Below are 132,854 nucleotides of genomic sequence, written 5' to 3'. Positions count from 1 at the left end.
AGCAAAACCCCTCCATGGTTTACAAGGGCCCCCTGACCCAGACCTTCTTCTCTCTGCACTGGGCCCCCTGCCTCTCTCCCCCTAGGTTCAGTATACTCTAGCCACACTGGCCTTCTCTTACTTTTTTTTTTTTTTTTTTTTAATGCCCAAAGCTGTTTCTCACCTCTGGGACTTTGCATATGGTGTTCTCTGCCTAGATCACTTTCCCACCTCTTGGCATTTCAGATTTCAGCTTAAGCTCACCTCCCCAGAGAGGCTTCCCTGGCCATCCGAACTAAAGTAAGTCCCTCCACCCACTCATCACTGCCCCCGGCCCCAGCTTAGCCCAGGATTTGGTCCCTAGCAGGGACTCAGCAGATACTTCCTGAAAGGACGGATAGCTGCAGCCCTGGGTCCCAGCTCCTGTGAGTTCTTTTCTTCCTCCTTCCACACCACCGGGGACTCAGCACCCTCCCCTCATTTTTACACTTTCTCAAAACTGCCCACACAAGCACCGTACTGTGGGGTTTCTTTCTTCTCCAAATTTAGCTGCACAATTGGACAAAGATTCCTTTGCTACCTGCTTCCTTGCTGTCACCTTCAGTTTCAGGTTTAAAAGCTAGTCACTGCAGGGGAAGAGTGGAGAGAATGGAAGATCACCAACAGGGAGAAGTGGCAGAGTCCAGGGCCTGACGCAGCTCCTGTGGACATGGTGGTGCTATATAATTAGTTCCTGACTGCCCTTCTTGGCAAGATCTTTCCAGTTTCTAGGACAGTCCCGATTCCCACCATTCTGTTCTAGTGTCTGACTACATATCATGAGTTTTCTTACCATATGGTTGCTCTACCCTTCTCTTCCTGCCCTTCTCCCATGACAACAACCTTTCTTAAATTACCCCCACACTCAGTAGTTCAAAGGTCATGGTCTAGTTCAAGCCCTTGAGCTCTGCCACATAAAATCTGTGTGACTTTGGGCAAATTACTTATCCTCTTCAAGCCTCAGTTTGCTCATCTGTAAAATAGGATAAGAACAATACCTCCATTCCAGGAACTGCCAAAGCGGTGACTGGCATAATACACGTCAAGCATTTGGAACCCATAAAAAGTGCCCTTTTCCCCCTCAGGTGGATAAATGGTGTAACAGACTTTTAGGCTCTAGTGAACAATTTAGTGTTTTAACCAAATAGTGTACACATGAAACTGATATGGTATTGGATGACTGGTACATTGGATGGTACGTTGGTTGACTGGTACATTCTTGTGGCCTGAATGGTGAGCCAGGTCATGTCTGTAGGGCAGGAGCTTGGTCTCTGTGAGGAGGGAAGGGAAGAAGAGTTGACTTGGGACTAAGGGCTGCACTTAAGTGGGGAAAGGGCAAATCTTTATTGGAAATCAGAGCTCATAAGACTGATCTTAGGCAGACAGGAGAGGGTCACCCATCTCTTGGGCCTGGTTCTCTTGGTCCCAGCTTGGGAGCAGGGGTGCATCCCTGAAAATGGGTTGTGAGATGGCCCCCTTCCTGTGGGATCAGGGCGAAAGCATAGCTGGGAGGTCTGCTCCTCTGGTATCCATCTCTCAGTGTGCACTTCCCTTTGATACCCTGGAACCTTCCCTAAAGTCTTATTTGAATGCCGTGGCTCAGAGTCAGCTCTGCAGAGGAAAGGTGTGCCACCTCCTGGGCTAGAATATTTATTAAGGGACAACCAGTGTCCCCAAAGCCACATTGGTGATAGCCTCTCAAGGGGAAGGTGCATCTTGGTGAATCCTGGGGACGGAGTCGGGATCATGTGGTCCAATTGCCCCTCCCATGTAGGTTTTCTTCTTCCAGTACCAACTCGGGCAGTCCTGCCTGAAGTTTTTTTTTTAATTAAGGGAGCCGAAATGTCCCTTTCAACATTCCGGAGGTATTCATTTCACACCGTGGAGGTTTCACCTCCCCAAGGCCACCACTTTGCAGGAGAACTTTCACTTTCAGGAATGGCCTCACAGTCCCTGAGCTCAGGTCTGCTGTAAGCTATGCCTGGTGAAACAAAACTGAAGTCTGGGCTCTAGGGCAGGCTCTGCCACAGCAGCTGAATGAGCTGGAAAGGTCACGTACTCTCAGCTTCCTTATTGCCAGATGGAGAAAACAACCTCTGTGTTAGTCTCCTACTGCTTCTGTAACAAATTACCACGAACTTTAGTGGTTTAAGACAACACATATTTATTGTCTTACAGTTCTGGAGGTAAGAAATCCAAAATAAGTTTTATGGGGCTAAAATCAAGGTGTCAGCAGGGTTGCATTTCTTCTAGAAACTCCAGGGTGGAATCCATTTTCTTGCCTTTTACACCTTCAAGAAGCCACCTGCATTCCTTGGCCTGTGGCCCCTTCCTCCATCTTCAAAGCTGAGCACTCCAACCTCTGCTTCCATCATCACATCCCCTTTTCTCTGTCTGAAGGACTCTTGTGATTATATCAGACCCACCCAGATAATCCAGAGAAATCTCCCCATCTCAAGATTCTTGACTTAGACACATCTTCAAAGCCATTTTTTTCAGGTAAGGTACTGTATCCTCAGGTTTAAGAATCAGGATGTGGGTAACTTTGGGAAACCAGTATTCTGTCTACTGTAATCTTCTTACTATATAAGCTGTTTTTTTCAAACCTCATCCATTTCCCAGACTCCAGAATCTTCTTATCTCATCTCAGTTCAAAAGGCCTGACTTAAGATTCTCTAAGAATGGAGGATCTGTAGATTCTTCTAGTTGCCTGTTTTAGTGTTGAAAGCCCTTAAAGGAATCATCTCTGGTTATGGTATAAGAGATCCATGTAGCTCTGACCAAGTGCTCCACAAATTCAGTACTTAGTGGCAGAACCACAGAAACATTTCATCTGAAGATGGAAATTCTATGGAAGAGCCAGAAATTAAGGTGGGGAGTGGAGAAGGAAGGTAACTAGCAGCTGCTGAGCATCTGCTATGCACCCAGCCCTTACATACAAACCTCTCATTTAATCCTGGGGAGAAATTGAGCCTCAAATGTAAGGAGGTGGCAGAGCTGAATGAGAGTGAAAGGGTTCTTTCTGAGTCTTCCTCAGCACACCGTGGGGTTGGGGGGTCACTAGAGCCCTGGTTTTATATTTTACCAGCATTTCTTTTCTCTTGGCATTATAAGCAATCCCAATGAGGGGACCATTGGTTATGGTGAAAATGCCTATATTTAGACAGGTTAGAGCTACACATTTGTAAATGAGAATTAGAGCTTACAGAGGAGAGAGAGGAAAATTAATTCCTACTTAGCTCTGGATATTCAAATGGAGAGGAAATGGGGGAGAATGCCCTACTGGATGGGAGATTAAGATTGTCACCTGGACAGGAAGGGAGGCCCAGCAAAGAATCACTAAAACCACCTCTGTATTCACTTTGTTGATGAGTGCAAAATATCCCTCAAAGCAGTGGCTTGAAATCACCACCAATATTATCCAAAGACTTTTGTCAGAGACTTTGGTCCTCGAGCTAAAGAGGTCTGTTGAGAGTCATAACCCTGCCTAGATACGGCGGTGTAGTCCGGCAGATATTGACGTAATCCCTGCCCTCAGATCTGAGATGGAAAGGAGGAGAGAGCCCTACCTTCAGGGAGAGCCATGTGTGGCATTTGGGAAAGAGACAGCCTCTTCCCTCAGAGAGTTCCCAGTCTGAGAGGAATGCTATAACCCATAGGCACTAAACACACCACTACAGGGGCAAATGTTCCCAAACCCACATGGTTCAATGGTTGTAAAGCCAGAGACAGAGGAAAGAGCCATTAGATGTGAGCTTGGTTAAAGAGTGAAGGTTCTAGGAGGACATGAGTCTGGAATCAGGGAGAGGAAAACTGAAGTAGGGGGCTGGCACCAGAGTGCTGAAGTTGGGAGAGAAGCTTACCATCTGAGAGGCCTGTAAAGGCAAGAGAGGTGAGAGCTAGCCAGCTGAGGCCTTGGATGGGGAATCGCCTGGATCAACTGGATCTCTTCCCAGGCCACTTCTCAGAGAACACAGATGCACAGGGAGCCACTGCTTCCTTACAGAGGACCCCCTCACACCCCCGGCATGGCCATCCCATCTCTCCAGGGAGAAATGGTGCCTGGGTCACTTCCCATCCAGTCTACTTACCCAGAAACTGATTTAAGGTCAGCCAAGGAGACCTAGTACAACCACCTGTCCATTATCTTCATGTGGCTTCTCCAGAGAGACCATGGTTTTCATGATCCTATGAGGGACCATCAACAGCAAACAAATGTGTTGAGCACTGAAGAAACAAAAGTTGACACTTCCCTGTTTCCAAAATGACTAAACACTCACATGCCAGGAAAAGGGGAAAAACAAACCAACAGCGTTGGCCTAACAGGTTCAGGTCCCCGAAATATTGAATATTCCTCAGAAACTTGGACTCCCTAACAAAAACAATTTGATCCCTGAGTTTTGCTATGCTGAAATGTGAGGATATGATGTGAATATGATGATTATGTAAGAAAGTTGCTCTTTTCCACCATGAATAGACTAATATAAACATGGTCATCCTGGCCATTAAAAATGTTTTCCTTTAAATACTTGTGCTTTGTATTTGGCCAGCCAGTTGTCTGAAGGCGAATTCATTCACAGACTTCACAAGTGAGTGTTTTCTTCCATTTTCTAAATGCTTTGGTCTCTGGTCCTCCTTTGACAACTTATTCCTAGAGGTTCCACCAATGATGCCAACAGACACATGGAACCTTCAGAGTCCCTCTGAGGGGACTCTGTAGTCACCCTCCCCTGACACCTCTGGGGACTCTCATTTGAGGTGATGGAGCTAAAGCTGATTCTTAGCCAGTTTTGCTTCTGGCTCTGATGGAGCACAGCAAGTTGTGCCCACACTAGTGGCAGCAGGAATGGTACATGATCTGGCCATTAAGTGATTTCTGTCAGGGAGCAATAGATGGTGTTTCTGGAATCTGATTCCCTGGTAGTCTTTTGGGGGAAAATATGTTTTTCTGAGGATTCTAATATTTCCTGGCATTTGAGAATACAGAATTGAAAAAAGGATTTTTTTTGGTTTTGGTGGTTCTATGACTATTGATAGAATTGTCTGTGTTGATGTGTTTCGTGTTGGTGCCAATGGGGATTCTGTTAACTCAGAGCCTCCTTTCTCATCCCAAAGTTCTGGCTTTATCATCTCACACCAGTCAGAATGGCCATCATCAAAAAATCTAGAAACAATAAATGCTGGAGAGGGTGTGGAGAAAAGGGAACCCTCTTACACTGTTGGTGGGAATGTAAATTGATACAGCCACTGTGGAGAACAGTATGGAGGTTCCTTAAAAAGCTACAAATAGAACTACCATATGACCCAGCAATCCCACTACTGGGCATATACCCTGAGAAAACCATAATTCAAAAAGAGTCATGTACCAAAATGTTCATTGCAGCTCTATTTACAATAGCCCAGAGATGGAAACAACCTAAGTGTCCATCATCGGATGAATGGATAAAGAAGATGTGGCACATATATACAATGGAATATTACTCAGCCATAAAAAGAGACGAAATTGAGCTATTTGTAATGAGGTGGATAGACCTAGAGTCTGTCATACAGAGTGAAGTAAGTCAGAAAGAGAGAGACAAATACCGTATGCTAACACATATATATGGAATTAAAAAAAAAATGTCATGAAAAACCTAGGGGTGAAACAGGAATAAAGACACAGACTTACTAGAGAATGGACTTGAGGCTATGGGGAGGGGGAAGGGTAAACGGTGACAAAGCGATAAAGAGGCATGGACATATATACACTACCAAAAGTAAGGTAGTTAGCTAGTGGGAAGCAGCCGCATAGCACAGGGAGATCAGCTCGGTGCTTTGTGACCGCCTGGAGGGGTGGGATAGGGAGGGTGGGAGGGAGGGAGACGCAAGCGGGAAGAGATATGGGAATATATGTATATATATAACTGATTCATTTTGTTGTGAAGCTGAAACTAACATACCATTGTAAAGCAATTATACTCCAATAAAGATGTTAAAAAAATAAAAAATAAAGTGTATAACTCATTATGGTCCCAATAGCTACTATAGCTACAAAGGTGAAATTCCTATACCTAAGTTGAAAGGAAACAAATCAGCTTTCTTTAATTTCTCTAAAAAATTAAATGATTCAAAAATTAGATTCAAATGATTCAAAAATAACAAGGTTAAAAAAGGGATGTGGACATTAGAAGAGAGAGAGCTTAGCCTGCTGAATTCAGAAGGAAATTCCCAATTACTCAGGTTTTCAACAGTGATACTTCCCCCCATAAAAGAACTAATGGTGCTTAATTATATGTTTTAATGGCCCACCTTTTAGGTTTTTCTTAGGTGATCCTTTTAGTTCTTCCAACTTGTATAAGAGTTGATAAAATTATCTACTTTATAAATATGAAAAAATTTTGAGCAAACAAATTGATATAGTTAAACTTCTGGAGGGAGTTAATAAATCAGATTATAAGGTTTTATTTATTTTTAAGTTATTTATTTATTTATTGGCTGGGTTGTGTCTTCATTGCTGCACGCAGGCTTTCTCTAGTTGTGGTGAGTGGGGGCTACTCTTCCTTGTGATGTGCAAATTTTTCATTGCGGTGGCTTCTCTTGCTGTGGAGCACCGGCTCTAGGGGTACAGGCTTCAGTAGCTGCAGCACGCAGCCTCAGTAGTTGCGGCACACGGGCTCAGTAATTGTGGTGCATGGGCTTAGATGCTCCACAGCATGTGGGATCTTCCCGGACCAGGGATACAATCCATGTCCCCTGCATTGGCAGGCGGATTCCTAACTACTGCGCCACGAGGGAAGTCCCATTTATAAGGTTTTAAAATCTAGTGGAGCAAACTCATGTTCCAAATGTCTTTTTTCTAAAAACAGTACTATCATATCAAACACACAAATGTAAAGAATCCAAAGATTTCTAAAATATTTTCTACTTACATGCTTTAAATCTGTTGACCGTTTCAGATTTTTTTTTTCCCCTAAAAGTGTAATTCAGGGGAAAAAGAAAAAAAAAAGAGTTTTGACTCTGGGTTTAGTTAATGACCTTTGTTTCTAGGTTACAAAATAAGAAGCAAAAGTATTACTGTTAAATAAGGTGGACGTTTTAACATCTAATATATAATTGTATAAGAAGAAAAATCTGTATAGTATTCTCATCAAGATGATTCTTTGGAAAAATTAAACTGGTTTAACAATTTTGGCTTAAAACACCTCTATGCCTTCTCCCTGATTTTACCACCATTTAAAAACAATGCAGGCACAGTATTCTAGTTTGTAACTCTTAGGATTATTTTCTCTTGAAAAATCCAGTTATTTTGGATTGCCTAAATTTCCCCTACTGTATTTTCTGGTCATATAAACTAACATCAATTTATTTAAGATTATAAAATTGCAAATTAAAGAGTTCAGCTAAATAGATGATAATAAGTAATATCTTTGTAAAAGGAGATTATTTTATGTAATGCTAAAAGATCACATAGACTTGATGTGCCAACTTAAATTGTAATTTCCAGACCCTTAGCTAACTTTATGACCTTAAACTAATACTGTATTAATTTGAATTAGTAATAATCTCTGGATACTCAAACAACAAATTTAAAAATTCTCCCACTGTTATTTAATGCATCCTAACATAGCCAACAGTAACAGGTTGGAAGCTTATGTAAATGTCTTTGGGTTATGTTAATGTACACATTGAGTTTTTAAGAAAAGTACAAAATGTCTGGGCCAGTAGGGAAATGTGTATGCAAGATAATGGATGTGTTTTTGCTTATCAAGAGGAAAAAAAGGAATAACTTTATCTTAAACTGAAAATGTTCTTGCTGTGTCAAAACGTAAAAGAGACATATCTGAGGTTGTGTCATAAGCTTAGATGGTCTGAGGGGAAGTAAATTTTATTTTCTTGTGTTTAAAATAGCTACAAATAATGAGTTTGAAAAGCATAATTATATATGTTAAATTTTTAAATGCAGTTAGACCAATGTTAATTAATTTACTCATTAGTATTGTGTTCCCTTACTGAGATTTTTCTGTCCATTTATATAATCAATTTAACCTATTCCAAAACAACAGAAATCTCTTTTTATCATTAATATATTCTGTTAATATTAATTCTCTGTTCTTTTGGCATGTTTTTACATTTTAACAAAGATCCTTCTTTTTGAAAAAGTTAATATTTCTAATAATTATTACTACCTATATCTGAGTGTTTTAAAAAAACATTGTTTATTTCTTGCCTTTAAGTACTTTGATGTAAGTTCATATCTTGTATCCTCTGACAACTCTTTCGAATTTTATCTTGCCCAAATTCAGGCCCCTTATTCAGAATCGTAAAACTGTTAGGATGTCTTTTTTTACCAGACCATTTATGGGTTTTTTTAGATGGCCATGGGTAGCACGTGAATTTATTTTTTACCTTATAAAAGGTGAGATATGAAAAATAATTAGTTATATTTGACATTCTCCAGATGACTGATTAGCTCAACACAGTTGTTAGAGCCATCCTTTTCATTCCTGCTTATCAAAAAGAAACATTCAGCTTTTTAGGGTTAAGTATTTATAAGTAAAATGTATTCATTTAACCATTTCAGTGATTCCATTGAAAACAATCATACTCACATTTCACTTTGAAAAGAAACATTCTGATGTTCATGTACAAAAACTGACACAATAATTGCCAACACATCTATTTATTTTAGGTTTTGTCCCTAGGTTTAAATATCCTTGTCAACTGGTGACATTCTTACTTTATGGCATAAAATAAAGGCCCTGGAGATTTGCTAGTATCCTCACTCTCTCACACAAATTGATTGCATATTATACTTGAATTAAAAAGGCTCTACATTCCTACGATCTGTTGATTAACCAGAGCCATTTAGTCTTCTTATTACAGATGATAGTTAATTAATCATAATTACAGATTACTTTTCCTTGCATCTACTAAAGGCCCCTGCTACAAGCTAAAGATCAGGAATTCAGTCTTCTGAAAGAAATAACAAAGGAATATCAATTTAAAAAAACTGAACCGGTACTCGTTTTTAAAAAAAATTAATTATTTATTTTATTTATTTTTGGCTGCGTCGGGTCTTAATTGCGCCATGCAGGATCTTCATTGAGGCATGCGAGACCTTGCGGCACGCAGGCTCTTCATTGCGGTGCGTGGTCTCCTCTCTAGCTGTGGCATACAGGCCCCAGGGAAAGTGGGCTCTGTAGTTGTGGCGCACGGGTTCCAGGGCCCGTGGGCTCTCTAGTTGAGGCTCTGAGCTCAGCAGTTTTGGCGCACGGGCTTAGCTGCTGCGCAGCCTGTGGAAACTTAGTTCCCTGACCAGGGATCAAACCTGCATCCCCTGCATTGTAAGGCGGATTCTTTACCACTGGACCACCAGGGAAGTCCCTGAACCTGGTACTCTTGACTTGGATATGATAGGATACACTCATGGGTACAGACCTCCCTAAATAAGTGGACATCATTACCATGGATCTGTTAGACTGAGCCAAGTGACTGAGTCAGAATTCCTAGAGTGGTTTTGGTCTAGAGTTGAACAGGGGTCAGCAAACTATGGCCCTCAGGACAAATCCAACTAGCTGTCTGATTTTGTAAATAACGTTTTATTGGAACACAGCCATGCTCATTGAGTCACTATTATCTATGGCTGCTTTCCTACTACGACAGCAGGATTGAGTGGTTGCAAACAGAGTATGCAACTGATCTAAAAGCATACAACTTTGTAGAAGTAGACTACCTAACCCCAGATCAATAAAATAAAAATGAATTACCTACAACTAAGTGGACTAAATGAACCAATTTCATATGATTAACATTTATATTAATTGACATAAGAAAAAAAATCCTTTCTCTTTTAATATATTTCTTATCCTCTACTTAGAATATACCTAAAATTTTTAAAATAATATATTTTATTTAACCCAATATATCCATAATATCAACATTTCAACATGTAATCAATGTAAAAAATATTAGAGATATTTTACATTTTAAATTCTCTATCTTCAATTTTATTTTAAATGCAGTGTTTATTTTTATACAGCCCATTGAATCACGTTTTTTTAACATTAAAAAAAATTAATTTATTTATTTTTGGCTGCGTTGGGTCTTCATTGCTGTGCGCAGGCTTTTCTCTAGTTGCGGAGAACAGGGGCTACTCTTCGTTGAGGTGCGCGGGATTCTCATTGCAGTGGCTTCTCTTGCTGCGGAGCATGGGCTCTAGGAGCACGGGCTTCAGTAGTTGTGGCACATAGGCTCAGTAGTTGTGGTTTGCGGGCTCTAGAGCGCAGGCTCAGTACCTGGGGCGCACAGGCTTAGTTGCTCCACGGCATGTGGGATCTTCCTGGACCAGGACTCGAACCCGTGTCTCCTGCATTGGCAGGCGGATTCTTAACCACTGTGCCACCAGGGAAGCCCTGAATCACATTTTGAATGTCATTTTGTCCCAATTGAACTTTTAAATTTCAAAAGGAAAAAAAATATTCCATGAGTGATCTTAATATAGATTATAAGCTAATGTATCATTAGGACAATTTTTTTTTTTTTGTGGTATGCGGGCCTCTCACTGTTGTGGCCTCTCCCATTGTGGAGCACAGGCTCCGGACGCACAGGCTCAGCGACCATGGCTCACGGGCCCAGCCGCTCTGCAGCATGTGGGATCTTCCTGGACCGGGGCACGAACCCATGTCCCCTGCATCGGCAGGCGGACTCTCAACCACTGCGCCACCAGGGAAGTCCCCTCATTAGGACAATTTTAAAAGAACAATTTTGTAAATTGTAATGACATGTATTGATTGGACTTGTCTACAGAAAAATGATAACACAGGTTAAATAATATGGAAAGTGCCTTTACTAAGTTCCTATCGGTTTTTTTTCCCTTTACTTGTGATGTCTTTTTTTTTTTTTAACATCTTTATTGGAGTATAATTCCTTTACAATGTTGTGTTAGTTTCTGCTGTATAACAAAGTGAATCAGCTATATGTATACATATATCCCCATATTCCCTCCCTCTTGCTTCTCCCTCCCACCCTCCCTACCCCACCCCTCTAGGTGGTCACAAAGAACCAAGGTGATCTCCCTGTGCTATGCAGCTCTTTCGAACTACCTATCTATTTTACATTTGGTAGTGTATATATGTCAATTCTACTCTTTCACTTCGTCCCAGCTTACCCTTCCCCCTGCCTGTGTCCTCAATCCATTCTCTACGTCTGCATCTTTATTCTTGTCCTGCCCCTATGTTCATCAGAACCATTTTTTTCTTTTTTTAGACTCCATATATATGTGCTAGCATACGATATTTGTTTTTCTCTTTCTGACTTACTTCAGACTGTATGACAGATCTAGGTACATCCACCTCACTACAGATAACTCAATTTCGTTTCTTTTTATGGCTGAGTAATATTCCATTGCATACATGTGCCACATCTTCTTTATCCATTCATCTGTCAATGGACACTTAGGTTGCTTCCATGTCCTGGCTATTATAAATAGTGCTGCATTGAACATTGTGGTACATGACTCTTTTTGAATTATGGTTTTCTCTGGGTATATGCCCAGTAGTGGGATTGCTGGGTCATATGGTAGTTCTATTTTTAGTTTTTTAAGGAACGTCCATACTGTTCTCCATAGTGGCTGTATCAATTTACATTTCCACTAACAGTGCAAGAGAGGTCTCTTTTCTCCACACCCTCTCCAGCATTTATTGTTTCTAGATTTTTTTGATGATGGCCATTCTGACTCGTGTGAGGTGATAACTCATTGTAGTTTTGATTTGCGTTTCTCTAATGATTAGTGACATTGAGCATCCATTCATGTGTTTGTTGGCAATCTGTATATCTTCTTTGGAGAAATGTCTATTTAGACCTTATGCCATTTTTGGATTGGGTGGTTTGCTTTTTTGATATTGAGCTGCATGAGCTGCTTGTCTATTTTGAGGATTAATTCTTTGTCTGTTGCTGCATTTGCAAATATTTTCTCCCATTCTGAGGGTTGTCTTTTTGTGTTGTTTATGGTAACCTTTGCTGTGCAAAAGCTTTTAAGTTTCATTAGGTCCCATTTGTTTATTTTTGTTTTAATTTCCATTTCTCTAGGAGGTGGATCAAAAAGGATCTTGCTGTGATTTATGTCAAAGAGTGTTCTTCCTATGTTTTCCTCTAAGAGTTTGATAGCGTCTGGCCTTACATTTAGGTCTTTAATCCATTTTGAGTTTATATTTGTGTATGGTGTTAGGAAGTGTTCTAATTTCATTCTTTTACATGTAGCTGTCCAGTTTCGCAGTGCCACTTATTGAAGAGGCTGTCTTTTCTCCATTGTATATTCTTGCCTCCTTTATCAAAGATAAGGTGACCATATGTGCGTGGGTTTATCTCTGGGCTTTCTATCCTGTTCCATTGATCTATACTTCTGTTTTTGTGCCAGTGCCATGCTGTCTTGATTACTGCAGCTTTGTAGTATAGTCTGAAGTCAAGGAGCCTCATTCCTCCAGCTCTGTTTTTCTTTCTCAAGACTGCTTTGGCTATTTGGGGTCTTTTGTGTTTCCATACAAATTGTGAAATTTTTTGTTCTAGTTCTGTGAAAAATGCCATTGGTAGTTTGATAGGGATTGCATTGAGTCTGTAGATTGCTTCGGGTAGTATAGTAATTTTCACAATGTTGATTCTTCCAACTCAAGAACCTGGTATATCTCTCCATCTGTTTGTATCATCTTTAATTTCTTTCATCAGTGTCTTATAGTTTTCTGCATACAGGTCTTTTGTCTCTTTAGGTAGGTTTATTCCAAGGTATTTTATTCTTTTTGTGCAATGGTAAGAGGGAATGTTTCCTTAATTTCTCTTTCAGATTTTTTGTCATTAGTGTATAGGAATGCAAGAGATTTCTGAGCATTAATTCTGTATCCTACTACTTTACCAAATTCACTGATTAGCTCTGGTAGTTTTCTGGTAGCATCTTTAGGTTTCTCTAGGTAGAGTATCATGTCATCTGCAAACAGTGACAGTTTTACTGCTTCTTTTCCAATTTGCATTCCTTTTATTTCTTTTTCTTCTTTGATTGCTGTGGCTAAAACTTCCAAAACTATGTTGAATAATAGTAGTGAGAGTTGGCAACCTTGTCTTGATCTTAGAGGAAATGATTTCAGTTTATCACCATTGAGAATGATGTTGGCTGTGGGTTTGTCATATATGGCCTTTATTTTGTTGAGGTAGGTTCCCTCTATGCCTACTTTCTGGTGAGTTTTTGTCATAAATAGGTGTTGAATTTTGTTGGAAGCTTTTTCTGCATATATTGAGATGATCATATGGTTTTTCTCCTTCAATTTGTTAATATGGTGTATCACATTGATTGATTTGCATATATTGAAGAATTCTTGCATTCCTGGTATAAACCCCACTTGATCATGGTGTATGATCCTTTTAATATGCTGTTGGTATTCTGTTTGCTAGTATTTTGTTGTGGATTTTTGCATCTATGTTCATCAGTGATATTGGCCTGTAGTTTTCTTTTTGGTGACATCTTTGTCTAGTGTTGGTATCAGGGTTATGGTGGCTTTGTAGAATGGGTTTGGGAATATTCCTCCCTCTGCCTTATTCTGAAAGAGTTTGAGAATGATAGGTGTTAGCTCTTCTCTAAATGTTTGATAGAATTCACCTGTGAAGCCATCTGGCCCTGGACTTTTGTTTGTTGGAAGATTTTTAATCACAGTTTCAATTTCAGTGCTTGTGATTTGTCTGCTTATATTTTCTATTTCTTCCTGTTTCAATCTCAGAAGATTGTGCTTTTCTAAGAATTTGTCAATTTCTTCTAGCGTGTCTATTTTATTGGCATATACTTGCTTGTAGTAATCTCACATGATCCTTTGTATTTCTGCAGTGTCAGTGTTACTTCCTTTTCATTTCTAATTCTGTTGATCTGAGTCTTCTCCCTTTTTTTCTTGATGAGTCTGGCTAGTGGCTTATCAATTTTGTTTATCTTCTCAAAGAACCAGCTATTAGTTTTATTGATCTTTGCTATTGTTTCCTTCATTTCTTTTTCAATTATTTCTGATCTGATCTTTATGATTTCTTTCTTTCTGCTAACTTTGGTTTTTTTGGGTTTTTTGGTTCTTCTTTCTCTAATTGCTTTAAGGTGTAAGGTTAGGTTTTTATTTGAGATTTTTTTTTGTTTCTTGAGGTAAGATTGTATTGCTATAAACTTCCCTCTTAGAACTGCTTTTGCTGAATCCCATACGTTTTGGATCATTGTATTTTCATTGTCATTTGTTTCTAGGTATTTTTTGATTTCCTCAGTGATCTCTTGGTTATTTAGTAGCGTATTGTTTAGCCACCATGTGTTTGTATTTTTTCTAGATTTTTTTTCCTGTAATTGATATCTAGTCTCATAGCATTGTGGTCAGGAAATATACTTGATATGATTTCAAATTTCTTAAATTTACCAAGGTTTGATTTGCAACCCAAGATATGATCTATCCTGGAGAATGTTCCATGAGCACTTGAGAAAAATGTGTATTCTGTTGTTTTTGGATGAAATGTCCTATAAATATCAATTAAGTCCATCTTGTTTAATGTATCATTTAAAGCTTGTGTTTCCTTATTTATTTTCATTTTGGATGATCTGTCCATTGGTGACAGTGGGGTGTTAGAGTCCCCTACTATGATTGTGTTACTGTCAATTTCCCCTTTTATGGCTGTTAGCATTTGCCTTATGTATTGAGGTGCTCCTATGTTGGGTGCATAAATATTTACAATTGTTATATCTTCTTCTTGGATTGATTCCTTGATAATTATGTAGTGTCCTTCCTTGCCTCTTGTAATAGTCTTTATTTTAAAGTCTATTTTGTCTGATATGAGAATTGCTACTCCAGCTTTCTTTTGATTTCAATTTGCATGGAATATCTTTTTCCATCCCCTCACTTTCAGTCTTAATGTGTCCCTAGGTCTGAAGTGGATGTCTTGTAGACAGCATATATATGGGTCTTGTTTTTGTATTCATTCAACCAGTCTGTGTCTTTTGGTTGGAGCATTTAATCCATTTACATTTAAGGTATTTATTGATATGTATGTTCCTATTACCATTTTCTTAATTGTTTTGGGTTTGTTTTTACAGGTCTTTTCCTTCTCTTGTGTTTCACGCCTAGAGAATTTCCTTTAGCACTTGTTGTAAAGCTGGTTTGGTGGTGCTGAATTCTCTTAGCTTTTGCTTGTCTGTAAAGGTTTTAATTTCTGCATCGAATCTGAATGAGATCCTTGCTGGGTAGAGTAATCTTGGTTGTAGGTATTTCCCTTTCATCACTTTAAATATGTCCTGCCACTGCCTTCTGCCTTGCAGAGTTTCTGCTGAAAGATCAGCTGTTAACCTAGGGGGATTCCCTTTTATGTTATTTGTTGCTTTTCCCTTGCTTTTAATTTTTTTTCTTTGCATTCAATTTTTGATATTTTGATTAATATGTGTCTTGGCATGTTTCTCCTTGGATTTATCCTGTATGGGACTCTCTGCACTTCCTGTGCTTGATTGACTATTTCTTTCCCCATGTTAGGGAAGTTTTCAACTCTAATCTCTTCAAATATTTTCTCTGTCCCTTTCTTTTTCTCTTCTTCTTCTGGGACCCCTATAATTCGAATGTTGGTGCGTTTAATGTTGTCCCAGAGGTCTCTGAGACTGTCCTCATTCTTTTCATTCCTTTTTCTTTATTCTGCTCTGCAGTAGTTATTTCCACTATTTTATCTTCCAGGTCACTTACCCGTTCTTCTGCCTCAGTTACTCTGCTATTGATTCCTTCTAGAGAATTTTTAATTTCATTTATTGTGTTGTTCATTATTGTTTGTTTGCTCTTTAGTTCTTCTAGGTCCTTGTTAAACGTTTCTTGTATTTTCTCCATTCTATTTCCAAGATTTTGGATCATCTTTACTATCATTACTCTGTATTCTTTTTCAGGTAGACTGCCTGTTTCCTCTTCATTTGTTTGGTCTGGTGGGTTTTTACCTTGCTCCTTCATCACTTCATATTTCTCTGTCTTCTCATTTTGTTTAACGTACTGTGTTTGGGGTCTCCTTTTCACAGGCTGCAGGTTCGTAGTTCCTGCTGTTTTTGATGTCTTGCCCCAGTGGGTGAGGTTGAACTAGTGGCTTGTGCAAGCTTCCTGGTGGGAGGGACTGGTGTCTGTGTTCTGTTGGGTGGGGCTGGATCTTGTGTTTCTGGTGGGCAGGGCCATGTCCGGTGCTGTATTTTGGGGTGTTTGTGAACTTAGTATGATTTTAGGCAGCCTCTCTGGTAACAGGTGAGGTTGTGTTCCTGTCTTACTAGTTTTTTGGCATGGGGTGTCCAGCAGTGGAGCTTGCTGGCCGTTGGGTGGACCTGGGTCTTAGCATTGAGATGGGGATCTCTGGGAGATCTCTCACTGATTGATAGTACATGGGGTTGGGAGGTCGCTGGTGGTCCAATGTCCTGAACTCAGCTCTCCCACCTCAGAGGCCCAGGCCTGACACCAGGCCAAAGCACCAAGACCCTGTCAGCCACATGGCTCAGAAGAAAAGGGAGAAAAGAGGAAAGAAAATTTTTTAAAAATTTAAAAAACTAAAATTTAATAAATTATTAACATAAAAAATAATAATTTTTTAAAAAGAGAGAGCAACTGAACCAATAAACAAATCCACAAGTGATAACAAGCGCTAAAAACTAAACTAAGATAAACATAAAAATCAGAAACAAATCAGTTGCAGACAGCAAACTTCAAGTCTACAGTTGCTCCCAAAGTCCACCGCCTCAATTTTGGGAACATTTGTTGTCTATTTAGGTATTCCACAGATGCAGGGTACATCAAGTTGATTGTGGGGATTTAATCCGCTGCTCCTGAGGCTGCTGGGAGAAATTTCCCTTTCTCTTCTTTGTCCGCTCAGCTCCTGGGGTTCAGCTTTGGTTTTGGCCCCGCCTATGGTATAGGTCTTCTGAGGGCATCTGTTCCCCACCCAGACAGGAGGGGGTTAAAGCAGCAGCTGATTAGGGGGCTCTTGCTCACTCAGGCCAGGGGGAGGGAGGGGTACAGTAGTCATAATTGGAATGTGGGGCGAGCCTGTGGTGGTATAGGCCGGTGTGACATTGCAACAGCCTGAGGCATGGCGTGTGTTCTCCCAGGAAAGTTGTCCCTGGATCACAGGACCTTGGCAGTGGTGTGCTGCACAGGCTCCTGGGGTGGTGTGGATAGTGACCTGTGCTTGCACACAAGATTCTTGGTGGCAGCGGTAGCAGCCTTAGCATTTCATGCCCATCTCTGGGGTCTGAGTTGACAGCCATGGCTGGTGCCTGTCTCTGGAGGTCATTTAGGTGGTGCTCTGCCTTCTGTGGGCAGACGGGGAAGGAATCCCCTCTCCTCGTGCACCCCAAAACAATTGTCTCTTGCCTCTTCGGCAGTTCCAGACTTTTTCCCGGACTCCATCCCGGCTAGCTGTGGTGCACTAGCCCCTTTTAGGCTGTGTTCATGCAGCCAACCCCAGTCCTCCCCCTGGGATATGAACTCCAAAGCCTGAGCCTCAGCTCCCAGCCCCCACCCGCCCCGGCGGGTGAGCAGACAAGCCTCTTGGGCTGGTGAGTGCTGGTCGGCACAGATCCTCTGTGCAGGAATCTCTCCGCTTTGCCCTCTGCACCCCTGTTGCTGTGCTCTCCTCCGTGGCTCCGAAGCTTCTCCCCCGCCCACCTCCCGTCCCCACCAGTGAAGGGGCTTCCTAGTGTGTGGCAACTTTTCCTCCTTCACAGCTCCCTCCAAAGGTGCAAGTCCCGTCCCTATTCTTTTGCCTCTGCTTTTTCTTTGTTCTTTTGCCCTTACCCAGGTACATGGGATTTTCTTGCCTTTTGGGAAGTCTGAGGTCTTCTGCCAGCATTCAGTAGGTGTTCTGTAGGAGTTGTTCCACTTGTAGATGTATTTTTGATGTATTTGTGGGGAGGAAGGTGATTTCCACATCTTCCTCCTCCACCATCTTGAAGGTCCCCCCCAGTTCCTATACTTTTTATGGCCTAATTCCCTATTTTATAAGTTTGAGGCAATGGAACCAAATTGATGTACCTTATTTACCTCTAGAGTGATTTCGGTACTTATGGTCATGTAGATTATTTATATAGGTTCAATAAGAATCGGTCCTTTTTCTTACCAGAATATAATTAAATATTCACTATGCCAAAAATTCCACTTAATTAGGTGTGATAAGCCCTTTATTAAGGAACAAAGACTACATTTTACATGTGAGAATGACATCTACGAAGTCCTCCCAGGAAAACTTCTCTGGGATGGCTTTATGACTTATGAAATTCCAGCCTTACTGGTAGTAAAAATTTCATTTCCTGGCAGGCATATTAACAAATATGGGAATCTTAGAGAAAATAGTGCTAATAAGGATGGTAAAATTTCTTCTGACACAAAAGTTATTCCCAGCCCTAGGAGTTTTACAAGCCTCCAGACAGAAGTTCACTGTCAAGCCTCAATGTCATGTGGCTCTAATTCTGTTAGCCACTCAAAAAGGAAGTGTTTATATGTTACATCAACTCCTCTTGTTATGCCTGTGGAAATAAATTTTAGTCAAATAAAACAAAATATCAATTTAATAACACTGAGTCAGAAAACTGTTAATCAGCTTAGGTTTTCTCAAAGGCAAGAACTTGCCCACAGGAAAAGCAAAACTGCAGAAGCAAAACCTGACACTTTGCTCTGCTTCATTCATGACTGAGTACCACTGCGGGGTGGGGGTGGGGACATTCTACATCTGGAGATAATCCAAAAACAACAGGCTATCGTGACTGGCTCAGGACTCCAAAATAATAAACTCTGATTATTTCTCATAAATATAGACTCTGGCAAAAACAATTTTTTTCTCCTTGATTTTTACTATGCTAACAAGTGAAGATAAACTGTGAATATGATGGACATGTGAGAAAGCTGCTGATTTCTACCATGAATATTGTAGCCTTGGTCATCTTCTTTTCCCTTTAAATACTTGTTGTGATTTGTATTTGACAAACCAATCTTTCTTTCTGAACTTGGACTCCATTTTAGCTTTTGCAGTGAATTGTTTATTTGTCCAAATGTTTCTGTCTCTGAGTCTTTGACGGCATTTACTATGTGCTGACACTAACACCATATGCTGGAGCTGAGGATTTGGAAATGAACTTGGAGGAAGACACCTGCCTGTAAATAAAGAACTTCCCCTCAGATATTTGGCGGGATGTTAACACCACCTTCATTTGCTCTGACACTCCATGCAAAAGGAACGGATCCTCAAAACAGTTACGCCTAAGAGGCCACCCCTCTCGTCTGTGCCTCTCTTGCCCTACCTCATGCTTCAACCACTCTTGAATCCTCCCAGGTCTTGGAACATGGCAGCCTCTTCCCACCCCAGGCTTCTTCTGTTTCTCCTGCCTCACATGTTTTTGCCAAGCTAGTATCTGTTCCTTCACAATTCAGCTGAAACATCATTTCCCAAGGAAGAGTTCCCTGACCACCTGTAGCCTTTTATAAACTCTCCTAACCCTCAGAATTGCCTTGTTGAACTTTTCACAGTTGTAATAAATTATTTATGTGATCCTTTGTTTAATGTCCATATTCTTTGCCAGACCATGTACTTCATGAGGACAGGCACTGATTCTCTGTTTTCGCTCACCTTTCTGCCCTCACCACCTCCCACCGTACAAGGCAACTGTGTGTTCTCAGTAAGCATTGGTTGAATGAGTAAAAGAATGATAAGAGCAGCGTGGGGGCTTAGAACAATTGGACCAGGGAAAAATTGTCAGGATGTTTGTTTTGCGATTTCATCCTACCTCCTGAGTTGGTTATTCACAAGGTGACAAGAACTATTGAAAGAGATGAAATTTCTAGAATTTCAGGTTCCAAACAAAATAGAAGAGTTTGGAGTTACGTACCATCTTGAGATCATTCATTTTTTCGGTCGTTCAATAAATACTTTACTAAGCATCTACTATGTGTCAAGCACTAGGGATGGACACAAAGGTGAATAAAACAGACACATTCCTTGCCTTTACTGAGTTTACAGTCTAGTGAGGGAGGCAGACATTAATGACATCCACCCTGACACACGAGATGTAAAATTATAACCGAGTCATGTGCTAGGAGGAGAGGTACAAAGTACACTGACAGCCCCAGTAGGGGTTATCCCTCACTAGGGAGTCTGCCTTTTCCACAGGTGCCTGCTGAGCTGCAATCTGAAGGATGAGTAGGAGTGTTTAATTAAGAATATGCAGAGTATGACCTGCTGAATAAGGATGCACAAACCATACACCCAGAGTGGGCAGGTAACTCCCTCACTGTCTGACCTTCCACTTTGGGGAAATGAAAACCCCAGGGCAGTTTTGATTGAAGGCACAGTTTCAATACACTCACACAAAGAAAGTAAAGTGACAAGATTTATTACTTACAGATTCCAGAAACAGAGGAGGGAGGTGTGCATTGAGCTGGGGGCAGGGGCAGTCCTCTGTCCTGGGTCACAAGCCAGCAGGAGACAGAGAGTAAGCGCCTTTTACTTATAAGGTGGTTGGGGAGCACCACTAACTTTTCCAGGGCTCAACTTTAAGTGCTTATTTTAAAAGGTGTCCTGGGAAATGCAAAGCAGGACCTTGTGGCTGGAATCCTAAACTCAGGTCCTTATCTAAATGTCCAGACTCTGGGTATGAGCGGAGTTATACTGTAAAATGCCTAGGCAGCAACTCAAAATAGCTGCCTCTTCACAGGAAGTGATGCAAACATGAAGTTCATGCTGCTTGACGTGCCATGAATAAGTCCTTTGTCTCTGACCTCGGGTTCTTGTGTCTTCTGCCAGAATCCATGAGATTCTGTCTGTCTCATTAACTTGCAAGTAGTATAAAATCTCAGGCCCTTCATAGTTATTGACAGGCTAGTAGATGACATATACAAGGGCACTATGGTGGGAGAGAGTAAAGCAAATATAAGAAAGAAGGCATGAATGGATGAGTTATAGGGAGTGAAGGGGGCATGGCGTGAGATGAAGCTGAGAGGTGGTGTGCCATGGGACCCTTGGCCAATCCTGCTGGGGCAGGCCCAGGGGATGTCTTGGCTGTTATGACAATGCCACCTTCGTGCAGGACATGTGGAACTAATAAACTGGGTTTGGGGGAGCACAGGACAAGGCTTGGGCTAATCTGTGCCTATGAAGTATTTTTTTTTTTTTTAACATCTTTATTGGAGTATAATTGCTTTACAATGGTATGTTAGTTTCAGCTTCACAACAAAATGAATCAGTTATATATATACATATATTCCCATATCTCTTCCCGCTTGCGTCTCCCTCCCTCCCACCCTCCCTATCCCACCCCTCCAGGCGGTCACAAAGCACCGAGCTGATCTCCCTGTGCTATGCGGCTGCTTCCCACTAGCTAACTACCTTACTTTTGGTAGTGTATATATGTCCATGCCTCTTTATCGCTTTGTCACCGTTTACCCTTCCCCCTCCCCATAGCCTCAAGTCCATTCTCTAGTAAGTCTGTGTCTCTATTCCTGTTTCACCCCTAGGTTTTTCATGACATTTTTTTTTAAATTCCATATATATGTGTTAGCATACGGTATTTGTCTCTCTCTTTCTGACTTACTTCACTCTGTATGACAGACTCTAGGTCTATCCACCTCATTACAAATAGCTCAATTTCGTCTCTTTTTATGGCTGAGTAATATTCCATTGTATATATGTGCCACATTATGAAGTAATTTTTAACAAAGGAAGAGTGAACTTGGGTGTTTTCTTAACATCCTGCACCCTGTTATGAACATTTTTACGTGCCTACTACTTTGAAATACTTCTATTAGAGATTCAAGGAAGTCCACTTCCCAGTGCCCTAAACAAACAAGGGAAAGTTGTCATGGACTATCATTGCTGTCAATCATCTAGGGTACAAAAGAAGGCTAGTTGCCTTAAGAGGGTGAAGCCATGACCCTTTAGTATTCGTGAGTATGACTCTGGACAAACTGCTTTCTGACCATTTCTCTTAATAAAGAGATGTTTCTAGGGAGAGGAAGGAAGAGAAGGGGGACAGAGGGAGAGACCTCACCAAGAGAGGGCTGTGAAATCAGTGTGGCTAACATTGGATTATTACCTAATATGATTGTAAAAATAAAGGTACCTGTTCAGAAGCCCTCTGTCCCATTCTGGCAATTGGAGTTCTGAACTTTTCACTCCCTGCCTATTAATTAATTTATAGCCTGCAAAGAATGGAGTTGTCCAGGATCTTTGGCCAAAAAAAAGTATCCACAAACAGGGAACAAATCATGCAGAGCCTTGTTAAGAAGTTTTGTTCTTATCTGAAGAGCGATAAGAAACCACTGAGGGATCTAGAAAGGGGTGGCATCATTACACTCAGGTGTCAACAGAGAGGAGCTGAGAGTGTGGAGATTATTTACCTCCTGAGATTGTCTGCTCCTGGGGGAAATCAAGAGTTCCCTGAATTTTTACTCCTTGGTACTTCACTGCAGCCCCAGGCTTGCCAGATTCATACTCATTTTAACGGGCCTTTCAAAAAGGAAGCAAAGGGGCACCAGGTCTCAGAGCATTCTCAGCAATTTCCCACTCCTCTCCAGCCTTTCTTTAAAATAATCAGCACAGGCCAGCTGTGAGAAACAGCTTGGCGAGGGGGAGTGGGTCAGGCAGGGTGCTGCTGGGCTCAGGGAGAGAATAAATAACAGCCTTTTTGGGGGGTTACTGCTGGTTACAGAACTCAATTGTTCCCAGTTTCAACCTGGCCAAGGGCCCGGACAGAGGGCTGGAGAGGCAAAAGTAGAGGCTGCCAGAAAAGCCCGGAAACTGCTGGCTTTTGGAGGAAGGTGAGTGGGAGGCTGAGTTACTGGCCACAGGAGCCCCCAGATCATCCACCTGATGGCTTTTCTGCCGGCAGGTGCCTCAGGAAGACCTGGCCCACGTTTTCAGAACTCTCCAGGGTTTCTCAATCCACCTCAGGCGGCCCGCAGTGCTCGGCCCCGCCACTTTCCAGCCTGCTAGTTCCTTCACTGACACACAGCTCAGTTCCTGTACATGGCATGGTTTGGGGTGCGGGGGAGTGGAGTGGGACAGGTATAAGAGGAAGTTGGACGCCCAGGGAAGCGTCCTGTCTAGGCAGCTGGGCACCAGGAGCCTGAGGGCAAAGGAAGATGCCATGCCGTGCCCCCCTCTGCTGCAGCCAGGATGGGTCTGAGGGTGGCTCAGACAGGTCTCTGGGTTGGCCACAGAGCCACTCTGCAGAGAGGCTGGCCTCCTACCTGCTGTGGGAGGGGTAGCAGAGTTGGCGGGGAGAGAGGTGAGGAGGCGGGTGTGAGGAGGCCCTTGATTCCTTTATGGTGGGGGGTGCAGGGAGCAGGGGGAAGGGCAGGAGGTACTTGCAGGGGGTCTCACCCTGGATTTCCCTTCAGGTTTTGTGGTCCTGGTGCTGCCCCAGAGCTGTAAGAAACCCCTTTTAAGTCACGGGAGGTGGGGGTGTGGTGAGGGCTGTGTGGAAGGGACCTTGCCACTGAGGTAGCGCTTTTCCAGTTTCTTCTGTGATTCAAATGGTTCAGAAATATTAGCATTTGTTAAACCAAGGTGATGAATATATAGGTGTTGATTATACTATTCTCTACTTTTCTGTATATTTAAAATTTTTGAAAATTAAAAACTTTCAAAGGCTCAGGTTCAATGAAGGCTTCAACTAATCGCTTACTGGGAACTACTAACAGGAGACCAGTAGCAGCATGGATGAGTGATGCCCAGTTATTCCTCCACAGTCAAGAGGGCAGAAAAGGCCTACTTTGCAGCAGGAAAAATTAGAATGAGCGGGGAGGAGGAACTTCCGGGTCCATTGGGATATTGTGCCCCAGCTCGGGGGATGGACTGAAGGGGCCTGGGGGCTGCCATTCTGGGTGGGTTACAAGTTAGGGGCACTCCCACAGGAAGGCAGAGAAGAGACGGGACAGAGCCTCTCAGATCAAGGACTCCACTGAAGGTCCTGCAAGACTCTCGCCTGAAGGCCAGGGTCTTCTGATATGGCTGTCGGGTCCCTCTTCTCCTGCAAAGTCACTGCCTCCAGGAAGCCTTCTTTACTTGTACCAAGTCCCATTTCATCTTTATTCATCGGCACCCCCTCACCCCATACAGTGTTCTGTTCTTAGTCTGCAGTATGTTTATCTACTATATTTGATCTTTTCTAAGCATTTTCAAAATAGACCTTATTTTCATCAGACAGAGGACTCCCCTGAGCCAGCCCTTTGCATTTAGAATTCTAACTTTGCTCACAATTCTGCCCATCAACCCTGCCCCCCAAAACCCCATTAGTGCTCAGCTCAGGGCTCAGCCAGAGGGTCCCTGGCTCAATCTTGGCCTTCTCCTCAGGTGCTGCATACAAGCTGATCTGCTACTACACCAGCTGGTCCCAGTACCGGGAGGGTGATGGGAGCTGCTTCCCAGATGCCATCGACCCCTTCCTCTGTACCCACATCATCTACAGCTTTGCCAACATAAGCAACAATGCGATCGACACCTGGAAGTGGAATAATGTGACGCTCTATGACACACTGAACACACTCAAGAACAGGTTGGGCCACTGGCTGGCCAGGGAAGGAGGAAGATGGAGGGTTAGCAGGGCTGGTCTCAGGGCAGCGTACTCCTGCTCAAGAGGGTAGGCGAGGTCCCCAGTACTCACCTCTGGGTGGAGAACTGGAGGGCCTTGGCTTAAGTGGGAAGAAGTGATGAGAGCAGGTGTCAGGGTGTAGAAGAAGGTACAGCTGAGCTCCCCTGGGAAAAGGACCCCTCTCCGTCCTCTGAGGGTGCCTCTCCACGGAGAAAGTCCTCATGACTCTATTTTGCCATATCCTGGCTTCCCCACTGGAGGGAACAAATATGGGCAACATATCTCAGAGTAACTGCCACAAATGCTTAGAAAGTCTTAGAATACTGAATCTCAGGGTTGGAAGGACCTCAGAGGCCTGATTCAGCCTCCCACCCAAAGCTAGAAGCCTGATACAGCCTCCTAAATGTGGGGCCACCCCATGTCACAGCAACTTCACTCAACCCCTGCCCTCCTGCCTCCCTGTGCCCCACAGGAATCCCAACCTGAAGACCCTTCTATCTGTTGGAGGATGGAACTTTGGTTCTCAAAGGTAGGATGACTCATCCCCCAGAGGCTGATGGAATAGGAGGAGGCATAGCTTTCTCCTCATCCACTGGATGGGGGTCACAGGGACCCCAGACTGGTCAGGCACAGGGGTCTGAATGGTTGTCAGGAGCCTGCCTCATGTACAACCACGAAATCAGAGCGCAGAGAGGGAAAGGAACTTGTCAAGAGTCACACAGCAAGGTGGCAGCCAATGCCCTTTTTACTACTTCTCAGACATGAAAACAAAGAAATTTGGGGCGGCGAGGGATACTGTCCTAAGGAGAAGGAGAGAGATGGAATGAATGGGAAATTTGGGAGTGGAGACCCTGTGAGGACATCCTGGAGTGGGTAGAATTGGAGGAGGCTTTAAAAAGGGGGCAAAGATGGCCATAGCAGCTCTCATTTACTGAGCTGTTACTATGTGTCAGGCATCCTATCCAACCATTATCACATGTAATCCTCATAATAGCACTGTGAGATGTTACATTTATGCCCATTTTACAGATGAGAAAACTGAGGCTCAGGTTATAACCTGCTCAAAGTGGCTTGGCTAGTAGGTGATAGAGCCAGGGATATCTGGCTCCAAAGCACATGGTCTTTCTAAGATAATTGGAGGTGGGTCCTGTCCCAACCATGCCCTCCTAGAGCTGTGTGGGTTCAGACTCCCAGCTCCACATGCCCAGAGACCCTTCCAGAGGGCTAAGACACCCAGCGTATTGGTACTGAGCCCTCTACTGGGCTGATTTCGGTTCTAGATTTTCCAAAATAGCCTCCAACACCTGGAGTCGCAGAACTTTCATCAAGCTGGTGCCACCAATTCTGCGGACCCATGGCTTTGATGGACTGGACCGAGCCTGGCTCTACCCCGGGCGGAGGGACAAGCAGCATCTCACCTCTCTGGTCAAGGTGCTGGTTGGGTCAGGGAAAAGGGCAGGGAGGTAGGGAGCATCAGGGAGTGGGGAGGGCAGAAGCTGTCTTCAGAGATACTCTCCTGAGGCAGGCAAAGGGGGACTGAGGCCTCTTTGCTGCAGGGTCCTGAGATCTGGACCAGGGATAAGACAAACAAGCCTGTGTCCTGAGATCTCACACAGCAAGGAAGACATCTTTTGACAACAGTGGGAGGTAGGGTGGGGTTCTAAGAGGCAGAGGTCACTAAGCGGAGAACCCATTCCTTACTGCCTGTATTCATTCCCAAACCAACACTGCCCACTCCCCAGCATGCACTGCATCAGAGGTACTCAGTTACCCCAGGGACAGAGTGATCATTTAAACAAACTGTTCATGGTACAATATAAATCACTTTAATTTTGTGTTCTCCTTTATAAGCTTGAACAAAGCACAGACCAACAGGTAAATATCTTCCAGCATCATCTGAGGACCAAGTGGGATCACTCTCTATCCTCATGGTCCCTCCAGGACAGAGAATAATTGAGTGTTGATGAGTATGCACGGGGTGTAGGGACGAGATTGGTCCAAACAGTTTTTTAGGAAAAAGATGGGTGAGTCTGAGGATGAGACCACTTTATCGTTCCCACTGAGCTCCAGTCAGGTTGGAGATTACAGCAGACAGAGAAGGCCAATGACATGCTCAGAGATCTTTCGCCTCAAGGCTTGCTGTCACTCACCTGCCTCTCTCCCAACAGGAAATGGAGGCTGAGTTTGCAAGGGAAGCCCAGGCAGGAGCAGAGCAACTCCTGCTCAGCGCGGCAGTGTCTGCTGGGAAGATTGCCATTGACAGAGGCTATGACATCGCCCAGATATCCCGGTGAATCTCCTTCCTGATGCACTCTGCCCTAGCACTCCATGTACAATCAGAAGACTGGGCTTCTAGTCCCAGTTTCTCCAAAGATGTGTGACCTTGAGCAAGTCACTTCCCCTCTGTGTGCCTCAGCCTCCCCATCTGTCAAACGGGGCAAAACGATCCCTATCCTTCCTTTTCATTTGGGGTATTGCGCTGCTCAGATGAGAAAGTCGTTATGAATGTATGTATTTGTGGAAAAGGAAGCAGGGAAAGTTATACAAACCAGCCAATCACTAGTCTCTGGAGGGGCAAGGCAGCAGTAATGATACCTTTCATTTCTAGGCTGCTGGGGAGTCCACACAGTGCTGTCACATGCAGGTGGCCCCCTCCCTTTCCTGTTCACCCCGCCCCTCCTCCTCGCCCTGCCTCCTCATGCGTGAGAATGAGCAGTCCCCAGCCAAGCAGGCTGACCTCTCGGTGGAACAACGGCATGGGTCTTAGGAAACCCAAGAGTGAGAGACAAAGGCTCTTCGCTCTGACTTTAGAATCTTCTTTAGGGTCTTAGGGAGTGTAGACTTGGTGCTTTAATTGATCACTTAGAAGGTGGGAATGATGTGGCTCTCAACCATTTGCCCCAAACACCTGAAGCTCATGTTCATGCAATCCACCTGCAGACCCTCCACCTTTGTGTGTGGAAACCTTACTTCCCACCAGGAGGAATCATAGGTTCAGGCCATCCTTTGATCCTGCTCTCTCCCGACAAGGCTAGCTGTTGATGCCACTTGTAATCTGCTTTCTCAAAGATGAATGTGGCTGGAGTGGAGGGGGTGACGTGTGTTGGAGGCCAGCTCTCAACTGTGTGCTGGGGGTGGATTGGAAGGACCCCATTCTTGCCTTGAATGCTCCTGTGGGACCCTGAGCCCACGTCCCAGTGTGGCACAAGGGAGGTGGTCCAGCAGCCTAGACAGCGGGTCACTGGGTTCTGCTGGGTTTGGGGTTAATGGCTTTTCTCTTGGCTGCCTGTTTCTCCAGCTCACATCCTGCTAGGGTGGCGCGCTTTTTCAATTTTTCGCCTTGCCCTGCATCCACCCTTCCACAGACACCTGCACTTCATCAGCCTTCTGACCTACGACTTTCATGGAGCGTGGCGCCAGACCATAGCACATCACAGCCCCCTATTCCGGGGCCGGGAAGATACAAGTTCTGACAGATTCAGCAATGCTGTGAGTGTCCCAAAGGAGGGAGGGCTGAGAGGGGACCACAGACATGCCACTTGCCAGAGCTCAGACACCAACCTCTCCACTCCTCAGTAATCCTGCAAGGGAGGGGTTATAGGGCCCACCTCACAGATGAGGAAACTGAGGCCCAAAGTTTATGCATTCTCCACAGCTCTGGGAACTGGGGAGGTGATTCTTCCATAAAGAGTCAGGACATCTCCTGACGGGCCTGTAGGGTGGACCTAGTGAAGGCAGAGGGCAGACTGAAGAGAGCACAGAGAAGGCTGGGGGCTGAGAGGGCAAGAGTCTAGTCTAGACCTGCCATTGTTTGCTGTGTAACCCGGGCCAATCGCCAGAGTTCTGCAACTATCGAACAGTAATAATCCCTTCCTATACCTAAGAGGATTTTTTTCAAGACTGAAATTACACAATGCTTTTTAGACTGACATAATAGGTTCCCAGAAGGAAGGGAATTCCAGACGCGTCTAGACCTGGAACTCCACCTTTCAAGGCAGCAGTGGGAACTGCACAACCTTTCCCCTCCTAGACCACCAGCATCTAACTGCTCAAACTGTCCTGCCCTACCCACCCACAGGACTACGCTGTGAGCTGTGTGTTGAGGCTGGGGGCCCAGGCCAATAAGCTGGTGATGGGTATCTCCACTTTTGGGAGGAGCTTCACCCTGGCCTCTTCCAAGACAGATGTGGGAGCCCCGACCTCAGGGCCAGGAATACCAGGTCGGTTCACCAAGGAGAAAGGGACCCTCACCTACTATGAGGTATGAGCTGGGGAGAAGGTAAGATTTCCCGGGGCACCCGCAGCCCCGGGGAAACTGAGCCTCCCACCCCACCCACACTGTACTCCTTTGGAAATTAAAAAAAATGTTCCAGCAGACCTAGCACTCTGGAGAAGAGGGAGGAGGAGGCCAGGCACATCCTGTCTGCACCCCCTCTGGCCACTAAGTTGGGGCCTTCCTTCTAGCCCAGGAAAAAGCAATGGCCAAGAGGTAGGTTCTTTTGTTTCGGCCCATCCTCTGCTGCTCTGTGCTGCCTTGGGCCGGTCCTCAGTGTCAAAGCACTATTTCCCACATCCCTGTTTAAGATGCAGGAAGCTAATCAGAGCCCCCATAATGCCCTCAGGTTACAGCAGCTACAGAATCCTGGGATCTTTGCATCTGTTTTAAGTAAAGTTGTGCGAAGCCTGCAGTCTCTAGGGGAAGATGTAGCCTGCAGGAAGAAGCAAGGGGCTGAGAGATTTGGGCTGTGGTGTCCCCCTGGTGACCTGCAAAGTCTCAGCACAGCTCCCCACACCACGCCTGCCCTGTTCTCTGTTCAGATCTGTGACTTTCTCCGCGGAGCCACGGTCCATAGACTCCTTGGTCAGCAGGTCCCCTATGCCACTAAGGGCAACCAGTGGGTGGGGTATGACGACCAGGAGAGCATCAAAAACAAGGTATGTACCTAAGGCCACACCCCAAGTTGAAGAGGGGGAGGGAAGCCCCCTGCACCGAGGGTGGGGCTTGGCTACAGAGGTGTTTGGGGTCTCAGGTGTCTGCTTTTCTCTCCCATGGGGAGGTGTCCAGATAGCACGCCCTCCATAAGCACCCTGGCCCAGGGAACCCAGCCCTGCCTGCTCTGGGTCTCCAGAGCAGGTGCGGTACCTGAGGAACAGGGAGCTGGCTGGCGCCATGGTGTGGGCCCTGGACTTGGATGACTTTCAGGGCACCTTCTGCGGACAGAATCTGCACTTCCCTCTCACTAGTGCTATCGAGGATGCGCTACTGAGGTGTAGCCTTCGGTTCTTGGGCACACAGTGGGGCAGAGATCACTTGGCCCTGACTGGCTAGGAGCCTGATCACCTGCCCTGCTGGGTCCCCTGTTGAGCTTCAGTCTCCCTTCCTTGGGCCCATGCGGAGGGCCACAGCTCTGCCATCTGAGCTCAGCCCTGGTGGACAGGCAGGTAGGAGTGGGGCTGTGGGACCAGCACAGTGTAAGACACGGGGTCAGCACATAGCTGCTGATTAAGGAGCATGCTCAACTACTCCAGGCCCCACGCAAGGAGATTTCTTCCACTCTCTTACCCCCAGGCCTCTATGCCTAAGGACACCCTTTTGGCAAGCTGTACCACTGCAGAGTGAAATATCTTACAAGAAGCAGCGACCACGCTAATTATATCCTCTGCAAAGCCCAGCTTGAAACCTTTACTCAGGGCCATAATCAGGTCCCCACTCCACTTCCCTTTCCTGATTCTGCAGCTGCTCAATAAAGCACTGGGGCCCGCCAGTTACTAGCGCTTGCTTCAGTCTATCTTTGTGGTCCCACTGGACCCACGGGGCTCACCTCCCCCATCTCTTCTGGATTCCTCTCTCTCAGGCTGGGTAGTCCTGAGCTGCGGAAAATGAGACCACCCTGTCCTCTGCCGGGCCCCAAGAAGTCCCCCAAAGAGGCAAGCATCGCCAGACCCATCAGTCATGGACTTAACCCAAGAGGGCTGATGGGCTTCCGGATCTTAAAGTCATTGTCGTCCAGACTTCTTGATACAGTTCCTTGTTGAAAGAAGCCTTTTCTGTTTCCAGGGGCTAGCAAGCACTAGGAAGGAAACCCTTTAACACCAACCCTTCATCTCCTCTCACCTCGGGGAGATGTAGGAGCCAACACAGGGTCAGGTTAGAGAGAGCCCTGACCCTGGACTCTCAGGGCTAGAAGGAGACACCTATGTTATCTCACATACTCTCCCTCCGTCCCAGGCCTAGAGTCTCTACAGGGCTTGAGAGCTAGCCTTCCAACCTCCCCCCACACTCTCAGTGACCAGTTGCTCATTACCTTAGAGGAACACTTTCCATTGCTGGACTGAAATCAGTCAGATGTCCTAGGGCTGTAACCCAGCCCTCTGTCTCTCCCCTCTTGGGACATAGCCCTCAGCCCATGCAGAGACCAAGACTCCTCAGCTGAGCCTGGGACATGAGGTGGGGGCCAGATGGGACGGGATGAGTCAAACGGGATGAACGCAGACCAGCCAGCCTTCCAGGCTTTATGAAGTAGAGATGTTCTCAGCAGTTTCTGTGAACTCCCAGAGCCCCAAACATGCCTTGTATCCCAAGAGAGTTCAGCTGCATGCTCCAAAACCAAAGAGAATTTATCTGTGGATTCCCTAGTGTTTGGATTATCTGTGACTTGGCCTAGTGATTTGTGACACTGGTTTGAGGTGTGGGGAAGAAAATACCTATCGGCCTCCCTGAAATCTGAACCAGCTGGAGCAGGGCAGATGCAACTGATCCCAAGGTCACTGCCAAGCTAAAGGAAAAGAGAGTGAGAACTTGGCCAGAGCTTCAGGGGTACCTGGCATTTCACTGCTGGCCAATGGGCCAAGCATTCCCTCATCCCTGCCCACTGCCTACTCTACCACACAGGGGTCTTTGAAAAGCCAGGGGCTGTGAGTCCTCCAGGGAAGTCAACCCCCACCCTACCTCCCCTGGCCACCCTTCCCCCATCCTGAGACAGTCTCTGGAGGGCTGACTCAGGGTCCTGCAGAGTTAGTCACATTCACTTATAGCTGCAGAGTCAGAGGCCAGGGATAGAGATCGGGTCTCCAGTCCTGGAGGACTGCCCAGCAGGACACTGAGTCACCCGGCAGAGGGCACGGGCACCCAAGCAGGGCAGGATCTGGAGGCTCCCCAGGCCCTCCACTGCCTCTCCCCAACAAGGACAGCCACTGGTGAGAGGTGGCCACACTCCTGTGCCCCTAAGCCCCGGGGCAGGGGGAGAGCATGCATACCACTGAGGGACCTAAATAAATTACATGTGTATTGATTTTTAAATTATGGGATATATCATACAAGCTAAAGAGTGCGTAAAATGTATTTGTTTAATTTAAAGAATTACTATACAGTGAAAGCCTGTGTAACCACCACCCAGGACAGGAAATGAGACCTCATTAGTGCCCCTGAAACTCCACAGTCACATACCTCCCTGTCCCTCTGCCCAGAGGCAGGCACTGTCCTGACCTTCCCTGCCTTCTTTTGTGGTCTCACCCGCTAGAGACACCCCTTGAAGAAGAGAGCTGGTGCTCCCCGTGCCTGAATTGAATATGAAAGGTGTCTCATCGCTCTCTGTGCCTGGCTCCTTTGCTCCCCGTTATGTCTGTTAGATCAACCATGTAGCTGAAGTTTGCTCATTTTATATTCCATTTTTGGTTTAGAGGAGCACACACATGTCACAGTTATTTAGGCATTCCCCTGCTGAGGGAGAGCTGTGTTCTCCAGATTTGGTGTTACAAACAATGCTGCTGTGAATGTTTGCATGCATGTCTCCTGGGGCACAGGTGTGAGACTTTCTGGGGGTGTAACTGCTGGGTCATAGAATTTGCACATTTTCAATCTGACTAGATACTGTCTCACTTTTTCCAAAGAGATTGCTCCCATCTACACTCCCACCAGCAATGAGAGTTCTTGTTACTTCCCCTCCTCCCTGACACATGTTATTTTCAGGCTTATTAAATCATTCCCAATCTTACTGTTTTATTGGATGAATGACTCAATGACTAGGAATTTGGGTGTACCTGCCTCATTTCCCCGTGGCATGCAGATGTCCTGCTTCGAAGAATACAAGTCTCAGAGTGCTGTCCTCCTCCAAGGTCTCTTCCAGACCTGTCTTATGAATTGATTTTACCCCCAAGGGCTAGGGGACTGTCATAGTGTTCTCTGTAACAGATGGGGAAACTGAGGTCCAGAGCAGGGATTGGAGAGGCTGGGTAACCAGGGGCCTTAGACTCCCTTCCTGGGGTCCCATTGCTAGAAGACCTTCCTCCAATCAGGCCCACCTTGGGCATCCCAATTCCCTCCCTCTCTAGGCCCTCAACCTCAGGGAATGTGAGGACCAGGGGAGTGTGGGACCCTAGGGACAAAGCTGGGAGTGCTCCCAAGAGAAGGCTGTTTCCAGGCTGTCTGGAACCCCAGCACCCAAGCTGAGAAGCCCTGGGCACAAGTGGTCCCCCAGAGGCCAAACACACAGAGCCTGATCTGGGTTCGTTCTCCAGATGGAAGCTCTCGTTCCCATTGCCCTGACCCCTGGCGCAGGCTCCTGGCAATGTCCCATCTCACCGATCTGTACCCTCCTCCCATCTGGGCACCAGAACCCTGCCTGCTGAGATCCAGTCGGGGTGATGGACGAGGTCGTGCACTCCTCAAGGGACCCTTGCAGTCCTCCGCCAGAGCTATTCCTGGCTTCAGCGCCTCCCCACGCACCCCCCCAGTCCCCCTGCCTGACCTGACCCCACAGCTGGGAATCATTTGCCTGGGGGTGGGGCAGCCCCCTGACTATATAAGCCTGGACCTGGGTGTCCCAGGCACCCTGGAAGCACAGACCCTCCAGTGATACTACCTGCGCCCTCCAGCCCGACCCTCCAGCAATCCTTGCAATGAGAGGAAAAGCCACCCGGGAAGCCCTTGCCTGTGGTCCGGAGGAGACTGCCTCTGAGTCTGCAAATGTGCCCACCACAGAGCCCTCTGGAGAAATGGCGGCACCGAAGTCTACCGGGGAAGAGCAGGCTCCCAAACCACAGGAGCCTGCCCCTCAGGCACCTGCCCCCGCAGCCTCTAAACCCGCACCTCCAAGTGAAGGTGACAAGAGGCGGGGCAGGTGGAGGAGGGAGGCAGCCTTGGCAGAGAGTGGTGCGGGGAGAGCTTTTGGCTACGAACCTCTTTATCTCCCCCTGCTTCTCCCTCAGATGTCCCCAGTGCCCCGCTGCTGCTGGCTGTGGAGGACGTGAGTGACAGCTCGGTGACTGTGAGCTGGGAACCCCCGGAGAGGCTAGGGAAGCTGGGGCTCCAGGGCTATGTTCTGGAACTCCGCCGAGAGGGAGGTGAGCTATGGGCTAAGCCCTGCATACACCCAGGGGAGGTGGGCTTAGAGGGCAGCAGGGACAAGCCCCCAGACTCTGCAGTTGGGTCAGTCCAAGGGGAGATACAGAAAGAGGGAGAGGAAGCAGTCCGCTCAGGCCACTCACACACAGCTTCTTGCTCCACCAACGCACCTCTGAAAGCAGGAGGATGTCCAAACGGCCTTAGGAGGCCCCCTGTCCTCCAGCTCCAGGAAGCCTCTGAGTAACAGAGATAAAAGGGTAGGTGACAGTGGGGCACTCCTCTGTGAGAATGAAGGAGGTGCTAAGTCTCAGAGGACCCTACTTGGGGAGGGCAAGCAGGAGGTGGAGAGCAAAAGAAGCTGAGGGGGAGGGTAAGTTGTAAGAGAGAGTGAGGAGAAATAGGGGACGGGCGGCTCTGGCCAAATTCCTCATGCCAGCATCCTGTTATCCACCTCCATGGCAGTCAAGTTCTTCATACGTGTGGCTGCCTTTGCCCCTACCTTGCTGTGTGATTTGGCAAATGTGCCCAACCCTCTCTGGGCTCCGGGCAAACCCATCTCTGGCCACCACTCAAGGGTTCTAACGTCAGGTGTCTTTGATGCCATTTGACAACAAGAAGTCAAGGAAGCAAAGGGAAAATAAGTCCCAGAAAGGGAGGTCAGCTTCCTCAGATCATCAGCGAGAAGGGAAGCCCCACTGAGAAGGGTGCCCATAGCCATGGAGCCAGGGCCTTGCACTCTCTTCATTTCTCTCAGCCTTGGAGTGGGTGCCTGTGAATTCCCGGCCCATGATGGTGACCCAGCAGACCGTGCGGAACCTGGCTCTAGGTGACAAGTTCTTCATACGTGTGGCTGCAGTGAGCTCTGCAGGGGCTGGCCCACCAGCTGTGCTGGACCAGCCTGTCCACATCCAAGAGATCATTGGTAAATCCTGCTCCCCAGCCCTTCCCAGGCACCTTATCTAATGGATGGAGAAACTGAGGCCAATGGGTAGAGCGAACAGGGCAGTCATTTCCCCCCATCCCACACTCACGTGCACAAGCCACCTGCTATCGCCATTCTGCCTTAAGAAAGTCCCAGGTTCCTCAGCAGCAAGGGGCCTCTAGAGGTCAAAGAGGCCATTTCCCTGAATGGCCCAGCCCCCAAGCTTCCTGACCTCCAGAAGTGAGAGCTCAAGCTCCCCAGGTCACCTGCCTCAGAGTCCCAATGCTTAGAGTCATTTCATTCTTCCTACCTAATCTTAATTCCTTCAGCGGCCATGGAAGCTCATTTTCTGTTCATTTCATATGGCCTGGGTTCCAGATAGGAGTCTTTGCTTGCCTCTTGCTGCACCACGTCCCTAGTGGGAAGAAGATTAACGCCCTACAATAGGCTGGTGAAGGTTTCTCCATCCCCAGAGGCCAGTGCTGCCCTGGGAACCTGGGAGGCCAGCTGCTGTCCCCTTGCTAAGATTTCTATTTGTAGGGTGCATTAGCCTCAAGCCCTCCCAGGACCGATCAGGTTTCAGTCTGTTAATGGCAGTGAGTCACTTGGTCTGATCCAAGGTTTCTGGGGACAGCCCAGAGCCCCAGGGTGACAAGAGACATAAGCCATCAGGTGGCCTGAGGCCTTTTCCACCTTTCTCCTTGTTCCCCCCTCCTCATCTTGACCCCATAATTCTGGGCAAGGCCTCCAGAGAGAGGGGGTTTCATGGCCACAGAAGGAGGTCAAGTTTGGATTCAAGGAAATACTTTCAACTCTAAGGCCTGAGAGATGTGGGCACCAGGGGGTTGGGAGTGTAGAACTGTAGACTGGCACGGCTTGTCCATCCAAGCCAAGCAGGTCCAAAGGCACCCAGGACTCCCTTGAGGTCACCTAGCCTATTAGTGGCAGTCCCAGAACCTGACTCCCACACAGGCCAGTTCATGTCTTACCAGGCAGCAGGGACTCTTTTTCTGGTGGTTTTCAAAACCAGAGGCCTTTCCCCTCCTTTGAGTCTTGGTGAGACATGGTGCCACCTGGCAGCTTAATATGGACTCACCGATTCTAACCTGGGAGTGCCAGGAAGCCCTCCTTGTTGGGGAGTGGGGTTGGTGGGCATCCTGGACCTTTTCTGAGGGCCCAGGGATCTCAGACTCTGAGAGCCTGCAGGGGCCAGGGTCCTCTACTTCAAGGCCGAACACTGGAGGAGTCCGCTAGACTCAGCGCCCTCTACTCCATTAAAATTCCTCTGGCAGGAGAGAAGGGGATTTCCTGGAGAGAAGAGGGGAGAAGGCTGTGAATAAACAGGGAGCAGCCAGCCAGGCCCCCCTCATGGGCAGGGCAGGGTGGGGACCCTGTCCAGAGTCCTCAGCTGCTCAGCTGTCCCTCCTCAGCCACCTGGAGCTGCCAAGCATTCCTGGCCCCCTGCAGCTGCCCCTGGAACATTCCACGCCTGATGCTCCCAGGGCCAAGTGCCTGCACAGCTAATCCTCAGAGACACCGTGTTCCTTCTGTCTCCTCCCTCTCTGCCCTGCATGCCACTGACCAACTGCTGCCACCTGTTTGCCACTGAGGAGCCTCAGCTACCACCACCCCTGCTCCCGCCCAGGGGGAGAGTGGCAGGGGCTGTTGCAGCTTCCCTTGGAATGCCCGACAGTTTCAGCAGTTGCACCTGATTAGGTGATAGGAAGGTGGTTCTCTACCGTAGCATGGGGCTGAAGTAAAGTGTCTGGAAGGACTCCCCCACCGCAGACTGAAAGGTAGTGGCAGGAGTAAGAGAGAAGGAAGGGGGTAGGTCTGCTCTGGCTTCATTTAAAAAGGGAAAGATCCCAGTCCTCCCATATGGCTTGGAGACAGAGCAGTGGGCAAATGGGTCTCACAGGGGCTTCTCTGAAGGCCTGAGCTGTTCACAGCAGAAGGGCAGAGGGACTGGGAAGACAGTGTCGCCACCCTTCCAGGGAATGCAGGCCCACAGGCGCAGCACACGCTGCCCACCAGGGGGAGCCAGGGAGCCAGCTGGGGCCCATCTGGAGCCCAGGAATACCAGAGCTGCAGGGCAAATCCCAGCCTGGCAGGGTCAGGGCACCTAGGGAGTGCCTCGGATGCCTACCAGTTCACACCGTGGAGGCCCTGCCCTCCTGGAACCTCCTGGCTCGCAAGTCCCCAAGGGCCTCAGAGGATTTGGGTCCCTGGATCTGGGGAGTGAGCTTTGCCCTGTCCACAGGGAGGCAGCCTCAGAGCACACTCAGACTTCCTGCCCAGCCAGCAACCTTCTCCAGTTGTCCCCTGCCCCTGACACAGAAGCCTCCGATCAGCAGCCCTGTGCTGTGCTAAGCCTCGCCTCTCGCTTTAATGCAGAGGCCCCCAAGATCCGCGTTCCCCGCCACCTTCGTCAGACCTATGTCCGTCAGGTGGGAGAGATGATTAACCTGCAAATCCCCTTCCAGGTGAGTATGCCTCCTGCCCAGGATAAGAGCTTGGGTGAAATAAGGGCCCCCGCGTGAGGTGTATTAGAGGAGCCCAGGAAATGTCAGGATCCCCGTGGAGGTCTGCCTGAGACCCACCCACCAAGATGGCCTCATCCTCCCTCTGTTGTATACGTGACTCAGTTGTGATTCTCCAGCCGGTGAACAGGACAGGTGGCCCCGGGGCTGGCGGGACATCCAGAGAATGAGGCTCTAGGCAGCACCTGTAGCTCTAGCCTCTGCTGCCCCTGCTCAGAAGGGCCAATGGGGCCAGCTCCCCTGGCACAGGGAGCCCTGGAGCTGAGTGGGTGTGGGGTGCTGGCGCCTTCTGCGCTCACCTTGAGGGCTCCTCCCTCCCAGGGGAATCCCAAGCCTCAGGCCTCGTGGACCCACAACGGTCACGCCCTGGACAGCCAGCGGGTGAATGTGCGCACCGGGGACCAGGACTCCATCCTCTTCATCCGCTCAGCCCAGCGCTCCGACTCAGGCTGCTATGAGCTCACGGTACAGCTGGAAGGCCTGGAGGCCAAGGCAGCCATCGACATCCTGGTGATCGGTATGGGGCCAGGGGAGGCAGGGCTGACTTGCTGGGGACCCAGAGACCTCACCTCCTGCCCCAGAACTGATGGCCAATGGGGTCAGGCCAAGAGAGAGTGATAAGAGCCAGATCTTGGGTGGGGGGATTTTGTAGCAAACCCAGCCCTCCCCGTCACTCTCTCTCACACTCTGGTCCTACAGATAAACCTGGATCCCCCAGCAGCATCAGGCTACTGGATGTCTGGGGCTGCAACGCTGCCCTCGAGTGGACACCACCCCAGGACACAGGCAACACAGAGATCCTGGGCTACACAGTGCAGAAGGCAGACAAAAAGACAGGGGTGAGGCCCGCTGGAGCAGAGTAAGGGGAGGAGGAAGGTCTGACTGGGGCTGGGTTTGTGGGGGAAGAAGTGGCCTAGGTGTCTGGGAAGGCCTGTCCACTAAGAGTCCACGGACTGAAGAGCTCTGGTCTGCCTACCACTAACCTGACTCCCTGTGTGGCTCTTGGCAAATCTCTTTCATCTCTGGGTTTCAGCTTCCTCCTGAAGACTGCAAGGGTGGCTCTCGGAGGCCCTTCAAGCTCTAGAGCAGTGCTTCAGGAAATGTAATGTGCATATGAATCACCTGGGAATCTTGCTAAAACGCAGATCTTAAGTCAGTGGGTCTGGGGTGGGGACTGAGATCCTGAACTTCTATGAAGTTCTCAGGTGATTCTTACTTTGCAGGACCTCGGGCCACACTTTGACCAGTAAAGTTCTAGAATTCTCTGAAGACCCCAGCAAGGTCACATTCTCCCAGGGGTTCCTTCTCCCAATTTAAAGTCCCTCAGACCCAAAGCTGGATGTTTCAGCCTCCCAGGGCTGGGGCGTGGAACAAGCCCCTCTGAGGCAGAGGCCACAGGGGGAGCAGGGAGGGGTAGGGCAGGGGGGAGGTGAGTATGACAGGCCCAGGGTCCTTGCAGCAATGGTTCACAGTGCTGGAGCGCTACCACCCGACCACCTGCACTATCTCAGACCTCATCGTGGGTAACTCTTACTCCTTCCGAGTCTTCTCGGAAAACCGGTGTGGACTCAGTACCTCGGCGGCCGTCACCAAGGAGCTCGCCCACATCCAGAAGACAGGTGGGTCTGGGTCCAGGCCCGGAAACCAAGCTAGGCCTTGCCATGCTGACCCTTCTCCCTGTCTCTGACGTTTCCTTGGTGTGTCAGCACCCCTCCCTGTGTGCTTCTCATGGGTGCCCACTTGCCAGAGCTTTTGCTGCCCTCTCCACACCCACTCCACAGCTACCCCCACACACACATTCACACCGTGTGACTGTAAAGAAATGGACATGGTTGATTGATTGTAACAAACACATCAGAGCAAACCCATGCAAATGAGGAGCACCCCTTGGGAGGCTGTGCACTTATTCTAAAGATGCTGTATGGCTGCTAACATCATAGCAGTCATTGGGTCGCCTGTGCAGTGTCCCAAGGGAGCTACTGTGAAGGGCAATGTGTGTGGATAGGTAGACTGGTGAGTTTGCTAAAAGCAAACTCCCGACCCTAATATAACACCACATAGATGGACAAGAGAGATATGGGTATTTACTGTCTATATACAGGCACATGGCCCTCTTGCGTCAAATGTGAAATTCCAAGCCCTTTCTCCCTGTCCCGCTGTGTGCTCCAAGGCCCTCCCCCGTACAGTCTGTGCGGGCTGCAGAAAGCACACATTAGCCTGGACTGCACAGAATTAGGAAGAAATTTTCATTTAAAAGAAGAAAGCCAGTCAAGTCTCCAAAGACAAACAGAAATGAAATGTAGAGTCCCTGGGTTTTTAGTCTCCACCCTCAGCCAGGATCATCTCATCTGTTTGGTTTTGCTGCCCACTCCCCTCTCTCCTCCCCTCTGTGACTCACCCAGCTGTCGTTCCGGCTTTCCTCTGCCTCTTTGAGACGTTCTGCCTCTAAGCTCCGGCATGTTGGCTGTGCCTGGCTTCCCAAAGACCCCAGGAGCCTAGGGTCCTGCCATGGGGCTCCAGATGAGGAGGCAGGGGTGAAATGGATTGTCTCCCGCCCTTAATTTTCCTCCAGACCACCAGCTCTCTGCTCAGAGAGCCATAGTCATCATGTGACCTTCCATCGCGTAAGCCGCAAACTCACTACGTGATATTGGGCAAGTCCCTCATCTATGGAGGGTCTTAGTTTTCCATCTGTCAACTGGGGATGACAAATTTATCCTTGCAAAGGAATGCTGTGTAGATTAAATGGCATATCGAAGTGTAAGCTGTAGTGATTTTAAGAAAATGGATGAAGTCAGTCTTAAGAGGTCTCCTCCTGTAACCTCAAATTCACCCTACTTTCTCCCTCCAAACCAGATATTGTTGCCAAACCTAAAAGTTTTGTTGAGCGAGACTTCTCAGAAGCCCCCTCGTTCACCCAGCCCCTGGCTGACCACACCTCCACCCCTGGCTACAGCACGCAGCTCTTCTGCAGTGTCCGAGCGTCACCCAAGGTGAGGGGCGGGGCCCTGCTGTGCCTTGGGCAGGGGCACCGGGGTTGAAGAATCTTCCCAGGCATCTTTCCCTAAGTGGAGGATGGCCTTCGAGAGCCTCGTCCTGGCCCACAAACTTCCCAGCTCTCCTCTGACCTTGCTTCCCCAGCCCAGGATCATCTGGATGAAAAACAAGATGGACATCCAGGGTGATCCCAAATACCGCGCCCTCTCTGAGCAAGGTGTCTGCACCCTGGAGATCCGGAAACCCAGCCCCTTCGATTCCGGGGTCTACACCTGCAAGGCCATCAATGTGCTGGGGGAGGCATCTGTGGACTGCCGGCTGGAGGTCAAAGGTGAGGACTTGAGAGGGGTCACTCCTTAGGAACCCTCCAATGGATGGGAGACCAGGAGAAGCCACCTCTTCTCCTGCTGGACTAGACGAGGCTGAGCGCTGAAAATCAAGGCAAGACAGGGGTAGTGAAAATCGAGGTCAGGCTGTCAGGACTTTCTAAGAGGGAGGATGGCTTAATGTGGGTAAAGGAGGTGATAGAGTCTGCCTCGTAGACAGATGGATCACTGGGGTGAGGGCATGAGACTCACTCACCCCCCCTCACCCCCCACTCGGGTCCCCAGCAGACACCCACCCCCTCCCTGAGTGCTAACCTTCAGATCTCTCCCAGCCTCAGCCACACACTGAAGAGCCACTGGTGGAGGCTGTGATGAGCAGGAAGGTAAGTGGCTGCATGCACTCCCTCCGCTGCCTCTGGGGGTGGAGGCCAGGAGCAGGGGTGGGAGTGAGAAGGGAAGGGGGCAGCCAGCTCTGAGTACAAATCTGCAGTCACAGGCAACGAACACGCACAGTCCTGGGGGTGCTCCACAGACGCTGCAGGGCAGGGTGCTGCTGGCGAGGCCTGGAAGGGATGGGCATTCAGTGGAAGGGATTCAGTGGATGGTCAGAGGACAGGATCTAGTCCTGGCTCTGAAAGACCTTAGGCCAGGGCCTTCCCTTGGACCTGTTTCCTCAGTCAGAGAAGTAGGGGCAACATCCTTGCCCTGACTGCCCTCCCCAGGTGGTTCTGAGGCCCTGGACTAGTGAGGATGTATCCTGGAGCTGCAGTGGGCAGAGCTGAGACCTGGGCTTTGGGCCAAAGGGCCTAAGGGGAAGGAGGCCTGGGAAAGGAAGAGGGGGTACTGCTTCGCCCTCCCCATATCACCCCTTCAGCAGGGCACGTATAGCCCAGCTCTGCCTAACAGCAGGGGCTCATAAAACATGTTCTCTGCTAGGTGCTGCAGGCCTGAGGGTTCAGGGCAGCCAGGCCCAGAATCAAGCTCCACGGAGGCCAGAGGTCCCCATCTCCATAGTGATGACTGATGGCTTTGCTCCTTGGTACCTGCCTAGCAGGCCCCAGGCCAGGCTTCCTGGATACAAGGGGCCCTGGAAAGTGCAGAGACTGGAGCGCTCCTGCAGGGAGCTGTACACTGGGCGAGAAGCACTTGAATAAAGGTGTGTGGTGATACAGTGCAGGGGCCTCTGTGACAATGAGCATCATCACGATGGGGGCGGCACTGCGTCACCACAAGGGGGCTGTTGAATGTGTCACCATGAGGGGGTCTCCACCTCTGACACCATGAGGAAGGTGCCCGTGGGAGGGGGCTCGCGGTGTCATGGGGCTTTTCCAGATATGAGATTTTTTAGGATCTCATTTCACATGCAGCGTTTGCTACCCTAAGAGGATAACTATAGGAACAGACACACCCTTCTTTGGAACCCTCCTTCCTCCAAATGCCTCCCAGTGCCCCCTCTCTTCACCTCTCCCTATCCCCCACCATTGCTTTTTCTCTGTTGAGGTTGTTTGTTGCCCTCAGACGGTGGTGGGGTACGTTCTCCATGAGGGTTCACAGTCTTTTATTAGTCAAGTGGCCCGCCCTGGGAGCCAGGGGATATCCCACCTCTGAGAGAGGGGAGGGCCTGGAATCATGTCTGGAGTTGCTATTCACACTTAGAACCTGGCCCCTCATTCTTCTGTATAAGGAGCTTTGGGCTTGGCCAGGAGTAGACCCTTCCCCAAGGGTTTAGGCTAAAGGCCTAGACTCTGCAACAGAGCCTCAAAGCCCATGAACACTGTGCTAAGTGTCAGGGGTACTGAGGGTATCTAAATTCTGGTAAGACCTTCCTGCCCATACACCCAGGAGGGTAGTCTCCTCTGGCCTGACCACTCTGTCACACTTCATCCCAGCATGACCACAGCAGCCCACTTTCCCTTCTTCATCCGCTCCCCAGGCAGGCAGAATGCTCCCAAGAGCTGGCATGTCTGGGGCTCTCCTCTCCATCTGGCTCAGAAGCAACAGAGATGGGTGTCACCTAGGAGGGCACATGCCCATCACCAAGAGCTGGTGGCCCAGAGGACAGGCAGTTACACTCCAAGTCTCCTACTTGGGAGGCTCAAGGCAAGAATGAGGGCTCAACACTGTCTCCCAGTGGCTGTTTGAGGCCCACACCTACCATTCCACATTAGCTCCAGAGAGCTCGGAGCCCCCACTCAGGTCCAAGGGCTAGTGGAGAATAAAGCAAATACTGGAAATTATTTCTGGACTCGTTCTTTCGGCCTCTCCCAAGTATAACCCTGGGATCCCCAGGGCAAAGAGAGCAGGCACCCTGGCATGCAGCATGGCCAGGAACACAGGGTTCTGGGAGGTGGGGACTGAGGCTCCTTGCTTCCTGCCTGTCAGTGGCTCTGGCCACCTTCTGCTACAGAACAGGAGAGAAAACAAGGCCAGGACATCTAGTTTCTCCCCTTCCCTCCATCTTGGCGGGGATATTCTCCTCTCCTTACACTTGGTCCCAGGGCTGCACCACTACCACCTAAGACAAGCAGACTCCCCTCCCTTCCCGCCACGGGAGCTGAGCTTGCCCTCCTGGCCCACATGGCCCCATGGCAGTCTCAGTGTCCCCAAGCCCCACTCAGCCTGATGTGCTGGGCTGCCTGTGGGTTGGTCAGGCAGGTGGGGAGGGTTAGGGTTAGGGTTAGGGTGCTGCCCCCACTTTCCTCGTCCCCTCAGGTTACCTCGTTCTTTCCCCATGGACTGCCCTCCCAAAACTCCTCCAGGACCTCGAGGTGCAGGGCACTCACAGCCCAAAGGCCAGTAGGGAAGAGTCAGGGAGACAAGGGAGACGAGCAGGACAGCAGGGAGGTGAGTACTGGGCTGAGATGCTCCAGATGTGCGCAGCTGGGGGCAGGAGGTGGAGTCTAGTCATCGGGCCTCTCTTCTGGAGGATCCTCATCGATGGGGGGTGCAGGTTGGCAGCGGAAGTGGTCGTTCCAAATCTTAAGGAAGGTAACCCGAAACTTCTGGATGCGGAAGGCATAGACGATGGGATTCATGGCCGAGTTACCATGTGTGAGGAAGATGGCGATGTACATGAGGAGCCTCGGCTTATGGCAGGAAGGGCAGAAGAGGGTGATGCAGTTAAGGATGTGTAGGGGTAGCCAGCTGAGAGCAAAGAGGAAGAGGATGAGGGCCAGCGACTTGGCGATCTTCAGCTCCTTCCCATAGTACTTCTGTGGGTCGCCAGAGGATGCCGACACCTTCCTGTTGAGCTGCTTGCGGATCAGGTAGAAGACCTCCAGGTAGATGAAGACCATGAGCAGCAGTGGGGGCAGCACCCAGACAAAGAAGTTGAAGTAGACCATGTACTCCATGCTGATCACCTTCTCAAACTGACACTTGATCACGGGCTCACCTACACTGCCATTGGCCACCCAGGCCCGCTCCACCACACTCAGGTTGTTCCAGCCGAACATAGGTGTCAAGCCCACCACAAAGGAGAGAATCCAGCAGCCAACGATGGCCACCACAGCCCTTCGGGGAGTCACCACTGTCTTGTACCTGGGGGAGAGGAGGGCAGAGTGTGAGGCCCCCTCCTCAGTTCACCCGGCCCTGGGGGTCTCTATAACTGATTCAGGGCCCAGCCAGGGCCCAGTGAGTGGGGAGGTGCATATCTTTGGCTAGAGGGTCAAGTCTTTGGGATCTAAAATTTAGGCCAGAACTTGCGATGCACTGGTTCATGTCTACTGCTGAGGGTGGGAAAAAACAGAGAAGAAAATAACAAATGAATTCCTTTAGGAGTTTCACTAAAATTACCAAAGTAAAAATTGCTCACATGTGCTTGGCACACCCCCACTGGTGACCTTATCATTGCTTCATGACAGTTCCCATGGGGTAGAAAAGCACCAGCAGAATGAATGCCCATTTGACAGCTGAGAAAACTGAGGTTCAGAGTAGCCACGTGTTCTGCCCGAGACCACATGGAGGGTGGCAGCGCTGTCCTGTGCTTCCTAACTGACCACAACGACAAGGTGATTGACAAACCACCCCTCCCCTTGGGCCAGCTGACACACTATCATAAAAAGCCTTCCCACACCCCCTCCTTTCGGCTGCGTCCCATCTCTGCCAGTGCCCCCATCTCCCACCTCCATCCTGGCTGTGTACATGTACTTATCAGTCATGTACAGTACTTATCTCCTGAAGGGCTGATCTCAAGAACCAGCTCTCCACCCCCAAGCTAATTGGGAATTATTCTCAGGAAAGAAAACTGATGTTCACTGAGGACTGCACGCAAGGGACTCCCACTTATGCATGCATGCATGGGTGTCTTCATTCATTTTTGCGTGCTTTCTGTGCCATTGGTCTCTGTGCTAGGAGTAAGATAAAGAATCCCTACCTCTATGCAGCTCACATTTTGGGTGAAGAAATAGATAACACAAAAGTAAGGAAATAAATAAACAAGACAGCTAGAGGTTGTGATATGTCCTTTGAAGGAAATAAGCAGGACGATGTCAAGGGGCAGAGCTACCAAGCTTTTTCATGCCATGACATACACAGATGATGAAAACATTTGGATGACACAGAAAATGGATGAGGCTGCCCATGGGCCGTGACTCTTCCCCCACCCCTGCCCCCAGGGTTGAGGGGATGCCCCTCCGAGGGGGGGCTCCCCACTTCCCTTTAAACCAATCCAGCCAGCAGCCAGCATGTCCTCTGCCCACGCACTGGCCTTGGAGCTAGCGCCAAGGGCTGGGGCCCGCCCAGCTCTGTGCTGAGGAGCTGGCTCAGCCCGGCAGCTTGCCCAGTTGTTATTTTCCAATGTAGCTTCTGGGATGGAGGGAGTCCCCTCTTGAGCATGTGAACAGCTACTGAGACCCACAGCTGTGGAGGCGGAGGCCTCCCTCTGACTCCGTTTTCTTCTGTCCCGTGCCTGTGGAATCTGCGGCATTCTCCTTCACAGCAATGATTCTTCAGGTCCCTCTCACCCTGGACCAAAGCCCACTGCTCCTTGAAGGCTTTACAGGAGTGGGAAGGGGAACGATGTGAGGGATGGGAGAAATTGGACCCCACCCCCACTCCATGTAGAAAGCAAGCACTAGATAAGCAACCTCATTTCTAATCTCATCATTCCAGTGGGGAGACTGAGGCCCCTAGATGACTCCAACACCTTCAGTGTGGTGCCCCATCCCCTACTCTGTAATCATATGGTCCTTGTGTCCCCAAAGCTCCAAGGGGCCTTGAAATCTGGCCAGTTTGCTTCTGCCTTCCTGAAGTTTTCTTAGGTCTAATCCTTGCTCTCTTGCTGTAACTAAAGCCTATTTCCACCTCTTGAATCCCCAGGAGGAAAGCCAGCCTGGTGCATACTTTGGAGTCAGAGAGATCCATATCTGGGCCCCAGGTCTGCAACTTACTAGGTCAGTTCTTCCCCTGTAAAGTGAGACTGTGGGACCCACTTCAGATGAGCTAACATATGGGAAATGCCCTGTAAGCACGCCACCAACATTCCTGTGCCTGAGCTCCTAACCCTCCAAGCCCCTGAAAACACACGCACCGGAGAAACCCTGCTATCTCTAGATGCTCAGCAAACACAGCATAATGGCTCTGTAAACATCTGGCTCAAGGTTTGTTTCTGATGAGCTTAAAGTGCTTCCCACATGTCCTATAGTGAAAGAAGCTCTGGGCAAGTCCATGGGGTGAGACACGAAAGGAGCGCAGGTCATTCTATCAAAAGATATGGGGAGGGGGAAGGGTAAGCTGTGACAAAGCGAGAGAGTGGCATGGACATATAGACACTACCAAACGTAAGGTAGATAGCTAGTGGGAAGCAGCCGCATAGCACAGGGAGATCAGCTCGGTGCTTTGAGACCAGCTAGAGGGGTGGGATAGGGAGGGTGGGAGGGAGGGAGACGCAAGAGGGAAGAGATATGGGAACATATGTATATGTATAATTGATTCACTTTGTTATAAAGCAGAAACTAACACACCATTGTAAAGCAATTATAGTCCAATAAAGATGTAAAAAAAATAAAAATAAAAATAAATAAATAAAAATTAAAAAAAAAGGCTAAGGTACTCTGCCACAGCTGTCACAGGCAGGGTGCAGGTCCCTGTGGTGAGCCGCCGCAGAGCCCGATGGAGCGGCAGCTGCGCAAGGAAGGATGTAGGCCAAGTACCCCCATCACAGCCCATCACAGCTATGATTTACGTCATAGTGATCATTTACAAAGTCCTTTTACGTTCATGTCCCAGGTAATCCCCGTAACCACCCTGTGAGGTGAGTACAGCGCAAAATGGAATCCCCATTTTACAGATTAGGAACTCGAGGTCCAGAAATGGGCAACGACTTGCCCACATCTCCTGACTCCAAGACCAGCTCTCCTCAGGGCACCAGGCTGACTGTGGGTTGTTTAGATGTGGATGACTGGCAGATTGGGAACATCCCTTTCCTACAAGCTTTAAAATGGAAATGTCTAGACCCTATTCAAAGGTGGTACCACCCAGAGAAAGGGGGGTAGACAAAGTGACCTCTGGTATTGCCGTCCAGCCTGAGGACTAGGGGAGGGGGTATCTCGCCCAGGACCCTCATTTGGGCAGTGATGACCCACCAAGAGAGGAGGTGAATTCTGACAGTGTCCCAGGTGACAGAGGAGGAGGTAACTTCTAGCTAGAGAGGTACCGCCTTTTCTCTTCCCCTCACCCTTCCCAACTGCCTGGAGCCCCGGGGGTTAAAGCTTTCCTAGGGCTCCTCCGGGCCAGGTCCCAGCAGACCCTGCAGCTTAGGGTATCAGTTCTCATCTGTTTTTCTTGCTATTTTCTCCATGGTGGGAAAGGGCTGGACCCAGGACCTTGGCTGAGGTAGGGCTGGCTCTCACAGGAAGGGCTGCCTCTCAGAGCTGGGAGAAAAACTTACCTCTCCCTACACGTGGGAAAGAGAAGCAGAGGCTGCAAGTCCTAGAGTGCACATGGGGTGGGGCGTGCTGAATGTGCCACAAACACTTGTCCCACCAAGTCATGGTCCAAGGCCTCATAACCCCCAACTTTATAGACAGCCCTGTGAGAGCTAGCCAGAGAGATGGCTGTCCTCAGGAGTGTGCAGTCTCAGACAGACAAAGGGGAAGCAACAGAATGGAGGCACTGGAACACCAAGTGGAGCCCTGTCCACAGGCAAGCAGGGCAGGCAGCTCCTCAAAGACGTTGTTGAAGAAACCAGGGAGAGCCCTGCCCGTTCCTGTAGCTCCCACACAGTGCATAAAATCCCCCCATTGGTGAGATGTTCCTTTGGGTTAAGAATCGCCCTCTCTGTGTGTTATTTTTAAAGCCAAGATAACGCTGACTCCGTAGTATGAATTACTTTATTTGTCAGTGTCTTCTTACTGATGATGAGAAAAATGAAAAAACTGGGTACCTAGAGTAGTTGGGGTGGCAGACACTCCAAGAGGAAAAGGGAGAGCTTAAGGAAAGAGGTCGATGAGTCTCCTGTTGCCAAGAGCTGGCCTAGCTGAACAGACAAGTTTTTCATAATATAGCTGCTGCAAGAATAAGTAAGTGTGGTTTAGAGGTCAAAGTTAGGGAAGGAGGGCTACAAATCCTGTACCCAAATAGGGCAAGGCAGAGGAAGCCTTTGTTACTTCCCTGGACACCTTGGCAGGGCTGCCAAAGGAGGGGAGGAGGTCCTGGAGGCTAAGGGAGGGGGGATGCTCAAAAATAATAGCTAACTGATTGACAGCAATAATAACAATGCTGATAGAAGCTAACATTTATTGACGCTTTTCATGTGCTGGCACCAACTTTATAGACAGCCCTGTGACTTAGGCATTATTATGATTATTATTCTCATTTTCTAATCGCAGTACCTGAGATTCAGATTATGAAACATGTCCAAGGTCACTCAGTGAGTAAGAGGTAGAGATGTAATTTCTAAGACTGAGATTTGTCCTAGTCCAAAGCCCATGAAGGACCCCAGCTCTGCCACTTTGGGAAGATGGAGGACAAGGGGGGCTCAGAGGGTGGAGGTCCAGTACAGAAGAAGGGAGTCATGGTGGACCTCCCCTGCTTCAGGTAACCGCCTGGACTGGGCAGCTCTGAAGATGGCAGCAGGCCTGCCTGGGAGCCTCCCTCCTCCCTCCAAGTCCAACCTCTTTGTAGCCCTCAGACTGGTCTGTTCATGATCTGCTCAGCTGTTTAGTCGTCAGTGCTGGGGCAAGTAGGCAGCTGAGGCACCCTCCCTTTTCATTCATTAAACAGATATTCACGGAGGGCTCTTAGGTGCCCGGTTACAAGTGCCGGGTTCAGGAATATCGAAGAGAACAGGCTTTCAGGAAAGTAACATTCTAGAGGCAGGGGATAAACCAATAAACAGATTGTTTGAGACCTACCAAGTGAAATAAATAGGATACCCTGAGAGCGAGTGGCTGGGCATGGAGTGCCGCTGGCTTAGGTTGTGTACGTGCTCAGGACAGCCTCTCTGGGGGAGGAGACACTGAGCAGAGAGGGACATGATCACCTAGGACAGCCAGGCATGAGGTACCAGCAGGCAAAGTCCTGAGGCCCGAGTGGCTCAGGGAGCAGAGCAGCTAGTCGGGGCTTCCGGAGAGTGAAGGCAAGGGCCAGGGCGGGGCCACCTGGGCTGGGCAGGTCACACGAAAGGTTCCAAGGTTTTATTCTTGTGCAGGGAAAGCCATTGTAAGCAAAGGAGTAATCTCCAATTTCTGTTTTTAAAAGATACTTCGGGCTGCCGTGTGGAGAGTGTGTTGTGTGCAGCAGGGGAAGCAAGAACACCGTGGGGAGAGCGTATTTCAGCCATCCAGGTAAGAGGTGAGGTGGTGAGCTCTCGTGGGTGGCAGTGGGGAGTGGGGAGGAGTGCCTGGCTGTCAGATGTGTTTGGGAACAGAGCCAACAGGACCTGTTGCTGAGTTTGGATGTCCAGGTGAGAGAATGCACCATCAGGATGACTCTCATGTTTTGATCCCGACCACTGAAGGGAGAGTGGGGCCATTCCCTGACCCTGACCCCTCCCTGGCCAGGGGCCCTTCCCCTACTCCCAGTCCTGTTGCACTCACTCAGGAAGTCCAGACCACACTGCCGGACACTTCTTTGTGTGCACCTCCCACCTGGGGCCTTTGCACTTCCTGCTCACCTCCCTGAGAGGGCTGGGGAGGCTCCTTCCCCCACATCCAGATCTCAGCTTAGATGTCACCTCCTCAGAGGAGATTCCCTGGCCACCCTGCAAAAGGAGCCCTTCACTCCATAGCCTTCTGCTGTTTTTAATTCTCTTGATAGAGCTTATCACTTCTTGACTCTCTGAATCCATTCATCTACCCCCCCCACAACTGCTTCCTCTCTCGTTTAGATATAGATATAAATATGTAGGTGTTTAGGAATTTATTATGTTTCTCTCCAGTGGAATGTAACCCCATTAGGACAGAGATTCATTTTGCAAGTTCACCAACTGTGTTCCCAGTACCTAGAAAAGTACTCAATAATTATTTGTTGAATGAATGAGTAAATAGACGTAAAAATGGATACATGAGTCCATATATCCATTTATTCAATCATTTATGATTTATTCAATGACAAATACATTTTATTCAATGATAAATAAATAAATGATAAATAAAAATGATAAATTAAAGAAAATTATTCGATCATTCATGATTAATTGAGGACCTACCATGTGAGTACATCAGGGAACCACAGATAAGGATTAAATGGTAGGTGCTCAATTAGAGACAGTCAGATTAGAAAGGCATAGCTGAAGTCTCAGAAGCAATTACAGTGCCCTGGATGAAAAAAATCTTTCCCCTGTTCATTACCCACTGGGCTAGAAGCTGTGGGGATCTGCTGCTAAGTCAGATAACTACTGGTCCTCTGCTTAAGTCCTGTGACATAAGGTTGCTCTGATGAGGGCCCCTTATGAGAGGTATGAGTGAGTGCCACCAGGCCACCAGCCAGCCTCCAGCACATCTATGGCAGCCCTGAGCCCCAGCTCTGTACCTGCATACGGTGAGACCAGCAGAGGCTACCCCGGGCCAGAACTAGCCTCCCCAGAGTCTTCCAGAGGAGCAGCATTTCCAACTCAAGCTAAGCCCCAGCAGGAGCCATGAGCCTGCCTGAGCTCCCTATTGGTCCTTTGCTTCATGAAGAGGCCCCTTTCATAGGTGGGATCAAATCCAGTTGGAGGCCTGACTGCACAGAGGGGTGTCCTCTGTCTGCCTACAGCCTCACAGGAGGGCCCTTCCTGGACACCACTGGGGACTGACTTTTAGGCTGACTCTGAGAACGTGAACAATAAGCCTCCTCAGAACAGGAAAAGCTCAGAATGCCATCAGGTGGTGAACACACCAGGGGACCTAGGCAGGAAAGATGCATTTGACAGAGAAAAGAGAAGGGGGGCAGGCGGCACAGAGATCCGCAGAAACTCTCCTTGGTGGACCAAGAACTGACCAACGGGGGAAGGTGCTCAGAGAAGCTGCTCCGTCACTGTACAAACAAGACTGGAGTGTGCTGGTCCTGAAGCTGTATGTCCTCAGCTTCCCCTCCTTGCCCTGCCCTGCTCTGAGTCGCGGCGGAGGGCGGCTGACCCCTGCAGGCTGCATTTCCCAAGCTCCTGGGTCGCTGGGTTCATGGAAGGCATTGGAGTGCTGGAGGAAGGAGGTGGAAGGATATTTCCACCCCCTCTCTCTCTGTCACAGATGGGGCTCAGGCAGCGGTTATATCTCTTCCTTGGCTCTACCTCCCACCAGCCAGGCCCCCTATGGTTTCAGCTTCCACTAGCCCCCTGTAGCCCCTGGGCTCCAGGACCACCTCCTTCCTTTGCCCTTCAGCCTAGGGGTAGCTTCCTGTTGTTGCTAATGTCTGAGTTACCTCACTATCCCCTATTTGACTTCTTAGATGCTTCATCACCTGTGTGACCAATTCCTGGCATTAAAAGCCCTCAGCTGTAAACGCCTAAGCGATTTCCATGTTCCTGGTTAGATCCCAATGGTTCAGGAGTGAAGCTGGAGCAGGAAAAATTGAATGTAGTTATCACAAAGAACTCCGTCCTCGAGGGATGAGAGAACTGACCGGACGCTTAATAAATATGTGTTGACTCAAAAGAAGAGAGAGAGAATCCACAGGATGGGTTTGGAAAAGGCTAAACATGGCTCTGTTTGAAGGCAGGGGTGATGAAGTGTCCTGTGAACTGCTGAGACCAGGGCAGGGTCCTCAGGCCTGGCTGTCCCTGTTTCTTGTCATCAAGGCACTGGGCATGCAGCTGGGTAGGGGACCGGAGCATGTCTGCATCTTTCTGCAATGGGCAGTTTGGATAGTCTGGGACTGAACCCTCCATCTTCCCTTCCCACTTTCTTGCCTTGTAAGAAGGAGCGATATTCCACAGCTCTGGTGACCTCCTTCCTTGCCTCCCTCCTTATCATTGATCTCAGCTAGTTGTAACTGGAAACTTGGATCTCAAGACCAGGGAAGTAAGGCTTTAGGACTATAAACCACTTCCTTCAGAGAAATTCTCCCTCTCAAAGGAAACAGGAAACCGGATACAATCAAAGGCACTGGGCACACTCCAGGGGCCAAATATTTAACGGTAACATTCCCCGGGGGAGTCTGGATCAGGGACCCTGGGGAGGGACTTGGATGTCTGGGTCCTAATAATCCTGCCTTGAATCTTGCTTGCTTCGGGACCTGTGGCATCGCCCACCAACTCTAAATATCAGTGTCACCAATCCCCAAAAGGGGGATCCATTGGACACCCTCAAGGCTAGTTTGCAGAACTATAGAGAGCGGGCCCAGACACTGAACTCCTTGAAAGAAGAGAGCTGGATAATTTAGTTAGGCTAGTAGCGTAATGGGCCTTGGAAATAACTCCTGGTCATGTTCTGAGGACAAACAACTCAACAGCCTGGTGGGAAAAACAATTATGTCTATGTATGTGACCCAGTAGCGTCCTCTATTCTGAACGTCCTCTATTCTCCCTGCTTCAGATTCAGAGCCCCTTCCTTGAATCTGGGAGTGAGCAGAAAAAACATAGCCCCTGACCTAAAGGAGTTCTCCATCTGATGGGGAAGGTATAGCCCCTGAGCAGAGGGAATGCCCAGTCCGATGGGAGAGCAGCCCAGGCTAAATAAAACATACGAGGCCAAAGTTCCTGGCGTCAACCCCAGACTGAAAGGTGGCACAGGTAACTGACATTGCAAGTTCTACCTCAGGCCTGTGTGCCTGTGACAAAGCCCCTCTCCTCTCTGGTTGCATCCTCTCATCCTTACAAAGAGGCGTTGGGATTTGTCCAGTGCCCCTGATCTAGAGGAGGCTGCAGGGGGTAGTGTAGGGAGGGAGGTTCTCAGGTTTGGGGAAGGCATATTTTCAAAGTACACTTGCCTACAATCCCAACCCTTTCCCGCAGTCCGGGGCATATCAGAATGTCCCCACATAGGCGATGGGAGGCCCAGGGACTGCACTTTGACACAATCCCCCAGGTAATTTTGAGATGCAGCCACCTCCTCCCCAGCCCCAGTCCTCTAACTCCTGAGACCAGTGCAGCCCCACATCCCAGTGACAGGGTGGTCTTCAGGGAGGAGAGTGTCTGACCTGAACTGTAAACTCAGGACAACTGGACCCAGACCTCAGCATTCCTGGCCATTTCCTGCTCTGAGATTTGATTCTCTCCAGCTCTTGGGGTAAGGCCAGGATGGTGAAAATACCAAGGGCAAATTACCCCACCTGCTGTGGGAGACTTTCTGATTCATTCGGCAGTATGGAAAAAAATTTTCCTGTCTGTATATGGATTTAATGACCTATGAGTGGCTGGCGCAGTGAGGCCTTACTGGGATGACCACTGTAGTAAAGGGGGCCAAATTTCTTTTCCAACCAAGTGGAAAGACCTGACATTATAGGAAAAGGGAGCTGATTGAATCATTCCCCAGCAGCCTCTCTGGTCTTTGCAGACAGTGGTCACTTTTAAGAGGTGGCAGGGAATCCTGCAGCCTGGCTGGCACATCAAGAGGGTGAGGGCAGGAGGGAGCTGGAAATGGGCAGAGCTCGCCAGGCTTGAGAGAGCAGGGGGCCCACGCTGCCCATCAAGGTGCCTGCAAGGACAGCAATGACATGAGGACCCCCAGAGCAGGGCAGTCCTCCCTTGGAGCACCTCACTGTGGTGGGAACCAGCAGACCTTGGTTCTGGTCCAGGCTTTGTTGGGAGGGAATGAGCGGGCCTTGGGTGAAACTCCTCTCCTTTGGGGGCATCTCTATCCTCATCTGGATAATGTAGGACTGAATGAGATGTTTCCCAAGCTCTGGCAGGTCAAGTTCCCCTCTTCTGAAATGTGTCAGATCATCTTATACAAAGAGGTGAGCTTGGCACTAGTGGAAGGAGGGAACACCAAAAACCAGTTTGGGGACAGGGATCCCAGGGGCAGTAGTTGAGAGGCACATACAACTCCCCAGAAGGGAGTCCCCCCTCTAAGGATTTCATGCTCCAGCTATGTGCCCCATGGAGAGGAAGATGGGGAGCAACATGGAATGGAAAGAGAAATAAATATTTGTTGTGAGTGAAGGAATGAAGAGTGCTGCTGAGCCAGATTTGAGTTCAAGCTGTGGCTCTACCAGTTAACAGCTTGTGGCCTTGACCAAGTAAAAATTCCTTGAGCCTTGCTTTTGTCCTCAGCATAATGGCACAAGAAGACTTGCTTGGCAGGCTCACTGGGACCATAAGGCCCCTCTGTGAATAGTGGCAACTGGTGCCTAGTGTTATCACCAGCCCTCTCCCAAGGATGTCCCCGACTCCCCCAGAAAATACAGTCAGCTCCTGAAGAGATACAAAACAGGTTGCAGTGACACAGACAAACAAAAAGTTATTTGTTTCACTTTGGAAAGACTGGTCACATGGCTTTAGTATCCATTTTGCACTCAGCTCTCCTACCTAACTCAACCCTGGTACAGAATTAGTCTGTGTTCCCTGATCTGTCTGCCTAGCATCTGAGTCTTGGGTGGGGAGCAGATAGGGATGTGGGAGCTTGCTGAGCCCAGCACAAACCCCACACAGGGCCCTGGAGAAGCCACACTTCCTGGCTAAGCGAAGTAAAGCTCTCTTGAGTAAGTGGCCAGTGTAGAGACTGGAGACAGGCGAGGCAGACTCAGGGGGAGCTCATGATGCCCCTTTTCCCCCCTCCCTTCTGCATATCTCCTGGCCTGTCTGGAACCACAGAGTACTCAACATCTGCCTGAAGGCCTGTTTCCCTCTAGGGACCATGATCCAACTCTGGCCAGAGAGACTATATAGATTCCAGAGCAGCCCAAAGGCAGTGGTCCACTGAGAGCCAGACAGCAGACCCAGTGCCCTAGTGCCCAGAGCCTGGAGTCACAGGGGCTAGCTTGGGGGACAGGGATGCTCGCCCTGAGGAGGCAACTGCTCTCATAGGGCTTGGGGTCTTTCTCTGCTTTAGCTGCCTGGGCCTTCAGGGCTCCCTAAAGTTCATAGCATCTAGCCCTCTATTCTAGAAAAAATGCAACAGATGGCAGAATGTGGGAGGAGGACAGAGAAGACAGGGAGACTTTTGTCCTCTTTCTAAAGAAAGGTCCCACCTTCACCCTCAGGCCTCCCTCCATTCCATCGCTTGTACTTTTACATCAGAAAGTCCTACCCAGGGGCTTCCCTGGTGGCGCAGTGGTTAGGAGTCCGCCTGCCGATGCAGGGGACACGGGTTCGTGCCCTGGTCCGGAAAGATCCCACATGCCACGGAGTGGCTGGGCCCGTGAGCCATGGCTGCTGAACCTGCGCGCCCAGAGCCTGTGCTCCACAACGGGAGAGGCCACAACAGTGAGAGGCCCGCATATCACAAAAAAAAAAAAGAAAGTCCTACCCAGGATCTAACTTCAGTCCCTCTTGCTGCACCACCACCCAAGGCAGTCCTGCTCTTGGGACCTGGAAGAAGTTGCAGTCATATTCTCCCAGGTTCTGGACTTTCTCCCCACTTCACATCCAGGTTGGTGGAATTTGGAGCCCAGATAACAGTGGTAAGAACCCCAGCACCCAGCAGTTTCCCATCATCCCTCCTTGGTGCCTCTTGTTGCTTTCTGTGTCTTACATCCCAACACGTGCCTATTCACTGAGCCCCACAGTGTGCGGGACCATTTACATGAAGCTGCAGGCCAGGCCCAATCCAGGAACCAGTGCAGCCACTCAGGTAGCATCACTCAGAAGAGTTTAGCAACAGCTATCAGCCCTGAGCCCTGCCCCACCCTGCCCCTCCAATGCCCTGCATTTGCTGCAGGTTTTCCTCCTCTTTTCTGCCCCAGCCCCGGAGATGAGCTGGGGATAAGGGGGATCCTGATGCAGTGGAAGGTGGGGAAGCACCCAGCCTTGCCCAGGTAGATACAGGCTGGGCATAGAGTCCCCTGCCCAGGACATCATGCAGCAGGATCCCCTGGATCAAGGTGGGAGCTGATGCCCTCCTCTTTCCCATGTGGGGCAATCAGTAAAATTATTTGTTTCCTCCCTGAGCATATAACTGCCAACCCCCAAGAGCAGGAGTCAGGTCTGGTTCAATGTTGTATTCCTAGCACCCACTGTGGTATCTGGTACACAGTAAGGCACACAATAATATTTTTAGAAAGGAAAATAGATTCATATAAAATGCTCAGTTAAAACCAGAGAAGGCGGAAAAGAGAAGGTAGGGGAGAAACAAACAACAAACCCAATGAATAGAAAAGTTACCAACACGGTAAACATTAATCCAATGATATCAATAACCACTTTAAATGTGAGTAAAGTAGGAAGGAGGGTAAGAGGAAGCCGCTTTGAAGCTTTTTGCTTCTCTCCACAACATCCCTCCTGGCAGGTAGAAGACCCTGCACCCAGCCCACCCAGATGAGGGACCTTCCATAGAATCCTTGAGATTTCCATTCCCAGTTTCTGTCCCAGTCACCCAGTCACTTTCCATTATAAGTCATCCAGCTTAATACATTAAGCCATTTAATTAGGTGGTTCTAACTACAAGACCAGCCCTTCCCCTCACAGCTGTCCCTGGGTGGAAGTAGGGAACAGTCTGTTCTCAGGGAGCTGCCCTACACCCCTGTGATTTGTGCCAGGATAACGGAGCAGCATGGAGCCGCTGGCAGCATCCCAGAGCAGGGGTCTGGAGAGGCAGCTTCTCTGAGCATTGATCAATGACCATATTTTCAGTCACTTCTGCCACTCTGCAAAGCCCAATAAATCACTCACATCTGCCACGACCCTCGATGAGGGAATCTCACATTATGATGTATGTGGGAGCAGAGGAAGCTTATTATATCGAAGCCTTTTTTCCCATCCACCATTCACAAAAACTTCAAAGTGCTGTGCTCAGAGCCACAAAAAAGAAAATGCAGATTGCTGACAATAATGGGTCTTGGGGACTCAACCAGGCAAGAATCAGGTAGGACAGGCACTGCAGGCACAGGGTGGGGACACCAAAGTGGCCTCCCTCACCCAGCCGATATTAATACCAACAATATGGGCCATTTGGAAGGTCCAACTCTAGGGTCCCCAACTTTCAAATCCCACAAAGGCCTGACCACCCAAAACTCTCCCTCTCTGACCTCCATAGCTGGCACCCACTATCTCCAACAGAGTTACACCAGTTGGCCAAGGAAGCAAAAGGCTCCAGATAACACAACACTGGCAGGCGTGTGACAGGCATTAGAGGGCCTGGGCTCTAATCAGACTCAAACTTGCTGTGTTAGCAGATTACATCACCTTTCAGAATCTTAGCTTCCTTATCCAAAATGGAGCTGATATCTGCCTAGCCCACCTCCCAGTGTTCCTATAGTAACCACTTGGCATTGAGCTTTACGTACAGTCTTTCCTTTCCTCTTCCCACAATCATCTTAGGAGGGAGGCAGCATCTCCACAGATGAGAAGACTGGGTAACTCCCTCAAGGTCACAGAGCTGGTGGTCAGAATTGGAGCTGCAACTCAGGTCAGCTGCGTCCCAAACCAGGGTTTTGTGTTTCACACAATAATATCCCCATGAGGCTGTGAGGACTTTGAGAATAGGGATTATAGTCTTATGTTCCCCAGTACCCCTTATTGTCCAAGCTTCTCAGACTGCAATGTGTGTGAGAAGCAAGGCCCAATGGCATTCAGCCTAACGCTGGCCCAGAAGTAACCCTCCCCACCCTTGTTTGGGGAGAAGCCTGTCTGAGGAGCCCAGAAAAAGGAAAGGCATTGTCTTGGACCCTGCAGGAAATAGGAACTCAAATCCCTGCCAGGTCCCTTGCAAACCACCTGTGTGACTTGTTTCTGTTAATGGACAGCCACCTCCACCATATGGAGAGAGGAAAGGCAGGGAGCCAGGGTGGGAGAAGGGAAGGCAAGAGGCTCCCCACCTCAGCGAAATGATAGTGGGGTGCACAGCTCTCCTCACAAAGCACTTCAGCTTGCCTGATAGATAGGGCAGATTTTGTTGTTGCCATTTTTTTTTTTTTTTTTTTTTGCGGTATGCGGGCCTCTCACTGTTGTGGCCTCTCCCGTTGCGGAGCACAGGCTCCGGACACGCAGGCTCAGCGGCCATGGCTCACGGGCCCAGCCGCTCCGTGGCATGTGGGATCTTCCCGGACTGGGGCACGAACCCGTGTCCCCTGCATCGGCAGGCGGACTCTCAACCACTGCGCCACCAGGGAAGCCCCTGTTGTTGCCATTTTACAGAGGCCCAAGAAGGTTCAGTGAGTGCCCAAGGCTATAGCTTGGCTGATTAGTGTTTGAGCTGAGACTGAGCCCAGGTTCCTCTGAACCTGGCCCAGTGCTCTTTGCGGCATGCATGCTACCTGTGGGTGGCAGAGAAGGTCTCCTGGAATCCCTCACAACACTCAGCCCTAGGACCCAGCCCAGGGTCGGCTGGGCTGCCTCTCTAGCCCACCTCCTCCATTCTCACTTCCACGGACCTCATGGGATTATTTCTGCTGCCATGATGTTAGCAACACCTCCTGATTTAGCTTCCCTGCACTTGTGATCGAGGTAGCTGTGCAAATGAGCACATGCAGGCCCTAGAACCTGAGAGAAAGCAGGCAGGGCTTAAAGGAAACCAGATGGCAGGTCAGGCCAGGCCTGTGCCCACTAGCAGCCTCTGTCCCAGAAATCTCAGCCCTCTTAGCTCGGCCTGTGCCAATTTCTCTTAACTGCAAAATCTTGTGTTCTGCCTCTATCTTAGCCTAGAAGCTCTCTGAGGACAGGGGCTGTGGTTCCCCACAGTCTGGAAATCCCTGAGGAGAGTAGCTGGGTTAGTGGGTATATCACAAGCAGCATTCACTTTGGTATCTGGTAAGCTGGTACAAATCCCAGTTTTGCTAACTACTAGCTGGATAACTATTTTCCAGTTCCTTTACCTCCCTGGTTCTCTTATTTCTTTATTTGTAAAAATGGTGTTGATGCCAGCCTTGCAAGGCTAAATAAAATTAAATATGCTACCAAAGAAGGCACTCATCACTGTTCCTGACATGGAGGGGACACTCAGCATGCAGGTACTCCCTCTACCCCAAGACCACATGTCTCCTTCCTCAGGATCCTCTCCTGTCAGGCAGCCCCTGGACTCACGGAGGAGCTTGAAGCAGAGGGGGACTGTACCCAGAACAGTGACAGAGCACACCTCACCTGTGTATACGGCTCTATGCACCTCCGAGCCGTGCCACGGCCACTTCCCCAGGTGGAGCTCACCAACGTTAGGCCACGGCATGCATGTAAAGGAACCTCTCAAGCCACAGTTGAGGGTGGCTGTATTAACTGTCTGCCCCAACCGCGACAGAGACAGAGAGACACACGTGTGCATGCCGCTACCCACCCATCGTCTTCCCTCCCATGAAACGGCAGGAAAGGGGAAGAACAAGCCCCTGTGATACTGGAGAGGGATGGTGGGTTTACATTATTTTCACGTGTAATCCCCTCAACAATCCAATGAGGAAGATGTCATTACTTCCATTTTACACGTGTAAAACTGAGGCTCAGAGAGTTTGGGCAAGATCATAGAACAAGTAAGTAGCAGAGTCAGGACTGAGAGACCAGCATTGCCAGCCTGACGCCTAAGGCACTCAGAGCTCTGTGCCTCTCAGCATCCCTTCCTTCCTCAGACTCAGCACACACACTGCGTGCTGGATCTTTGCAGCAACCCTGAGAAGTCAGGCAGGGACTGTGAGTCCCCTTTGCTGAGGAAGATGCAGCGCCGGGGAAGTGAGGTGGCTTGTCCAGATGGGTACAGCGGCAGACTGAGTTCCAGCCTCTGAGTTCTGGCTCCAGGTCTCTCTCTGTACTGAGTGAATTGGGGGATCAGGTCTCCCTGGTTTGGGAGGGGGTTCCCCTTTTCTTGATTCTCCTCCCAAGTTTTTTTTCCTTTAACCCTTGACAGTAGACCGAGCTCAGACTCAGGCCATGTTCTGACAGGAAGACTGCGGCCTAGAGAATGGCCCCTCCTTGCCTGCGTGGACTTCAGCGGTGGGAGGTGACAACCGCTCCTGTGCAGACCCCTTGAGGCCCTGGAGCTGCCCGTCATGGAGGAGTTAAAGCCCAGCAGTAGCCCACACATCCAGTCACTGTGAGTTCCCTCCCCACCAGGCCCAAGGCGCCCACCCACCTCGTGTGGTCAGGGAGCTGTTGGTGTGGGGCCTCCACTCCACTGAGTGCTGGAGATGCAGCACCGTCTCCCAGCAGCCAGGAGAGCTGTCTACAGCTCGAGCAGGTGGTAGACAGTGTGGCACGACACCCGAGGGGGAAGAGGGAAGAGGTTTTCTCTTTAAACGTCAGCTCCAAAGACAAACTCAGCCCCTCTGCCAGGCGTGCGGCAGCACCCACTTCCTGATCCTTCTTACTTCCCGGTGACAGTTGTGTCTGTCTCTTGGGTCTCTGCTCCACTCATGTACCCATAGCCCGGCAGCCAACATTAGCTCCTTCTGCCACCTCAGTGCCAGGCAGTCAGGCCAGCTCTTGGGCGGTACTCTGCAGGCCAGAGGACAGCTTGGGGTGGGGGTTTGGGAGCCTCCACACACACACCCAGAACCAACTCATCCCTGAACAATGTAGCCATTTTCCTTTTCTGAGAGCACTCCTTTATAGACAACTCTCTGCAGTAGGGATAAGGAATTGTGCCCATTCTATAGGTGTGGAAACTGAGACCCAAAGAAGTAAGTGATTTACCCAAAATCACCCAGCAGTAAGGTTGGAGTCAAGGCTCAAATGCAGGTCTTTTCATTCATCCATTCAATTGTTCATTCAACAATTCCAGTTACACTTAGATGTTGTGTGACTAATAATAAGTTGTTTAACCTCTCTGAGCCTCAGCTTCCTCAGAAAATGTGGAAAATAGGAATATATTATTACTATTAGAAAACACTATTAGTGCCTCTTCATAAAATTGTGCAAGGATTTAAATAAGAGAATCCACATAAAGTATTTCGCAAAGGCCTAGCAAACGTTAGGTGTTCGAGAGTCACTTGCTACTATTACCATTCACTTACTGGTCAGGCATTAGATACCAAAAATGGGCAGAAACCATGCTGGACACTGTGAAGGAGAGTTGAATAGGCTTGGACCCCACCCTCAAGTTGCTCACAGGCCAGTGAAGGAGGTTACCTCGGTGCAATCTGACAAGGGCTGTGTTACAGGGGAGCATGGGGAGCTGTAAACACACCAAAACAAGGAAGGTTTCTGGGAGGAGGTGTCATCTGAGTTGACTATTAACGAATGAGTAGGAATTAGGAAAGAAAAGGGAACAGATTTCTGAGGGGGGTGTGTGTGTGTGTGTGTGTGTGTGTGTGTGTGTGTGTGTGTTTTAGACATGGTCTTAGATATTAAACATCCTTCTTTCATCTTTCTCCTCAACTCCAAGGCCTGGACAGGTTAAGATATAACTGGCTAGGAGGCAGGGAAGGTGAGTTTTGAGCACAGGTAAAAGGTGGGGTGGGGTTGAGCATCCTAGGCTGGGGGAGTAACCTTGGCCCTGTGTACTTGTGTGTGCGCCAGCCTTGCTCAGGCCTCCTGCTGCGTGGCAGCTGGTAAATTGTCAGTCTTGCCCAAGAGACTGTGAGTCTGTGCCATTGAGGGCAGGACTTGTGTTGTCAGAAAACATTTCTTCACTTGAACATATAAACTGTGTTCCTACGTCAAGGAAGATTAATGGTGGGGGTAGGGCATGAGGATGGGGTGGGGCACAAACAGGAAAGAGATTAGCCTTGTTGGGACTCTTCCCAACAAGGCCTTGAATGGGGGACTGGGATGGGCGGGGGCAGGGGTGAGCAAGCAGAATTGAATGAAAGGTCTGAAAACCCAGGATATAATTTTTTGACCTTTAAAAAAAGCTATAGCTCCCTACACACACACACACACACACACACACACACACACACACACACACACACACCCCACTAAGAGCCTGAAGCCACCGTGGCCTCCTGTCATGATTACAGGTGATGACGGCAGAGGGAAGGTGTCATGCCTTCACACCCCTCTCTGGCTTGCTGGCTGCTCCCAGACTGTCAGCCCCTGAGCCTGACAGAGCTGCTGAGTGGTTTCTGCGTCTCTCCCCAGCCCTTGCTGGGCCATCTGAGAATGGCAGCCCCAGGAGCCCATAATGTGGGGTAGGGGGTGTTGTATTTACTCTGCAGAGGATGGGCCACCATGGCAGGTGTGTCTGCTGAGCACAGCAAGTCCCCAAACACACTGAATGTCTTCCTCCCCAGAGAGGATTTACGGAGCTGCCAGCCCCCAGCGGAGCCCTTGCTTCGGCTCCCTCAGAGGCCAGCCGTCCAGGAAGGGCTGGACAAGGCCTTGGGAAGACAAGCAGAGCTCAGGAGGGACTATTCACACCCTTTCCTCATAGAAACAGGAGCACGGGGACCAACAGGAGCTGAGCTGGGGGTCAGGAGGCCAGAATACTCCCCCCTAACTTGCCAGGTAAGCTTGAGCGAGACCCTTTACTCCTCTCATCTCCTGGGGACGTTTTAATGAAATAACCCTTCACTCTCCAGTACCTGCGTTTGCCCTCTGTGGGTGAATGTAAAATAACCAACTAACTTCTTCTCTACCTGGCTACTCAGTCTGCCCCACTAAGGCTTCCTTCCCCCCACAGACACTGATTCAGCCACCTATTGAGTGCCAGCCAGGCATGTGTTGTTAGGTACTGAAATACAATGAGCGAGGCAGATGGAGAGAACCACACCCTGCTCTCACAGAGTAGCAACTCATCTCGATGAGGACTTGTCCCAGTGGAACTACAGTGGCCACACAGCAAGTGGTATGTGAGAACCAAGTTTGGATTATTTGACGATAGTAACAGTCCCCATTTACTGAGTGCCTACTATGCACCAGGCTCTTAATGTATCTCATCCCTAAGCCTCATTACAACCTTTAGAGGAAGTATTAAGAAGCCTGTTTTGCAGAAGAGGAAATGGAGGCTCAGAAAGGTTAGGTAACTACTCCAAGATGACACAGTTCCAAGTACCTGAACTTTCTGTCTGGGGAGACCGCTCTTAACCCTTCGTTCGACTCGCGTACCTCCATAAAGCAGGGGGAGAGAGATGTGTCTCTGAAAAGGTGATCGTTAAAAATATCTGGGGTAAAATAAGTCATGGGAATGTAATATACAGCATAGGAAATATAGTCAATAATAGTGTAATAACTTTGTATGGTGACAGACAATAACTAGACTTATCCTGGTGATTATTTTGTAATGTATAAAAATATGAAATCACTATGTTGTACAACTGAAATATTGTAAGTCAATTATACTTCAATAAAAAAATGAAACAAAAAATCTGGGGTAGAGGGGCTTTTTTTCAACAGACCTTTCCCTCTGGTGCCCCCAAGAGAATCACTGCCTGGGACACTGCATTCTAGCTGGGTGGGTGTGCAGCAGAGCTCTTGGTTCCACTGGGCTAGAAAAAAGGGCTAAGAAGTAGCTCTTGCTCTGCTGTAGTCTCGGCCCCTGCTCTCCCAGGGGTGGGAAGCAGAGAATTGGAAGCCTGTGGACTCTGAGAGCAGGCTGCATGGTGAGAGCTGCAAGGTCTGGCCCTCAGGTTCTGCACCAACCTCACCAACTGCACTGCAAAGCTTTCTCTGCTACACAAGGCAAAAGATAGTTTCTGCACAGAAGAGCTGACAGTGCTCCACCAAGCCGTCCAGAGCGACAGAGGCCCTGTCCCCGTGTGCCCTATGCTAGCCTTGGGGCTCCCCCAGCCCTCCTGCTTTGCCCATCAGGGCTAGGCTGGAGCCGATACTTGATAACTGCCTGCTTATTGACTGACCATCTTCTCTGCTGCATTAGCTGAAACTGGGCCACCCAGTGCCCAATATAGCAGCTGTGAGAGGACCCTGCTGAGAAACTGGGGAGCAGCGACCACGGTGCAGGGGATTAACACAATCCCCAGTGCCAGGCCACTAGTGGGTTCCAGCGATGAGGGTGGGAAATGAGGCTGTGGAGGCACAGAGCATCCAGGGAGAGTGACCACCTGACTGAGGATGGGTAGAGAATTGGGGGGCCTTAGCTATCACAGAAGCTACTGTGTCTCATTCTGAATAAAGCCTGGCAAGAAGGACGAACCCCCAACTCTGCTGTCTCCTTCTGGAAGCTTTAGGGAGCCCAAAGCCACATGTCCTTATTGCTGTGGTTTCAGCCTAAGAAAGCCAAAAGCCTGCTGAGAAGTGAGGTGGGAACAGTAGATGGGGCAGCTAGAGGCACCCAGGAAACTTGCTGGATATTTGAAGGACTCCTTCTTTGGTGCTGCATGAGGCAAAAGGGGGCCCATCTGTTGGACCACATGAAGGGACAGAAGCTGGGGAACGAGCAAGAGAGACCACTAGTGGACCTGCCATTATATCACTACCACTTGAGTACCTACTAGGATCTGAATCTTCTCCCCATCCCTCCCTTCCCCACCCTTCCCTATCTCCAGAATTGGCACCCCATCCACCCTGTGGCGTCAGCCTTAATCCTGGGGAGTCATACTTGATCCTTCTCCCATTCTGTACATCCAGTCCATCACCAGTTGGTTCTAACTCTAACATGGAATAAAACCTATTTGGTTGTGATATATTATCCTTTTTATGTGTCACTGGATTTGATTTGCTAATATTTGGTTAAGGACTTGACATTTTAAAAATGTAATCTGGATAATGTCATTCCCTGCTTAAAGCACTCAAAGGCTTCAATGTGTACCTAGAATCCTATCCAAACTCTTGACCATGAACCACATGGCCTATAAGGCCCTACCTTAGTCCTTGAGCCCTGTGAGGGCTGGACTGACACAGGGTTTAGAGAAGCCAACAAGGGCCAGGCACAGTCAATTCCAGGATGGCTTCCTTCCTCAAATACTTCTCAAGTTGTAATTGTAGCTACCTCCTTGTTGATCGGTGTCTTGGCTCTCTCCCAGCTAGTCTCTAAATTTCATGAGGGCAGGGACCAGGATCGACTTCTTGGCCATGATAAGATACCTAATGTCTGGCATGGAGTCTGGTGCTTCTGAATTAGTGAAGGAGTGAACTTGCTGCCTCCTCCATGCCTGGGCCTGTGCATCTGAACACTCAAATTTATCACCATGAACTTCAGGTGGGCCCTTAATGCTGCCTCCAACTATACTAGACTTTCTGAGTCTAGCCTTTCTCCTACTTCCCAAAGAATTATTTCACACTTGCTACTCTCTCCATCACCTCCTCCCTCTCAGCTGATGACCTCGCTTCCCACTTCACTAAGAAAACCGAAACACTCCGAAGAGAACGTCACCTACCAGCACCCACATACCCTGCCTTTCTGCCTCTTGGATGATCTCCAGGCTCCTCTAAAGCCAATCCCTCTGTGTTTGCCCTAAGTCCCAGCCCTGCTTGCCTAAACAAGGACATCAATCCAGAAATTCTATCCTTTGCCCTATCATTAGTTTTGCACTCTCTACTAGATGGTCTTAGTCAGTATACAGACATACTAATGTCCCTTCTTCGCAAACAACAAAGCAAAATGCCTTATTTCCACCTCTCCTGACAGCTCTTGCCCCATGCCTTTACGCTCTGCAACAAAATACCTCAAAAAAGTAATCTACGCCAGCTGTTTTCAATTCCATTCCTCTTCTCTCCTGAGCCCTCTCCAACTAGACTTTCTGCTCCTACCACTATTAACATTGCTCTTGCTAAATCCAATGGTAATTCTCAGTCCTCATCTCACTTGACCCATTGGCAGCCCTTGACAGCCAATCTCTTGCTCCTCCTTCATATACTCTCTACTTGGCTTCTAGGACACCACACCTGGGGCTCTGGGTTTCTTCCTATATCTGTAGCTCTCCTTAAGTCCCTTTTGCTGGTGCTTCATCATCTCCCCAAACTCTCAATGCTCAGTCCTTGGTCCTCTCCTCTGCTTTCTTAAACTTTTAAAAAAAATTTTATAAAATTTTGAAAGGTTACTTTCCATTTACAGTTATTACAAAATATTGGCTATATTCCCCATGTTGTACAATACACCTTTAAGCCTATGTTACACCCACTCCCCCACTCCTATATTGCCCCCACCCCTCCCACCCACCGCACTGGTAACCACTGGTTTGTTCTCTATATCTGTGAGTCTGCTTCTTTTTTGTTACATTCACTAGTTTGTTGTGTTTTTTAGATTCTACATATAAGTGATATCATACGGTATTTGTATTTCTCTGACTTATTTCACTCAGCATAACGCCCTCCAAATCCATCTATGTTGCTGCAAATGGCAAAATTTTGGTTTTTTTTATGGCTGAGTAGTATTCCATTGTATATATATACCACATCTTCTTTATTCATTCATCTGTTGATGGACACTTAGGTTGTTTCCATATCTTGGCAATTGTAAATAATGCTGCTATGAACATTGGGGCGCATGTATCTTTTCGAATTAGTGTGTTCATTTTCTTCAGATATATACTCAACAGTGGAATTGCAGGATCATATGGTAGTTCTATTTTTAGTTTTTTGAGAAACCTCCACACTGTTTTCCACGGTGGCTACATCAATTTACCTTCCCACCAACAGTGTAGGAGGGTTCCCTTTTCTTCACATCCTTTCTAACATTTGTTATGTGTGTTCTTTCTGTTGACAGCCATTCTGACAGGGTGAGTTGATATCTCATTGTGGTTTTGATTTGTATTTCCCTGATGATTATCTTTTTATGTGTCTTTTGGCCATCTGCATTTCCTCTTTGGAAAAATGTCTATTCAGTTATTCTGCCCACTTTCCAATCAGGGTTTTTTTTTTTTATGTTGACTTGTGTGAGCTGTTTACATACGTTGACTCTTAATCTCTTATTGGTCATATCATTTGCAAATATTTTCTTCCATTCAGTAGGTTGTCTTTTTGTTTTGTTGATGGTTTCCTTTGCTATGCAAAAGATTTTAAGTTTAATTAGGTCCCACTGGTTTATTTTTGTTTTCATTTCCATTACTCTAGGAGATGGATCCAAAAAAGTATTGCTGCAATTTATGTCAAAGAGTGTTCTGCCTATGTTTTTCTTCTAGGAGTTTTATAATATCCGGTCTTACATTTACATTTTTAATCCATTTTGACTTTATTTTTGTATATGGTGTTAGAGAATGTTGTAATTTCATTCTTTTACGTGTAGCTGTCCAGTTTTCCCAGCACCACTTATTGAAGAGACTGTCTTTTCTCCATTGTATATTCTTGCCTACTTTGTCATAGATTAATTGACCATAAGTGCATGGGTTTATTTCTGGGCTCTCTATCCTGTTCCATTGATCTATGTGACTGTTTTTGTGCCAGTACCATACTCTTTTGATTACTGTAGCTTTGTAGTACAGACTGAAGTCAAGGAGTGTGATTCCTCCAGCTCTGTTCTTCTTTCTCAAGATTGTTTTGGCTATTCTGGGTCTTTTGTGTTTCCATACAAATTTTAAAATTATTTGGGGGCTTCCTGGTGGCACAGTGGTTGAGAGTCCACCTGCCGATGCAGGGAACACGGGTTCGTGCCCCGGTCCGGGAAGATCCCACATGCTGTGGAGCGGCTGGGCCCATGAGCCATGGCCACTAAGTCTGCGTGTCCAGAGCCTGGCTCCACAATGGGAGAGGCCACAACAGTGAGCGGCCCGCGTACCGCAAAAAAAAAAAAAAAAAATTATTTGACCTAGTTCTGTGAAAAGTGCCATCATTATTTTGACAGGGATTGCACTGAATCTGCAGATTGCCTTGGGTAGTATGGTCATTTAAACAATATTGATTCTTCCAATCCAAGAACATGGTATATCCTTCCATCTGCGTATGTCATCTTCAATTTCTTTCATCAGTGTCTTACAGTTTTCAGAGTACAGATCTTTTGCCTTTTAGGTAGGTTTATCCCCAGGTATTGTATTCTTTTGGATGCGATGGTAAATGGGATTGTTTCCTTAATTTCTCTTTCTGATACTTCACTGTTAGTGTATAGAAATGCAACAGATTTCTGTATATTACTTTTGTATCTTGTAACTTAACCAAATTCATTGATGAGCTCTAGTAGTTTTCTGGTGGTGTCTTCAGGATTTTCTATGTATAGTATCATATCATCTTCATCCTCTTCTTTATTTCTACTTTCTCTCCTGGGGATCTCATCCAGCCTCACGTATTTAAACACCATCTACATGCCAATGGCTGTCACATTTACATCCCCAGCCCAGACCTTCCTCCTGAACTCCATCCTTGTATATCCATCCAACTGCCTGCTCAACATTCCACCGAGGCATTTAATAGATACACAAAACTCAACGTGTCTAAATCTGAACTCCTTTTATTGCTCCCAAAACTTGTATCACCTGCAGCCTTTCCCACCTCAGATGATGCACACTCTATATTTCCAGTTGCTTAGAACTAAAAGTTTGGTCATACTTGACTCTTCTTTCTCTCACACCCCATATCCAATCCATAAGAAAAATTTTTTTTCTTCCAAATACATCCAGAATTTAAAAATCGTGACACATTCATTCAACGGAATTCTAACAGCAATGAGAAAAAACAAAACAAACAAACAAAAAAAACAAGCAAAACCTACTATTTTGCTCAATAGTATGGATGAATCTCAGACATAATTTTAAGTTTCAGAAGCCAGACAGAAAAGAGTATATACTACTCAATTACCTTTATAAAAGTTCAAGAACAGGCAAAATCAATCTATAGGTAGCCTGGGCAGCTGGTAGCCTCCTTGGGGCTTGAGTTAAGAAGGAGGTTGAGGCTGAAGGGGTGATTCATGCAGCTCAAAGAGCCAGGTATCCTCCTTCCTCTCTGTTCTGTGACCATCCTGCCAAATAAGGCCAACCAGAAAGTACCATACTCCAAGCCCTCTACTCTAGGGACTGCTCTCCTCACTAAGACACAAAGAAACAGGATGCCCAGGCCTAAGAGGAATAGAGACTAGGTAATATGGACTAGACTTGGGGCCCAGACAGTCCTGCCCTACCTAGCCCAGAAGGGCAAATGGGCAGAGAAATGCCAGGTGCACCTCTGGGGTTTTGCAATTTTGGTGAAACTGGGCAGGAGGAGCAGGGAGAGTTGGAGGAAAGGGAGTTGGGAAATATTTAACCTTATAAGAAAATCCTTACAGACAGAAGCTGTGCTATCTACTAGGAGGCAAAACCCAAAGTTCTAGGCTTGGCTCTGATCCTACAAACAATGTGAATTGTGGGTATCACTGTAGTGTTATTTGTAAAAATTAAAAATCAGTAACAATCTAGTCAAAATTATAAAAATGAGTCATACAAAATATAAAAGTCATATAAAATATGATAATCATTTATTCAAAAAAACTACTCTGTGCCAGGCATGGGGGTTACACAGGTATGTGAGCAGATGTGGTCCTGGCCCTTTTGGTGCTTACCAAGCCCAGAAAAACTACCTGGGCCAGGAGAGATGGGGAAGGAAAAATAGATCCACCTGGAGTAACTAACAGAGGAAATGAAACTGGTCTAGCGGGGGAGGGGGTCAGAGAAGGCCTCCCTAAGAAGGGGCTGTTTTAGCTAAGACCTAAAAGATGAATAAAAAGACAATCCAATATTATACCATTATAAAAATCCTTACAAAATATTCTTTATTGACATGGGGGAAATGCTTATAATGTAACATTAAGTGTATAAAATAGGATATAAAAACCATAGATGCACCCAACTATGCAAAAATAATTATCTAACATCTATCTATCTGTCTATCTATCTATCTATCTATCATCTATCATCTATATATGTTGGAAAACTTTCTGGAACACCAGAAATTTAACAGTAGTGATCTGCAGGTGGCAGAATTACTGGTTATTTTGTCATCTTTATTCTTTTCTATATTTCTCAAATTTTTAACAATAAACATGGATTGATTTTATGCTTGGAAATAAATATCAAACACAACACAGCCTCCAAGGCTCTGCCCCATGACCTCTGGGTAGAGGGGTTCTTCAGAAAGTATCCTGGCCATTCCCTTGCTTCCAAGCAGCACTCCTAAAGGACTCATTCCAATGTCAGCTGGGAGAAGCTTTCACCACCGATACTAATCTGGATTGCCCAGAGCACTCTTTAGCATAATCCACCTGAAGGCTATCCCTAGTTCAAACAAAGAAGTTACCTTTTTAATCACAAAGTTGACATCCTTCCATCACTTTCCCCCACTAAGCCCACCACTAATTTGCTGACTTAACCTGTGGAGGCTGAAATTTCTCTGTTCTGTTCCTTGCAGGTAAGCCTTTACATCAAAGGCTGGGGAGCCAGAGTCAGAATTAGGAGAAAAGAGCCTGTGGCTGAGTGACCTTGAACATGCTGGAACTCTAGGCCTCTGTTTCCTCTTGTCCAAATGTGAGGGAGTTGGGCATCAGGGCTTGCTATCACTCCTCTTCTATCTCAGCCACTCTAGGCCAATGACTAATCCATCCGTACAGGAGCTAGAGATGGCCTACCTCTGCTGAAAGCAGGTGGTACCACCAGAGAGCAACTGTTCTGGGACCCTGAGACCACAGATGGTCACCTGCTGCGGTGCAAGCACAGGAGGCACTTTAGTTGTCCAGAAAAGCCCAGGCTAGCTGGGGGGTCGGGGGAGAGGGCTAAACTGATGCCTAAAAGCAAACATATGTTAATCTACCAGATCTCTTTCCCAGAGCTCTGGTCCAGCAGTCTGGCCTCCCCCACACTCTGCTGTACTTCCCTGGTCAGCAGCCCAGTTGGGAAGGCCTCCAGCTGTGGACAGAGGCAGGGCTGCCAGGGGCTCAACTGCCCACTGGAGTGAAGGTGAGGAGGGAGGGAGAGGCACCAAGCATGGGCTGGAGCAGAGTGCAGAGGCCATGGCAAAAATCAGAGGGGAAAAATCACCCCCGCTGACAGCCGTGAGGAAACTGCTCCATAAATCCTATAGCTTCTCGAGGCTGATTCAAAACACATATGGGCTCACCGGTTAAAGGCATCTCTGGTAGACAGACTTGGATTCAAATCCTGTCTTGGCTCCTGATAAGATGTTTGGGAAAATTACTGAACCTTCCTGAGCTTTAGACCTCAGTGTATCTATAGACGTGTCTAGAATGGGGATAACAATAACCTTTACCAGCAAGAAACTATGAGCATTATATGAGATAAAACTATAAAAATATAGCACTGTGGGCTTCCCTGGTGGCGCAGTGGTTGAGAGTCCACCTGCCAATGCAGGGGACATGGATTCGTGCCCCGATCCGGGAGGATCCCACATGCCGCGGAGCGGCTGGGCCCGTGAGCCATGGCCGCTGAGCCTGCGCGTCCGGAGCCTGTGCTCCGCAACAGGAGAGGCCACAGCAGTGAGAGGCCCGTGTACCGCAAGAAAAAAAAAAAAAAAAATATAGCACTGTGCCTAGCTCATAAGCACTAGGAGCTAAAAAACACAACACAATCTTCCTAGGATTTCAACACAGTATTGGCAGGAGTCATGGTCAGGAAGAACTATAGAAAGTTAGAACTGAAAGGAACCTCAGAGACCTCGAATCCAGAATCCATTCCCTTCATTTAACAGACGGTGGCAGGGGGTGTGGTGGCAAAGAGGAGGCTCAGGGATTGAATAACCTAACCAAGAAGGTTGCACAGCTAGTTTGTAACAGCAAGGTTCAAACTCAGGTATTTCTGACTCCCAAATACCCATCACCCCTTCACCCCACACCAACCCATCTGGTCACAGACAGACCTTGCTCAGGTCTCCTTCCCACAGAGAGGGCTGTGGTGGTCAGGGAGTGGCACTCCTCCCCATAACAAGCCCCCTGGAGTAGGTATCAAGTTGGCACAGAGTGCCCCCAAGAAAACCCAGGGATTCCCTAGAAGTAGGAGCTGAGGGGAATGGGGTATCCATTACCAAGCATGTGGAGGTGGCAGGCAAATAACCTGTAAAATACATGTAAATAACCACAGGTTATTGATGCGTCAACAATTTAAGCTATTTTTTTTGTAACTGGATCACACTATACCAAGTGAACCTTTTTTCCTCTTGGCTTTCTGCCAAGTGGAAGGAAATAAAATTTGTGGTTGACTGACCAAATCATGCCTTGCTTGGTGAGGGGCCCAGCTGACTCCTGTCACTGAATGCCTCATACATGCCTCACCAATGCTTGAGCAGTATTGCTCCCTGGTTCCCAGGCCACATCTACCTCTGACTGGCTTGTCAGGGCATGGAGCCAGGCACCTGGGGACCTCCAGCAGAAAGGTGTTCTCCCAGACCCAGCAGCCTGCTGACTCCAGCTGCCCAGAGGGCAGCAGCACATGCTGTTCCTCCTGCGGGGGCACCTGGAGTGACCCATCACCTCAGCCCAGCCTCCAGGATCCCAGCTTTGGAAGCTAGGCCCAGCAGCCTTTCTCTAACTCAGGAGAAAGACATCCATCTCTCAGGCACTACTGGAGTGTGGCTCTGAAGGAGCCACCTGAGCTGATAAGGGCAGTTGTGGTCAGGGCCCTGAGGTAGAATGCTGGGAAGATACAGGCCACAGCACGATGGTTAGAGGTTAGGCCCCTGGAAGGCCTGCCTGAGGCACAACCATGTGAGCTCTGAAAACTCATCCAATTCAATCAACATTTACTGAGTGTCTGCTATGCGCCAGACACTATGCTAGGCATTCTGGAGAATTTGTACAAACGAACAAAATGTGGCCACTGTCCAGGTCGCTGCACTTGAGGCATGACAGTCTAGCAAGGGAGAAAAACATGTATAAATATAACTTAACAGTACTTTGACACCTCCCTGAAAATGTGGTATGTCTTGTGTGCCCATGTGTGCGTGCATGTGTATAAGGGCATATGTGCTGTTATGTAAAAGCATCAGTGTGGGGGGGTGAGGGCGCAGGGCTTGCCTATTCAGACCCACTTTGAGCCATATGTTAACAATGATAATAAAACTACAAAATAAACGTACCACTTATGGTTTGCATATACCGCCAGGTGCATTATACAGTACCACGTGCTTTATATGTAGGAGTTTATTATATTCTCCCAATCACCCTAGGAAGAAGGTACTATCATTAATGTCTCCTTTTATTGACGTGGAAGTTAAAATTGAAGGAGGTTAATAAGTGACTTTCTCAAGGTCATACAGCTAGGAATTCACAGCAAGGATTTGAACCCAGGCCTGCATTCTTAGCCTCTATGCATACCTCTGCCTTGGCCCTCCAACGATAGCTCCTAAAGACCCCCAGTTCTTCAAGGCTGGGGCAAGGAGCAACAGAAGCTGTCTTCTGGAAGAATGAGCCTGCAATTCTGCCAGCACAGCCATCCCCATCCCCACAGGACAAGGAGGGCACATTCTGTGGGCCCGTGACCTCTGTTACATCACGACTAGGCCTTTGGTTTGCCTTGGCACCCACTCAGTAGACCAGATTTCTTAAGCAGCCTTCCTATATTCACGTATCTGCATGACTTTCCTAATGTGGCAACACTTTGTTATAATCACCAGGCTCAGAGGCCCAGCCCACGCTAATGGGTTGAAATCAGGTTCATTGGTATATAGCTCAGTCACAACCTGGGGCTAATGGCAGCATGAAGGCCCCTCAGCGGCTGAGCTTACAGGGTTTCTGGGCTGCCTTCCCTGTCTTCCCTTCTCTCCTGAGCAGCAGTCTTCACCTCACCTTCCCTGGGAAACTTGGAGGTTGTGAAGGAGGTAAACAGGGCAGGAACACTGCCATCAGGGGGCTGGGACACTGGGGGAATCAGGAAGGAAGGGGAGTAGTGGAATCAAGCCTCTGCTCCCAATCAGCTTCAGGAGGTTCTCTGGATCTGTTTCCCCTTTACCAGCTCCTACTTCATCTCCCTATAGGATCACGATGAAAAGAGGAAAACCATGGTGCATTATAAAATCTTTGAAAACTTAAATGTGTACAAATGTAATGCAAACAGGAGAAACATGGGTGCCTAGGCCTGCCTGGGCAAGTTGTCAGGTGAGGCCAGAGGCTCCATGTCCCAGGTATGGAAGCTACTGCAGGGACAGCAGGTGCTGAAGACGTCTAGAACTCCGTAGTAGAAAGGGAATCTGCTGGTGAGAGGATTTAACGAGGGGGCAAGCACGCCTCATAAGAATGTCCCAGTGAGGCCAGCACTGGCAGTGTGGCCAGGCATTTGCTGGCACTTGGTGGCCCAGGCACTGCCTGGTGACAAGATTATGGCCTGGCAGGCCCAGGGAAAGAGCCCCAATGTGGACTGGACACTTGCATGACAGGACTGCCACTATTAGGTCACCCACCCTGGTGCTGCCTGGACATAGCATAAGCACCTCTGCTGTGACCGGAAAGACAACATGGTTTTGCAACACAACAGGAACATTAAGAGCCTGCCTCCTCCTGCCTGCAACAGAGATCCCATAAGTGGGAGTTGGGCAGAGGTAGTCAGACTGTCTGGGTTCAACAGGATAGCCCTGGGGCAGGGAGCTGGCTAGCACAAGCGTATCTGCAGAACAAGAAAGAGTATCCTCAGGAAGCTTTCCCAGTTCTGGTTAGAGAAGCAGCACTCCTGTCCGTGGTGTGCCACCCTAAGCCCACCCTAGCAATCTGCTCTGCCCCTTCCACTTCCCTCGAACTGGTGGAGATCAGCTCATTCCCAACCAGGGCTCACTGTCTACCCCGCACCCCCCGCCCCCGCCCCACCCCAGGCCAGGCTGAACAGGCAGCCTCAGGTTCCCTGGCCGGGTCAGGAGAACAGTAGAGCTTCAGCTCTGGGGTCCTGAGCACTGCCAGGTTCACATTCCTCCAGCCAGCCAGCCCCCTCCTGCTTCAACTTGAGTTCAGCCTGATACTGCAGGGCAGAGGAGAGGAAGGCAGAGTGAGGGCTGGGGCACAACGGCCCAGAGAATATCCAGCTTACTTGGGGTCTTATGCTCTACCTTTTATCCTCTCTAGATGGCCCTCAAGCCACCCAGCATGGGGCACAGCAGGTACCCTCAGCTGCTCTGGACTCACCTGAGCGGGATCTTGACACGGAGGTAGCGGTCGACAGCGATTGCCAGCAGGGCCAAGATGGAGCTCTGAGTGAGGATGAGGACAGGGCAGGCGACCATGAGGCAGGTGTGGAAGTAGGTCTGTGGCCCAATGTTGATGAGGATGGCAAGTGGGATGACCAGAGCGCCCACTGCCACATCAGCCACTGCCAGTGACACGATGAAGCAGAAGGTGGCATCCCGCAGTGCCTGGTTCACCTTCACTGCCCAGATCACCAGCACGTTCCCAGGCACGGAGACCAGGGCGATGAGCACCTCGATGCCAATATATGCGGCCTGGAAGGCCGAGATGGAGGGCGGCATGGTGGGCACAGGCTGGGCACATCAGCAGACAGGCACCAAGGGGCAGGAGGCAAGCACCTGTGGTCACGGAAGCCTGGGGTGGGAAGGTCTGCCTGGGAAGGGGAGGGGAACCCAGGCAGCTCTGGACGTCCAGCTGCCCTTTGGAGATGTGCCCCACTTGGCACATCTAGTGCCTGCCCAAGCTGGTGGGGTACCCTAACCCTTTCTCTGCCGGATCTTTGTCCCCTCCCCTTATCAGTCCCAGCGGATCCATTCGACAACATAAAAGAGCAGCACTCACTCCTCCACCGGCTATTTTATCAGGTGTGAGGCAGTTCCCAGCACACACTCACCCCACAGGGGTCCCCAGTGCCTGGCTCTGCCTACCCGTGCCCACAGAACAGGATGCAGGGAGCTCACCATCCTGTCTGCTGGTGGCCAGGGAGTCCCAGAGGCTGTGCCCAAAGTTCCGGACACCTGGTGCCACTCAGGGCTTGAGGCCGCGCCAGGCAGGGCTGGGCTCTCAGCACCGCGCGTAGCAGTTCACGGTCCTCCAGGCTCCCGCCGCAGAGCTCCTAGCCGGGCCTTTCAGGCAATCACATGGTGCGGCAGAGGCTCAGCCCGGACGCTTTTAAAGAGGTAGCGCCCCTATTTCGCACCTGGGACTGGTCTGGCAGACGTGGGTCTGGAGGACTGAGCCCAGCAACAAGCCAGGGTGCGCGGTCCCCTCTCCCCAGCTTGCAGTGCACACATGCCCTGCGCCCACCCACCAGAGGCACTGCTGGCTCCTGCTTCCTAGCAGTCCCCGGTCCCGGTCTGGCTCTGCCAGGGACCCTCGCACACACCCTGCCCCAAGGGGGCATTCTAGTCGCCTCTTTCAACCCTTTCCTGCATCCCCACTGGGGATGACCCGGAGGCGAACTGAGGTACAGACTTACCCAAGGTGACCAAAGCTGGCAGAGCTCCTAGCCACCTGAACGGTTCCGTCCAAGCGCCCTCCCAGCTCCACGCCTTGGGCAGCTCCAGGGATGCCTGAAGAATCCAGGGCCAGCCTGTCAGGTCCAGAGGGATGGCAGCTATCTGGGACTCCACTCGGGCACCCGGCGCCTCCGTCGCCCACGGCGCCAGAGCTGAGTGGCAGTCGGGCTCCGCACAACCGGAGGGGGTGGGGGCGGCGGCGGCACCGCGGGGCCCCTCCCTCCTGGCCCTCTGTCTCCTCCCCCATCCCCTCCTCTAAACAAAGGCAGTGATTCTGGGCGAGAAAAGCTGGGAAATGTGAGCTTGTCGTAGGGTTTGATGTGTGAAGCCTGTCTCAAGAATGGACAGCGGAGCAGCCTCCCTGTGTTCACTCTCCCTCTCTTCTCACAAGTGGGGTGTCAGCGATCCCTCCACCGGTCACAGCAAGGCATCTCACCTGCAAGACTCCAGGATGCCCCCCTTCTCCATTTCCCCCAACAGTCAGTTGGAAGTCCTGGCACACTCCCAGACCCCTCAGTCCTGAAACCCTGCTTTCCCATGAAATCAGCCCCTGCATAGTCCAGCACGCATTGCTTTGCAGGCTCTATCCTGAGTAATTATGTTCCTTTCTCCTCTATCTAGTAATTTCCTTTTTACAGAAGAGGGCACTGAGGCTCAGAGAAGTTACCTAGCTTCACAAGGTCATCTACATCAGTGTCACCTCCTCGTGTGCCCCTTTTCTTTCCTCCTTCTCCCTCTTCATAGCACAGTACCTAAGCCATAGGTATCCAGTCCAATATCCACATGTTATTGATGAAAAAGCAGACCCAGGGATGGAAGGGAATTTCATAAGTTCCCACAGCAAATCCTAACAGAACTAGAGTAAGAAACCATGCTCCTGACTCCCAGCACAGGGCTCTCCACCACTGTGCTCCATCCTGATCCCACTCTTGGCTGTCTCCTGCCACAGTTTCAGTTTAGGTGGGCCACTGGTATTGCCTAAGGACCACCCCATGGCAGATGCTCACTCAGACCGGTGCCTTACAAAGATCCCGACTTGAGAAATCCTTGTTCATGGATATTGGGAAAGAGCTCTATGAGGGCGAAGAGAGTCAGGCTGGGAGACCCCAATGCCACCTGGCCACACCCCAGTCACTGAGGTCACTGCATTCTTGTTGGGTTTCAGGATGTCAAGAAAGGAGTTCTGCTGAGAGGAGGGTGCCAACTAAAACTGCCACTGTCATCTGCCTGTACAAGGGTTAGGTCACTAGCCACTGCAGTCACTGATCTTCAGCACAGGAGCTCAGGGCAGAGATCAGGAACGAGGCACTCTAATGAGTTTTAGATTGTAATACTTGAATCATGACTGTTAAAATGAGATCTCTGGTTGTATCTGTCTATATGTCTATGTTGGCATATATGTCTTTATCTTTGATGGTATTAGCTCTACTTAATTGGCTTAGAGTAAATTAAGTGCTTATATAAATTTCTCAGAAAGGAAACTTGCCAGAATGAATTTTGTGTTCATGTGAACTGGGAAATATTCAGTATTAAAATAATACCTGGTATTAAAGTTAAAGTTTGTAGATTTAATTAATATAGATATGTCTTTAGAGTCATCAACATTAAGTGTAATATTTTTATTGTATCAATACCTAGATTTCATAGAAGTCAAATAAGATCTATTACATCCGTTGCAAACTTGTCAGCAAGAAAAATAACTTGGTATGATGAAATTTTTATCAGTACTTTTATAAGTAAATTAAGTGTAAGTGAGATAAGAGCTTTTGGGTGAACTCTTTAGGAGTAATTATATTTTAAGAATGTCTACTTAAAAATAATCTCTCCAGGGCTTCCCTGGTGGTGCAGTGGTTGAGAGTCCGCCTGCCGATGCAGGGGATGCGGGTTCGTGCCCTGGTCCAGGAAGATCCCACATGCTGCGGAGCGGCTGGGCCCGTGAGCCATGGCCGCTGAGCCTGCGCGTCCAGAGCCTGTGCTCCGCGCAACGGGAGAGGCCACAGCAGTGAGATGCCCATGTACCGCCAAAAAAAAAAAACCTCTCCAGATATTTGGTAACTTAAAAGTTTAGAGTTGTGCTTAGTTAAGTTAAATGATAGAAGTTTATTGAATAGCTAAGTCATTCCCAAATAAAATAGGATACTGAAACATTAATTACTGAACATTGGCTTCCTTTTACAGAGAAACTAAAGGTATTGAGGATTATTAATAAATGTATTTGGTGCCACACTGAGACATTTTCTATTAAAAAGCACATTTGTTTTTAGAAGTTATTATTGGTATTTATGTTTTTCAATCTACAGAATGCTAATGTAGAAGACAGTTCCCAATTGCTTACTTTTTCATTCTCACTAGAAATTAAGGTGTTTAAGAGTTGAGGATTCTAATTTAAATATGTCATTAAAGCTACTTGAAATAATAAAGGAAACATTTCAGTATGTAGCAAGAAAGTAGGGTGTGTATTTTCATTAAAGGAAGGTATGAGGAATGGAACTGCATTTCACTAAGGGAAAAGTAATTCTGTCCTAGAGCTGGTTGTTTCTGGATGGGGAAAATAAGGGAAAAACTAATATGGGTACAGAAAGTGATGGAAGGTTTGTGGGAAAGGAACCTTGAGAAGAGTTTCGTGCATGGTCAGAATTGGCTAAATTTAGAATAACTTTAATCGAGTAAATAAATTTTAAAAGTAAGTTGGTACAAAACTTGAATTTGGTTTTTCTCTCTGTAAAGAGTACAAAGTTTTCTTAAAATGTCGATCTACATTTGATAATAGATTTTAAGCTTCTTTACCTTTTCAGTGATTTGTTCTGTATTTGTCTTTGAAATCTTTTATTGTCACTTTGGTTAAGTGAATAAGTATTATTTCACAATAACCTATGATCCTATTTGACCAAGTGTTTTAAAACCTTTTTGTTATTTTTTGACAAACTTCCCAAATCAAATTCTAATTAAGTTTCTTTGACCTCTAGCTAACTTTGGGATGCTTTAAGGGGCCCTAAAACATCCCAAAGAAAGATATTAAACTAATTAGGTTCGTTTGGTATGTTAATTACATGGGAAGCATTGTCAAATGGGTAATAAATCTTCTTAGGTTATATTGTATGGGTAAATGTTTTTAATCTAGATATTCTAGAAATTATATGGAATTTCTAAAACTATGGTATGTCCTGGTAAAATGTTATCAGTCATAATTCTAGTTATTATCTTAAAATGTTGTATGTCACAGCAGTAACCAAGTTTCTTTGTCAATGACATCGTATCAGGTGTTTAACTGTGCCTTCTTAAGTCTTTGTCATTCATAGACAGTTATTGTTTTACACTTATGCCTGCAAAAATGCTTCCTCTTCAAGAAGACTCATAGTAAGAACTTTCTGACAAGTTACAACAAAGCCAAATGTTAAAAAAGCCTGTATGACCAATTATATGAGTCATTAGACCAAGTTTATTGAAACCAGACTTATTTTGCAAACAAATTAGTCAACTTGGCTGTATTTGGTAGAAATGAAGGTAATTTTAGAGAGAAAAGATTATGTTTCAGTGGATTTTAAATTCTAAATTTGTTAATTGAGGTCTGTATTCACTGCCTAAGACTGACTTCACACATAGCTCTTTGCTGTTATGTTATATTATTGTAAAGTTTAATTGAATTATTAAAAAACACTCTAAGTTTGTTTCTGAAGCTTATCTCAGTAATCTATCTTTGGATGAAGATCAGATGCCCCATGACCTGAAAACAGGGGAGTATACATACTGGAAAAGACATAATTTAAAAGACTATCTCCAACCTAGATGGAAGGACCCTTATCAAGTACTCTTAAGTAGCTTGTGCACAGCAAAACTGAAGAGAATTGACTCTTGGATTAGTATGTCCTCTTAGAAAGGGCTCCTGCACTGAACCAGCCTATAGAGAGGACTTCAGACCTTAAAATCACCTTAAAACAATGCTCAAGCAGAGAAGAAACTACCAGACTAGGATAAGAGGAAGACAACATCTGAAGTAGAGAGCTGACCCAAGATGCTGGACCAGGCCTCTATACCAATTACTTTGATAATTGCTCACACCTTTGCTTATGAACCAACTATATATCACAATCTTATGCAGAGTTAAAGTTCATCCAATTGTTAGGTTTATGGTCAATTACCTATATCCAGTATTTCTGGGTTACATTGATGGATTTCTCCACTCCAAGGCTCTAATTGGAAGGCCCTTAGAGAATTATTCTAGAAGAAAGAAATTATAGCTCTGTTCAGCTCATTACTGATCTGGTGTTACTAGGTGGGATCCCCTCACCTGGCCACTTAATAATACCTACTCTGACTCTGACCATAAATATGAATTTTCTTCTAAAGTTACTCAAGCTCAGTCAGAGCAACAATTAAGATTTCAGCCAAGGAATATAAACTCCCTCAGTTGTGGGATGGATTTATATGGCTAACACCAGGCTATAATCGTTTAAGTTTAAGGTTCCCCTTAAGTTGGGAACCATATTAAGGACAACCAGCATAATAACACTAGGAAACTGGGTTGGGTGCCTTATGAATAAAACCAATATATAATTTCCCTTAAAGATAAGGATAGGTACAGAATTGACTGAGATGACTGGGGATATACTGGGGTGCACCTAATGGAAGTTCTTGGCATTTGTATTTTGCCTGATTTACAAAATTGTTGTTCTTGCATTATCAAATGTATGACTGAGCCTCTGATAAAATGATGACTAGGCGACTTGAAGCAGTTGACCAATCACATAGTTCTATATGAACGATTGTAATAGTGTAACTCTAAATATGGAAAAAGCAACAATAATGAATCATTTCCTGGACTGTAACAGACTAGTAAGACAGGCAGTCCAGAGACGTTTGGCTACCATTAACAAGGTCTAGTCCAGTAATAGCACATTGAAAGCAGCAGGATACAAAATTAATGCATAGAAATCTCTTGCATTCCTATACACTAATGATGAAAAATCTGAAAAAGAAATTAAGGAAACACTCCCATTTACCATTACAACAAAAAGAAAAAAGTACCTAGGAATAAACCTACCTAAGGAGACAAAAGACCTGTATGCAGAAAACTATAAAACACTGATGAAAGAAATTAAAGATGATATAAACAGATGAGGACATATACCATGTTCTTGGATTGGAAGAATCAACATTGTGAAAATGACTCTACTATCCAAAGCAATCTACAGATTCAATGCAATCCCTATCAAACTACCACTGGCATTTCTCACAGAACTAGAACAAAAAATTTCACAATTTGTATGGAAACACAAAAGCTCCCAAATAGCCAAAGCAATCTTGAGAATGAAAAATGGAGCTGGAGGAATCAGGCTCCCTGACAGACTTCAGACTATACTACAAAGCTACAGTAATCAAGACAGTATGGTACTGGCCAAAAACAGAAATATAGATCAATGGAACAGGATAGAGAGCTCAGAGATAAACCCAAGCACATATGGTCACCTTACTTTTGATAAAGGAGGCAAGAACATACAATAGAGAAAAGACAGCCTCTTCAATAAGTGGCACTGGGAAACTGGACAGCTACTTGTAAAAGAATGAAATTAGAACACTCCCTAACAGCATACACAAAAATAAACTCAAAATGGATTAAAGACCTAAATGTAAGATCAGACACTATCAAACTCTTAGAGAAAAACATAGGCAGAACACTCTATGACATAAATCACAGCAAGATCCTTTTTGACCCGCCTCCTAGAGAAATGGAAATAAAAACAAAAATAAACAAATAGGACCTAATGAAACTTAAAAGCTTTTGCACAGCAAAGGAAACCATAAACAAGATGAAAAGACAAACCTCAGAATGGGAGAAAATATTTGCAAATGAAGCAAATGACAAAGTATTAACCTCCAAAATTTACAAGCAGCTCATGCAGCTAAATATCAAAAAAACAAACAACCCAATCCAAAAATGGGCAGAAGACCTAAATAGACAATACTCCATAGAAGACATACAGATTGCCAACAAACACATGAAAGAATGCTCAACATCATTAATCAGTAGAAAAATGCAAATCAAAACTACAATGAGGGCTTCCCTGGTGGCGCAGTGGTTGAGAGTCTGCCTGCCAGTGCAGGGGACATGGGTTCGAGCCCTGGTCTGGGAAGATCCCACATGCCGTGGAGCAACTAGGCCTGTGAGCCACAACTACTGAGCCTGCACGTCTGGAGCTTGTGCTCCACAACAAGAGAGGCCGCGACAGTGAGAGGCCCGCGCACCGCGATGAAGAGTGGCCCCTGCTCGCCGCAACTAGAGAAAGCCCTTGCACAGAAACGGAGACCTGACACAGCCAAAATAAAAAAAAAAAAAAAAAAAAAAAAAAAACTACAATGAGATATCACCTCACACCAGTCAGAATGGCCATCATCAAAAAATCCACAAACAATAAACACTGGAGAGGTGTGGAGAAAAGGGAACCCTCTTGCACTGTTGGTGGGAATGTAAATTGATACAGCTACTATGCAGAACAGTATGAAGGTTCCTTAAAAATCTAAAAATAGAACTACCATAGGACCCAGCAATCCCACTACTGGGCATATGCCCTGAGAAAACCATAATCCAAAAAGAGTCATGTACCACAATGTTCATTGCAGCTCTATTTACAATAGCCAGGACATGGAAGCAACCTAAGTGTCCATTGACAGTTGAATGGGTAAAGAAGCTGTGGCACATATATACAATGGAATATTGGCCATAAAAAGAAACGAAATTGAGTTATTTGTAGTGAGGTGGATGGACCTAGAGTCTGTCATACAGAGTGAAGTCAGTCAGAAAGAGAAAAACAAATACAGTATGCTAACACATATGTATGGAATCTAAAAAAAAAAAAAATAATGGTCATGAAGAACCTAGGGGCAGGATGGGAATAAAGACACAGACCTACTAGAGAATGGACTTGAGGACATGGGGAGGGGGAAGGGTAAGCTGTGACAAAGTGAGAGAGTGGCATGGACATATATACGCTCCCAAATGTAAAACCGATAGCTAGTGGGAAGCAGCCGCATAGCACAGGGAGAGCAGCTCGGTGCTTTGTGACCACCTAAAGGGGTGGGATAGGGAAAGTGGGAGGGAGGGAGACTCAAGAGGGAAGAGATATGGGGATACATGTTTATGTATAGCTGATTCACTTAGTTATAAAGCAGAAACTAACACACCATTGTAAAGCAATTATACTCCAATAAAGATGTAAAGAAAAAAAAATAGCACATTGAGTAGCCTATCAACGAAATCCTCACCTGACCTAGGAATGAGCATTCCTAGCACCATGGAACAAAATGGTCATAAAATGCCTCCCAAACTATGGTCGAATTTAGGACCATGAGGGGTTCCTGCTAGCTAAAAATTGTCATTTGCCATCTGCCTCTACAAAAATTAGGTCACTAGCCACTGCAGTCTCTGACCTTCACCCAGGAGTTCAGGGCAGAGATCAGGAATGAGGAACTCTGTGTTCTGGGAAAAACTGGAAGAATAGGCCTTCAGATAGTTATTTTCAGGAGAAGATTGTATGAGCCCAATTTCTTATATTTTCTCATATCTAGAAAAGCACTAAAATCATTTATGGAGACATTTGCTCCTTGTGACCAGCAGCAGCCCTCTGCCAAGATGTGTGCTTGATTGCACGTATCCCCCTTTACCCAAATCACATATATACTGACCTCTCCCACACTTCTTTGGGGCAGTTCCTCAGAGCTATTTGAGAAGCTGTCTCCAGGCTATGGTCCTCCTTTTGCCCCCAATAAAACTTAATACACAACTCTCATGTTGTGCATTTTTTTCAGTCAACAAGGGTGAACACACAACTTCTGCTGGGAGTCTGTGCTGAGTCACAGTGAGGCCTAGGGTGGGGCTTGAACCTGAGTAGCTGGGAGGAAAAGGGTAAGGGTGGGTTGAATCTTCCTGGGGGAGGAGGAAGCCCAGCATGGGGAAAGCTAACTTCCATTTCTACCTTCACGGGGAGAAAAGAATCTATGGCTCAAATATCAAAATTGCAATCTTTCCCTAGAGCCTACCTGGAGAAACTGGGACATGTCAACTCTCCTCCCGCCTTTCCCCTCTACTTCCCCTACAGATTTCCTCCACACTCCCAATGGCATCCTGAAGGTCTGCTTATTCCCCATGTCATGTGAACATACAAGGCTTTTGTCCCATGCCCCTGCCTCTCAGCCCTTTACTTGGCCCAAATTCTTTTTGGTTCAAGGCTTTCTCTTAATTTTCACTTAGCTTCCTAATTTTCACTCATCTAGCTGTCATAAAAACCTGCAAAGACCCAGGCAGGCCTGGCTTGGGGCAAGGGGTGTATGATTGGGTCACCCTATCTAAACTTCAGCAGCAACTTCAGCTCTGGAGACAACAGAGATACACACACACACACACACACACACACACACACACACACACACACACACAATTCTCACCTCACCATGGATTGTTGACATGTAGTAGATACATTTGCATAATACCTGTAGGTAATGTGTTTGTTCCTCAGTTCTGGGTAAAATAAACCAAAACAGTTTTCCCTTCTCTCCTCCCTCCCTCCTTCCCTCCCTCCCTCCTTCCCTCCCTCCCTCCTTCCCTCCCTCCCTCCTTCCCTCCCTCCCTCCTTCCCTCCCTCCCTCCTTCCCTCCCTCCCTCCACCCCCTGTCTGTTTCCAGGGTCAGGTCTTCTGGGGGATTGGACTGGCCTCTTTGAGAACAGAGCTGATTCAATCAGAGTCTGTCCTGGAGAGCTGCTCTGGGAAAAGCACACCATCTCCTCAGAGTCTGCTGGGCGGGAGAGGGTGGGGGTGTTAGTGGTAAACACAGTGCTCTTGGGCATCAGGTCCCTTTGGTGCAGTGAAAAGACCACTTGATTGAGAGTCAGAAGAGCTAGAAGCTGGCTTCTGGACCATACTCTGCCACTCACTGGCTACATGGCCCCAGACAAGTTCATTTTCCTCTCCTGGCTTCAGTTTATCCATCAGTCATCTCAGACAATTGACATCTATCATCCTGTCCTGCTCTGACAGCCGGTAAGTCTGTTCCAAGGCGGAAAAAATGCCAAGATGGAGCCCTTGGGCACTTGACTTTTCCATCTAGAAACTTCTAAGTCCAGGCCACCGCATCTAGGACAGATTCCAGGGCTGAGAGGAGGGGCGGTTTGTGGTGGGGTAAGTAGAGAAGGGGGTCAGAGGTCTATAGTGGGCAAGAGGATGATGTGGAGAGGTGTAGGCAGAACAGGTGGAACAAAGGTGTCTGGAATTTACACTGAGCCGAAAACTCCGGCTTTCACAGTATGTCCAGGACACCCTGACTAGATGACCCTCTCCATGGCCAGGGTCCACTTATGCTCTGGAGACATGTCACCTCCACGCTTTCACCTGCCTTGAACAGCACAGGCTTGGTTTCCTCATCCATAAAATTGACGTAGGAAAACCAACCCATAGCATGGTTACGAGGGCTTAATGAGCTGACTTATGGTGTGTCTAGCACAGATATTTTATCAATAAGGCAAGTAGGCAGCACCAAGCAGGTGGAGTCCTGGGGGTGGAAAGAGTAGAAGAGTGAAAAATTCTGGAATCTGCTCTGTGCAGCCAGTCATGCTAAAGTCCCACAGGTATGAGGTTTGGGTGTCCTTAAAGGTACCCAGTGAAAAGCTCCTATTTGGCATGTGGTTCTGGGAGCAAGATAACATCACAGAGGGTCTAAAGACCCCCAGGGCCTGGCCCTCACCCCCTCTACCCCCTTACCTCTTTGTCCTGCTTCTGTCCTCCCAAGGCCCCTGTCCCGGGTTTCTCCACTGACCCTTCACACCTACAGTCTCTGCACTGGGGGAAAGGGTGGATAGGGGAGAGGGAGGGCTGATGTGGAAGCAACTCCTGAGGGGCAGCCCTGCATGTCTTCCTTCCTTGAGTTCTCCAAACTGGGCTAGACACCCCAAGTCAGGAAGGGGCCTGCCCATGGAGGCTGAAGCTCTCCCAGTCACCCCTCAGGACACCAGCAGGGAAGGGGGGTGTCAAGGCTCGGCTCAGCTCCAGGTGGGTAAATGAGGTTTTAGGATTCTCCCCTTCCCAACAGCAGGAGGTTATTTTGGTCCTTGCCTTATTTTTCAGCATTGTTCTGGGCAGCATGTGTACGAGGAGAAGGAGGAAGAGGAGCAGGGCTGGGAAACGACAGGCAGTTTGGAAGGAAAAGATTTCTGGATGGCAGGGAAGCCCCTGGCCTTTCCCCAGCGGGGCCCACCCCAAGCCAAGTCTGCCTCTGCAGCGGCTTCCCTGAAGTTCCCTTCCTCTCCTTTTTTCTTCTACCCTTCCCGCTTCAGATTTGGAATCTAAGTCTCTCTGCCTCCTTCTCCCTCCCTCGTCCTCTCTCCCTTCTCCAGGATCAGAGGCTCCTATGGGGGGAGATGCTGGGTCCGTAGGAAGTAGTGTCGACTCAGGCTGAGTATTCCCTGTGGATTGGTGTGTTTGTGAGGTCAGGGGGGCATGGGATAAGTCAGGGCCAGTTAGTCCAAGTCCCTCCAGACAGCACGGAACTGTTCCTAAGTCCTGAGGATGTCACCTTCATTTCTTCTTAAACCCATTGTTCATTCGTTCATTAATCCATTCACCTATTCTATTCAACAGACATTTATTGAACGCCTTTTTTTGTATCAGACAGTGAGATGAGCACTGGGGATATAGAGATAAGAAAACCTCCCAGTCAGGTGGGGAACAGAAGGCATAAACGACCCCAAAACACAGTCCCTCCTGTCAGGATTGGGGAAGATGTTTTCTACTTCGAACCTCAGTCTTTCTACCCCCACTGATGAGTACTTCCTCCTGTTGAATTTCAGCAGGCATGGAAAAGAGCTCACGCCAGTGCTAGAAGGATCTCTATGATACGATAAACAGAGAATCCACTCAGGGCTTGGCAAAGGAGCCTCCAAAGGCTGGGAAGGAGGGTCAGGTTTTAGGGGTTCATAGAGCTGCTCCTGTTTTGACTTATATGACATATGGGTTGCTGGTATAAGATTTTATTAGCCATGTAACTTTAAAAAAATTTGCAAATCTGAGCTTCAACTCAACCTGTCCATTGTATAGATAAGAGAACTGAGACCCAGAAAGACAACAAACTTGTCCCAACCCATCCATGAGTTGGGAGGCAGAGCCTGGTGCCTGGGGAGATGTCTGGAGGTGAGCCATGCTCAGAGAATCCCTCAAGCACCAGCGCTTCAAACTCAGAACATGGTTGAGTGAGGGTTTTGGCTTTCACACCCTCCCCATCTCACATGGGAGGGAGGCAGGCTGTGAACATACACAGGTGGACACACATTTCTACAATAATTAATCCCCCTCACAGTTGCACAGCACCTTAGTGTTCACACAAACACACATTATGCCTCACATAACAGTATCTCATTTAATGCTCACCACACACCTGGGAAATAGCAAAGGGTATGTTATTAGACCCCAATCATAGATGAGGAAACCAAGGCTGAGGGTAGTTAAAGGAGAGCCTTGCAGCAGAGATGAGACTGACCCAGATGTGATGTGCTTTACTCAGGGAGGTGTGTGTGAGGGTCAGGGGGTGATTAGAACCACTGAACCAATTGGTCTGAGAGGGGTTTCTGGAGGAGGAGAAACTCCAGCAGCCCCATCCATTCATTTACTTGCTCAGCTGGTTTTTATTACGGACCTCCTATGAAGATGACACTATTCTAGGGGGCCATCCAAGAGCTCAAAGCTCGGGGACTGGAGTGTCAAGTCTGCTCCAGAGTGTGTTCTGAGTGCCATAGACAAAAGAGAGAGCACATGGGACCAGCAAGGGCTAGTAGCGACCTTGGAAGATGGGGAAGACGCTCTGTTTTTATGCAGAGGGGCTGGTGGCATGGAGGAGAGTAATCTGGGCAGACAGCAAGAGCAAACAGCCTGAGCAAGAGAGGTATGTTTTGGGCAAGGCCAGGGGCTTGGCGAGAGCACTGGTCTCCAGCTGGGCTGATGGGTAATAGTGAGGGGTTATGTTTCTGAAAGCTTCCCAGGGGAGGCTGAGAAGACTGCAGTGGGCAGTGCACCCACGTAAAGCTGGAAGGCCTCGGTGCCTGTCCCCGCTCCACACTTCAGCCCTGAGGGAACCCCCGCAATTCACCACATCTCTCTGAGCCTCAGTTCTCTTACACATAAAGGAGGGACCATCACACTACCTATTTTGTTTATTTGAAAGCGTTTTTCAGGTTGTAAATCACTAGGCAGATATCATGGTCTATTCTATTGGTGATGGAAAGACTTTGTAGATTTTTGAGCAGGAGACTGAAGGATCTGAAAGAGGCTCTGGAAAGATCATTCTGTGACTCTGCAGAGTGAGATGGAAGAGGGAGAGGGTAAAAGCAGGGAGACCTGTCAGAGGTAACAGCAGTCTTGGTCAAAGAAGATTAAAAGCCAAACATAAGAGGAAGCAGTGGGAACAGAGGAGATGAACAAGAGAGATGTCGCACAGGATTCCCGGGCTCCTTGGCCAGTCGAGCAGAACAGCCAGGCAAAGATCACCCTTGGATTTCAAGCTTGAACTCCTGGGCAAATGCTGAGGCCTGTAAGGGAGATAGGGAGCAGCAGAAGCTGGTTGTGGGGCCTGGAGAAGGATGGGAAGTCCACTCCTGGACAGGTTGGTGGGATGTGCCTATGGCGACATCCAGGCACAGGGTCCAGCAGGCTTGTGGAAATGGCCAAGGGGACAACTGGAACTCCCCTTGATGTCTGGGTCATCTCAAGTGTGTTCTGGGAGAGATGAGATCACTCAGGGAGAGGATGTAGAAGAGAAGTTGGAAAGAAGCAGGGCTGTGCCCATAGCACCAGGGAGGGATGGGGAGCAGGCTAGCAGGTATTTCAGGAAGAAGGGTCCTAGGGGGGTTCAGGGCTGGAGAGCAGCTGTGAACGATACGAGGGGGAAGTGGTAAGATTTTGTGACAAGAAGGGGGAAGAGTGGGGTAGAAGTACCATCTCACAGGTTAACACTGGAGCAGGCAGGAAAAGGTGGGGGTGTGGGTGTAGATGAGGCTTTGAAAGGGTTTGGCAGGGAAGAGAATAAAAGATGGACTGTTAGCTGCAAGAGAGTGGGGTCAAAAAGAGGTTGGTTTTAGATGGGGAGAACTGAGCATGCTCACAGCCTGAGGGAGGGATGCAGTGGCAAGGAAGAGATGAATCAGAGAGAAGAGAGACTGAGAAGAGACCCTACTTGTCAAGGTCCTAAGTGGTTAATGACGGCTGTTGGACACAGAGTTTTGGATGCTCAGAAACTTGGAAGTACTAGTGCTCCAAGCCCCTGCCCCCACTGAATCTTGAGGGGAGGCTCCCAGGTCTCCTGCCCCAGCCTAGTCTCTCCGAAAAGCCCCTCCACTCCCCTGCCCCCACCCACACCCGACCCGAAGCCAGCAGTCTGCCCTGCCATGTTGCACATCAGTTAAAGAACCAGCCTTCTCTCGGCATCGGTTCCTCTTCATCTGGGCCCCTGGCCCAGCCCCCACTCCTGACCCCAGCCCACAGGGTACTTGCTATGAATTTCTTGGCTTCTCTGGCCCTTGACGGCAGCCAAAAGGGCGCCTCTGGGCAATCCATCTGCCACCCCACCACAGGCTGGAAGACCTGGAGTTGACTACCATGAGAGCTCACACCTCCCGGCACAGCCCACCCCATCCTGGCCAGAATATTCATGCCCAATTTCCTGGACCCCTCAAACATCACCTCTAAGGGTGCAAGGCAAGGATTCTCTGCTTCCCCTTCCCTCAGTGGGCAGAAGGAAAAATCAAGGCTAGAGCCAGGAGTCAGGAGCCAGGAGTCAAAGCACTAGGCACTCACCCCATCACACTGAGGAGACAATATTCCTGGGAAAGAGCTCTGGGAAAAGAATGGACAGGAGACCTTTATTCTGGCTTCAGCTCATTCTCTCAGCTCCAGTCTTGTCCTGGCCCTAATTCCCTGATCTTAAGCAGAGCTCTTAATATTCCATTCACATCTGCCTTGCCCCTCTGCCCTGAGCCTAAGACCCTTTCACCAAAGAGCACTGGGAGTGTGAAAAGACTCTGCGCTAAGTATATTTTCCTGAAGTCAGGATGGATGGAGAGGTAGGCTGTGCCCTGGGCTCCCCGGCCCCTCTGTGAGCCCACCCCAAAATCCCAAATTCCAGGCCATGAGAACAAACAGGAGCTTGCCAGAGGTGTCCATCTATACCTAAGAGCCATCCACTCCATCCAGCTGATCAGAAGAGCTCTCCAGGTGCTGGACTTTTCTATTTCAACCACTGTCCCTGGCCCAAGGGTTGGAGGGATTCCATCTAAGGCTTAAAATCACTCCTGGTACACAGTAGAGCTCAAGAAGCATTTATTGAATGCTGAATTTTCAGAATAATATAGTACAAGACTACAACAACAAGAAGTCTAGCAATGCTTTCTTGTTTATTTAGAACTCATTTAACTCACAGCATTGCTGGTGAAGTAAGTATAATTATTTTCCCTTTTTCCAGAGCAGGAAACTGTGGTGCAGGGAGGTGTGTGGATATGCTCAGAGAAGGGATCCAGAGCCAGAAGAAGCCACCCAGCTCAGGACTGTTGCCTGGGGCTCAGGGTCCCCCTGCTGGCTGCCGGAAGCCTGGGTATGGGGTGAGGATCTTGGAAGGGCCAGCTTCCACTCCAGCAGCAGAGGCTCCCTCCCTGGGCCGGCTCTGGGCTGGGTTCCTGAGGCTGGGAGGAGGCTCAAGCCTAGGGGGACCATCAGATGCATTGTGAAAGGCTTCAGGTGGGGATGCTCCCCGGTAGAATGGACAAGACCTGTGGGAGACAGACAGATCATGCCCCCTAACCTTTCTAGGCTTTGCCCATCTCCTCTGGAGAGCCCACCCAGAGGGAATGCATAGACTGAGCTCTCCTGACGCCCAATCCAAAGTACTTTGTTCCCCTTTTTCTAGGCAAAGCCTTCTAAACCAGCCCAAAGCAATGGGATGGCTCCTATCCAGAGAAATCTCTAGAGAAAAGGATTTTCCAACTTCCTTTACTTTTCGCCACACCTCATCTAGCAGCTCTCAGTTCTGACGGTGAGAAAGGCTAGCTTAAACCCATCCACCTCTTGTTTCTTCTGGAGATGTGGGTCTGCTGGCTTTCCGCTGGATTTTTGTTAATTCAATCCTCCTCAAGGATTATGAGTTTAGTCTGTAGTGTCAAACAAATTTGGCATCAAATCTCACTTCTGTCCCTTCTTAGTGTCTGACTTTGAGCACATAACCAAGAAACCTCATTTTTCTCACTTATAAAATGGGCTTAACTTTCATAATGGGTTGTTGGGAATATTCAGTGATATATCATAAAATCAATAGCACTCTGCATATAGCGTGTTCAGTAAATGTTATTAATAATTATTATTATTTTCATAGTTCTTTTACCTTTCTTACTCTATCACTTAACTAAAGAGGAGTGGGATGAGGGGTACAGTAGTCAGGTAGGAGTTCTGGACAGAAAAGTGTGGCGCATCCTGTCATGTGCTTGAAATGTCCCCAACCTGGTCACCTCCTTTTGCTCCTACCCTTGTCTGCAAAGGGAGGGGTGACAGCTGCTCCCCCCACACCTGCCCAGGCCCTGACCCAGCCAAAGGACTGGCACAGCTGCTGGAACGGCTCAAATGCCTTGGATTTAGGGCTAGGTAGAGGACAGCTGAGGATGGGGGAAGAGGGTGAAGGGCCAGATAAGGAACACTCTTCTCTCTCATTATGTCCACTTACCCTGCAGCTTCCTAAGCCTTTCAGGTCAGCCTGGGACCTCTCACCTCATGCCTGCTCCACCCTGGGGGTTGGACAGGAGGTGCTTCCCCTCTTTCCCTCCCTTGTCCTCTGCCCTCTCATGCCTCCTCCCGCATGGCTGAACTCGCCCACCCCACCCCCATGCCCCTGCTCCCTCCCCCACCCATGTGCTGCCCAGCTGTCACTGGCCCTGAGCTGGGCACTCTGCCTGCCTGTACCGCTCATGAATTGCCACTATTCACACTCTGGCTCCAGGGTCTCCACCTGTTCCCCTTGGTTTGCACAGCAGGACAGTGTGGCCTCATCTGTTGTCCTCCATCCAGGACCCAGTGCAAGAGACTAAACTTAAAAATTCCCAACTTCCACCTGCCAGGACTGGGGTAGGGAGGACTGGCTGAGAGGCAGAGTCTGAGTAGGGGCACCCTCATCTCCTGGAAGACCAGGCCTGGTTCTTGCCTGTCCCCGACCCACCAGCACTGTCTGAAACAACCTGCAGTGCAGTGTGAAGAAAAAGCAAGAAGCCCACTTTTCCCAAAAGGACATTTGCATATTTCATAACATTCTCTTATTACGTTTCATTTATTCGTGGCCAGGGCCTGAATCAGGGGCTGGTCAGTGTACAATGTGAACAGAAAGAGACACAGTGGCAACATTTTAAAAATTAATTTCTTATTATACAAGCAATATGTGAATACACTTTCCTTGATTGGGAGAATGAAACCATTGCAGTTCAGGCTCACATTCCCTTTGATCAATCCTCTAAATCCAGACCATTTCCCCTAAACACAGAGGTGACCACTGTTACCAGCTTGTCTATATATTTGCATAATATATCCATAGAAAATATATAATTCTATCGTGTGGGTTTGGGTTTTGCTGTTATTTTTTACATAAATTGTAAACTACAAATATTTTGCAACTAAATTCACTAAAAAAGGTCTTATCTGGGCTTCCCTGGTGGTGCAGTGGTTGAGAGTCCGCCTGCCAAGGCAGGGGATACGGGTTGGTGCCCCGGTCTGGGAAGATCCCACATGCTGCGGAGCGGCTGGGCCCGTGAGCCATGGCCGCTGAGCCTGCGCGTCCGGAGCCTGTGCTCCACAACGGGAGAGACCACAACAGTGAGAGACCCGTGTACCGCAAAAAAAAGAAAAAAAAAAGGTCTTATCTAAGTCAGTACATATAGATTTACAACAATCTCTTTAAATGCTACATGATATTCCTAGCATAGACACATCACAGTTTATTTAGCCATCTCCCTATTGATAGACATCAGGTTCTGTCATTTTCTCCCATTATAAACATTGTGTTCTGTCACATGCTTGAGGCTTCTCCAACCTGGTCCTGCCTGGTCCTATGTTCCTACCCCTGTGAAGAGGAAAATTTATCATTTATACTGTTTTAAGGGTGCAGAAATGGCAAAAGTGTCCTTAGGAGTATTTTATAACAAATGTTTAGTAATTTAAAAAATCCTGGGTCCTATTAAGATGATCTCTACAGCCACCTGAGGACAAATTACTGCTCTAGGAAAGAGAGTGCACCCAGTGAGGTAGAAGGAGAGGCAAAAGAGAGTGAAGAGAGTAGAAAGTGAAAGAAAAGTGAACAGAAAAGAGCAAGAAAGAGAAAGATGTAAAAGGGCACATATATGACAGTGCTCTCTGCAACAGGATAAAACTGGAAATGTCTACTGGAAAAGAAACAGTTAAGTAAAATTTGTCATATCCATTCAGCAGAATATTATGTAGCCATTAAAATGATAATTATGAAGACTATGTAGGAGTATGAAAAATGCTTCTGATATTAAGTTAAAGGGTAGAGTACAAAATTAAAACTGCATTATGATGGCAACCATGAAAAATGATGGGAAGGGAATATAGGCAAATAAAACAATTTGATTTGTTGTAGTAGCAGAATTGTGGGCATACTATTATTATTGCTTACTTACATTAATATTGTCATAATATTGTTTTGCAATATATGATTAACGTTAAAGTTAAATAGCAACAGGAAGAAGGAAGGAAAGGAAAATGAATTTTAAAAAAAGGAGAAGAAGAGAGGGAGGGGAGAAGGGCATGGAAGAAGAAATGAGAGGAGAAGAGAGATGAAAAGAGAGGGATTGGAGTAAAGCCCATGTTTTGAGGGCTGGGCCATCTTTAGCAGCCACCTCAGCCATAGTATTGACTCAGGCTCTTCTTCCAGGCTCTTTGGACTGAAAACAGTTTTCACTGTACACAGAAGATGTTCACCTCCCACCCTCTTCCCTTCAGTACTTTTTAAAGCCTATTAAGGAGTTAGGGATACCAAGCTCAGGATTTCAAGAAACTCAGATTCTAGTGGCTAGAGAGAGATAGGGGCATAGATGTGTGAGCAAACAATTACAGCCAATCAACAAAAGCTCAAATAGAGGTCTAAAACTCTGTAGGTGGAGGCCGTAGGCTCGCAGAAGGCTTCATGAGCAAGCGACATTTGAGCTGCGTTTCAAAAACTGGGCAGGAGATTATCAGACAGAGAAAGGGGGGGTAGCATCCTAACATCCTAGGGAGAAGGCACAAGTGCAAAGGCATCAGGGCCTAAACACACACACACACACACACACACACACACACACACACACACACACACCCCACATATACTACCATTTAGTATGGCTAAACATAGGATTCAGGAGGGACAGAGGCAAGAGATGAGGCCTTGAATTTATCCTAAGGGCAATGAGAAGGATTAAAGCGTTTAATCAGAGGAATAGCACACTCTAATTTGTGCTTTAGCGAGATGACTGTTGAGGCAATGAGGAAAGTGGGTGGTAGCAGGGCAAAGTGAAGAGAAGGAACATAAATTAGGAGGTTATTGTAAGAGTTCGATAAGGAGTAAGACCCTAAACTGGGGCAATTAATGGCATAAGGTAGAGGGATTAACTCAAGAAATCTTTATGTAGAAATAATAGAACTTTATTCATTAACTCATTTAGTGAACAACTTTTGAGCACCTCCTATGGCATTGGGTAGTCAGTGATCAAAGACAGTGTCTGTCTTAAGAGGGGAAGATAGACAGAGAGACAGCTGCTTACAGATCAGTGTGAAAAGTGCTATGATAGAGATAAGCCAGTGAGGGAGAGGCCTTGAGAGATCAGGAATAAATGGGATATGGGAAGGGAGGGAGGAGGGGTCTAGGATGACTTCCAGGTTTCCACCTCAGATATTGAGTGGAGAGTTGAACCACTGGCTAAGGTGAGGAGCACAGGGTAAGTGTGTGTCTGGAGGCACATGGTCATTTTGATTTGGTTCTCTCAACTCTTCCTTTGCCACCACCCCATTGAGAAAGGCCAATTGTGGTTTAGGGAACCTGTTGTTGCCTTCCCAGTTGGAAGAATTGCATGGAAAACACCTAGTATAGTTCCTGGCACGTAGTAAGTGCTCAATAAATGTTAAGTAAAGAAAACTAGTAAAAAGTGCAGAAACTTAAAGCAAGATTCATACTTACCATGCTGCCTCTCTCCATAAAACAGTTGAGGGATGTGTGGCCCACTGGCCCTGAAAGGCAGTCCACCAGAGACTTTTGACAGAACCTCAGCCTCCCAAGAAGAGGTTGTTAAAGAGAGTACGGATATAAATATGCAAAAACTGAGCTCACTGTTGGTAGATTGGGCTCCCACAAAGAAAAGGATAGATGCGGCAGAGGGATCTCAGCAGTTTATTCCCATCAAAAGGCATCTGCATTGCATCATTTGTTTGAAGAATATGTACTGTGAACTTTGAAACCCACCTCATTGCATGATACCATGGAGGAAGTCACCAAAGTTGTGAATTTTCTTTGTTCTTGTGCTTTTACTATTGTCGCTTTACTGAAATTTTAGAAAAAGATGAAGCAGAGTATGGAGACCTTGTTTATGTCGATGCTGTTGGGTAGTAAAGTCATGGAAAACTTGTTGAAAGATTTACTGAACTGCTTCTCCACCACAGGGAATTAAAAGGCTTTGAGGGACCCAACTCATCAGACCTCAGGCAGCTCATGTCTTCCAGATGTGACAAGACTTGTAAACACTCTAATCTTGAAAGTGAAACACTGCTGATGCATTGGATGGAGGAAGTGCTCACGTTGAGCTTAAGCCGGACATGTGGACTAAGTGACTGACAACTAGAACCTGCTTTCATTTCTTATTGCTTCACTACATTAAGTGCAATGAAATCACCAACAGTGAAGAAATGCGGTGCTGTTTGATGGACATAAAGTCACTTTTTAAGAGAAATTCTCAGATTTGGGTAAGTATGAACCTTGCTTTAAGTTTTATATTTTTTTACCTTTTTGAAATTTACATGTATTGAGTGCTTATATGCTCCAGGGACTAGCCTAGGTGTTTTACATGTACTCATTCATTCCAGCCTCACAACAAACCTAAGAGGTAGTTTCTAGCATTATTCTCATTTCACAGATATTAACAGTGAGGTTAAGAAGAAAGACTTTTAATTGGGGGAGCCTGGACTCTACGCTGGCAGTCTGACTTCTGTGCTCTTAACCACTCTGTGCAAACTTGAAGATGTGTCTAATCACCAAGCATCAGTCCTATCAGTGGGGCTTCATTTCCAAGGAACTGATTATAGTGAAAGTGAATTATGCTCACCAAGAAGACTCAATTTTCCTAGAATTTTAGAAAGCACTGGATAAATCCCAGAGTCTAAAATATCCTACTCTGTGGTCTAGCTCTGGGCAACACTTGGGTCCATTTTCTTTTTCTCATGAAACCACTGAGGGCAGTGCTGAGAAACATCACTAGTAAGTAAATCTGGAGACTGTGTTGAGAGGTGCCCTGATGCAGCACCCTCCACAACTCCATTTGTTTAAATTCCTGTCCTCATGGACTTCATCAATGCTCTCAAATCAACCCACATCTAGCATAGGCCTATAAGAGTGCACTTTTGTATAAATTATGTTAATCTAACTGCTTTTATACTGCTTTTGTGTTGTTAAAAATCCATAAATTTGTTCATCCTGCTTCACTATTGTTATTAATTTTTAAGTTATGGACTTCATGTTCTGAGGTATAGCATCATACGTTGTTTTTTAAAATTTTTTTTATTGTAGTATAGTTGCTTTACAATATTGTGTTAATTTCTACTGTACAGCAAAGTGAATCAGCTACACGTATACATGTATCCCCTCTTCTTTGGATTTCCTTCCCATTTAGGTCACCACAGACGACTGAGTAGAGTTTCCTGTGCTATACAGTAGGTTCTCATTAGTTACCTATTTTATACATAGTATCAATAGTGCATATATGTCAATCTCAATCTCCCAGTTCATCCCACCCACTCCCCTTCCCCCCTTGGCATCCATATGTTTGTTCTCTATATCTGTGTCTCTATTTCTGCTTTGTAAATAAGATTGTCTACACCAATTTTTTCAGATTCCACATATACGTGCGAATATACTTCTTTTTCTCTTTCTGACTTACTTCACTCTGTATGACAGTCTCTAGGTCCATCCACATCTCTACAAATGACCCAATTTCATTCCTTTTTATGACTCAGTAATATTCCATTGTATATATGTACCACATCTTCTTTATCCATTCCTCTGTTGATGGACATTTAGATTGTTTCCATGTCTTGGCTATTGTAAAGAGTGCTGCAATGAACATTGGGGTGCATGTGTCTTTTTGAATTATGGTTTTCCCTGGGTGGGAAATTCCAGTAGTGGGATTGCTGGATCACATGGTAGTTCTAGTTTTTTAAGGAACCTATATACTATTCTCCATAGTGGCTACATACTATTCTCCATAGTGGCTGCATACTGTTCTCCATAATAGCTGTATCAATTTACATTCCCACCAACAGTGCAAGAGGGTTCCCTTTTCTCCACACCCTCTCCAGCACTTATTGTTTGTAGAAGGTCTGATGATGGCCATTCGGACCAGTGTGAGGTGATACCTCATTGTAGTTTTGATTTGCATTTCTCTAATAATTAGCGATGTTGAATATCATTACATATGTTTTTTTGCCAACTGTATGTCTTCTTTGCAGAAGTGTCTATTTAGGTCTTCTGCCCATTTTTTTGATTGGCTTGCTTGTTTTTTTGCTATTGAGCTGCATGAGCTGCTTGTATATTTTGGAGATTAATCCTTTGTCAGTTGCTTCATATTTTCTGCCATCTGAGGGCTGTCTTTTTGTCTTGTTTATGGTTTCCTTTGCTGTGCAAAAGCTTTTAGTTTAATTAGGTCACATTTGTTTATTTTTGTTTTTATTCTCATTACTCTGGGGGGGGGTCAAAAAAGATCTTGCTAAAAAAACATCAGATTTATGTCAAAGAGTGTTCTGCTTATGTTTTCCTCTAAGAGTTTTATAGTGTCTGGCCTTACATTTAGGTCTTTAACCTATTTTGAGTTTATTTTTGTGCATGGTGTTAGGGAGTGTTCTAATTTCATTCTTTTACATGTAGCTGTCCAGTATTCCCAGCACCACTTACTGAAGAGGCTCTCTTTGCTCAATTGTATATTCAGGCTTCCTTTGTCATAGATTAGGTGGCCATAGGTGCATGGGTTTATCTCTGGGCTTTCTATCCTGTTCCATTGATCTATATTTCTGTTTTTGTGCCAGTACCATACTGTCTTGATTACTGTAGCTTTGTAGTAGAGTCTGAAGTCAGGGAGCCTGCTTCCACTGGCTCTGTTTTTATTTCTCAAGATTGCTTTGGCTATTCAGGGTCTTTTGTGTTTCCATAAAAATTGTAAAATTTTTTGTTCTAGTTCTGTGAAAAATGCCATTGGTAATTTTATAGTGATAGCATTGAATCGGTAGATTGCTTTGGATAGTGTAGTCATTTTCACAGTATTAATTCTTCCAATCCAGGAACATGGTATAGCTCTCCACCTGTTGGTGTAGTCTTTGATTTCTTTCATCAGTATCTTATAGTTTTCTCATACAGGCCTTTGCCTCCTTATGTAGGTTTGTTCCTAGGTATTTTATTCCTTTTTGTTGCAATGGTAAATGGGATTGTTTCCTTAATTTCTCCTTCTGACCTTTTGTTGTTAATGTATAGGAATGAAAGAGATTTCTCTGTATTAACAGCATATCCTGTGACTTTATTAAATTTGTTGATTAGCTCTAGTAGTCATCTGGTGGAATCTTTAGGATTTTCTATGTATAGTATCATGTCATCTGCAAACAGTGACAGTTTTACTTCTTCACTGCCAATTTGGATTCCTTTTATTTCTTTTCTTCTCTGATTGCCATGGTTAGGACTTCCAAAACTATGTTGAATAATAATGGTGAGAGTGGGCACCCTTGTCTTGTTCCTGATTTTAGAGGAAATGCTTTCAGCTTTTCACCATTGAGAATGATGTTGGTTGTGGGTTTGTCATATATGGCCTTTATTATGTTGAGGTAGGTTCCCTCTATGCCCACTTTCTGGAGAGTTTTCATCATAAATGGGTGTTGAATTTTGTCGAATGCTTTTTCTGCATCTATTGAGATGATCATATGGATTTTATTCTTCAATTTGTTAATATGGTGTATCACATTGATTGATTTGCATATATTGAAGAATCCTTGCATCTCTGGGATAAATCCCACTTGATCATGGTGTATGATCCTTTTAATGTGTTGTTGGATTTGGTTTGCTAGTATTTTGTTGAGGATTTTTCCGTCTATGTTCATCAATGATATTGGCCTGTCATTTTCTTTTTTTGTAATATCTTTGTCTGGTTTTGGTATCAGGGTGATGGTGGCCTCTAGAATGAGTTTGGGAGTGTTCCTCCCTCTGCAATTATTTGGAAGAGTTTGAGAAGGATAGGTGTTAGCTCTTCTCTGAATGTTTGATAGAATTTGCCTGTGAAGCCATCTGGCCCTGGACTTTTGTTTGGTGGAAGATTTTTAATCACAGTTTCAATTTCATTACTTGTGATTGGTCTATTCATACTTTCTGTTATTTCCTTGTTCAGTCTTGGAAGGTTATATCCTTCTAAGAATTTTTCCACTTCTAGGTTGTTCATTTTGTTGACATATAGTTGCTTGTAGTAATCTCTTCTGACCCTTTGTATTTCTGTGGTGTCCATTGTAACTTCTCCTTTTTCCTTTCTCCTTTTATTGATTTGAATCCTCTCCCTTTTTTTCTTGATGAGTCTGGCTAAAGTTTTATCAATTTTGTTTATCTTCTCAAAGAACCAGCTTTTAATTTCATTGATATTTGCTATTGTTTTCTTCATCTCTATTTCATTTGTTTCTGCTCTTCTTTATGATTTTTATTCTTCTGCTAACTTTGGGTTTTGTTTCTTCTTCTTTCTCTAGTTTCTTTAGGTGTAAGGATAGGTTGTTATTTGAGAGTTTTCCTGTTTCTTGAGGTAGGATTGTATTGCTATAAACTTCCCTCTTAGAACTGCTTTTGCTGCATCCCCTAGGTTTTGGATTGTCATGTTATTTGTCATTTGTGTCTAGGTATTTTTTGATTTCCTCTTTGATTTCTTCAGTGATCCATTGATTATTTAATAACATGTTTATCCTCCATGTGTTTGTGTTATAAATAGCTTTTATTATGTTGAGATATGTTCCCTCTATACCCTCTTTGGTAAGAGTTTTTATCATGAATGGATGTTGAATTTTGTCAAATCCTTTTTCTGCATCTATTGAGATGATCATGTGGTTTTTGTCTTTTCTTTTTTTTAAGTGGTATATCACATTGATCGATTTGTGTATGTTGAACCATCCTCATGAACTTGGGATGAATCCCATTTGGTCATGGTATATGATCGTTTTTATGTGTTGTTGGATTCAGCTTGCTAATATTTTATTGAGAATTTTTGCGTCTATATTCATCAAAGATATTGGCCTGTAATTTTCTTTTTTGGTGGTATCTTTGTCTAGTTTTGGTGTCAGCATGATGGTTGAGTTTGAGTTTGGAAGATATTGAGAAAGATTAGTATACGTTCTTCTTTGTGTGTTTGGTAGAATTCCCCTGTGAAGACATCTGGTCCTGGACTTTTGTTTGTAAGGAGTTTTTAAATTACAGATTCTATTTCATTTCTAGTGGTTGGTCTGTTCAAATTATCTATTTCTTCCTGATTCAGTCTGGTGGGCTGTATGTTTCTAGAAAGTTGTCCATTTCTTCTAGGCTGTTGAATTTGTTGGCAAATAATTATTCATAATATCCTCTTATGGTGTTTTGTATTTCTGCAGTATCAGTTGATATTTCTCCATTTTCATTTCTCATTTTGTTTGTGTTCTCTGTCTTTTCTTCTTGGTGAGCCTAGCTAGAGGTTTGTCAATTTTTTCTACTCTTTCAAAGAACCAGCTCTTCGTTTTATTGATTTTTTCTTGAATCTCTATTTTATATATTTCTTCTCTTATCTTTATTATTTCTTTCATTCTGCTGACTTTAAGTTTTGTTTATTTTTCTTTTTCTAATTCTTTTAGGTGGTAGGTTAGGTCGTTTGAGATTTTTCTTGTTTTTTGAGGAAAGCCTGTATCTCTATGAACTTCCCTCTAATACCTGCTTTTGCTGCATCTCATAGATTTTTTTATGGTTGTGCTTTCATTGTCATTTGTCTCAAGGTATTTTTAAATTTCCTTTTTGCTTTCCTCATTGACCCATTGGTTTTTTAGTAGCATGTTATTTAGTCTCCAAGTAATCTTTTTTTTCTCTCATTTCTTTTCTGTGATTGATTTCTAGTTTCATGCCATTGTGCTCAGAAGAGACGCTTGAAATAATTTCTATACTCTTAAATTTGTTGAGGTTTGTTTTGTGCCCTAGTATGTGGTCAATCCTAGAGAATGTTCCATGTGCACTTGAAAAGAATGTGTATTCTGCTTTTTTTTGACGTAATATCCTGAAAATATCAATTAAATCTAACTGTTTTATTGTATCATTTCAGATCTCTGTTGCCTTACTGATTTTCTGTCTCGAAGATCTGTCCATTGATGTGAGTGCGGTGTTAAATCTCCTACTATTATTGCATTCCTGTCATTTTCTTCTTTTATGTATGTTAGCATTTTTTTAAATGTACTTGGGCACTCCTATATTAGGTGCATATATGTTGATGAGTGTAAAATCCTCTTTTTGTATTGATCCTTTTATCAATATATAGTGTCCTTCTTTATCTTTCTTTATGGCCTTTGTTTTAAAGTCTATTTTGTCTAATATGTGTATTGTGAACCCTGCTTTCTTGTCATTTCTATTTCCATGAAATATCTTTTTTTATCCCCTCACTTTCAATCTATGTGTCTCCTTTGCCCTAAAGTGGGTCTCTTATAGGCAGCATAATGTAGGCTCTTGTTTTTCTTTCCAGTCTGCCAGTCCACATCTTTTGATTAGAGTACTTAGTCTGTTGACATTTAAGGTAATTATTGACAAACATGTATTTATTGCCATTTTATTTTATTTATTTTTTAGCATCTTTATTGTAATATAATTGCTTTACAATGGTGTGTTAGTTTCTGCGTTATAACAAAGTGAATCAGTTATACATATACATATGTTCCCATATCTCTTCCCTCTTGTGTCTCCCTCCCTCACACCCTCCCTATCCCACCCCTCTAGGTGGTCACAAAGCACCGAGCTGATCTCCCTTTGCCATGCGGCTGTTTCCCACTAGCTATCCATTTTACGTTTGGTAGTGTATACTACCACTACCACTACCACAGTGTATATCCTCAAGTCCATTCTCTAGTAGGTCTGTGTCTTTATTCCCGTCTTACCCCTAGGTTCTTCATGACCTTTCTTTTTCTCCTTAGACGCCATATATATGTGTTAGCATATTTGTTTTTCTCTCTCTGACTTACTTCACTCTGTATGACAGACTCTAGGTCCATCCACGTCACTACAAATAACTCAATTTCGTTTCTTTTTATGGCTGAGTAATATTCCATTGTATGTATGTGCCACATCTTCCTTATCCATTCATCCGATGATGGACACTTATGTTGCTTCCATCTCCTTGCTATTGTAAATAGAGCTGCAATGAATATTTTGGTACATGACTCTTTTTGAATTACGGTTTTCTCAGGGTATATGCCCAGTAGTGGGATTGCTGGGTCGTATGGTAGTTCTATTTGTAGTTTTTTAAGGAACCTCCATACTGTTTTCCATAGTGGCTGTATCAATTTACATTCCCACCAGCAGTGCAAGAGTGTTCCCTTTTCTCCACACCTCCAGCATTTATTGTTTCTATATTTTTTGATGATGGCCATTCTGACTGGTGTGAGATGATATCTCATTGTAGTTTTTATGTGCATTTGTCTAATGATTAATGATGTTGAGCATTCTTTCATGTGTTTGTTGGCAATCTGCATATGTTCTTTGGAGCAATGTCTATTTAGGTCTTCTGCCCATTTTTGGATTGGGCTGCTTGTTTTTTTGTTATTGAGCTGCATGAGCTGCTTGTAAATTTTAGAGATTAATCCTTTGTCAGTTGCTTCATTTGCAAATATTTTCTCCCATTCTGAGGGTTTCTTTTGGTCTTGTTTATGGTTTCCTTTGCTGTGCAAAAGCTTTGAAGTTTCATTAGGTCCCATTTGTTTATTTTTGTTTTTATTTCCATTAATCTAGGAGGTGGGCCAAAAAGGATCTTGCTGTGATTTATGTCATAGAGTGTTCTGCCTATGTTTTCCTCTAAGAGTTTAATAGTTTCTGGCCTTACATTTAGATCTTTAATCCATTTTGAGCTTATTTTTGTGTATAGAGTTAGGGAGTGTTCTAATCTCATACTTTTACATGTACCTGTCCAGTTTTCCCAGCACCACTTATTGAAGAGACTGTCTTTTCTCCACTGTATATTCTTGCCTCCTTTATCAAAGATAAGGTGACCATATGTGTGTGGGCTTATCTCTGGACTTTCTATCCTGTTCCATTGATCTATATTTCTGTTTTAGTGCCAATACCATACTGTCTAAATTACTCTAGCTTTGTAGTCTGAAGTCAGGGAGCCTGATTCCTCCAGCTCCATTTTTTGTTCTCAAGATTGCTTGGGCTATTCGGGGTCTTTTGTCTTTCCATACAAATTGTGAAATTTTTTGCTCTAGTTCTGTGAAAAATGCCAGTGGTAGTTTGATAAGGATTGCATTGCATCTGTAGATTGCTTTGGGTAGTACAGTATTTTCACAATGTTGATTCTTCCAATCTAAGAACATGGTATATCTCTCCATCTATTTGTATCATCTTTAATTTCTTTCATCAGTGTCTTATAATTTTCTGCATACAGGTCTTTTGTCTCCTTAGGTAGGTTTATTCCTAGATATTTTATTCTTTTTTTTGCAATGGTAAATGGGAGTGTTTTCTTGATTTCTCTTTCAGATTTTTCATCATTAGTGTATAGGAAGGCCAGAGATTTCTGTGCATTAATTTTGTATCCTGCTACTTTACCAAATTCATTGATTAGCTCTAGTAGTTTTCTGGTAGCATCTTTGGGATTCTCTATGTATAGTATCATGTCATCTGCAGACAGTGACTGCTTTACTTCTTTTCTGATTTGGATTCCTTTTATTTCTTTTTCTTCTCTGATTGCTGTGGCTAAAACTTCCAAAACTATGTTGAATAAGAGTAGTGAGAGTGGGCAACCTTGTCTTGTTCCTGATCTTAGTGGAAATGGTTTCAGTTTTTCACCATTGAGGAAGATGTTGGCTGTGGGTTTGTCATATATGGCCTTTATTATGTTGAGGAAAGTTCCCTCTATGCCTACTTTCTGGAGGGTTTTTATCATAAATGGGTGTTGAATTTTGTCGAAAGCTTTCTCTGCATCTATTGAGATGATCATATGGTTTTTCTCCTTCAGTTTGTTAATATGGTGTATCACGTTGATTGATTTGTGTACATTGAAGAATCCTTGCATTCCTGGGATAAACCCCACTTGATCATGGTGTATGATCCTTTTAATGTGCTGTTGGATCCTGTTTGCTAGTATTTTGTTGAGGATTTTTGCATCTATGTTCATCAGTGATATTGGCCTGTAGTTTTCTTTCTTTGTGACATCTTTTTCTGGTTTTGTTATCAGGGTGATGGTGGCCTCCTAGAATGAGTATGGGAGTGTTCCTCCCTCTGCTATATTTTGGAAGAGTTTGAGAAGGATAGGTGTTAGCTCTTCTCTGAATGTTTGATAGAACTCGCCTGTGAAGCCATCTGGTCCTGGGCTTTTGTTTGTTGGAAGATTTTTAATCACAGTCTCAATTTCAATGCTTGTGATTGGTCTGTTCATATTTTCTATTTCTTCCTGGTTCAGTCTCGGCAGGTTGTGCATTTCTAAGAATTTGTGTGTTTCTTCCAGGTTGTCGATTTTATTGGCATAGAGTTGCTTGTAGTAATCTCTCATGATCTTTTGTATTTCTGCAGTGTCACTTGTTACCTCTCCTTTTTCATTTCTAATTCTATTGATTTGAGTCTTCTCCCTTTTTTTCTTGATGAGTCTGGCTAATGGTTTACCAATTTTGTTTATCTTCTCAAAGAACCAGCTTTTAGTTTTATTGATCTTTGCTATCATTTCCTTCATTTCTTTTTCATTTATTTCTGATCTGATCTTTATGATTTCTTTCCTTCTGCTAACTTTGGGGGTATTTTGTTCTTCTTTCTCTAATTGCTTTAGGTCAAGGTTAGGTTGTTTATTCGAGATGTTTCCTGTTTCTTAAGGTAGGCTTGTATAGCTATAAACTTCCCTCTTAGAACAGCTTTTGCTGCATCCCATAGGTTTTGGGTCGTCGTGTCTCCATTGTCATTTGTTTCTAGGCATTTTTTAATTTCCTCTTTGATTTCTTCAGTGATCAATTCATTATTAAGTAGTGTATTGTTTAGCCTCCATGTGTTTGTATTTTTTGCAGATCTTTTCCTGTAATTGATACCTAGTATCATAGCGTTGTGGTCGGAAAAGATAGTTGATAAAATTTCAATTTTCTTAAATTTACCAAGGCTTGATTTGTGACCCAAGATATGATCTATCCTGGAGAATGTTCCATGAACACTCGAGAAAAATGTGTATTCTGTTGTTTCTGGATGGAATGTCCTATAAATATCAATTAAGTCCATCTTGTTTAATGTATCATTTAAAGCTTGTGTTTCCTTATTTATTTTCATTTTGGATGATCTGTCCATGGGTGAAAGTGGGGTGTTAAAGTCCCCTACTGTGAATGTGTTACTGTCGATTTCCCCTTTTATGGCTGTTAGTATTTGCCTTATGTATTGAGGTGCTCCTATGTTGGGTGCATAAATATTTATAATTGTTACATCTTCTTCTTGGATCGATCCTTTGATCATATGTAGTGTCCTTCTTTGTCTCTTCTAATAGTCTTTATTTTAAAGTCTATTTTATCTGATATGAGAATTGCTACTCCAGCTTTCTTTTGATTTCCATTTGCATGGAATATCTTTTTCCCTCCCCTCACTTTCAGTCTGTATGTGTCCCTACGTCTGAAGTGGATCTCTTGTAGACAGCATATATATGGGTCTTGTTTTTGGATCCATTCAGCCAGTCTGTGTCTTTTGGTAGGAACACTTAATCCATTTACATTTAAGGTAATTATTGATATGTATGTTCCTATTCCCATTTTCTTAATTGTTTTGGGTTTGTTATTGTAGGTCTTTTCCTTCTCTTGTGTTTCTTGCCTAGAGAATTTCCTTTAGCATTTCTTCTAAAGCTGGTTTAGTGGTGTTGAACTCTCTCAGCTTTTGCTTGTCTGTAAAGGTTTTAATTTCTCCATCAAATCTGAATGAGATCCTTGCTGGGTAGAGTAATCTTGGTTGTAGGTTTTTCTCCTTCATCACTTTAAATATGTCCTGCCACTCCCTTCTTGCTTGCAGAGTTTCTGCTGAAAGATCAGCTGTTAACCTTATGGGGATTCCCTTGTATGTTATTTGTTGTTTTTCCCTTGTTGCTTTTAATATATTTTCTTTGTATTTAATTTTTGTCAGTTTAATATGTGTCTTGGTGTGTTTCTCCTTGGATTTATCCTGAATGGGACTCTCTGTGCTTCCTGGACTTGATTAACTATTTCCTTTCCCATATTAGGGAAGTTTTCAACTATAATCTCTTCAAATATTTTCTCACTCCCTTTCTTTTTCTCTTCTTCTTCTGGGACCCCTATAATTCGAATATTGGTGCATTTAATGTTGTCCCAGAGGTCTCTGAGGCTGTCCTCAGTTCTTTTCATTCTTTTTTCTTTATTCTGCTCTGCAGTAGTTATTTCCACTATTTTATCTTCCAGGTCACTTATCTGTTCTTCTGCCTCAGTTATTCTGCTATTGATTCCTTCTAGAGTATTTTTAATTTCATTTATTGTGTTGTTCATCATTGCTTGTTTCATCTTTAGTTCTTCTAGGTCCTTGTTAAATGTTTCTTGCATTTTCTCTATTTTATTTCCAAGCTTTTGGATCATCTTTATTATCATTATTCTGAAATCTTTTTCAGGTAGACTGCCTATTCCTCTTCATTTGTTAGGTCTGATGGGTTTTGATCTTGCTCCTTCATCTGCTGTGTGTTTTTCTGTTTTCTCATTTTGCTTATCTTACTGTGTTTGGGGCCTCCTTTTTGCAGGCTGCAGGTTCGTAGTTCCCATTGTTTTTGGTGTCTGTCCCCAGTGGCTAAAGTTGGTTCATTGTGTTGTGTAAGCTTCGTGGTGGGGGGGAGTAGTGCCTGTGTTCTGATGGATAAGGCTGGATCTTGTCTTTCTGGTAGGCAGGTCCATGTCTGGTGGTGTTTTGGGTTGTCTGTGGCCTTATTATGATTTTAGGCAGCCTCTCTGCTAATGCATGAGATTGTGTTCCTGTCTTGCTAGTTGTTTGGTGTAGGGTGTCCAGCACTGTAGCTTGCTGGTTGTTGAGTGAAGCTGGGTGTTGGTGTTGAGATGGAGATCTCTGGGAGATTTTCGCTGTTTGATATTACGTGGAGCTGGGAGGTTTCTTGTGGACCAGTGTCCTGAAGTTGGCTCTCCCACCTCAGAGGCACAGCACTGACTCCTGGCTGCAGCACCAAGAGCCTTTCATCCACATGGCTCAGAATAAAAGGGAGAAAAAGTAGAAAGAATAAGGATAAAATAAAATAAAATAAAGTAAGATAAAATAAAATAAAATAATTAAAAAATAATTATTAAGAAAAAAAATTTTTTAAGTAAAACAAACAAACAAAAAACAGATGGACAGAACCCTAGGACAAATGGTGAAAGCAAAACTATACAGACAAAATCTCACACAGAAGCATACATATGCATGCTCACAAAAAGAGGAAAGGGGGAAAAATAATATATCTTACTCTCAAAGTCCACCTCCTCAATTTGGGATGATTCATTGCCTATTCAGGTATTCCACTGATGCAGGGTACATCAAGTTGATTGTGGAGCTTTAATCCGCTACTTCTGAGGCTACTGGGAGAAATTTCCCTTTCTATTCTTTGTTCACACAGCTCCCGGGGTTCAGCTTTGGATTTGGCCTTGCCTCTGCATGTAGATCATGGAGGGCGTCTGTTCTTCGCTCAGACAGGACGGGGTTAAAGGAGCAGCTGATTCGGGGGCTCTGGCTCACTCAGGCTGGGGGAAGGGAGGGTAGAGATGTGGGGCGAGCCTGCGGAGGCAGAGGCCAGTGTGATGTTGCACCAGCCTCAGGCGCACCATGTGTTCTCCCAGGGAAGTTGTCCCTGGATCACAGGACCCTGGCAGTGGCGGGCTGCGCAGGCTCCCGGGAGGGGAGGTGTGGATAGTGACCTGTGCTCACACAGAGGCTTCTTGGTGGCAGCAGCAGTGGCCTTAACATCTCAGGCCTGTCTCTGGGGTCTGCGCTGATAGTCGCGGCTCACGCCCGTCTTTGGAGCTCTTTAAACAGCACTCTTAATCCCCTCTCCTCGTGCACCAGGAAACAAAGAGGGAAGAAAAAGTCTCTTGCCTCTTTGGCAGGTCCAGACTTTTTCCTGGACTCCATCCCGGCTAGCCGTGGTGCACTAGCCCCTTCAGGCTGTGTTCACGCCGCCAGTCCTCTCCCTGCGATCCGACCAAAGTCCGAGCCTCAGCTCCCAGCCCCGCCTGTCGCGGCTGGTGAGCAGACAAGCCTCTCAGGCTGGTGAGTGCTGGTTGGCACCGATCCTCTGTGCAGGAATCTCTCTACTTAGCCCTCTGCACCCCTGTTGCTGTGCTCTCCTCTGAGGCTCCAAAGCTTCCCCCCTCCACCACCCACAGTCTCCGCCCGCGAAGGGGCTTCCTAGTGTGTGGAAACCTTTCCTCCTTCACAGCTCCCTCCCACTGGTGCAGGTCCCATCCCTATTCTTTTGTCTCTGTTTATTATTTTTTCTTTTGCCCTACCCAGGTATGTGGGGAGTTTGTTGCCTTTTGGGAGGTCTGAGGTCTTCTGCCAGCGTTCAGTGGGTGTTCTGTAGGAGTTGTTCCACATGTAGATGTATTTCTGATGTGTCTGTGGGGAGGAAGGTGATCTCCGTGTCTTACTCTTCAGCCATCTTCCCACTCTCTCTTTTTTTTTTTTTTTGCGGTATGCGGGCCTCTCACTGTTGTGGCCTCTCCCGTTGCGGAGCACAGGCTCCAGACGCGCAGGCTCAGTGGCCATGGCTCACGGGCCCAGTCGCTCCGTGGCATGTGGGATCTTCCCGGACCAGGGCACGAACCCGTGTCCCCTGCATTGGCAGGCAGACTCTCAACCACTGTGCCACCAGGGAAGCACTTCCCCCTCTCTTTATTGCCATTTTAAACCTGTTTTCCTGTTGATTCTGTTTCTCCTTTGTTCCTTTCTTTTTCTTTTTGTAGTTTGATGATTTCCTTTTATTTTATGTTTGTGTTCTCTTCTTTCTGTTTTTTGTGCATCTATTTTATGTTTGTGATTACCCCTTTTTTCAAGTATGTTAACCCCTTCCTATATCTGCTTCCTTTAGACTGATAGTTATGTAGGCTCAAACAAATTCTAAAAAAAGATAATAAGAATCTACATTTTTTACTCTCCTCCCCCACACTTTATGATTTTGATGTCCTTTTTTACATCTTCATGTTTATCCTTTTGCTGTTCCTTGTGTTTATCATTGTTTTCACAGATGGATTTCTTTTTTCCTTTTTGATCTGTATACTGGCTTATTTAAGTGATTTACTTCCAATTGTGATTTCCTATTTCTTCTTCCTTCTTTTCTGTTTAGAGAAGACCTTTCACTATTTCTTGTAGGATAGGTTTAGTATTGCTGTATTCTTTTAGTTTTTGCTTGTCTGAGAAATTCTTTATCTCTCCTTCTATTCTAAATGATAATCTTGCTGGGTAGAGTATACTAGGTTGCAGATTATTCCCTTTCAAAGATTGTTAACTTTTGTCATTTTGAGTATAATGTGTCTTGGTGTAGGTCTCTTTGGGTTCATCTTGTTTGGGATTCTCTGTGCTTCTTGTATCTGGATATCTGTTTGCTTCTTTAGGTTTGGGAAATTTTCAGCTATAATTTCTTCAAATACATTTTCAATCCCCTTTTCTCTTTCTTCTCCTTCTGGAATCCCTATTATGTGTAGATTGGCTTGTTATATTATCCCATAGGTCTCATATATGGCTTTCATATTTCTTCATTTGTCTTTCTGTCTGCTGTTTTGATTGGGTGATTTCCATTATTCTATCTTCCAGATCACTTCTTCATTCTTCTGCATTATTCATTCTGCTATTCATTGCCTTTAGTTCAGCTTTTGTCTCAGCAAATGAATTTTCTAATTTTTCTTGCCTCCTCCTTATATTTTCTCATTCCTTTTTACAGTACTCTGCATTTCTGTTGATAGCCTTTATTAATTCCGTCAGTGTTTTCATTACCCCTTTTTGACTCTGGGTCTATTAGACTGAAGAGGTCTGTTTCATTGTTCCTTCCTTCAGGGAAATTCTCTTGGTATTTTAAGTGGTAGTGGTTTCTCTGCTTCTTCATTTTACTTCCGTTTCCCTTACTCCATGAGTTTAGGAGAAACAGTTATCTACTGTAGTCTTGGAAGGCTAGATATATGTGGGAGCATCCCTGTGTAACTTGTGTGGGTTTAATATTTTTGGCATGAGAGCTGCTTTTAGTTTGGATGCCTTCCACCTCCTTCCTCAGCATGTCCTGGCTGTTAGCCCCTTGATAGGGGGTGTGCAGATGTGGTGGCTCATGCATACTCCCAGGGGCTGCAACAGCAGGGGCAGCAATCAACTCTTGCTCATGGGTCTCTCAGCAGTGGCAGCAGTCTGAGCACACTCCCTGGGCCCATGACAGGGTGGGGACAGTGATTGGCACTCACTCTCGATTCTCTCGGAAGTGGCAGGGACCCACACCCACCTCCGAAGCCCATGATGGCAGAGGGGGCTCATGCCCACCCCCAGAGCTTGTATAGGCCGTCCTGTTACCTGACAACCTGAATGGGGAAAGAATTTCCTATGTGGTCCCACCCCTCTCCTTGAGCACCCCCCAACAATGGTGCCTTGCCACTCTGGCTGGCTCAGGCTTCTTCTGCATATACCCTCAGTTGCAGCCACACCCTGCTCCAGCCCCTTCAGGCTGTCTCCACTCAGCCAATCCCAGTTCTCTCCCCAAGTTGACCTCTGAAGCCCACGCTTTAGCACCCAGCCCCCGACCACACCGGGGACAAGCGTCTCAGGCTGGGGAGTGCACAGTGGTGGTATCGACCATCTGTGAAGGTCTCTCTCTGTTTTGCCTTCCACAGACTGGTTGTCATGCTCTCCTCCAAGGCTCCAAAGTTCCCCCTCTATCCTGGCTTGTCTCCCCGCCAGTGAGGGGACTTTCCAGGGTGTGGTAACATTTCTTCTTCCATGGCTCCTTCCCAGGGGCACAGGTCCTATTCCGATTCCTTTCTCTCTCTCTCTTTTTCTTTATTCTTTTGTCATACCTGGTTACATGGAGCTTTTCTTGCCCTTTCAGAAGTCTGAGGTCTTCTGCCTGTGTTCAGTAGATATTCTATGAGAATTGTTCCACACAGAGATGTATTTTTGATGTATTTGTGGGAGGAGGTGAGCTCCACGACCTACTCCTCCACCATATTGATCTCCCTTCTGTTTTATTTTCTAATATAAGCATTTAAGATTATAATTTTTCTCTAAAGTACCACTTTAATTGTATTTCACAAGTTTGACATGTAGTGTTTTGTCTCTAAGCCTTTCTAAATATTTTTAATTTCAATTACTCTTTACTCCATGAGTTATTTAATGTTTTTAGATCTCTTTCTTTCATGGATGTTATTTTCACTAAGTTTAATAATTCTAGGAATAGACTTATTTTTTCTTTAGCACATTAGGAATATTGTTGTACTGTTCTCTAGCTTTCACTATTGATGAAAAAAGGAGTTAATGTAATTGTCATTTACTTGAAGGTTATACATCTTTTCTCTCTGACTGCTTTTAATATCTTTTCTCTTAATTTTTAAAATAAAAATTTAGTTTATCATCTATTTATGACAAGGTACACAACAGGCAAAGTGTTTCACATCATAGATTGCACTTCCAACTCCTTGGAATATTCATTTTTTGGCTGAAAGAGAGACTAGACAGGAAAGGCAGGCAATGCTTAGGCAACTAAAATAAGGTTGGGGCCAAGGGGAGCAATACTAACATCATCCTCGCAGGGAATGGGCACAAGGGGGCTGTTAGTAGCAAGCTGATTTTCTAGAACTGTTAGCTAGAAGCATAGAAGCACTACTTCTGGACATTCAGACAGTCTCAGGCTTCAGTCATCCCCACCACACAGGTACAGAGCACTTTCTGGTAGTCACTCTTGGAGTCTTGCTGGATGTAGTAGTACAGCAATTTGGAGACCATGATTCTAATCAACACCTTATAATGAGTCCCCTTGCCTTTCATGGAGCAAAATGCAGGGGCTTATTATGAATACACTAGGCCAGGTTCAGGAAAGCATTTTCCTGGTCTCCTTTGACCTCTTTCTTGATGCTCTTTAACATGTTATAAGGTCCATAATTCTTGTACCTTTCAAATACTTTCTGGAGGTGACACTTGATCATGATGCTGATCCATTTGAGAACCTCAGTTCCTCCCCTCTTCTCTTTAGTACAATAGAGATCCAAGGCATCTTGGTCAATCAATACAAAATCAATGACAGAGCCATCCTCTCCTCTTCTACCCTTTGCAGGGGCAACCGTCCGCTTGCAGAAGTCACCAGATATGTCAGAAACAATGTCCTTCTCCATATCAATCTTATACACTTCCTTGTAGACTGTTAATTTCCTGTAGCCCCTGGTTGGTCCTTGAGCAAATGGTCTCAATGAGGCAGTCCTTATCAAACCCCAGCCCCTACATGGAGGCTTTCAGTTCAGAAGCATAATACTGAGCATGTGTTTTCAATGGGCCTCAAATCACCATCTTCAGGTGGCTGGACAAGGCTGACTTCAGTGTTGATGCAAGTTCCTTTTTGGTCTTTCTCTGGTAGGCAATATCCTGTCTCTGTTCATTGCTGCATTTGGTCAAGATGTTGATGATGGTAACTTCATCTATACCTTTGGTCCTGATGGCTGTTTCAATGTTCAAAGCATTCTACTCAGCATCAGAGTTGTACGCTTTGACTGACCTGTATGTACTTGAGGGTGTAATGCAATCACCCTTCAGGTTAGGCTTGTGCAAAATTTCATAAGCAGTAGACATTTTGACAGAAGCTGGGCCACGTACCAAGAGCTATGAGCATTCCCATATGTGGACTTCTTAAAAAAATTTTAGACATTCTGAAAGTTTCACTATGATGTGTTATAGGTGTGGATTACTTTTTATTTAAACTGCTTGTGATTACTTGGGCTTCCCAATTTTGTCAGTTATCTATTCTTCAGTTCTGAGAAATTTTTAGCCATCAACCCCTTCAAATACTGCTCCTTTTTTGTCTCATGTCTTTTAGAATTCCAATGCAATCTTTCTTGCCTACTTTTTATCTCTTTGTCTCTCTGAACTGCATTCTGGACAATTTCTTTAGATCTGTCTTCCAATACAGTAATTCTCACTTCAGCTTTTTCTAAGCTGCTGTTAAACCTGTCCACTTCATTTTTTAAACTTTTTTTTTACATTGAGAATATGTAACACAATTCAGAAAAGTGCAAAAATATAAATGTATAGGTTAACAATTAATTATGAAACAAATACCAAATAATCACCCTATAAATGGAACATTATCAGTAGTCCAGAAGTCCCTTGTGTCTCTGTTTCTGATCCCCAACCACCACTGCTTCCACCAGAGATAATCATCACTGTGACTTTAGTGTAATCATTTCTTTGCTTTTCTTTATAGTTTACCAGCTATATATCAATTTTTGTTTGTTTTAATGTAACACTCTGTATTATGGGTCTTGCATCTTTTATTCAACATAATATTTAAAAATTAATCCACGTTTGTACCCGTGGTTCACTAATTTTCCCTGCTGGGAAGTAGTATAGTTCATGAGAATATTATAATTTTTTATTCTATTTTTGAAGAATATTTGGATTAGTTCTTTCCCCTTTTTGTGGAGACTATTTTCAACAATGCTGCTATGAACATCATTGTATATGTATATTGAAACATATGTGCATAAATTTCTTAAGGCTATGTATTAGGAGTGGAATTTTTGGGTCACAGGTTATGTATACCTTTAATTTTACTAGATAATTCCAAGCTATTTTTCAAAATGTTTGTTCCACTGAAATTTTTATTTCAATTGTTTTACTTAATTCATTTTTAGAAATTTTATTGCATTCTTCAAATCTGCTTGATAATATATTCCCTTGCTCTTTATGCATATTTTAAATTTCTCCTTTCATTTTCCTTAAGTTTATACTTATTATGTATGTTTTTTTCAGATGATTCCAAAATAGAAGCTTTGCAGGCATGATTCTGATATCTCAGGGTTTCTCAGCGTTAGCACTATTGACATCTTGAGCCAGATAAGTCTTTATTGTAAGAGGCTGTCCTGCATATTAGAGGATGTTTGACAGCATCCCTGACCTCTACATACTAGATGCCAAGAGCACACACATTCCCCTCCCAATTGCGACAACCAAAAATGTCTCCTGGAGGGCAAAATTGCCCCAGCTTGTGAACGACTATATGCCCTCTACTTTTTCCCTTATGGGACCTCACTCATGGTGTCTTGTTTCCTTGTGTTTTGTCATTTTTTTTAGGTAAGCTCATGTTTCTTAAACCTATATCTGTGGGAATTCTCTGATGCCTAGATTGAAATGTTTTCCTTTGGGACTGTTTTCCATTTGCTACTGCCAGGCACCTCAGGACACTGACAGCTCAGGATCACACAAAAAATAAATATTTGGATGTAGGTTTTTTGAACCATCAAGATAGTGTGAATTTTGTGCAGCAAATCTGCACAAGGGCTAGCTGGTAGTTACTAATTCTCAAGAGAGATGTTTTTCTCCCTTCTATTCAGTGCCAGGTTTAAGGCAGGTTGGTAGAGCACAGACTTATTTTTAATTCATCCTTATGATGAATTGTAGCCTTTGGGTTCCAGGTTTATGGGATTATACTGGGAGTGTGGACTCCTGTTAGACTTTTTACATTTGACAAGTCCTCCATGCCTTGCAAGATTTGTGAAAATTGAAACTCATTATAAATGCTGAAATTAGTACAGGCTTATATTTCTGTTTTTATGTGATGTTAAGGCTTCTGAATTTACCTGTAATTTTTCCCAGTCTATTGATGCATTTAAAAATAGGTTTTAATTATTTTGTCCAGCATTTTTAGGTTTCCTTAGTGAGAGGATCAATCACTAAAGTACTATGCTGGATTTCACCAAGATGGTGGAGGAGTAGGAGAATGTGGAGTTCATCTCTCTCCAAAAATGCATCAAGAATACATCTGCAGATGGAACAATTCTCACAGAACACCGGCTGAACACTAGCAGAAGACCTTGGACACTGGAAAGGACAAGAAAGATCCCCGCATAACTGGGTAGGACAAAAGAAAGAAGGGAAAAAGAAGAGGAGAGGAAATGGGATGGGATTTGTACCCCTGGGGGGGAACTGAGGCAGAGAAGAGGTTCCCTAATTCAGGGAAACCTCCTCACCAATGGGGAAATCAGTTGGGACAGAAGGGGAATATTTGTGGCTGTCAGAGGAGGGTGAAATGGACAGTCTCTGGCAGGCAGGACAGAGTGAGACCTACACAGACAGTCTGTGACACAGCCTTGCATGCTCCAGACTGGGACATGTGTCCACCAGTGCACACTGGGGCTGAGAGCTTGAACATGGGGACTAGAGAGAAAACCCAAGGGGAGAAAAGCTGTTGGCTGTGAGGAGACAGCCTGAGGGGATGGGAGGGAGGAAATCTACAACTGGAAATGCTTGTGGAAGAAACCCAGACTGCCATAGAAGCAAGGCGCCACTGTTGAGTGATGCACAGGGGGTGGAGCTGCCATTGCAGCCTCTCTCTCCCCACATGTCAGTCCCCTGCCCCACCAGGCACTAGGAAATGCTCCCACTAGGGCTGGCCTTCTTTCACTTGCTGCCAGGCACTAGGAAAAGCCCCCACCAGGGATGACCTTCTCGTGCTGGCTGCCAGGTGATAGGAAAGTCTTCCACTAGGGCCGGATCTCTCACATCCATGGCCGCCAGCTTTCCTGCATACCTGCTGCCACCAGGAACCCTATGACACAGGCAGTCATGCAATCTCCATGCCCTGTCCTCACCGGGGCAGACCAGAGTGTTCCAGGCAGCCTTGGGAGCAGACTCCTGTGTATGGCCCACATGCAGAGGTGAAGCTAAAACCACAGCTGAGTCCCAGGGGCAGGGCAACTAATGAAGAGGAATGAAAATCTTTCTGTGACACTGCACAAACTGCAGTTTAAAACCCCACAATTAGCTTGGTAAACCCTGCATCTATGGAATATCTGAATGGACAATGAGTGTTCCCACAACTGAAAGTGGTCTAGCTCTAGCAGCTGTGGACTTTGGGGATTAGTACCCATGAAAGTTGGGCCACGTCAGAGTCTGAGATGCACCCATAGTGCCCACAGAGGGACTAGAGACCTACCTAGAGGTTTTTGAGGGCCTCCTGGGGAGGTGGAAGTTAGCAGTGACTCACAGTTGGGTCAAGGACAGCTGCAACACCAGAAAAATGTAATTTTTACTATTTTTTTAATGCTTTGTTCTGTTCTGCTGTTGTTTTTTTAATTATTATTTGTTTTTATTTAGTTTTTAAATTTTTTTATATTTCTATTTCTATGTTAACTTTTTGTTCTGTGTTTTTTCCTTGTTTTTTTCTTTCCTTTGTTCTATTTTGTTTTTATCTTTTTTCCCCGTCTTCTATGTGTTATCTTTTTTAATCATTTTTGAGAGTTTTGTTTTCTTTCCTTTTACCTTCAGTTTGCATTCTGCTTTTCTTTGTTTTTATGTTTTGTTTTTAATTGATTTCATTTGGGGGTCCTTTTGTTTGTCTGGTTGTTCTCTTGTTTTTTGTTTTCTCTGTTTTTGTTTATATTTCTTTTTTGTATGTGTGTGTTTTTTTGTTTTTGTTCAGTTTTGCTTTTACCATTTATCTGGGGTTTTGTTAGTTTGTTTTTAATTATTGTTGATGCGGTTTGCTTGTTTTGCTTTGCTATTTGTCTTGGGTTTTGTTTGTCTGTTTGTTTTCATCCTGACCTTTTTCTCTTCTTTTTTCTTTTATTTTTTTCCCCTTTTTAACCAAGATGTGTGGCTTGCAGGGTTTTGGTTCCCAGGCCGGGGGTCAGTCCTGAGCCTTGGGTTGGAGTGCCAAGTCCAGGAAACAGGAAATCCAGAGAATTCCCAGCCCCAGGGAACCCCAGAGGTCTCCATCTCAACTCCGAGACCCGGCTCCATCCAACTGCCTGCAGGCACCTGTGCTGAACGCTTACACCAAACAACAAGACAGGAACACAAACCACCCAACAGCAGACAGGCTGCCTAAAGGCACACAAAGCCCACAGACACCCCAAAACATACCACCTGATGTGGGCCTGCCCATCAGAGGGACAAGCTCCAACTCCACCCACCAGAAGACAGGCACCAGTCCCACCCACCAGGAAGCTTACACAAGCGACTGGACAAACCACACCCACTGGGGTCAGACACCAGAAGCAAGAGTAACTGCGACCCGAGCCTCATCCACCAGAGGGCAGACAGTAGAAGCAAGAACTACAATCCTGTAGCCTGTGGAACAAAAACCACATTCACAGAAAGATAAACAAGATGAAAAGGCAGAGAGCTATGTACCAGATGACAGAACAAGATAAAACCCCAGAAAAACAACTAAATGAAGTGGAGATACACAACCTTCCAGAAAAAGAATTCAGAATAATGATAGTGAAGATGATCCAGGACCTTGGAAGAAGAATGGAGGCAAAGATCAAGAAGATGCAAGAAATGTTTAACAAAGACCTAGAAGAATGAAAGAACAAACAAAAAGAGATGAACAATACAATAACTGAAATGAAAATTACACTAGAAGGAATCAATAGCAGAATAACTGAGGCAGAAGAACAGATAAGTGACCTGAAAGACAGAATGGTGGAATTCACTGCTGCAGAACAGAATAAAGAAAAAAGAATGAAAAGAAATGAAGAGAGCCTAAGAGACCTCTGGGACAACATTAAATGCAGCAGCATTCGCATTATAGGGGTCCCAGAAGGAGAAGAGAGAGAGAAAGGACCAGAGAAAATATTTGAAGAGATTATACTTGAAAACTTCCATAACATGAGAAAGGAAATAGGCACCCAAGTCCAGGAAGTGCAGCGAGTCCCACACAGGATAAACAGAAGAAGAAACACTCGGAGACACAGTAAATGAATTGGCAAAAATTAAAGACAAAGAAAAATTATTGAAAGTAGCAAGGTAAAAATGACAAATAACATAAAAGGGAACTCCCATAAGGTTAAGGTGATTTCTCAGTAGAAACTCTACAAGCGAGAAGGGAGTGGCATGATATACTTAAAGTGATGACAGGGAAAAACCTTCAACCAAGCTTACTCTACCCAGCAATGATTTGATGGAGAAATCAAAAGCTTTACAGACAAGCAAAAGCTAACAGAATTCACCACAACCAGAACAGCTCTACAACAAATGCTAAAGGAACTTCTCTAAGAGGGAAACACAAGAGAAGAAAAGGACCTGAAAAAACAAACCCAAAACAATTAAGAAAATAGTCATAGGAACATACATATCGATAATTACCTTAAACGTGAATAGATTAAATGCTCCAACCAAGAGACAGGCTTGCTGAATGGATACAAAAATAAGACCCATCTATATGCTGTCTACAAGAGACCGACTTCAGACCTAGGGACACATACAGACTGAAAGTGAAGGGATGGAAAAAGATATTCCATGCAAATGGAAATCAAAAGAAAGCTGGAGTAGCAATACTCATATCAGGTAAAATAGATTTTAAAATAAACAATGTTACAAGAGACAAGGAAGGACACTACCTAATGATCAAGGGATCAATCCAAGAAGAAGATATAACAATTATAAATATATATGCACCCAACATAGGGGCACCTCAATACATAAGGCAACTGCTAACAGCTATAAAAGAGGAAATCGACAGTAACACAATAATAGTGGGGGATGTTAACACCTCACTTACACCAATGGACAGATCATCCAAAATGAAAATAAATTAGGAAACAGAAGCTTTAAATGGCACAATAGACCAGATAGACTTAATTGATATTTATAGGAGACTCCATCCAAAAACAGCAGATTACACTTTCTTCTCAAGTGAGCATGGAACACTGTCCAGGATAGATCACATCTTGGGTCACAAATAAAGCCTCAGTAAAGTTAAGAGAATTGAAATCATATCAAGCATCTTTTCTGACCACAACACTATGAGATTAGAAATCAATTATAGGGAAAAAAACGTAAAAAACACAAACACATGGAGGCTAAACAATACGTTACTAAATAACCAAGAGATCACTGAAGAAATCAAAGAGTAAATCAGAAAATACCTAAAGACAAATGACAATGATAACACGATGATGCAAAACCTACGGGGTGCAGCAAAAGCAGTTCTAAGAGGGAAGTTTATAGCTAGACAAGCCTACCTCAAGAAAAAAGAAAAATCTCAAATAAACAATCTAACCTAACACCTAAAGGAACTAGAGAAAGAAGAACAAACAAAACCCAAAGTTAGCAGAAGGAAAGAAATCATAAAGATAAGAGCAGAAATAAATGAAATAGAAACAAAGAAAACAATAACAAAGATCAATAAAACTAAAAGCTGGTTCTTTGAGAAGATAAACAAAAAATTGATAGATCATTAGCCAGACTCACCAAGAAAAAGAGGGAGAGGACTCAAATCAATAAAATTAGAAATGAAAAAGGAGAACTTACAACAGACACTGCAGAAATTCAAAGCATCCTAAGAGACTACTACATGCAACTCTATGCCAATAAAATGGACAACCTGGAAGAAATGCACAAATGCTTAGAAAGGTATAACCTTTCAAGACTGAACCAGGAAGAAACAGAAAATATGAACAGACCAAACACAAGCAATGAAATTGAAACTGTGATTCAAAATACTCCAACAAACAAAGGTCCAGGACCAGATGGCTTCACAGGTGACTTCTATCAAACATTTAGAGAAGAGCTAACACCCATCCTTCTCAAACTCTTTCCAAAAAATTGTGGGGGAAGGAACACTCCCAAACTCATTCTAGGAGGTCACCATCACCCTGATAACAAAACCAGAAAAAGATACTACAAAAAAAGAAAATTACACACCAATATCACTGATGAATATAGATGCAAAAATCCTCAACAAAATTCTAGCAAAGAGAATCCAACAAAACATTAAAAGGATCATACACCATGATCAATTGGGATTTATCCCAGAGGTGCAAGTATTCTTCAACATATGCAAATCAGTCAATGTGATACACCATATTAACAAATTGAAGGATAAAAACCATACGATCATCTCAATAGATGCAGCAAAAGCTTTTGACAAAATTCAACACACATTTGTGATAAAAACTCTCCAGAAAGTGGGCATAGAGGGAACCTACCTCAACATAATAAAGGCCATATACGACAAACCCACAGCAAACATCATTCTCAATGGTGAAAAATTGAAAGCATTTCCTCTAAGATCAGGAACAGACAAGGATGTCCACTCTCACCACTATTATTCAACGTAGTTTTGGAAGTCCTAGCCACGGCAATCAGCAAAGTAAAAGAAATAAAAGGAATACAAATTGGAAAAGAAGAAGTAAAACTGTCACTGTTTGCAGATGACATGTTACTATACATAGAGACTCCTAAAGATGCCAACAGAAAACTACTAGAGCTAATCAATGAATTTGGTAAAGTTGCAGGATACAAAATTGATGCACAGAAATCTTTCATTCCTATACATTAATGATGAAAAATCTGAAAGAGAAATTAAGGAAACACTCCCATTTACCATTGCAACACAAAGAATAAAACACCTAGGAATAAACCTACCTAGGAAGACAAAAGACCTGTTTGCATAAAACTATAAGACACAGATGAAAGAAATTACAGATGATACCAACAGATAGAGAGATATTCCATGTTCTTGGATTGGAAGAATCAATATTGTGAAAATGACTATACTGCCCAAAGCAGTCTACAGATTCAATGCAATCCCTATCAAATTACCAATGGCATTTTTTATGGAACTAGAACAAAAAATCTTAAAATTTGTATGGAGACACAAAAGACCCCAAATAGTCAAAGCAGTCTTGAGGGAAAAAAAAAACAGAGCTGGAGGAATCAGACTCCCTGACTTCAGACTATACTAGAAAGCTACAGTAATCAAGACTATATGGTACTGGCACAAAAACAGAAACATAGATCAAAGGAACAAGATAGAAAGCCCAGAGATAAACCCATGCACCTATGGTCAACTAATCTATGAAAAAGGAGGCAAGGATATACAATGGAGAAAAGACAGTCTCTTCAATAAGTGGTGCTGGGAAAACTGGACAGCTACATGTAAATGAATGAAATTAGAATACTCCCTAACACCATACACAAAAATAAACTCAACATGGATTAGAGACCTAAATGTGAGACGAGACACTATATAACTCTTAGAGGAAAACATAGGAAGAAAACCCTTTGATATAAATCACAGCAAGATCTTTTTTGATCCACCTCCTAGAGTAATGGAAATGAAAACAAAAATAAACAAATGGGACCTTATGAAAATTCAAATCTTTTGCACAGCAAAGGAAACCAAAAACAAGAGAAAAGACAACCCTCAGAATAGGAGAAAATGTTTGCAAACGAATCAACGGACAAAGGATTAATGTCCAAAATATGTAAACAGCTCATTCAGCTCAATATTTAAAAAACAAACAACCCAATCCAAAAATGGGCAGAAGACCTCAATAGACATTTCTCAAAAGAAGACATACAGATGGCCAAGAAGCACATGAAAAGCTGCTCAACATCACTAATTATTAGAGAAATGCAAATCAAAACTGCAATGAAGTATCACCTCACACCAGTTAGAATGGGCATCATCAGAAAATCTACAAACAACAAATGCTGGAGGCGGTGTGGAGAAAAGGGAACCCTCTTGCACTGTTAGTGGGAATGTAAGTCGATACAGCCACTATGGAAAACAGTATGAGTATGGAGGTTCCTTTAAAAACTAAAAATAGAACTACCATATGATCCAGCAATCCCACTACTGGGCATAAAGCCAGAGAAAACAATAATTCAAAAAGACACATGCACCCCAATGTTCATTGCAGCACTATTTACAATAGCCGGATCATGGAAGCAACCTAAATGCCCATCGACAGATGAAGGGATAAAGAAGATGTGGTACATATATACAATGGAATATTATTCAGCCATAAAAAGGAACGAAATTGGGTCATTTGTTGAGACGTGGAGGGATCTAGAGACTGTCATACAGAGTGAAGTACGTCAGAAAGAGAAAAACAAATATTGTATATTGATGCATATATGTGGAACCTAGAAAAATGGTACAGATGAACCGGTTTGCAGGGCAGAAATTGAGACACAGATGTAGAGAACAAACGTATGGACACCATGGTGGAAAACCATGGGGGGATGGGAGTGGTGGTGTGATGAATTGGGTGATTGGGATTGACATGTATACACTGATGTGTATAAAATTGATGACTAATAAGAACCTGCTGTATAAAAAAATAAATTAAATAAAATTTAAAAAAGCGTAACTACGACCCTGCAGCCTGTGGAAAGGAGACCTCAAACACAGTATTTTAGACAAAATGAGAAGACAGAGAAATATGTTGCAGACGAAGGAGCAAGGTAAAAACCCACAAGGTCAAAAAAATGAAGAGGAAATAGGCAATCTACCTGAAAAAGAATTCAGAGTAATGATAGTGAAGATGATCCAAAATCTCGGAAACAGAATGGAGAAAATACAAGAAACGTTTACAAGGATCTAGAATAACTAAAGAAAAAAACAAACAGTGATGAACAACACAATAACTGAAATTAAAAATACACTAGAAGGAATTGATCTCAGAATAACTGAGACAGAAGAACAGATAAGTGAACTGGAAGATAGAATGTTGGAAATAGCAGCCACAGAGAAGAATAAAGAAAAGGAATTAAAAGAATGAGGACAGTCTCAGAAACCTCTGGGACAACATTAAACACACCAACATTCGAATTATAGGTGTCCCAGAAGAAGAAGAGAAATAGAAGGGTCTGAGAAAATATTTGAAGAGATTATAGTTGAAAACTTCCCTAACATGGGAAAAGAAATAGTCAGTCAAATCAAAGAGGCACAGAGAATCCCATATAGGATAAATGCAAGGAGAAACATGCTGAGACACATATTAATCAAACTAACAAAAATTAAATTCAAAGAAAAAATATTAAAAGCAGCAAGAGAAAATCAACAAATAACATACAAGGGAATCCCCATAAGCTTATCAGCTGATCTTTTCGCAGAAATTGTGCAGGCCACAAGGGAGTGGCAGGATACGTTTAAAGTGATGAAAGGGAAAAACCTACAACCAAGATTAGTCTATCCAGCAAGGTTCTCATTCAGATTTGACTGAGAAATCAAAAGCTTTACAGACAAGCAAAAGCTAACAGAATTCAGCACAACCAGAACAGCTTTGCAACAAATGCTAAAGGAATTTTTCTAGGCAGGAAACAGAAGAGAAGAAAAAGACCTACAAAAACAAACCCAAAGCAATTAAGAAAATGGTAATAGGAACATACATATTGATAATTGCCTTAAATGTAAATGGATTAAATGCGCCAACCAAAAGACACAGTCTGGCTGAATGGACACAAAAACAAGACCCATATGTGTGTTGTCTACAAGAGACGAACTTCAGACCTAGGGACACATACAGACTGAAAGTGAGGGGATGGAAAAAGATATTCCATGCAAATGGAAATCAGAAGAAAGCTGTAATAGCAATACTCATATCAGACAAAATAGACTTTAAAATAAAGACTGTCACAAGAGATAAGGAAGGACACTACATAATGATAAAGGGATCAACCCAAGAAGAAGGTATAACAATTGTAAATATTTATGCACCCAACATAGGAGCACATAAGGCAAATGCTAACAGCCATAAAAGGAGAAATTGACAGTAACACAATAATAGTGGGGAATTTAACACTCCACTTACACCAATGGATAGATCATCCAGACAGAAAATTAATAAGGAAACAGAAGTCTTAAGTGACATATTAGACCAGATAGACTTATTAGATATTTACAGGACATTCCATATGAAAGCAGAAGAATACACTTTCTTCTCAAGTGCACACAGAACATTCTGCAGGGTAGATCACATCTTGGGTCACAAATCAACCCTTGGTAAATTTAAGAAAATTGAAATCATATCAAGCATATTTTCCAACCATGATGCTATGAGATTAGAAATCAATTACAGGGGGAAAAAACTGTAAAAAACACAAAACATGGAGGCTGAACAATATGATACTAAATAACCAAGAGATCACTGAAGAAATCAAAGAGGAAATAAAAAATACCTAGAAACAAATGACAATGAAAACACGATGACCCAAAACCTATGGGATGCAGCAAAAGCAGTTCTAACAGGGAAATTTATAGCAATACAATCCTACCTCAAGAAACAAGAAAAATCTCAAATAAACAACCTAACCTTATGCCTAAGCAACTAGAGGAAGAACAAACAAAACCCAACATTAGTAGAAGGAAAGAAATCATAAAGATCAGAGCAGAAATAAATGAAATAGAAATGAAGAAAATGATAGAAAAGATCAAACTAAAAGCTGTTTCTTTGAGAGGCTAAACAAAAAATTGAAAAACCTTTAGCCAGACTCATCAAGAAAAAGAGGGAGAGGATTCATATCAATAAAATTGAGAAATGAAAAAGGAGAAGTTACAATGGACACCACAGAAATGCAAAGGGTAATAAGAGATTACTACAAGCAACTATAGGCCAGTAAAATGAACAACCTAGAAGAAATGGAAAAATTCTTAGAAAGGTACAACCTTCCAAGACTGAACCAGAAAAAAATAGAAAATATGAACAGACCAATCACAAGTAATGAAATTGAAACTGTGATTAAAAATCTTCCACCAAACAACAGTCCAGGGCCAGACGGCTTCACAGGCAAATTCTATCAAACATTCAGAGAAGAGCTAATACCTATCCTTCTCAAACTCCTCCAAATAATTGCAGAGGGAGGAACACTCCCAAACTCATTCTAGGAGGCCACCATCACCCTGATACCAAAACCAGACAAAGATATTACAAAAAAAGAAAATGACAGGCCAATATCACTGATGAACATAGACGGAAAAATCCTCAACAAAATGTTAGCAAACCAAATCCAACAACACATTAAAAGGATCATACACCAAAGTCAAGTGGGATTAATCCCAGAGATGCAAGGATTCCTCAATATAGGCAAATCAATCAATGTGATATATGATATTAACAAATTGAAGAATAAAATCCATATGATCATCTCAATAGATGCAGAAAAAGTGTTTGACAAAATTCAACACCAATTTATGATAAAAAACTCTCCAGAAAGTGGTCATAGAGGGAACCTACCTCAACATAATAAAGGCCATGTATGACAAACCCACAGCCAACATCATTCTCAATGGTGAAAAACTGAAAGCATTTCCTCTAAGATCAGGAACAAGACAAGGATGTCCAATCTTGCCACTTTTATTCAACACAATTTTGGAAGTCCTAGCTACGGCTATAAGTGAAGAAAAAGTAATAAAATATATCCAAATTGGAAAAGAAGAAATAAAACTGTCACTGTTTGCAGACGATATGATACTGTACATAAAATTTCTAAAGTTGTTACCAGATCAAACTAGCCCTGGAATTTTTCACAGAACTAGAACAAAAAATTTCACAATTTGTATGGAGACACAAAAGACCCTGAATAGCCAAACCAATCTTGAGAAAGAAAAACGGAGCAGGAGGGCTTCCCAGGTGGCGCAGTGGTTGAGAGTCCACCTGCTGACGCAGGGGACGTGGGTTCATGCCCCGGTCCGGGAAGATCCCACATGCCGTGGAGAGGCTGGGCCCGTGAGCCATGGCCGCTGAGCCTGTGGGTCTGGAGCCTGTGCTCCGCAACAGGAGAGGCCACAACAGTGAGAGGCCCGCATACCACAAAAAAAACAAAAACAAAAACAAAAAACGGAGCAGGAGGAATCAGGCTCCCTGCCTTTAGAATATACTACAAAGCTACAGTAATCAAGACAGTATGGTACTGGCACAAAAACAGAAATATAGATCAATGGAACAGGATAGACGGCCCAGAGATAAACCCACACACATATGGTCACCTTATCTTTGATAAAGGAGGCAAGAATATACAGTGGAGAAAAGGCAGCCTCTTCAATAAGTGGTGCTGGGAAAACTGGACAGGTACATGTAAAAGTATGAAATTAGAACACTCCCTAACACCATACACAAAAATAAACTCAAAATGGATTACTAACCTAAATGTAAGACCAGACACTATCAAACTCTTAGAGGAAAACATAGGCAGAACACTCTATGACATAAATCACAGCAAGATCCTTTTTGACCCACCTCCTAGAGAAATGGAAATAAAAATAAACAAATGGGACCTAATGAAATTTCAAAGCTTTTGCACAACAAAGGAAACCATAAACAAGACCAAAAGGCAACCCTCAGAATGGGAGAAAATATTTGCAAATGAAGCAACTGACAAAGGATTAATGTCCAAAATATGTAAATAGCTCATGCAGCTCAATATTAAAAAAACAAACAACCCAATCCAAAAATGGGCAGAAGACCTAATAGACATTGCTCCAAAGAAGATATACAGATTGCCAACAAACATATGAAAGAATGCTCAACATCATTAATCAGCAGAAAAATGCAAATCAAAACTACAATGAGATATCATCTCACACCAGTCAGAATGGCCATCATCAAAAAATCTAGAAACAATAAGTGCTGGAGAGAGTGTGGAGAAAGGGGAACACTCTTGCACTGTTGGTGGGAATGTAAATTGATACAGCCACTGTGGAGAACAGTATGGAGGTTCCTTTAAAAACTAAAAATAGAACTACCATACGACCCAGCAATTCCACTACTGGGCATATACCCTGAGAAAACCATAATTCAAAAAGAGTCATGTGGGGCTTCCCTGGTGGCGCCGTGGTTGAGAGTCCACCTGCCAATGCAGGGGACGCGGGTTCGTTCCCCAGTCCAGGAGGATCCCACGTGCCATGGAGCAACTGGGCCCGTGAGCCGTGGCCACTGGGCCTGTGCGTCCAGAGTCTGTGCTCCGCAGCGGGAGAGGCCACAGCAGTGAGAGGCCCACGTACAGCAAGAAAAAAAAAAAAAAAAGAGTCATGTACCAAAATGTTCATTGCAGCTGTATTTACAATAGCCAGGACGTGGAACCAACGTAAGTGTCCATCAACAGATGAATGGATAAAGGAAATGTGACACATATATACAATGGAATATTACTCAGCCATAAAAAGAAACGAAATTGAGTTATTTGTAGTGACGTGGATGGATCTAGAGTCTGTCATACAGAGTGAAGTAAGTCAGAAAGAGAAAAACAAATACCATATGCTAACAGATATACATGGAATCTAAGGAAAAAAATGGTCATGAAGTACCTAGGGGCAAGATGGGAATAAAGACACAGACTTGGTAGAGAATGGACTTGAGGATATGGGGAAGGGGAAGGGGAAGCTGTAATAAAGTGAGAGAGTGGCTCGGACATATATACACTTCCAAAGGTAAAATAGATAGCTAGTGGGAAGCAGCCACATAGAACAGGGAGATCAGCTCGGTGCTTTGTGACCACCTAGAGGCGTGGGATAGGGAGGGTGGGAGGGAGGGGGATGCAAGAGGGAAGAGGTATGGGAACATAGGTATATGTGTAACTGATTCACTTTCTTATAAAGCAGAAACTAACACACCATTGTAAAGCAATTATACTCCAATAAAGATGTGAAAAATAACAAACAACAACAAACAAAGATGTTACCAGAAAACTACTAGAGCTCATCAATGAATTTGGTAAATCTCAGGATACAAAATTGATTCATAGAAATCTCTTGCATTCCTATACACTAACAACGAAAGATCAGAAAGAGATTAAGGAAACAATCCCATTTACCATCGCATCAAAAAGAACAAAATACTTAGGAATAAACCTACCTAAGGAGGCAAAAGACCTGTACTCAGAAAACTGTAAGGTACTGATGAAAGAAAGCAAAGATGACACAAATAGAGGGAGAGATATACCACATTCTCGGACTGGAAGAATCAATATTATGACAATAACTATACTTCCCAAAGCAATCTACAGATTCAATGCAATCTCTAACAAATTGCCAAGGGCATTTTTCACAGAATTAGAACAAAAAAATTTTACCTTTTGTATGGAAACACAAAAGACCCTGAATAGTGAAAGTAATCTTGAGAAAGAAGAATGAAGCTGGAGAAATCAGGCTCCCTCACTTCAGACTACACTACAGAGCTATAGTAATCAAAACAGTATGCTACTGGCACAAAAATAGAAATATAGATCAATGGAACGGGATAGAAAGTTCAGAGATAAACCCATGCACCTATGGCCACCTAGTATATGACAAAGGAGGCAAGAATATACAATGGAGCAAAGACAGCCTCTTCAATAAGTGGTGCTGGGCAAACTGGACTTCTGCATGTAAAAGAATAAAATTAGAACACTCCCTAACACCATACACAAAAATAAACTCAAAACGTATTAAAGACCTAAATGTAAGGCTGGATACTGTAAAACTCTTAGAGGAAAATATAGGCAGAACACTCTTTGACATAAATCACAGGAAGATCTTTTTCAATCCACCACTAGAGTAATGAAAATAAAAACAAAAATAAAGAAAAGGGATCTAATTAAACTTAAGAGCTTTTGCACAGCCAAGAAAACCATAAACAAAATGAAAAGACAGCCCTCAGAATGGGAGACAGTATATGCAAATGAAGCAATTGACAAGGGATTAATTTCCAATACATACAAACAGTTTATGCAGCTCAGTGTCAAAAAAAACGAACAACCCAATAAAAAATGGGTGGAAAACCTAAATAGACATTTCACCAAAGAAGACATACAGATGGCCAACAGGCACATGAAAAGATGCTTAACATCACTAGTTATTAGAGAAATGCCAATCAAAACTACAAAAGGTATCACCTCACACCAGTCAGAATGGCCATCATCATAAATCTACAAACAATAAATGCTAGAGAGGGTGTGGAGAAAAAGGAACTTTCTTACACTGTTGGTGTAAATGTAAATTGGTAGAGCCACTATGGAGAACAGTATGGAGGTTCCTTACAAAACTAAAACTAGAACTGCCATATGACCCAGCAATCCTACTCCTAGGCATATATCCGTAAAGAAACATAATTTGAAAGGATGCATGCACCTTGATGTTCATTGCAGAACTATTCACAATAGCCTAGACATGAAAGCAACAAAAATGCCCATCGACAGAGGAATGGATAAAGAAATGTGGTACATATATACAATGCAATATTACTCAGCCATAAAAAGGAACAAAATAGTGCCATTTGCAGAGACATGGATGTACCCAGAGACTGTCATACAGAGTGAAGTAAGCCGAAAGGGAAAAATAAATATTGCATAATATCGCTTATATGTGGAATCTAGAAAAATGGTACAGATGAACTTATTTTCAAAGCACAAGTAGAGTCACAGATGTAGAGAACAACTTATGGTTACCAAGGCAGGGAAAGGGGGTGGGACGTATAGACAGATGAGGATTGACATATATATCGATGTAAAATAGATAACTAATGAGAATCTACTGTACAGTACAAGGAATTCTACTCAATGCCCTGTGGTGACCTGAATGGGAAGGAAACCTAAAAAAGAGTGGAGATACGTATACGTACATCTGATTCACTTTGCTGCACAGCAGAAACTAACACAACATTGTAAATCAACTATACTCCAATAAAAAATCAAAATAAAATAAAATAAAAGCTATTTATGACAAACCCACAGCCAATATCATACTCAACAGTAAAAACCTGAAAGCCCTCCTGCTAAAATCTAGAACAAGACAGTGATGCCCACTCTCACCACTTATTTTCAACATAGTATTGGAAGTCCTAGACACAGCCAACAGACAAGAAAAAGAAATAAAATGTATCCAAATTGGAAGGAAAGAGGTAAAATTGTCATTATATGCAGGTGACATGATACTATATATAGAAAACCCTAAAGATTCCACACAAAAACTACTAGAATTGATCAATGAATTCAGGAAGGTAGCAGGATACAAGATTAACATACAGAAATCAGTTCCATTTCTTTACAGTAACAGTGAAATATCAGAAAGAGAACGTTAAAAAAAAAAACCTTTTAAGATTGCACTAAAAAAAATACTTAGGAGTAAACCTGACCAAGGAGGTGAAAGAGTTATATGCTGAGAACTGTAAAACATTAATAAAGGAAACTAAAGATGATTCAAAGAAATGGAAAGATATTCTGTGCTCTTGGATTGGAAAAATTAATATTGTTAAAATGGCCATACTAGCCAAAGCATTATACAGATTTAATGTGATCCCTATCAAATTACCCATGACATTTTTCACAGAACTAGAAAAAATAATCCTGAAATTTATATGGAACCACAGGAGACCCAGAACTACTAAAGCAATCCTGAGGGAAAAGAACAAAGCATAACCCTCCCAGACTTCAGACAATGCTACAAAGTTACAGTAATCAAAACAGTGTGGTATTGGCACTAAAACAGGTATACAGATCAATAGAACAGGATAGAGAGCTTAGAAATAAACCCACACCTATGGATAATTAATCTTTGACAAAATAGGCAAGAATATACAATAAGGAAAAGACAGTACCTTCAGCAAGTCATGCTGGGAAAGCTGGACAGTTGCATGTAAATTAATGAAGTGAGAATACACCCTCACACCATACACAAAATGGCTTAAAGACTTAAACATAAGATAAGACACCATAAAACTCCTAGAAGAGAACTTAGGCAAAACATTCTCTTATATAAATTGTACAAATGTTTTCTTAGGTCAGTCTGCCAAGGCAATAGAAATAAAAACAAAAATAAACAAATGGGACCTAATCAAATTTACAAGCTTTTGCACAGCAAAGGAAACTATAAACAAAACAAAAAGACGAGGTATGGAATGAGAGAAAACATTTGCAAACAATGCAATTGACAAGGGCTTAATTTCCAAAATATACAGACAGCTCATACAACTCAACAAAAACAAACAACCTAATTGAACTATGAGCAGAAGACCTAAACAGACATTTCTCCAAACAAGACATACAGGTGGCCAACAGGCACATGAAAAGATGCTCAACATTGCTAATGATTAGAGAAACGCAAATCAAAACTACAATGAGGTATCACCTCATACCAGTCAAAATGGCCATTATTAAAAAGTCTACAAATAACAAATGCTAGAGAGGGTGTGGAGATAAGTAGTAGTATTGCCACCTACACCATTGGTGGCAATGTAAGTTGGTACAGCCACTATGGAAAACAGTATGGAAGTTCCTCAGAAAACTAAAAATAGATTCACTATATGATCCAGCAATCCCACTCCTGGATATATATCCAGACGAACCTATAATTTGAAAAGATACATGCACCATTCACAATAGCCAAGACATGGAAACAACCTAAATGTCCATCAATAGATGAATGGATAATGAAGATGTGGTACATGTATATGAGTGAATACTACTCAGCCATGAAAAAGAATGAAATAATGCCATTTGCAGTAACATGGATGCAAGTAGAGGTTATCATACTAAGTGAAGTAAGTCAAAAAGAGAAAGACAAATACCATATGATATGACTTATATGTGGGATCTAAAATATGACATAAATGAACTTATCTCCAAAGCAGAATCAGATTCACAGACATAGACAACAGACCTGTGGTTGCCAAGGGGGTGGGATGGAGGAGGGCTGGACTGGGAGCTTGGGGTTAGTAGATGTAAACAATTACATATAGAACAGATGGACAACAAGTTCCTACCATATAGCACAGGGAACTATGTTCAATGTCCTTGGATAAACCATAATGGAAAATAATATAAAAAAGAACCTATATATGTATACATTAGTCACTGCTGTACAGCAGAAATTAACACAACATTGTAAATCAACTACACTTCAATAAAAAAAAAAGAAAACAGACTGAAAATCGATGTTTTAACCTTTGAACTTAAGAAATTCAAATCACCTCACACTCATACCTGTCAGAGTGGCTATCGTCAGAATGACCACAGATAACAAATACTGGCGAGGATGTG

General features: G+C 45.3%; 3 protein-coding genes and 1 pseudogene across 3 annotated transcripts; 2 read left to right on the top strand and 2 right to left on the bottom strand.

The window, feature by feature from the left end:
• Positions 1 to 23,157: 23,157 nt before the first annotated feature.
• Positions 23,158 to 29,921, top strand: CHI3L1 (chitinase 3 like 1). The gene is made up of 10 exons (XM_060141823.1): positions 23,158 to 23,200; positions 23,400 to 23,429; positions 24,355 to 24,556; positions 25,065 to 25,121; positions 25,873 to 26,023; positions 26,761 to 26,882; positions 27,958 to 28,081; positions 28,671 to 28,853; positions 29,411 to 29,527; positions 29,727 to 29,921. The coding sequence occupies exons 1-10, from the start codon at positions 23,176 to 23,178 to the stop codon at positions 29,919 to 29,921; spliced, it is 1,206 nt and encodes a 401-aa protein (XP_059997806.1). The 5' UTR covers positions 23,158 to 23,175.
• Positions 29,922 to 33,408: 3,487 nt separating this feature from the next.
• Positions 33,409 to 41,894, top strand: MYBPH (myosin binding protein H). The gene is made up of 11 exons (XM_060128952.1): positions 33,409 to 33,692; positions 33,800 to 33,934; positions 34,690 to 34,857; positions 37,252 to 37,340; positions 37,719 to 37,914; positions 38,097 to 38,236; positions 38,857 to 39,016; positions 40,254 to 40,390; positions 40,539 to 40,725; positions 41,053 to 41,103; positions 41,657 to 41,894. The coding sequence occupies exons 1-10, from the start codon at positions 33,491 to 33,493 to the stop codon at positions 41,067 to 41,069; spliced, it is 1,431 nt and encodes a 476-aa protein (XP_059984935.1). The 5' UTR covers positions 33,409 to 33,490; the 3' UTR covers positions 41,070 to 41,103; positions 41,657 to 41,894.
• Positions 41,030 to 76,501, bottom strand: ADORA1 (adenosine A1 receptor). The gene is made up of 3 exons (XM_060128965.1): positions 76,328 to 76,501; positions 75,070 to 75,467; positions 41,030 to 44,260 (listed from the first exon to the last, which is right to left on the bottom strand). Exons 2-3 carry the CDS (start codon positions 75,408 to 75,410, stop codon positions 43,621 to 43,623), a joined length of 981 nt encoding a protein of 326 aa, XP_059984948.1. The 5' UTR covers positions 75,411 to 75,467; positions 76,328 to 76,501; the 3' UTR covers positions 41,030 to 43,620.
• A 36,251-nt stretch (positions 76,502 to 112,752) lies between these two features.
• LOC132515732 (annexin A2-like) lies at positions 112,753 to 113,693 on the bottom strand (annotated as a pseudogene).
• Between the last annotated feature and the right edge of the window lie 19,161 nt (positions 113,694 to 132,854).

The sequence above is a fragment of the Lagenorhynchus albirostris genome, chromosome 2 (assembly GCF_949774975.1).
Source record: "Lagenorhynchus albirostris chromosome 2, mLagAlb1.1, whole genome shotgun sequence".
Lineage (NCBI taxonomy): Eukaryota > Metazoa > Chordata > Mammalia > Artiodactyla > Delphinidae > Lagenorhynchus > Lagenorhynchus albirostris.
This window is presented reverse-complemented; position numbering and strand designations above follow the sequence as displayed.

Coding starts and splice junctions, on each gene's coding strand:
- ADORA1 (XM_060128965.1), bottom strand. CDS start 75,410: ATGCCGCCCTCCATCTCGGCCTTCCAGGCCGCATATATTGGCATCGAG. Junction 44,261..75,069: donor CGTGTCAAGATCCCGCTCAG/GTGAGTCCAGAG, acceptor CCTCTCCCCCAG/GTACAAGACAGTGGTGACTC.
- MYBPH (XM_060128952.1), top strand. CDS start 33,491: ATGAGAGGAAAAGCCACCCGGGAAGCCCTTGCCTGTGGTCCGGAGGAG. Junction 33,935..34,689: donor GGAACTCCGCCGAGAGGGAG/GTGAGCTATGGG, acceptor CATTTCTCTCAG/CCTTGGAGTGGGTGCCTGTG. Junction 37,341..37,718: donor ACCTGCAAATCCCCTTCCAG/GTGAGTATGCCT, acceptor CCTCCCTCCCAG/GGGAATCCCAAGCCTCAGGC.
- CHI3L1 (XM_060141823.1), top strand. CDS start 23,176: ATGGGTCTGAGGGTGGCTCAGACAG. Junction 24,557..25,064: donor CTGAACACACTCAAGAACAG/GTTGGGCCACTG, acceptor TGTGCCCCACAG/GAATCCCAACCTGAAGACCC. Junction 26,883..27,957: donor GACATCGCCCAGATATCCCG/GTGAATCTCCTT, acceptor ACCCTTCCACAG/ACACCTGCACTTCATCAGCC.